This window comes from Carassius gibelio, chromosome B13, assembly GCF_023724105.1.
Source record: "Carassius gibelio isolate Cgi1373 ecotype wild population from Czech Republic chromosome B13, carGib1.2-hapl.c, whole genome shotgun sequence".
In the NCBI taxonomy this organism is placed as follows: domain Eukaryota; kingdom Metazoa; phylum Chordata; class Actinopteri; order Cypriniformes; family Cyprinidae; genus Carassius; species Carassius gibelio.
In genome coordinates this window covers 29,048,651-29,192,829 of record NC_068408.1, presented here as the reverse complement: position 1 = coordinate 29,192,829, position 144,179 = coordinate 29,048,651, and positions in this window count along the sequence as shown.

The window sequence follows — 144,179 nt, the reverse complement described above, 5'->3', positions numbered from 1 at the left end:
ACAGCTTTCTGAGTCCAGTAATGCTGAAATAGTGTTTCTGTTGAAATGAAGTGAAATCAAGCCCAAATCTGCTCAAAAGCTTTTCTCTCTATTAGAGAAAGCTGTTTCATTCAATATTCAGTGCAAATCTTGCCAAACTGAAACAAGCTTATGCCTTATGAAGTACAATGTTTTCTGCAATGCTGTAAGACAGGTTTTAATGTGTTAGAAGTTATATGCACAAAAACTTATGTTAGGACTTCAATGATCAAGATTGTCAGTTTACAGCTTTCTGAGTCCAGTAATGCTGAAATAGTGTTTCTGTTGAAATGAAGTGAAATCAAGCCCAAATCTGCTCAAAAGCTTTTCTCTCTATTAGATAAAGCTGTTTCATTCAGTATTCAGTGCAAATCTTGCCAAACTGAAACAAGCTTATGCCTTATGAAGTACAATGTTTTCTGCAATGCTGTAAGACAGTTTTTAATGTGTTAGAAGTTATATGCACAAAAACTTATGTTAGGACTTCAATGATCAAGATTGTCAGTTTACAGCTTTCTGAGTCCAGTAATGCTGAAATAGTGTTTCTGTTGAAATGAAGTGAAATCAAGCCCAAATCTGCTCAAAAGCTTTTCTCTCTATTAGATAAAGCTGTTTCATTCAGTATTCAGTGCAAATCTTGCCAAACTGAAACAAGCTTATGCCTTATGAAGTACAATGTTTTCTGCAATGCTGTAAGACAGTTTTTAATGTGTTTGAAGTTATATGCACAAAAACTAATGTTAGGACTGCAATGATCAAGATTGTCAGTTTACAGCTTTCTGAGTCCAGTAATGCTGAAATAGTGTTTCTGTTGAAATGAAGTGAAATCAAGCCCAAATCTGCTCAAAAGCTTTTCTCTCTATTAGAGAAAGCTGTTTCATTCAGTATTCAGTGCAAATCTTGCCAAACTGAAACTTGCTTATGTCTTATGAAATAAAATGTTTTCTGCAATGCTGTAAGACAGTTTTTAATGTGTTAGAAGTTATATACACAAAAACTAATGTTAGGACTGCAATGATCAAGATTGTCAGTTTACAGCTTTCTGAGTCCAGTAATGCTGAAATAGTGTTTCTGTTCAAATGAAGTGAAATCAAGCCCAAATCTGCTCAAAAGCTTTTCTCTCTATTAAAGAAAGCTGTTTCATTCAGTATTCAGTGCAAATCTTGCCAAACTGAAACATGCTTATGTCTTATGAAATAAAATGTTTTCTGCAATGCTGTAAGACAGTTTTTAATGTGTTAGAAGTTATATACACAAAAACTAATGTTAGGACTGCAATGATCAAGATTGTCAGTTTACAGCTTTCTGAGTCCAGTAATGTTGAAATAGTGTTTCTGTTCAAATGAAGTGAAATCAAGCCCAAATCTGCTCAAAAGCTTTTCTCTCTATTAGAGAAAGCTGTTTCATTCAATATTCAGTGCAAATCTTGCCTAACTGAAACAAGCTTATGCCTTATGAAGTACAATGTTTTCTGCAATGCTGTAAGACAGTTTTTAATGTGTTAGAAGTTATATGCACAAAAACTTATGTTAGGACTTCAATGATCAAGATTGTCAGTTTACAGCTTTCTGAGTCCAGTAATGCTGAAATAGTGTTTCTGTTGAAATGAAGTGAAATCAAGCCCAAATCTGCTCAAAAGCTTTTCTCTCTATTAGATAAAGCTGTTTCATTCAGTATTCAGTGCAAATCTTGCCAAACTGAAACAAGCTTATGCCTTATGAAGTACAATGTTTTCTGCAATGCTGTAAGACAGTTTTTAATGTGTTAGAAGTTATATGCACAAAAACTTATGTTAGGACTTCAATGATCAAGATTGTCAGTTTACAGCTTTCTGAGTCCAGTAATGCTGAAATAGTGTTTCTGTTAAAATGAAGTGAAATCAAGCCCAAATCTGCTCAAAAGCTTTTCTCTCTATTAGATAAAGCTGTTTCATTCAGTATTCAGTGCAAATCTTGCCAAACTGAAACAAGCTTATGCCTTATGAAGTACAATGTTTTCTGCAATGCTGTAATACAGTTTTTAATGTGTTAGAAGTTATATGCACAAAAACTTATGTTAGGACTTCAATGATCAAGATTGTCAGTTTACAGCTTTCTGAGTCCAGTAATGCTGAAATAGTGTTTCTGTTCAAATGAAGTGAAATCAAGCCCAAATCTGCTCAAAAGCTTTTCTCTCTAATAGAGAATGCGGTTTCAATCAGTATTCAGTGCAAATCTTGCCAAACTGAAACATGCTTATGTCTTATGAAATAAAATGTTTTCTGCAATGCTGTAAGACAGTTTTTAATGTGTTAGAAGTTATATGCACAAAATCTAATGTTAGGACTTCAATGATCAAGATTGTCAGTTTACAGCTTTCTGAGTCCAGTAATGTTGAAATAGTGTTTCTGTTCAAATGAAGTGAAATCAAGCCCAAATCTGCTCAAAAGCTTTTCTCTCTATTAGAGAAAGCTGTTTCATTCAGTATTCAGTGCAAATCTTGCCAAACTGAAACATGCTTATGTCTTATGAAATAAAATGTTTTCTGCAATGCTGTAAGACAGTTTTTAATGTGTTAGAAGTTATATACACAAAAACTAATGTTAGGACTTCAATGATCAAGATTGTCAGTTTACAGCTTTCTGAGTCCAGTAATGCTGAAATAGTGTTTCTGTTGAAATGAAGTGAAATCAAGCCCAAATCTGCTCAAAAGCTTTTCTCTCTATTAGAGGAAGCTGTTTCATTCAGTATTCAGTGCAAATCTTGCCAAACTGAAACAAGCTTATGCCTTATGAAGTACAATGTTTTCTGCAATGCTGTAAGACAGTTTTTAATGTGTTAGAAGTTATATGCACAAAAACTAATGTTAGGACTGCAATGATCAAGATTGTCAGTTTACAGCTTTCTGAGTCCAGTAATGTTGAAATAGTGTTTCTGTTCAAATGAAGTGAAATCAAGCCCAAATCTGCTCAAAAGCTTTTTTCTCTATTAGAGGAAGCTGTTTCATTCAGGTATTCAGTGCAAATCTTGCCAAACTGAAACAAGCTTATGCCTTATGAAGTACATTGTTTTCTGCAATGCTGTAAGACAGTTTTTAATGTGTTAGAAGTTATATGCACAAAAACTTATGTTAGGACTTCAATGATCAAGATTGTCAGTTTACAGCTTTCTGAGTCCAGTAATGCTGAAATAGTGTTTCTGTTGAAATGAAGTGAAATCAAGCCCAAATCTGCTCAAAAGCTTTTCTCTCTATTAGATAAAGCTGTTTCATTCAGTATTCAGTGCAAATCTTGCCAAACTGAAACAAGCTTATGCCTTATGAAGTACAATGTTTTCTGCAATGCTGTAAGACAGTTTTTAATGTGTTTGAAGTTATATGCACAAAAACTAATGTTAGGACTGCAATGATCAAGATTGTCAGTTTACAGCTTTCTGAGTCCAGTAATGCTGAAATAGTGTTTCTGTTCAAATGAAGTGAAATCAAGCCCAAATCTGCTCAAAAGCTTTTCTCTCTATTAGAGAAAGCTGTTTCATTCAGTATTCAGTGCAAATCTTGCCAAACTGAAACATGCTTATGTCTTATGAAATAAAATGTTTTCTGCAATGCTGTAAGACAGTTTTTAATGTGTTAGAAGTTATATGCACAAAAACTAATGTTTAGGACTGCAATGATCAAGATTGTCAGTTTACAGCTTTCTGAGTCCAGTAATGCTGAAATAGTGTTTCTGTTCAAATGAAGTGAAATCAAGCCCAAATCTGCTCAAAAGCTTTTCTCTCTATTAGAGAAAGCTGTTTCATTCAATATTCAGTGCAAATCTTGCCAAACTGAAACAAGCTTATGCCTTATGAAGTACAATGTTTTCTGCAATGCTGTAAGACAGTTTTTAATGTGTTAGAAGTTATATGCACAAAAACTTATGTTAGGACTTCAATGATCAAGATTGTCAGTTTACAGCTTTCTGAGTCCAGTAATGCTGAAATAGTGTTTCTGTTGAAATGAAGTGAAATCAAGCCCAAATCTGCTCAAAAGCTTTTCTCTCTATTAGATAAAGCTGTTTCATTCAGTATTCAGTGCAAATCTTGCCAAACTGAAACAAGCTTATGCCTTATGAAGTACAATGTTTTCTGCAATGCTGTAAGACAGTTTTTAATGTGTTAGAAGTTATATGCACAAAAACTTATGTTAGGACTTCAATGATCAAGATTGTCAGTTTACAGCTTTCTGAGTCCAGTAATGCTGAAATAGTGTTTCTGTTGAAATGAAGTGAAATCAAGCCCAAATCTGCTCAAAAGCTTTTCTCTCTATTAGATAAAGCTGTTTCATTCAGTATTCAGTGCAAATCTTGCCAAACTGAAACAAGCTTATGCCTTATGAAGTACAATGTTTTCTGCAATGCTGTAAGACAGTTTTTAATGTGTTTGAAGTTATATGCACAAAAACTAATGTTAGGACTGCAATGATCAAGATTGTCAGTTTACAGCTTTCTGAGTCCAGTAATGCTGAAATAGTGTTTCTGTTGAAATGAAGTGAAATCAAGCCCAAATCTGCTCAAAAGCTTTTCTCTCTATTAGAGAAAGCTGTTTCATTCAGTATTCAGTGCAAATCTTGCCAAACTGAAACTTGCTTATGTCTTATGAAATAAAATGTTTTCTGCAATGCTGTAAGACAGTTTTTAATGTGTTAGAAGTTATATACACAAAAACTAATGTTAGGACTGCAATGATCAAGATTGTCAGTTTACAGCTTTCTGAGTCCAGTAATGCTGAAATAGTGTTTCTGTTCAAATGAAGTGAAATCAAGCCCAAATCTGCTCAAAAGCTTTTCTCTCTATTAAAGAAAGCTGTTTCATTCAGTATTCAGTGCAAATCTTGCCAAACTGAAACATGCTTATGTCTTATGAAATAAAATGTTTTCTGCAATGCTGTAAGACAGTTTTTAATGTGTTAGAAGTTATATACACAAAAACTAATGTTAGGACTGCAATGATCAAGATTGTCAGTTTACAGCTTTCTGAGTCCAGTAATGTTGAAATAGTGTTTCTGTTCAAATGAAGTGAAATCAAGCCCAAATCTGCTCAAAAGCTTTTCTCTCTATTAGAGAAAGCTGTTTCATTCAATATTCAGTGCAAATCTTGCCTAACTGAAACAAGCTTATGCCTTATGAAGTACAATGTTTTCTGCAATGCTGTAAGACAGTTTTTAATGTGTTAGAAGTTATATGCACAAAAACTAATGTTAGGACTGCAATGATCAAGATTGTCAGTTTACAGCTTTCTGAGTCCAGTAATGTTGAAATAGTGTTTCTGTTCAAATGAAGTGAAATCAAGCCCAAATCTGCTCAAAAGCTTTTCTCTCTATTAGAGAAAGCTGTTTCATTCAATATTCAGTGCAAATCTTGCCAAACTGAAACAAGCTTATGCCTTATGAAGTACATTGTTTTCTGCAATGCTGTAAGACAGTTTTTAATGTGTTAGAAGTTATAAGCACAAAAACTTATGTTAGGACTTCAATGATCAAGATTGTCAGTTTACAGCTTTCTGAGTCCAGTAATGCTGAAATAGTGTTTCTGTTGAAATGAAGTGAAATCAAGCCCAAATCTGCTCAAAAGCTTTTCTCTCTATTAGATAAAGCTGTTTCATTCAGTATTCAGTGCAAATCTTGCCAAACTGAAACAAGCTTATGTCTTATGAAGTACAATGTTTTCTGCAATGCTGTAAGACAGTTTTTAATGTGTTAGAAGTTATATGCACAAAAACTTATGTTAGGACTTCAATGATCAAGATTGTCAGTTTACAGCTTTCTGAGTCCAGTAATGCTGAAATAGTGTTTCTGTTGAAATGAAGTGAAATCAAGCCCAAATCTGCTCAAAAGCTTTTCTCTCTATTAGATAAAGCTGTTTCATTCAGTATTCAGTGCAAATCTTGCCAAACTGAAACAAGCTTATGCCTTATGAAGTACAATGTTTTCTGCAATGCTGTAAGACAGTTTTTAATGTGTTAGAAGTTATATGCACAAAAACTTATGTTAGGACTTCAATGATCAAGATTGTCAGTTTACAGCTTTCTGAGTCCAGTAATGCTGAAATAGTGTTTCTGTTGAAAAGAAGTGAAATCAAGCCCAAATCTGCTCAAAAGCTTTTCTCTCTATTAGATAAAGCTGTTTCATTCAGTATTCAGTGCAAATCTTGCCAAACTGAAACAAGCTTATGCCTTATGAAGTACAATGTTTTCTGCAATGCTGTAAGACAGTTTTTAATGTGTTAGAAGTTATATGCACAAAAACTTATGTTAGGACTTCAATGATCAAGATTGTCAGTTTACAGCTTTCTGAGTCCAGTAATGCTGAAATAGTGTTTCTGTTCAAATGAAGTGAAATCAAGCCCAAATCTGCTCAAAAGCTTTTCTCTCTAATAGAGAATGCGGTTTCAATCAGTATTCAGTGCAAATCTTGCCAAACTGAAACATGCTTATGTCTTATGAAATAAAATGTTTTCTGCAATGCTGTAAGACAGTTTTTAATGTGTTAGAAGTTATATGCACAAAAACTAATGTTAGGACTTCAATGATCAAGATTGTCAGTTTACAGCTTTCTGAGTCCAGTAATGTTGAAATAGTGTTTCTGTTCAAATGAAGTGAAATCAAGCCCAAATCTGCTCAAAAGCTTTTCTCTCTATTAGAGAAAGCTGTTTCATTCAGTATTCAGTGCAAATCTTGCCAAACTGAAACATGCTTATGTCTTATGAAATAAAATGTTTTCTGCAATGCTGTAAGACAGTTTTTAATGTGTTAGAAGTTATATGCACAAAAACTTATGTTAGGACTTCAATGATCAAGATTGTCAGTTTACAGCTTTCTGAGTCCAGTAATGCTGAAATAGTGTTTCTGTTGAAATGAAGTGAAATCAAGCCCAAATCTGCTCAAAAGCTTTTCTCTCTATTAGATAAAGCTGTTTCATTCAGTATTCAGTGCAAATCTTGCCAAACTGAAACAAGCTTATGCCTTATGAAGTACAATGTTTTCTGCAATGCTGTAAGACAGTTTTTAATGTGTTTGAAGTTATATGCACAAAAACTAATGTTAGGACTGCAATGATCAAGATTGTCAGTTTACAGCTTTCTGAGTCCAGTAATGCTGAAATAGTGTTTCTGTTCAAATGAAGTGAAATCAAGCCCAAATCTGCTCAAAAGCTTTTCTCTCTATTAGAGAAAGCTGTTTCATTCAGTATTCAGTGCAAATCTTGCCAAACTGAAACTTGCTTATGTCTTATGAAATAAAATGTTTTCTGCAATGCTGTAAGACAGTTTTTAATGTGTTAGAAGATATATGCACAAAAACTAATGTTAGGACTTCAATGATCAAGATTGTCAGTTTACAGCTTTCTGAGTCCAGTAATGCTGAAATAGTGTTTCTGTTCAAATGAAGTGAAATCAAGCCCAAATCTGCTCAAAAGCTTTTCTCTCTATTAGAGAAAGCTGTTTCATTCAGTATTCAGTGCAAATCTTGCCAAACTGAAACATGCTTATGTCTTATGAAATAAAATGTTTTCTGCAATGCTGTAAGACAGTTTTTAATGTGTTAGAAGTTATATACACAAAAACTAATGTTTAGGACTGCAATGATCAAGATTGTCAGTTTACAGCTTTCTGAGTCCAGTAATGCATAAATAGTGTTTCTGTTCAAATGAAGTGAAATCAAGCCCAAATCTGCTCAAAAGCTTTTCTCTCTATTAGAGAAAGCTGTTTCATTCAATATTCAGTGCAAATCTTGCCAAACTGAAACAAGCTTATGCCTTATGAAGTACAATGTTTTCTGCAATGCTGTAAGACAGGTTTTAATGTGTTAGAAGTTATATGCACAAAAACTAATGTTAGGACTGCAATGATCAAGATTGTCAGTTTACAGCTTTCTGAGTCCAATAATGTTGAAATAGTGTTTCTGTTCAAATGAAGTGAAATCAAGCCCAAATCTGCTCAAAAGCTTTTCTCTCTATTAGAGAAAGCTGTTTCATTCAATATTCAGTGCAAATCTTGCCAAACTGAAACAAGCTTATGCCTTATGAAGTACAATGTTTTCTGCAATGCTGTAAGACAGTTTTTAATGTGTTAGAAGTTATATGCACAAAAACTTATGTTAGGACTTCAATGATCAAGATTGTCAGTTTACAGCTTTCTGAGTCCAGTAATGCTGAAATAGTGTTTCTGTTGAAATGAAGTGAAATCAAGCCCAAATCTGCTCAAAAGCTTTTCTCTCTATTAGATAAAGCTGTTTCATTCAATATTCAGTGCAAATCTTGCCAAACTGAAACAAGCTTATGTCTTATGAAGTACAATGTTTTCTGCAATGCTGTAAGACAGTTTTTAATGTGTTAGAAGTTATATGCACAAAAACTTATGTTAGGACTTCAATGATCAAGATTGTCAGTTTACAGCTTTCTGAGTCCAGTAATGCTGAAATAGTGTTTCTGTTCAAATGAAGTGAAATCAAGCCCAAATCTGCTCAAAAGCTTTTCTCTCTAATAGAGAATGCGGTTTCAATCAGTATTCAGTGCAAATCTTGCCAAACTGAAACATGCTTATGTCTTATGAAATAAAATGTTTTCTGCAATGCTGTAAGACAGTTTTTAATGTGTTAGAAGTTATATGCACAAAAACTTATGTTAGGACTTCAATGATCAAGATTGTCAGTTTACAGCTTTCTGAGTCCAGTAATGCTGAAATAGTGTTTCTGTTGAAATGAAGTGAAATTAAGCCCAAATCTGCTCAAAAGCTTTTCTCTCTATTAGATAAAGCTGTTTCATTCAGTATTCAGTGCAAATCTTGCCAAACTGAAACAAGCTTATGTCTTATGAAGTACAATGTTTTCTGCAATGCTGTAAGACAGTTTTTAATGTGTTAGAAGTTATATGCACAAAAACTTATGTTAGGACTTCAATGATCAAGATTGTCAGTTTACAGCTTTCTGAGTCCAGTAATGCTGAAACAGTGTTTCTGTTGAAATGAAGTGAAATCAAGCCCAAATCTGCTCAAAAGCTTTTCTCTCTATTAGATAAAGCTGTTTCATTCAGTATTCAGTGCAAATCTTGCCAAACTGAAACAAGCTTATGCCTTATGAATTACAATGTTTTCTGCAATGCTGTAAGACAGTTTTTAATGTGTTAGAAGTTATATGCACAAAAACTTATGTTAGGACTTCAATGATCAAGATTGTCAGTTTACAGCTTTCTGAGTCCAGTAATGCTGAAATAGTGTTTCTGTTGAAATGAAGTGAAATCAAGCCCAAATCTGCTCAAAAGCTTTTCTCTCTATTAGATAAAGCTGTTTCATTCAGTATTCAGTGCAAATCTTGCCAAACTGAAACAAGCTTATGCCTTATGAAGTACAATGTTTTCTGCAATGCTGTAAGACAGTTTTTAATGTGTTATAAGTTATAGGCACAAAAACTTATGTTAGGACTTCAATGATCAAGATTGTCAGTTTACAGCTTTCTGAGTCCAGTAATGCTGAAATAGTGTTTCTGTTCAAATGAAGTGAAATCAAGCCCAAATCTGCTCAAAAGCTTTTCTCTCTAATAGAGAATGCGGTTTCAATCAGTATTCAGTGCAAATCTTGCCAAACTGAAACATGCTTATGTCTTATGAAATAAAATGTTTTCTGCAATGCTGTAAGACAGTTTTTAATGTGTTAGAAGTTATATGCACAAAAACTAATGTTAGGACTTCAATGATCAAGATTGTCAGTTTACAGCTTTCTGAGTCCAGTAATGTTGAAATAGTGTTTCTGTTGAAATGAAGTGAAATCAAGCCCAAATCTGCTCAAAAGCTTTTCTCTCTATTAGAGAAAGCTGTTTCATTCAGTATTCAGTGCAAATCTTGCCAAACTGAAACATGCTTATGTCTTATGAAATAAAATGTTTTCTGCAATGCTGTAAGACAGTTTTTAATGTGTTAGAAGTTATATGCACAAAAACTAATGTTTAGGACTGCAATGATCAAGATTGTCAGTTTACAGCTTTCTGAGTCCAGTAATGCTGAAATAGTGTTTCTGTTCAAATGAAGTGAAATCAAGCCCAAATCTGCTCAAAAGCTTTTCTCTCTATTAGAGAAAGCTGTTTCATTCAATATTCAGTGCAAATCTTGCCAAACTGAAACAAGCTTATGCCTTATGAAGTACAATGTTTTCTGCAATGCTGTAAGACAGGTTTTAATGTGTTAGAAGTTATATGCACAAAAACTTATGTTAGGACTTCAATGATCAAGATTGTCAGTTTACAGCTTTCTGAGTCCAGTAATGCTGAAATAGTGTTTCTGTTGAAATGAAGTGAAATCAAGCCCAAATCTGCTCAAAAGCTTTTCTCTCTATTAGATAAAGCTGTTTCATTCAATATTCAGTGCAAATCTTGCCAAACTGAAACAAGCTTATGTCTTATGAAGTACAATGTTTTCTGCAATGCTGTAAGACAGTTTTTAATGTGTTAGAAGTTATATGCACAAAAACTTATGTTAGGACTTCAATGATCAAGATTGTCAGTTTACAGCTTTCTGAGTCCAGTAATGCTGAAATAGTGTTTCTGTTGAAATGAAGTGAAATCAAGCCCAAATCTGCTCAAAAGCTTTTCTCTCTATTAGATAAAGCTGTTTCATTCAGTATTCAGTGCAAATCTTGCCAAACTGAAACAAGCTTATGCCTTATGAAGTACAATGTTTTCTGCAATGCTGTAAGACAGTTTTTAATGTGTTAGAAGTTATATGCACAAAAACTTATGTTAGGACTTCAATGATCAAGATTGTCAGTTTACAGCTTTCTGAGTCCAGTAATGCTGAAATAGTGTTTCTGTTGAAATGAAGTGAAATCAAGCCCAAATCTGCTCAAAAGCTTTTCTCTCTATTAGATAAAGCTGTTTCATTCAGTATTCAGTGCAAATCTTGCCAAACTGAAACAAGCTTATGCCTTATGAAGTACAATGTTTTCTGCAATGCTGTAAGACAGTTTTTAATGTGTTTGAAGTTATATGCACAAAAACTAATGTTAGGACTGCAATGATCAAGATTGTCAGTTTACAGCTTTCTGAGTCCAGTAATGCTGAAATAGTGTTTCTGTTGAAATGAAGTGAAATCAAGCCCAAATCTGCTCAAAAGCTTTTCTCTCTATTAGAGAAAGCTGTTTCATTCAGTATTCAGTGCAAATCTTGCCAAACTGAAACTTGCTTATGTCTTATGAAATAAAATGTTTTCTGCAATGCTGTAAGACAGTTTTTAATGTGTTAGAAGTTATATACACAAAAACTAATGTTAGGACTGCAATGATCAAGATTGTCAGTTTACAGCTTTCTGAGTCCAGTAATGCTGAAATAGTGTTTCTGTTCAAATGAAGTGAAATCAAGCCCAAATCTGCTCAAAAGCTTTTCTCTCTATTAAAGAAAGCTGTTTCATTCAGTATTCAGTGCAAATCTTGCCAAACTGAAACATGCTTATGTCTTATGAAATAAAATGTTTTCTGCAATGCTGTAAGACAGTTTTTAATGTGTTAGAAGTTATATGCACAAAAACTAATGTTAGGACTGCAATGATCAAGATTGTCAGTTTACAGCTTTCTGAGTCCAGTAATGTTGAAATAGTGTTTCTGTTCAAATGAAGTGAAATCAAGCCCAAATCTGCTCAAAAGCTTTTCTCTCTATTAGAGAAAGCTGTTTCATTCAATATTCAGTGCAAATCTTGCCTAACTGAAACAAGCTTATGCCTTATGAAGTACAATGTTTTCTGCAATGCTGTAAGACAGTTTTTAATGTGTTAGAAGTTATATGCACAAAAACTAATGTTAGGACTGCAATGATCAAGATTGTCAGTTTACAGCTTTCTGAGTCCAGTAATGTTGAAATAGTGTTTCTGTTCAAATGAAGTGAAATCAAGCCCAAATCTGCTCAAAAGCTTTTCTCTCTATTAGAGAAAGCTGTTTCATTCAATATTCAGTGCAAATCTTGCCAAACTGAAACAAGCTTATGCCTTATGAAGTACATTGTTTTCTGCAATGCTGTAAGACAGTTTTTAATGTGTTAGAAGTTATATGCACAAAAACTTATGTTAGGACTTCAATGATCAAGATTGTCAGTTTACAGCTTTCTGAGTCCAGTAATGCTGAAATAGTGTTTCTGTTGAAATGAAGTGAAATCAAGCCCAAATCTGCTCAAAAGCTTTTCTCTCTATTAGATAAAGCTGTTTCATTCAGTATTCAGTGCAAATCTTGCCAAACTGAAACAAGCTTATGTCTTATGAAGTACAATGTTTTCTGCAATGCTGTAAGACAGTTTTTAATGTGTTAGAAGTTATATGCACAAAAACTTATGTTAGGACTTCAATGATCAAGATTGTCAGTTTACAGCTTTCTGAGTCCAGTAATGCTGAAATAGTGTTTCTGTTGAAATGAAGTGAAATCAAGCCCAAATCTGCTCAAAAGCTTTTCTCTCTATTAGATAAAGCTGTTTCATTCAGTATTCAGTGCAAATCTTGCCAAACTGAAACAAGCTTATGCCTTATGAAGTACAATGTTTTCTGCAATGCTGTAAGACAGTTTTTAATGTGTTAGAAGTTATATGCACAAAAACTTATGTTAGGACTTCAATGATCAAGATTGTCAGTTTACAGCTTTCTGAGTCCAGTAATGCTGAAATAGTGTTTCTGTTGAAAAGAAGTGAAATCAAGCCCAAATCTGCTCAAAAGCTTTTCTCTCTATTAGATAAAGCTGTTTCATTCAGTATTCAGTGCAAATCTTGCCAAACTGAAACAAGCTTATGCCTTATGAAGTACAGTGTTTTCTGCAATGCTGTAAGACAGTTTTTAATGTGTTAGAAGTTATATGCACAAAAACTTATGTTAGGACTTCAATGATCAAGATTGTCAGTTTACAGCTTTCTGAGTCCAGTAATGCTGAAATAGTGTTTCTGTTCAAATGAAGTGAAATCAAGCCCAAATCTGCTCAAAAGCTTTTCTCTCTAATAGAGAATGCGGTTTCAATCAGTATTCAGTGCAAATCTTGCCAAACTGAAACATGCTTATGTCTTATGAAATAAAATGTTTTCTGCAATGCTGTAAGACAGTTTTTAATGTGTTAGAAGTTATATGCACAAAAACTAATGTTAGGACTTCAATGATCAAGATTGTCAGTTTACAGCTTTCTGAGTCCAGTAATGCTGAAATAGTGTTTCTGTTCAAATGAAGTGAAATCAAGCCCAAATCTGCTCAAAAGCTTTTCTCTCTAATAGAGAATGCGGTTTCAATCAGTATTCAGTGCAAATCTTGCCAAACTGAAACATGCTTATGTCTTATGAAATAAAATGTTTTCTGCAATGCTGTAAGACAGTTTTTAATGTGTTAGAAGTTATATGCACAAAAACTTATGTTAGGACTTCAATGATCAAGATTGTCAGTTTACAGCTTTCTGAGTCCAGTAATGCTGAAATAGTGTTTCTGTTGAAATGAAGTGAAATTAAGCCCAAATCTGCTCAAAAGCTTTTCTCTCTATTAGATAAAGCTGTTTCATTTAGTATTCAGTGCAAATCTTGCCAAACTGAAACAAGCTTATGTCTTATGAAGTACAATGTTTTCTGCAATGCTGTAAGACAGTTTTTAATGTGTTAGAAGTTATATGCACAAAAACTTATGTTAGGACTTCAATGATCAAGATTGTCAGTTTACAGCTTTCTGAGTCCAGTAATGCTGAAACAGTGTTTCTGTTGAAATGAAGTGAAATCAAGCCCAAATCTGCTCAAAAGCTTTTCTCTCTATTAGATAAAGCTGTTTCATTCAGTATTCAGTGCAAATCTTGCCAAACTGAAACAAGCTTATGCCTTATGAATTACAATGTTTTCTGCAATGCTGTAAGACAGTTTTTAATGTGTTAGAAGTTATATGCACAAAAACTTATGTTAGGACTTCAATGATCAAGATTGTCAGTTTACAGCTTTCTGAGTCCAGTAATGCTGAAATAGTGTTTCTGTTGAAATGAAGTGAAATCAAGCCCAAATCTGCTCAAAAGCTTTTCTCTCTATTAGATAAAGCTGTTTCATTCAGTATTCAGTGCAAATCTTGCCAAACTGAAACAAGCTTATGCCTTATGAAGTACAATGTTTTCTGCAATGCTGTAAGACAGTTTTTAATGTGTTATAAGTTATAGGCACAAAAACTTATGTTAGGACTTCAATGATCAAGATTGTCAGTTTACAGCTTTCTGAGTCCAGTAATGCTGAAATAGTGTTTCTGTTCAAATGAAGTGAAATCAAGCCCAAATCTGCTCAAAAGCTTTTCTCTCTAATAGAGAATGCGGTTTCAATCAGTATTCAGTGCAAATCTTGCCAAACTGAAACATGCTTATGTCTTATGAAATAAAATGTTTTCTGCAATGCTGTAAGACAGTTTTTAATGTGTTAGAAGTTATATGCACAAAAACTAATGTTAGGACTTCAATGATCAAGATTGTCAGTTTACAGCTTTCTGAGTCCAGTAATGTTGAAATAGTGTTTCTGTTGAAATGAAGTGAAATCAAGCCCAAATCTGCTCAAAAGCTTTTCTCTCTATTAGAGAAAGCTGTTTCATTCAGTATTCAGTGCAAATCTTGCCAAACTGAAACATGCTTATGTCTTATGAAATAAAATGTTTTCTGCAATGCTGTAAGACAGTTTTTAATGTGTTAGAAGTTATATGCACAAAAACTAATGTTTAGGACTGCAATGATCAAGATTGTCAGTTTACAGCTTTCTGAGTCCAGTAATGCTGAAATAGTGTTTCTGTTCAAATGAAGTGAAATCAAGCCCAAATCTGCTCAAAAGCTTTTCTCTCTATTAGAGAAAGCTGTTTCATTCAATATTCAGTGCAAATCTTGCCAAACTGAAACAAGCTTATGCCTTATGAAGTACAATGTTTTCTGCAATGCTGTAAGACAGGTTTTAATGTGTTAGAAGTTATATGCACAAAAACTTATGTTAGGACTTCAATGATCAAGATTGTCAGTTTACAGCTTTCTGAGTCCAGTAATGCTGAAATAGTGTTTCTGTTGAAATGAAGTGAAATCAAGCCCAAATCTGCTCAAAAGCTTTTCTCTCTATTAGATAAAGCTGTTTCATTCAATATTCAGTGCAAATCTTGCCAAACTGAAACAAGCTTATGTCTTATGAAGTACAATGTTTTCTGCAATGCTGTAAGACAGTTTTTAATGTGTTAGAAGTTATATGCACAAAAACTTATGTTAGGACTTCAATGATCAAGATTGTCAGTTTACAGCTTTCTGAGTCCAGTAATGCTGAAATAGTGTTTCTGTTGAAATGAAGTGAAATCAAGCCCAAATCTGCTCAAAAGCTTTTCTCTCTATTAGATAAAGCTGTTTCATTCAGTATTCAGTGCAAATCTTGCCAAACTGAAACAAGCTTATGCCTTATGAAGTACAATGTTTTCTGCAATGCTGTAAGACAGTTTTTAATGTGTTAGAAGTTATATGCACAAAAACTTATGTTAGGACTTCAATGATCAAGATTGTCAGTTTACAGCTTTCTGAGTCCAGTAATGCTGAAATAGTGTTTCTGTTGAAATGAAGTGAAATCAAGCCCAAATCTGCTCAAAAGCTTTTCTCTCTATTAGATAAAGCTGTTTCATTCAGTATTCAGTGCAAATCTTGCCAAACTGAAACAAGCTTATGCCTTATGAAGTACAATGTTTTCTGCAATGCTGTAAGACAGTTTTTAATGTGTTTGAAGTTATATGCACAAAAACTAATGTTAGGACTGCAATGATCAAGATTGTCAGTTTACAGCTTTCTGAGTCCAGTAATGCTGAAATAGTGTTTCTGTTGAAATGAAGTGAAATCAAGCCCAAATCTGCTCAAAAGCTTTTCTCTCTATTAGAGAAAGCTGTTTCATTCAGTATTCAGTGCAAATCTTGCCAAACTGAAACTTGCTTATGTCTTATGAAATAAAATGTTTTCTGCAATGCTGTAAGACAGTTTTTAATGTGTTAGAAGTTATATACACAAAAACTAATGTTAGGACTGCAATGATCAAGATTGTCTGTTTACAGCTTTCTGAGTCCAGTAATGCTGAAATAGTGTTTCTGTTCAAATGAAGTGAAATCAAGCCCAAATCTGCTCAAAAGCTTTTCTCTCTATTAAAGAAAGCTGTTTCATTCAGTATTCAGTGCAAATCTTGCCAAACTGAAACATGCTTATGTCTTATGAAATAAAATGTTTTCTGCAATGCTGTAAGACAGTTTTTAATGTGTTAGAAGTTATATACACAAAAACTAATGTTAGGACTGCAATGATCAAGATTGTCAGTTTACAGCTTTCTGAGTCCAGTAATGTTGAAATAGTGTTTCTGTTCAAATGAAGTGAAATCAAGCCCAAATCTGCTCAAAAGCTTTTCTCTCTATTAGAGAAAGCTGTTTCATTCAATATTCAGTGCAAATCTTGCCTAACTGAAACAAGCTTATGCCTTATGAAGTACAATGTTTTCTGCAATGCTGTAAGACAGTTTTTAATGTGTTAGAAGTTATATGCACAAAAACTAATGTTAGGACTGCAATGATCAAGATTGTCAGTTTACAGCTTTCTGAGTCCAGTAATGTTGAAATAGTGTTTCTGTTCAAATGAAGTGAAATCAAGCCCAAATCTGCTCAAAAGCTTTTCTCTCTATTAGAGAAAGCTGTTTCATTCAATATTCAGTGCAAATCTTGCCAAACTGAAACAAGCTTATGCCTTATGAAGTACATTGTTTTCTGCAATGCTGTAAGACAGTTTTTAATGTGTTAGAAGTTATATGCACAAAAACTTATGTTAGGACTTCAATGATCAAGATTGTCAGTTTACAGCTTTCTGAGTCCAGTAATGCTGAAATAGTGTTTCTGTTGAAATGAAGTGAAATCAAGCCCAAATCTGCTCAAAAGCTTTTCTCTCTATTAGAGAAAGCTGTTTCATTCAATATTCAGTGCAAATCTTGCCAAACTGAAACAAGCTTATGCCTTATGAAGTACAATGTTTTCTGCAATGCTGTAAGACAGGTTTTAATGTGTTAGAAGTTATATGCACAAAAACTAATGTTAGGACTGCAATGATCAAGATTGTCAGTTTACAGCTTTCTGAGTCCAATAATGTTGAAATAGTGTTTCTGTTCAAATGAAGTGAAATCAAGCCCAAATCTGCTCAAAAGCTTTTCTCTCTATTAGAGAAAGCTGTTTCATTCAATATTCAGTGCAAATCTTGCCAAACTGAAACAAGCTTATGCCTTATGAAGTACAATGTTTTCTGCAATGCTGTAAGACAGTTTTTAATGTGTTAGAAGTTATATGCACAAAAACTTATGTTAGGACTTCAATGATCAAGATTGTCAGTTTACAGCTTTCTGAGTCCAGTAATGCTGAAATAGTGTTTCTGTTGAAATGAAGTGAAATCAAGCCCAAATCTGCTCAAAAGCTTTTCTCTCTATTAGATAAAGCTGTTTCATTCAATATTCAGTGCAAATCTTGCCAAACTGAAACAAGCTTATGTCTTATGAAGTACAATGTTTTCTGCAATGCTGTAAGACAGTTTTTAATGTGTTAGAAGTTATATGCACAAAAACTTATGTTAGGACTTCAATGATCAAGATTGTCAGTTTACAGCTTTCTGAGTCCAGTAATGCTGAAATAGTGTTTCTGTTCAAATGAAGTGAAATCAAGCCCAAATCTGCTCAAAAGCTTTTCTCTCTAATAGAGAATGCGGTTTCAATCAGTATTCAGTGCAAATCTTGCCAAACTGAAACATGCTTATGTCTTATGAAATAAAATGTTTTCTGCAATGCTGTAAGACAGTTTTTAATGTGTTAGAAGTTATATGCACAAAAACTTATGTTAGGACTTCAATGATCAAGATTGTCAGTTTACAGCTTTCTGAGTCCAGTAATGCTGAAATAGTGTTTCTGTTGAAATGAAGTGAAATTAAGCCCAAATCTGCTCAAAAGCTTTTCTCTCTATTAGATAAAGCTGTTTCATTCAGTATTCAGTGCAAATCTTGCCAAACTGAAACAAGCTTATGTCTTATGAAGTACAATGTTTTCTGCAATGCTGTAAGACAGTTTTTAATGTGTTAGAAGTTATATGCACAAAAACTTATGTTAGGACTTCAATGATCAAGATTGTCAGTTTACAGCTTTCTGAGTCCAGTAATGCTGAAACAGTGTTTCTGTTGAAATGAAGTGAAATCAAGCCCAAATCTGCTCAAAAGCTTTTCTCTCTATTAGATAAAGCTGTTTCATTCAGTATTCAGTGCAAATCTTGCCAAACTGAAACAAGCTTATGCCTTATGAATTACAATGTTTTCTGCAATGCTGTAAGACAGTTTTTAATGTGTTAGAAGTTATATGCACAAAAACTTATGTTAGGACTTCAATGATCAAGATTGTCAGTTTACAGCTTTCTGAGTCCAGTAATGCTGAAATAGTGTTTCTGTTGAAATGAAGTGAAATCAAGCCCAAATCTGCTCAAAAGCTTTTCTCTCTATTAGATAAAGCTGTTTCATTCAGTATTCAGTGCAAATCTTGCCAAACTGAAACAAGCTTATGCCTTATGAAGTACAATGTTTTCTGCAATGCTGTAAGACAGTTTTTAATGTGTTATAAGTTATAGGCAACAAAACTTATGTTAGGACTTCAATGATCAAGATTGTCAGTTTACAGCTTTCTGAGTCCAGTAATGCTGAAATAGTGTTTCTGTTCAAATGAAGTGAAATCAAGCCCAAATCTGCTCAAAAGCTTTTCTCTCTAATAGAGAATGCGGTTTCAATCAGTATTCAGTGCAAATCTTGCCAAACTGAAACATGCTTATGTCTTATGAAATAAAATGTTTTCTGCAATGCTGTAAGACAGTTTTTAATGTGTTAGAAGTTATATGCACAAAAACTAATGTTTAGGACTGCAATGATCAAGATTGTCAGTTTACAGCTTTCTGAGTCCAGTAATGCTGAAATAGTGTTTCTGTTCAAATGAAGTGAAATCAAGCCCAAATCTGCTCAAAAGCTTTTCTCTCTATTAGAGAAAGCTGTTTCATTCAATATTCAGTGCAAATCTTGCCAAACTGAAACAAGCTTATGCCTTATGAAGTACAATGTTTTCTGCAATGCTGTAAGACAGGTTTTAATGTGTTAGAAGTTATATGCACAAAAACTTATGTTAGGACTTCAATGATCAAGATTGTCAGTTTACAGCTTTCTGAGTCCAGTAATGCTGAAATAGTGTTTCTGTTGAAATGAAGTGAAATCAAGCCCAAATCTGCTCAAAAGCTTTTCTCTCTATTAGATAAAGCTGTTTCATTCAATATTCAGTGCAAATCTTGCCAAACTGAAACAAGCTTATGTCTTATGAAGTACAATGTTTTCTGCAATGCTGTAAGACAGTTTTTAATGTGTTAGAAGTTATATGCACAAAAACTTATGTTAGGACTTCAATGATCAAGATTGTCAGTTTACAGCTTTCTGAGTCCAGTAATGCTGAAATAGTGTTTCTGTTGAAATGAAGTGAAATCAAGCCCAAATCTGCTCAAAAGCTTTTCTCTCTATTAGATAAAGCTGTTTCATTCAGTATTCAGTGCAAATCTTGCCAAACTGAAACAAGCTTATGCCTTATGAAGTACAATGTTTTCTGCAATGCTGTAAGACAGTTTTTAATGTGTTAGAAGTTATATGCACAAAAACTTATGTTAGGACTTCAATGATCAAGATTGTCAGTTTACAGCTTTCTGAGTCCAGTAATGCTGAAATAGTGTTTCTGTTGAAATGAAGTGAAATCAAGCCCAAATCTGCTCAAAAGCTTTTCTCTCTATTAGATAAAGCTGTTTCATTCAGTATTCAGTGCAAATCTTGCCAAACTGAAACAAGCTTATGCCTTATGAAGTACAATGTTTTCTGCAATGCTGTAAGACAGTTTTTAATGTGTTTGAAGTTATATGCACAAAAACTAATGTTAGGACTGCAATGATCAAGATTGTCAGTTTACAGCTTTCTGAGTCCAGTAATGCTGAAATAGTGTTTCTGTTGAAATGAAGTGAAATCAAGCCCAAATCTGCTCAAAAGCTTTTCTCTCTATTAGAGAAAGCTGTTTCATTCAGTATTCAGTGCAAATCTTGCCAAACTGAAACTTGCTTATGTCTTATGAAATAAAATGTTTTCTGCAATGCTGTAAGACAGTTTTTAATGTGTTAGAAGTTATATACACAAAAACTAATGTTAGGACTGCAATGATCAAGATTGTCAGTTTACAGCTTTCTGAGTCCAGTAATGCTGAAATAGTGTTTCTGTTCAAATGAAGTGAAATCAAGCCCAAATCTGCTCAAAAGCTTTTCTCTCTATTAAAGAAAGCTGTTTCATTCAGTATTCAGTGCAAATCTTGCCAAACTGAAACATGCTTATGTCTTATGAAATAAAATGTTTTCTGCAATGCTGTAAGACAGTTTTTAATGTGTTAGAAGTTATATACACAAAAACTAATGTTAGGACTGCAATGATCAAGATTGTCAGTTTACAGCTTTCTGAGTCCAGTAATGTTGAAATAGTGTTTCTGTTCAAATGAAGTGAAATCAAGCCCAAATCTGCTCAAAAGCTTTTCTCTCTATTAGAGAAAGCTGTTTCATTCAATATTCAGTGCAAATCTTGCCTAACTGAAACAAGCTTATGCCTTATGAAGTACAATGTTTTCTGCAATGCTGTAAGACAGTTTTTAATGTGTTAGAAGTTATATGCACAAAAACTAATGTTAGGACTGCAATGATCAAGATTGTCAGTTTACAGCTTTCTGAGTCCAGTAATGTTGAAATAGTGTTTCTGTTCAAATGAAGTGAAATCAAGCCCAAATCTGCTCAAAAGCTTTTCTCTCTATTAGAGAAAGCTGTTTCATTCAATATTCAGTGCAAATCTTGCCAAACTGAAACAAGCTTATGCCTTATGAAGTACATTGTTTTCTGCAATGCTGTAAGACAGTTTTTAATGTGTTAGAAGTTATATGCACAAAAACTTATGTTAGGACTTCAATGATCAAGATTGTCAGTTTACAGCTTTCTGAGTCCAGTAATGCTGAAATAGTGTTTCTGTTGAAATGAAGTGAAATCAAGCCCAAATCTGCTCAAAAGCTTTTCTCTCTATTAGATAAAGCTGTTTCATTCAGTATTCAGTGCAAATCTTGCCAAACTGAAACAAGCTTATGTCTTATGAAGTACAATGTTTTCTGCAATGCTGTAAGACTGTTTTTAATGTGTTAGAAGTTATATGCACAAAAACTTATGTTAGGACTTCAATGATCAAGATTGTCAGTTTACAGCTTTCTGAGTCCAGTAATGCTGAAATAGTGTTTCTGTTGAAATGAAGTGAAATCAAGCCCAAATCTGCTCAAAAGCTTTTCTCTCTATTAGATAAAGCTGTTTCATTCAGTATTCAGTGCAAATCTTGCCAAACTGAAACAAGCTTATGCCTTATGAAGTACAATGTTTTCTGCAATGCTGTAAGACAGTTTTTAATGTGTTAGAAGTTATATGCACAAAAACTTATGTTAGGACTTCAATGATCAAGATTGTCAGTTTACAGCTTTCTGAGTCCAGTAATGCTGAAATAGTGTTTCTGTTGAAAAGAAGTGAAATCAAGCCCAAATCTGCTCAAAAGCTTTTCTCTCTATTAGATAAAGCTGTTTCATTCAGTATTCAGTGCAAATCTTGCCAAACTGAAACAAGCTTATGCCTTATGAAGTACAATGTTTTCTGCAATGCTGTAAGACAGTTTTTAATGTGTTAGAAGTTATATGCACAAAAACTTATGTTAGGACTTCAATGATCAAGATTGTCAGTTTACAGCTTTCTGAGTCCAGTAATGCTGAAATAGTGTTTCTGTTCAAATGAAGTGAAATCAAGCCTAAATCTGCTCAAAAGCTTTTCTCTCTAATAGAGAATGCGGTTTCAATCAGTATTCAGTGCAAATCTTGCCAAACTGAAACATGCTTATGTCTTATGAAATAAAATGTTTTCTGCAATGCTGTAAGACAGTTTTTAATGTGTTAGAAGTTATATGCACAAAAACTAATGTTAGGACTTCAATGATCAAGATTGTCAGTTTACAGCTTTCTGAGTCCAGTAATGTTGAAATAGTGTTTCTGTTCAAATGAAGTGAAATCAAGCCCAAATCTGCTCAAAAGCTTTTCTCTCTATTAGAGAAAGCTGTTTCATTCAGTATTCAGTGCAAATCTTGCCAAACTGAAACATGCTTATGTCTTATGAAATAAAATGTTTTCTGCAATGCTGTAAGACAGTTTTTAATGTGTTAGAAGTTATATGCACAAAAACTTATGTTAGGACTTCAATGATCAAGATTGTCAGTTTTACAGCTTTCTGAGTCCAGTAATGCTGAAATAGTGTTTCTGTTGAAATGAAGTGAAATCAAGCCCAAATCTGCTCAAAAGCTTTTCTCTCTATTAGATAAAGCTGTTTCATTCAGTATGCAGTGCAAATCTTGCCAAACTGAAACAAGCTTATGCCTTATGAAGTACAATGTTTTCTGCAATGCTGTAAGACAGTTTTTAATGTGTTTGAAGTTATATGCACAAAAACTAATGTTAGGACTGCAATGATCAAGATTGTCAGTTTACAGCTTTCTGAGTCCAGTAATGCTGAAATAGTGTTTCTGTTCAAATGAAGTGAAATCAAGCCCAAATCTGCTCAAAAGCTTTTCTCTCTATTAGAGAAAGCTGTTTCATTCAGTATTCAGTGCAAATCTTGCCAAACTGAAACTTGCTTATGTCTTATGAAATAAAATGTTTTCTGCAATGCTGTAAGACAGTTTTTAATGTGTTAGAAGATATATGCACAAAAACTAATGTTAGGACTTCAATGATCAAGATTGTCAGTTTACAGCTTTCTGAGTCCAGTAATGCTGAAATAGTGTTTCTGTTCAAATGAAGTGAAATCAAGCCCAAATCTGCTCAAAAGCTTTTCTCTCTATTAGAGAAAGCTGTTTCATTCAGTAGTCAGTGCAAATCTTGCCAAACTGAAACATGCTTATGTCTTATGAAATAAAATGTTTTCTGCAATGCTGTAAGACAGTTTTTAATGTGTTAGAAGTTATATACACAAAAACTAATGTTTAGGACTGCAATGATCAAGATTGTCAGTTTACAGCTTTCTGAGTCCAGTAATGCATAAATAGTGTTTCGGTTCAAATGAAGTGAAATCAAGCCCAAATCTGCTCAAAAGCTTTTCTCTCTATTAGAGAAAGCTGTTTCATTCAATATTCAGTGCAAATCTTGCCAAACTGAAACAAGCTTATGCCTTATGAAGTACAATGTTTTCTGCAATGCTGTAAGACAGGTTTTAATGTGTTAGAAGTTATATGCACAAAAACTAATGTTAGGACTGCAATGATCAAGATTGTCAGTTTACAGCTTTCTGAGTCCAATAATGTTGAAATAGTGTTTCTGTTCAAATGAAGTGAAATCAAGCCCAAATCTGCTCAAAAGCTTTTCTCTCTATTAGAGAAAGCTGTTTCATTCAATATTCAGTGCAAATCTTGCCAAACTGAAACAAGCTTATGCCTTATGAAGTACAATGTTTTCTGCAATGCTGTAAGACAGTTTTTAATGTGTTAGAAGTTATATGCACAAAAACTTATGTTAGGACTTCAATGATCAAGATTGTCAGTTTACAGCTTTCTGAGTCCAGTAATGCTGAAATAGTGTTTCTGTTGAAATGAAGTGAAATCAAGCCCAAATCTGCTCAAAAGCTTTTCTCTCTATTAGATAAAGCTGTTTCATTCAATATTCAGTGCAAATCTTGCCAAACTGAAACAAGCTTATGTCTTATGAAGTACAATGTTTTCTGCAATGCTGTAAGACAGTTTTTAATGTGTTAGAAGTTATATGCACAAAAACTTATGTTAGGACTTCAATGATCAAGATTGTCAGTTTACAGCTTTTTGAGTCCAGTAATGCTGAAATAGTGTTTCTGTTCAAATGAAGTGAAATCAAGCCCAAATCTGCTCAAAAGCTTTTCTCTCTAATAGAGAATGCGGTTTCAATCAGTATTCAGTGCAAATCTTGCCAAACTGAAACATGCTTATGTCTTATGAAATAAAATGTTTTCTGCAATGCTGTAAGACAGTTTTTAATGTGTTATAAGTTATAGGCACAAAAACTTATGTTAGGACTTCAATGATCAAGATTGTCAGTTTACAGCTTTCTGAGTCCAGTAATGCTGAAATAGTGTTTCTGTTCAAATGAAGTGAAATCAAGCCCAAATCTGCTCAAAAGCTTTTCTCTCTAATAGAGAATGCGGTTTCAATCAGTATTCAGTGCAAATCTTGCCAAACTGAAACATGCTTATGTCTTATGAAATAAAATGTTTTCTGCAATGCTGTAAGACAGTTTTTAATGTGTTAGAAGTTATATGCACAAAAACTAATGTTAGGACTTCAATGATCAAGATTGTCAGTTTACAGCTTTCTGAGTCCAGTAATGTTGAAATAGTGTTTCTGTTCAAATGAAGTGAAATCAAGCCCAAATCTGCTCAAAAGCTTTTCTCTCTATTAGAGAAAGCTGTTTCATTCAGTATTCAGTGCAAATCTTGCCAAACTGAAACATGCTTATGTCTTATGAAATAAAATGTTTTCTGCAATGCTGTAAGACAGTTTTTAATGTGTTAGAAGTTATATGCACAAAAACTAATGTTTAGGACTGCAATGATCAAGATTGTCAGTTTACAGCTTTCTGAGTCCAGTAATGCTGAAATAGTGTTTCTGTTCAAATGAAGTGAAATCAAGCCCAAATCTGCTCAAAAGCTTTTCTCTCTATTAGAGAAAGCTGTTTCATTCAATATTCAGTGCAAATCTTGCCAAACTGAAACAAGCTTATGCCTTATGAAGTACAATGTTTTCTGCAATGCTGTAAGACAGGTTTTAATGTGTTAGAAGTTATATGCACAAAAACTTATGTTAGGACTTCAATGATCAAGATTGTCAGTTTACAGCTTTCTGAGTCCAGTAATGCTGAAATAGTGTTTCTGTTGAAATGAAGTGAAATCAAGCCCAAATCTGCTCAAAAGCTTTTCTCTCTATTAGATAAAGCTGTTTCATTCAATATTCAGTGCAAATCTTGCCAAACTGAAACAAGCTTATGTCTTATGAAGTACAATGTTTTCTGCAATGCTGTAAGACAGTTTTTAATGTGTTAGAAGTTATATGCACAAAAACTTATGTTAGGACTTCAATGATCAAGATTGTCAGTTTACAGCTTTCTGAGTCCAGTAATGCTGAAATAGTGTTTCTGTTGAAATGAAGTGAAATCAAGCCCAAATCTGCTCAAAAGCTTTTCTCTCTATTAGATAAAGCTGTTTCATTCAGTATTCAGTGCAAATCTTGCCAAACTGAAACAAGCTTATGCCTTATGAAGTACAATGTTTTCTGCAATGCTGTAAGACAGTTTTTAATGTGTTAGAAGTTATATGCACAAAAACTTATGTTAGGACTTCAATGATCAAGATTGTCAGTTTACAGCTTTCTGAGTCCAGTAATGCTGAAATAGTGTTTCTGTTGAAATGAAGTGAAATCAAGCCCAAATCTGCTCAAAAGCTTTTCTCTCTATTAGATAAAGCTGTTTCATTCAGTATTCAGTGCAAATCTTGCCAAACTGAAACTTGCTTATGTCTTATGAAATAAAATGTTTTCTGCAATGCTGTAAGACAGTTTTTAATGTGTTAGAAGTTATATACACAAAAACTAATGTTAGGACTGCAATGATCAAGATTGTCAGTTTACAGCTTTCTGAGTCCAGTAATGCTGAAATAGTGTTTCTGTTCAAATGAAGTGAAATCAAGCCCAAATCTGCTCAAAAGCTTTTCTCTCTAATAAAGAAAGCTGTTTCATTCAGTATTCAGTGCAAATCTTGCCAAACTGAAACATGCTTATGTCTTATGAAATAAAATGTTTTCTGCAATGCTGTAAGACAGTTTTTAATGTGTTAGAAGTTATATACACAAAAACTAATGTTAGGACTGCAATGATCAAGATTGTCAGTTTACAGCTTTCTGAGTCCAGTAATGTTGAAATAGTGTTTCTGTTCAAATGAAGTGAAATCAAGCCCAAATCTGCTCAAAAGCTTTTCTCTCTATTAGAGAAAGCTGTTTCATTCAATATTCAGTGCAAATCTTGCCTAACTGAAACAAGCTTATGCCTTATGAAGTACAATGTTTTCTGCAATGCTGTAAGACAGTTTTTAATGTGTTAGAAGTTATATGCACAAAAACTAATGTTAGGACTGCAATGATCAAGATTGTCAGTTTACAGCTTTCTGAGTCCAGTAATGTTGAAATAGTGTTTCTGTTCAAATGAAGTGAAATCAAGCCCAAATCTGCTCAAAAGCTTTTCTCTCTATTAGAGAAAGCTGTTTCATTCAATATTCAGTGCAAATCTTGCCAAACTGAAACAAGCTTATGCCTTATGAAGTACATTGTTTTCTGCAATGCTGTAAGACAGTTTTTAATGTGTTAGAAGTTATATGCACAAAAACTTATGTTAGGACTTCAATGATCAAGATTGTCAGTTTACAGCTTTCTGAGTCCAGTAATGCTGAAATAGTGTTTCTGTTGAAATGAAGTGAAATCAAGCCCAAATCTGCTCAAAAGCGTTTCTCTCTATTAGATAAAGCTGTTTCATTCAGTATTCAGTGCAAATCTTGCCAAACTGAAACAAGCTTATGTCTTATGAAGTACAATGTTTTCTGCAATGCTGTAAGACAGTTTTTAATGTGTTAGAAGTTATATGCACAAAAACTTATGTTAGGACTTCAATGATCAAGATTGTCAGTTTACAGCTTTCTGAGTCCAGTAATGCTGAAATAGTGTTTCTGTTGAAATGAAGTGAAATCAAGCCCAAATCTGCTCAAAAGCTTTTCTCTCAATTAGATAAAGCTGTTTCATTCAGTATTCAGTGCAAATCTTGCCAAACTGAAACAAGCTTATGCCTTATGAAGTACAATGTTTTCTGCAATGCTGTAAGACAGTTTTTAATGTGTTAGAAGTTATATGCACAAAAACTTATGTTAGGACTTCAATGATCAAGATTGTCAGTTTACAGCTTTCTGAGTCCAGTAATGCTGAAATAGTGTTTCTGTTGAAAAGAAGTGAAATCAAGCCCAAATCTGCTCAAAAGCTTTTCTCTCTATTAGATAAAGCTGTTTCATTCAGTATTCAGTGCAAATCTTGCCAAACTGAAACAAGCTTATGCCTTATGAAGTACAATGTTTTCTGCAATGCTGTAAGACAGTTTTTAATGTGTTAGAAGTTATATGCACAAAAACTTATGTTAGGACTTCAATGATCAAGATTGTCAGTTTACAGCTTTCTGAGTCCAGTAATGCTGAAATAGTGTTTCTGTTCAAATGAAGTGAAATCAAGCCCAAATCTGCTCAAAAGCTTTTCTCTCTAATAGAGAATGCGGTTTCAATCAGTATTCAGTGCAAATCTTGCCAAACTGAAACATGCTTATGTCTTATGAAATAAAATGTTTTCTGCAATGCTGTAAGACAGTTTTTAATGTGTTAGAAGTTATATGCACAAAAACTAATGTTAGGACTTCAATGATCAAGATTGTCAGTTTACAGCTTTCTGAGTCCAGTAATGTTGAAATAGTGTTTCTGTTCAAATGAAGTGAAATCAAGCCCAAATCTGCTCAAAAGCTTTTCTCTCTATTAGAGAAAGCTGTTTCATTCAGTATTCAGTGCAAATCTTGCCAAACTGAAACATGCTTATGTCTTATGAAATAAAATGTTTTCTGCAATGCTGTAAGACAGTTTTTAATGTGTTAGAAGTTATATGCACAAAAACTTATGTTAGGACTTCAATGATCAAGATTGTCAGTTTACAGCTTTCTGAGTCCAGTAATGCTGAAATAGTGTTTCTGTTGAAATGAAGTGAAATCAAGCCCAAATCTGCTCAAAAGCTTTTCTCTCTATTAGATAAAGCTGTTTCATTCAGTATTCAGTGCAAATCTTGCCAAACTGAAACAAGCTTATGCCTTATGAAGTACAATGTTTTCTGCAATGCTGTAAGACAGTTTTTAATGTGTTTGAAGTTATATGCCCAAAAACTAATGTTAGGACTGCAATGATCAAGATTGTCAGTTTACAGCTTTCTGAGTCCAGTAATGCTGAAATAGTGTTTCTGTTCAAATGAAGTGAAATCAAGCCCAAATCTGCTCAAAAGCTTTTCTCTCTATTAGAGAAAGCTGTTTCATTCAGTATTCAGTGCAAATCTTGCCAAACTGAAACTTGCTTATGTCTTATGAAATAAAATGTTTTCTGCAATGCTGTAAGACAGTTTTTAATGTGTTAGAAGATATATGCACAAAAACTAATGTTAGGACTTCAATGATCAAGATTGTCAGTTTACAGCTTTCTGAGTCCAGTAATGCTGAAATAGTGTTTCTGTTCAAATGAAGTGAAATCAAGCCCAAATCTGCTCAAAAGCTTTTCTCTCTATTAGAGAAAGCTGTTTCATTCAGTATTCAGTGCAAATCTTGCCAAACTGAAACATGCTTATGTCTTATGAAATAAAATGTTTTCTGCAATGCTGTAAGACAGTTTTTAATGTGTTAGAAGTTATATACACAAAAACTAATGTTTAGGACTGCAATGATCAAGATTGTCAGTTTACAGCTTTCTGAGTCCAGTAATGCATAAATAGTGTTTCTGTTCAAATGAAGTGAAATCAAGCCCAAATCTGCTCAAAAGCTTTTCTCTCTATTAGAGAAAGCTGTTTCATTCAATATTCAGTGCAAATCTTGCCAAACTGAAACAAGCTTATGCCTTATGAAGTACAATGTTTTCTGCAATGCTGTAAGACAGGTTTTAATGTGTTAGAAGTTATATGCACAAAAACTAATGTTAGGACTGCAATGATCAAGATTGTCAGTTTACAGCTTTCTGAGTCCAATAATGTTGAAATAGTGTTTCTGTTCAAATGAAGTGAAATCAAGCCCAAATCTGCTCAAAAGCTTTTCTCTCTATTAGAGAAAGCTGTTTCATTCAATATTCAGTGCAAATCTTGCCAAACTGAAACAAGCTTATGCCTTATGAAGTACAATGTTTTCTGCAATGCTGTAAGACAGTTTTTAATGTGTTAGAAGTTATATGCACAAAAACTTATGTTAGGACTTCAATGATCAAGATTGTCAGTTTACAGCTTTCTGAGTCCAGTAATGCTGAAATAGTGTTTCTGTTGAAATGAAGTGAAATCAAGCCCAAATCTGCTCAAAAGCTTTTCTCTCTAATAGAGAATGCGGTTTCAATCAGTATTCAGTGCAAATCTTGCCAAACTGAAACATGCTTATGTCTTATGAAATAAAATGTTTTCTGCAATGCTGTAAGACAGTTTTTAATGTGTTAGAAGTTATATGCACAAAAACTTATGTTAGGACTTCAATGATCAAGATTGTCAGTTTACAGCTTTCTGAGTCCAGTAATGCTGAAATAGTGTTTCTGTTGAAATGAAGTGAAATTAAGCCCAAATCTGCTCAAAAGCTTTTCTCTCTATTAGATAAAGCTGTTTCATTCAGTATTCAGTGCAAATCTTGCCAAACTGAAACAAGCTTATGTCTTATGAAGTACAATGTTTTCTGCAATGCTGTAAGACAGTTTTTAATGTGTTAGAAGTTATATGCACAAAAACTTATGTTAGGACTTCAATGATCAAGATTGTCAGTTTACAGCTTTCTGAGTCCAGTAATGCTGAAATAGTGTTTCTGTTGAAATGAAGTGAAATCAAGCCCAAATCTGCTCAAAAGCTTTTCTCTCTATTAGATAAAGCTGTTTCATTCAGTATTCAGTGCAAATCTTGCCAAACTGAAACAAGCTTATGCCTTATGAATTACAATGTTTTCTGCAATGCTGTAAGACAGTTTTTAATGTGTTAGAAGTTATATGCACAAAAACTTATGTTAGGACTTCAATGATCAAGATTGTCAGTTTACAGCTTTCTGAGTCCAGTAATGCTGAAATAGTGTTTCTGTTGAAATGAAGTGAAATCAAGCCCAAATCTGCTCAAAAGCTTTTCTCTCTATTAGATAAAGCTGTTTCATTCAGTATTCAGTGCAAATCTTGCCAAACTGAAACAAGCTTATGCCTTATGAAGTACAATGTTTTCTGCAATGCTGTAAGACAGTTTTTAATGTGTTATAAGTTATAGGCACAAAAACTTATGTTAGGACTTCAATGATCAAGATTGTCAGTTTACAGCTTTCTGAGTCCAGTAATGCTGAAATAGTGTTTCTGTTCAAATGAAGTGAAATCAAGCCCAAATCTGCTCAAAAGCTTTTCTCTCTAATAGAGAATGCGGTTTCAATCAGTATTCAGTGCAAATCTTGCCAAACTGAAACATGCTTATGTCTTATGAAATAAAATGTTTTCTGCAATGCTGTAAGACAGTTTTTAATGTGTTAGAAGTTATATGCACAAAAACTAATGTTAGGACTTCAATGATCAAGATTGTCAGTTTACAGCTTTCTGAGTCCAGTAATGTTGAAATAGTGTTTCTGTTCAAATGAAGTGAAATCAAGCCCAAATCTGCTCAAAAGCTTTTCTCTCTATTAGAGAAAGCTGTTTCATTCAGTATTCAGTGCAAATCTTGCCAAACTGAAACATGCTTATGTCTTATGAAATAAAATGTTTTCTGCAATGCTGTAAGACAGTTTTTAATGTGTTAGAAGTTATATACACAAAAACTAATGTTAGGACTTCAATGATCAAGATTGTCAGTTTACAGCTTTCTGAGTCCAGTAATGCTGAAATAGTGTTTCTGTTGAAATGAAGTGAAATCAAGCCCAAATCTGCTCAAAAGCTTTTCTCTCTATTAGATAAAGCTGTTTCATTCAGTATTCAGTGCAAATCTTGCCAAACTGAAACAAGCTTATGCCTTATGAATTACAATGTTTTCTGCAATGCTGTAAGACAGTTTTTAATGTGTTAGAAGTTATATGCACAAAAACTTATGTTAGGACTTCAATGATCAAGATTGTCAGTTTACAGCTTTCTGAGTCCAGTAATGCTGAAATAGTGTTTCTGTTCAAATGAAGTGAAATCAAGCCCAAATCTGCTCAAAAGCTTTTCTCTCTATTAGATAAAGCTGTTTCATTCAGTATTCAGTGCAAATCTTGCCAAACTGAAACAAGCTTATGCCTTATGAAGTACAATGTTTTCTGCAATGCTGTAAGACAGTTTTTAATGTGTTAGAAGTTATAGGCACAAAAACTTATGTTAGGACTTCAATGATCAAGATTGTCAGTTTACAGCTTTCTGAGTCCAGTAATGCTGAAATAGTGTTTCTGTTCAAATGAAGTGAAATCAAGCCCAAATCTGCTCAAAAGCTTTTCTCTCTAATAGAGAATGCGGTTTCAATCAGTATTCAGTGCAAATCTTGCCAAACTGAAACATGCTTATGTCTTATGAAATAAAATGTTTTCTGCAATGCTGTAAGACAGTTTTTAATGTGTTAGAAGTTATATGCACAAAAACTAATGTTAGGACTTCAATGATCAAGATTGTCAGTTTACAGCTTTCTGAGTCCAGTAATGTTGAAATAGTGTTTCTGTTCAAATGAAGTGAAATCAAGCCCAAATCTGCTCAAAAGCTTTTCTCTCTATTAGAGAAAGCTGTTTCATTCAGTATTCAGTGCAAATCTTGCCAAACTGAAACATGCTTATGTCTTATGAAATAAAATGTTTTCTGCAATGCTGTAAGACAGTTTTTAATGTGTTAGAAGTTATATACACAAAAACTAATGTTAGGACTTCAATGATCAAGATTGTCAGTTTACAGCTTTCTGAGTCCAGTAATGCTGAAATAGTGTTTCTGTTGAAATGAAGTGAAATCAAGCCCAAATCTGCTCAAAAGCTTTTCTCTCTATTAGATAAAGCTGTTTCATTCAGTATTCAGTGCAAATCTTGCCAAACTGAAACAAGCTTATGCCTTATGAATTACAATGTTTTCTGCAATGCTGTAAGACAGTTTTTAATGTGTTAGAAGTTATATGCACAAAAACTTATGTTAGGACTTCAATTATCAAGATTGTCAGTTTACAGCTTTCTGAGTCCAGTAATGCTGAAATAGTGTTTCTGTTGAAATGAAGTGAAATCAAGCCCAAATCTGCTCAAAAGCTTTTCTCTCTATTAGATAAAGCTGTTTCATTCAGTATTCAGTGCAAATCTTGCCAAACTGAAACAAGCTTATGCCTTATGAATTACAATGTTTTCTGCAATGCTGTAAGACAGTTTTTAATGTGTTAGAAGTTATATGCACAAAAACTTATGTTAGGACTTCAATGATCAAGATTGTCAGTTTACAGCTTTCTGAGTCCAGTAATGCTGAAATAGTGTTTCTGTTCAAATGAAGTGAAATCAAGCCCAAATCTGCTCAAAAGCTTTTCTCTCTATTAGATAAAGCTGTTTCATTCAGTATTCAGTGCAAATCTTGCCAAACTGAAACAAGCTTATGCCTTATGAAGTACAATGTTTTCTGCAATGCTGTAAGACAGTTTTTAATGTGTTAGAAGTTATAGGCACAAAAACTTATGTTAGGACTTCAATGATCAAGATTGTCAGTTTACAGCTTTCTGAGTCCAGTAATGCTGAAATAGTGTTTCTGTTCAAATGAAGTGAAATCAAGCCCAAATCTGCTCAAAAGCTTTTCTCTCTAATAGAGAATGCGGTTTCAATCAGTATTCAGTGCAAATCTTGCCAAACTGAAACATGCTTATGTCTTATGAAATAAAATGTTTTCTGCAATGCTGTAAGACAGTTTTTAATGTGTTAGAAGTTATATGCACAAAAACTAATGTTAGGACTTCAATGATCAAGATTGTCAGTTTACAGCTTTCTGAGTCCAGTAATGTTGAAATAGTGTTTCTGTTCAAATGAAGTGAAATCAAGCCCAAATCTGCTCAAAAGCTTTTCTCTCTATTAGAGAAAGCTGTTTCATTCAGTATTCAGTGCAAATCTTGCCAAACTGAAACATGCTTATGTCTTATGAAATAAAATGTTTTCTGCAATGCTGTAAGACAGTTTTTAATGTGTTAGAAGTTATATACACAAAAACTAATGTTAGGACTTCAATGATCAAGATTGTCAGTTTACAGCTTTCTGAGTCCAGTAATGCTGAAATAGTGTTTCTGTTGAAATGAAGTGAAATCAAGCCCAAATCTGCTCAAAAGCTTTTCTCTCTATTAGATAAAGCTGTTTCATTCAGTATTCAGTGCAAATCTTGCCAAACTGAAACAAGCTTATGCCTTATGAATTACAATGTTTTCTGCAATGCTGTAAGACAGTTTTTAATGTGTTAGAAGTTATATGCACAAAAACTTATGTTAGGACTTCAATTATCAAGATTGTCAGTTTACAGCTTTCTGAGTCCAGTAATGCTGAAATAGTGTTTCTGTTGAAATGAAGTGAAATCAAGCCCAAATCTGCTCAAAAGCTTTTCTCTCTATTAGATAAAGCTGTTTCATTCAGTATTCAGTGCAAATCTTGCCAAACTGAAACAAGCTTATGCCTTATGAAGTACAATGTTTTCTGCAATGCTGTAAGACAGTTTTTAATGTGTTAGAAGTTATATGCACAAAAACTAATGTTAGGACTTCAATGATCAAGATTGTCAGTTTACAGCTTTCTGAGTCCAGTAATGTTGAAATAGTGTTTCTGTTCAAATGAAGTGAAATCAAGCCCAAATCTGCTCAAAAGCTTTTCTCTCTATTAGAGAAAGCTGTTTCATTCAGTATTCAGTGCAAATCTTGCCAAACTGAAACATGCTTATGTCTTATGAAATAAAATGTTTTCTGCAATGCTGTAAGACAGTTTTTAATGTGTTAGAAGTTATATGCACAAAAACTAATGTTAGGACTTCAATGATCAAGATTGTCAGTTTACAGCTTTCTGAGTCCAGTAATGCTGAAATAGTGTTTCTGTTGAAATGAAGTGAAATTAAGCCCAAATCTGCTCAAAAGCTTTTCTCTCTATTAGATAAAGCTGTTTCATTCAGTATTCAGTGCAAATCTTGCCAAACTGAAACAAGCTTATGTCTTATGAAGTACAATGTTTTCTGCAATGCTGTAAGACAGTTTTTAATGTGTTAGAAGTTATATGCACAAAAACTTATGTTAGGACTTCAATGATCAAGATTGTCAGTTTACAGCTTTCTGAGTCCAGTAATGCTGAAATAGTGTTTCTGTTGAAATGAAGTGAAATCAAGCCCAAATCTGCTCAAAAGCTTTTCTCTCTATTAGATAAAGCTGTTTCATTCAGTATTCAGTGCAAATCTTGCCAAACTGAAACAAGCTTATGCCTTATGAATTACAATGTTTTCTGCAATGCTGTAAGACAGTTTTTAATGTGTTAGAAGTTATATGCACAAAAACTTATGTTAGGACTTCAATGATCAAGATTGTCAGTTTACAGCTTTCTGAGTCCAGTAATGCTGAAATAGTGTTTCTGTTCAAATGAAGTGAAATCAAGCCCAAATCTGCTCAAAAGCTTTTCTCTCTATTAGATAAAGCTGTTTCATTCAGTATTCAGTGCAAATCTTGCCAAACTGAAACAAGCTTATGCCTTATGAAGTACAATGTTTTCTGCAATGCTGTAAGACAGTTTTTAATGTGTTAGAAGTTATAGGCACAAAAACTTATGTTAGGACTTCAATGATCAAGATTGTCAGTTTACAGCTTTCTGAGTCCAGTAATGCTGAAATAGTGTTTCTGTTCAAATGAAGTGAAATCAAGCCCAAATCTGCTCAAAAGCTTTTCTCTCTAATAGAGAATGCGGTTTCAATCAGTATTCAGTGCAAATCTTGCCAAACTGAAACATGCTTATGTCTTATGAAATAAAATGTTTTCTGCAATGCTGTAAGACAGTTTTTAATGTGTTAGAAGTTATATGCACAAAAACTAATGTTAGGACTTCAATGATCAAGATTGTCAGTTTACAGCTTTCTGAGTCCAGTAATGTTGAAATAGTGTTTCTGTTCAAATGAAGTGAAATCAAGCCCAAATCTGCTCAAAAGCTTTTCTCTCTATTAGAGAAAGCTGTTTCATTCAGTATTCAGTGCAAATCTTGCCAAACTGAAACATGCTTATGTCTTATGAAATAAAATGTTTTCTGCAATGCTGTAAGACAGTTTTTAATGTGTTAGAAGTTATATACACAAAAACTAATGTTAGGACTTCAATGATCAAGATTGTCAGTTTACAGCTTTCTGAGTCCAGTAATGCTGAAATAGTGTTTCTGTTGAAATGAAGTGAAATCAAGCCCAAATCTGCTCAAAAGCTTTTCTCTCTATTAGATAAAGCTGTTTCATTCAGTATTCAGTGCAAATCTTGCCAAACTGAAACAAGCTTATGCCTTATGAATTACAATGTTTTCTGCAATGCTGTAAGACAGTTTTTAATGTGTTAGAAGTTATATGCACAAAAACTTATGTTAGGACTTCAATTATCAAGATTGTCAGTTTACAGCTTTCTGAGTCCAGTAATGCTGAAATAGTGTTTCTGTTGAAATGAAGTGAAATCAAGCCCAAATCTGCTCAAAAGCTTTTCTCTCTATTAGATAAAGCTGTTTCATTCAGTATTCAGTGCAAATCTTGCCAAACTGAAACAAGCTTATGCCTTATGAAGTACAATGTTTTCTGCAATGCTGTAAGACAGTTTTTAATGTGTTAGAAGTTATATGCACAAAAACTAATGTTAGGACTTCAATGATCAAGATTGTCAGTTTACAGCTTTCTGAGTCCAGTAATGCTGAAATAGTGTTTCTGTTGAAATGAAGTGAAATTAAGCCCAAATCTGCTCAAAAGCTTTTCTCTCTATTAGATAAAGCTGTTTCATTCAGTATTCAGTGCAAATCTTGCCAAACTGAAACAAGCTTATGTCTTATGAAGTACAATGTTTTCTGCAATGCTGTAAGACAGTTTTTAATGTGTTAGAAGTTATATGCACAAAAACTTATGTTAGGACTTCAATGATCAAGATTGTCAGTTTACAGCTTTCTGAGTCCAGTAATGCTGAAATAGTGTTTCTGTTGAAATGAAGTGAAATCAAGCCCAAATCTGCTCAAAAGCTTTTCTCTCTATTAGATAAAGCTGTTTCATTCAGTATTCAGTGCAAATCTTGCCAAACTGAAACAAGCTTATGCCTTATGAATTACAATGTTTTCTGCAATGCTGTAAGACAGTTTTTAATGTGTTAGAAGTTATATGCACAAAAACTTATGTTAGGACTTCAATGATCAAGATTGTCAGTTTACAGCTTTCTGAGTCCAGTAATGCTGAAATAGTGTTTCTGTTCAAATGAAGTGAAATCAAGCCCAAATCTGCTCAAAAGCTTTTCTCTCTATTAGATAAAGCTGTTTCATTCAGTATTCAGTGCAAATCTTGCCAAACTGAAACAAGCTTATGCCTTATGAAGTACAATGTTTTCTGCAATGCTGTAAGACAGTTTTTAATGTGTTAGAAGTTATAGGCACAAAAACTTATGTTAGGACTTCAATGATCAAGATTGTCAGTTTACAGCTTTCTGAGTCCAGTAATGCTGAAATAGTGTTTCTGTTCAAATGAAGTGAAATCAAGCCCAAATCTGCTCAAAAGCTTTTCTCTCTAATAGAGAATGCGGTTTCAATCAGTATTCAGTGCAAATCTTGCCAAACTGAAACATGCTTATGTCTTATGAAATAAAATGTTTTCTGCAATGCTGTAAGACAGTTTTTAATGTGTTAGAAGTTATATGCACAAAAACTAATGTTAGGACTTCAATGATCAAGATTGTCAGTTTACAGCTTTCTGAGTCCAGTAATGTTGAAATAGTGTTTCTGTTCAAATGAAGTGAAATCAAGCCCAAATCTGCTCAAAAGCTTTTCTCTCTATTAGAGAAAGCTGTTTCATTCAGTATTCAGTGCAAATCTTGCCAAACTGAAACATGCTTATGTCTTATGAAATAAAATGTTTTCTGCAATGCTGTAAGACAGTTTTTAATGTGTTAGAAGTTATATACACAAAAACTAATGTTAGGACTTCAATGATCAAGATTGTCAGTTTACAGCTTTCTGAGTCCAGTAATGCTGAAATAGTGTTTCTGTTGAAATGAAGTGAAATCAAGCCCAAATCTGCTCAAAAGCTTTTCTCTCTATTAGATAAAGCTGTTTCATTCAGTATTCAGTGCAAATCTTGCCAAACTGAAACAAGCTTATGCCTTATGAATTACAATGTTTTCTGCAATGCTGTAAGACAGTTTTTAATGTGTTAGAAGTTATATGCACAAAAACTTATGTTAGGACTTCAATTATCAAGATTGTCAGTTTACAGCTTTCTGAGTCCAGTAATGCTGAAATAGTGTTTCTGTTGAAATGAAGTGAAATCAAGCCCAAATCTGCTCAAAAGCTTTTCTCTCTATTAGATAAAGCTGTTTCATTCAGTATTCAGTGCAAATCTTGCCAAACTGAAACAAGCTTATGCCTTATGAAGTACAATGTTTTCTGCAATGCTGTAAGACAGTTTTTAATGTGTTAGAAGTTATATGCACAAAAACTAATGTTAGGACTTCAATGATCAAGATTGTCAGTTTACAGCTTTCTGAGTCCAGTAATGTTGAAATAGTGTTTCTGTTCAAATGAAGTGAAATCAAGCCCAAATCTGCTCAAAAGCTTTTCTCTCTATTAGAGAAAGCTGTTTCATTCAGTATTCAGTGCAAATCTTGCCAAACTGAAACATGCTTATGTCTTATGAAATAAAATGTTTTCTGCAATGCTGTAAGACAGTTTTTAATGTGTTAGAAGTTATATGCACAAAAACTAATGTTAGGACTTCAATGATCAAGATTGTCAGTTTACAGCTTTCTGAGTCCAGTAATGCTGAAATAGTGTTTCTGTTGAAATGAAGTGAAATTAAGCCCAAATCTGCTCAAAAGCTTTTCTCTCTATTAGATAAAGCTGTTTCATTCAGTATTCAGTGCAAATCTTGCCAAACTGAAACAAGCTTATGTCTTATGAAATACAATGTTTTCTGCAATGCTGTAAGACAGTTTTTAATGTGTTAGAAGTTATATGCACAAAAACTTATGTTAGGACTTCAATAATCAAGATTGTCAGTTTACAGCTTTCTGAGTCCAGTAATGCTGAAATAGTGTTTCTGTTGAAATGAAGTGAAATCAAGCCCAAATCTGCTCAAAAGCTTTTCTCTCTATTAGATAAAGCTGTTTCATTCAGTATTCAGTGCAAATCTTGCCAAACTGAAACAAGCTTATGCCTTATGAATTACAATGTTTTCTGCAATGCTGTAAGACAGTTTTTAATGTGTTAGAAGTTATATGCACAAAAACTTATGTTAGGACTTCAATGATCAAGATTGTCAGTTTACAGCTTTCTGAGTCCAGTAATGCTGAAATAGTGTTTCTGTTGAAATGAAGTGAAATCAAGCCCAAATCTGCTCAAAAGCTTTTCTCTCTATTAGATAAAGCTGTTTCATTCAGTATTCAGTGCAAATCTTGCCAAACTGAAACAAGCTTATGCCTTATGAAGTACAATGTTTTCTGCAATGCTGTAAGACAGTTTTTAATGTGTTATAAGTTATAGGCACAAAAACTTATGTTAGGACTTCAATGATCAAGATTGTCAGTTTACAGCTTTCTGAGTCCAGTAATGCTGAAATAGTGTTTCTGTTCAAATGAAGTGAAATCAAGCCCAAATCTGCTCAAAAGCTTTTCTCTCTAATAGAGAATGCGGTTTCAATCAGTATTCAGTGCAAATCTTGCCAAACTGAAACATGCTTATGTCTTATGAAATAAAATGTTTTCTGCAATGCTGTAAGACAGTTTTTAATGTGTTAGAAGTTATATGCACAAAAACTAATGTTAGGACTTCAATGATCAAGATTGTCAGTTTACAGCTTTCTGAGTCCAGTAATGTTGAAATAGTGTTTCTGTTCAAATGAAGTGAAATCAAGCCCAAATCTGCTCAAAAGCTTTTCTCTCTATTAGAGAAAGCTGTTTCATTCAGTATTCAGTGCAAATCTTGCCAAACTGAAACATGCTTATGTCTTATGAAATAAAATGTTTTCTGCAATGCTGTAAGACAGTTTTTAATGTGTTAGAAGTTATATACACAAAAACTAATGTTAGGACTTCAATGATCAAGATTGTCAGTTTACAGCTTTCTGAGTCCAGTAATGCTGAAATAGTGTTTCTGTTGAAATGAAGTGAAATCAAGCCCAAATCTGCTCAAAAGCTTTTCTCTCTATTAGATAAAGCTGTTTCATTCAGTATTCAGTGCAAATCTTGCCAAACTGAAACAAGCTTATGCCTTATGAATTACAATGTTTTCTGCAATGCTGTAAGACAGTTTTTAATGTGTTAGAAGTTATATGCACAAAAACTTATGTTAGGACTTCAATGATCAAGATTGTCAGTTTACAGCTTTCTGAGTCCAGTAATGCTGAAATAGTGTTTCTGTTGAAATGAAGTGAAATCAAGCCCAAATCTGCTCAAAAGCTTTTCTCTCTATTAGATAAAGCTGTTTCATTCAGTATTCAGTGCAAATCTTGCCAAACTGAAACAAGCTTATGCCTTATGAAGTACAATGTTTTCTGCAATGCTGTAAGACAGTTTTTAATGTGTTATAAGTTATAGGCACAAAAACTTATGTTAGGACTTCAATGATCAAGATTGTCAGTTTACAGCTTTCTGAGTCCAGTAATGCTGAAATAGTGTTTCTGTTCAAATGAAGTGAAATCAAGCCCAAATCTGCTCAAAAGCTTTTCTCTCTAATAGAGAATGCGGTTTCAATCAGTATTCAGTGCAAATCTTGCCAAACTGAAACATGCTTATGTCTTATGAAATAAAATGTTTTCTGCAATGCTGTAAGACAGTTTTTAATGTGTTAGAAGTTATATGCACAAAAACTAATGTTAGGACTTCAATGATCAAGATTGTCAGTTTACAGCTTTCTGAGTCCAGTAATGTTGAAATAGTGTTTCTGTTCAAATGAAGTGAAATCAAGCCCAAATCTGCTCAAAAGCTTTTCTCTCTATTAGAGAAAGCTGTTTCATTCAGTATTCAGTGCAAATCTTGCCAAACTGAAACATGCTTATGTCTTATGAAATAAAATGTTTTCTGCAATGCTGTAAGACAGTTTTTAATGTGTTAGAAGTTATATACACAAAAACTAATGTTAGGACTTCAATGATCAAGATTGTCAGTTTACAGCTTTCTGAGTCCAGTAATGCTGAAATAGTGTTTCTGTTGAAATGAAGTGAAATCAAGCCCAAATCTGCTCAAAAGCTTTTCTCTCTATTAGAGGAAGCTGTTTCATTCAGTATTCAGTGCAAATCTTGCCAAACTGAAACAAGCTTATGCCTTATGAAGTACAATGTTTTCTGCAATGCTGTAAGACAGTTTTTAATGTGTTAGAAGTTATATGCACAAAAACTAATGTTAGGACTGCAATGATCAAGATTGTCAGTTTACAGCTTTCTGAGTCCAGTAATGTTGAAATAGAGTTTCTGTTCAAATGAAGTGAAATCAAGCCCAAATCTGCTCAAAAGCTTTTCTCTCTATTAGAGAAAGCTGTTTCATTCAATATTCAGTGCAAATCTTGCCAAACTGAAACAAGCTTATGCCTTATGAAGTACAATGTTTTCTGCAATGCTGTAAGACAGTTTTTAATGTGTTAGAAGTTATATGCACAAAAACTTATGTTAGGACTTCAATGATCAAGATTGTCAGTTTACAGCTTTCTGAGTCCAGTAATGCAGAAATAGTGTTTCTGTTGAAATGAAGTGAAATCAAGCCCAAATCTGCTCAAAAGCTTTTCTCTCTATTAGATAAAGCTGTTTCATTCAATATTCAGTGCAAATCTTGCCAAACTGAAACAAGCTTATGTCTTATGAAGTACAATGTTTTCTGCAATGCTGTAAGACAGTTTTTAATGTGTTAGAAGTTATATGCACAAAAACTTATGTTAGGACTTCAATGATCAAGATTGTCAGTTTACAGCTTTCTGAGTCCAGTAATGCTGAAATAGTGTTTCTGTTCAAATGAAGTGAAATCAAGCCCAAATCTGCTCAAAAGCTTTTCTCTCTAATAGAGAATGCGGTTTCAATCAGTATTCAGTGCAAATCTTGCCAAACTGAAACATGCTTATGTCTTATGAAATAAAATGTTTTCTGCAATGCTGTAAGACAGTTTTTAATGTGTTAGAAGTTATATGCACAAAAACTAATGTTAGGACTTCAATGATCAAGATTGTCAGTTTACAGCTTTCTGAGTCCAGTAATTTTGAAATAGTGTTTCTGTTCAAATGAAGTGAAATCAAGCCCAAATCTGCTCAAAAGCTTTTCTCTCTATTAGAGAAAGCTGTTTCCTTCAGTATTCAGTGCAAATCTTGCCAAACTGAAACATGCTTATGTCTTATGAAATAAAATGTTTTCTGCAATGCTGTAAGACAGTTTTTAATGTGTTAGAAGTTATATGCACAAAAACTAATGTTAGGACTTCAATGATCAAGATTGTCAGTTTACAGCTTTCTGAGTCCAGTAATGCTGAAATAGTGTTTCTGTTGAAATGAAGTGAAATTAAGCCCAAATCTGCTCAAAAGCTTTTCTCTCTATTAGATAAAGCTGTTTCATTCAGTATTCAGTGCAAATCTTGCCAAACTGAAACAAGCTTATGTCTTATGAAGTACAATGTTTTCTGCAATGCTGTAAGACAGTTTTTAATGTGTTAGAAGTTATATGCACAAAAACTTATGTTAGGACTTCAATGATCAAGATTGTCAGTTTACAGCTTTCTGAGTCCAGTAATGCTGAAATAGTGTTTCTGTTGAAATGAAGTGAAATCAAGCCCAAATCTGCTCAAAAGCTTTTCTCTCTATTAGAGAAAGCTGTTTCATTCAGTATTCAGTGCAAATCTTGCCAAACTGAAACATGCTTATGTCTTATGAAATAAAATGTTTTCTGCAATGCTGTAAGACAGTTTTTAATGTGTTAGAAGTTATATACACAAAAACTAATGTTAGGACTTCAATGATCAAGATTGTCAGTTTACAGCTTTCTGAGTCCAGTAATGCTGAAACAGTGTTTCTGTTGAAATGAAGTGAAATCAAGCCCAAATCTGCTCAAAAGCTTTTCTCTCTATTAGATAAAGCTGTTTCATTCAGTATTCAGTGCAAATCTTGCCAAACTGAAACAAGCTTATGCCTTATGAATTACAATGTTTTCTGCAATGCTGTAAGACAGTTTTTAATGTGTTAGAAGTTATATGCACAAAAACTTATGTTAGGACTTCAATGATCAAGATTGTCAGTTTACAGCTTTCTGAGTCCAGTAATGCTGAAATAGTGTTTCTGTTGAAATGAAGTGAAATCAAGCCCAAATCTGCTCAAAAGCTTTTCTCTCTATTAGATAAAGCTGTTTCATTCAGTATTCAGTGCAAATCTTGCCAAACTGAAACAAGCTTATGCCTTATGAAGTACAATGTTTTCTGCAATGCTGTAAGACAGTTTTTAATGTGTTATAAGTTATAGGCACAAAAACTTATGTTAGGACTTCAATGATCAAGATTGTCAGTTTACAGCTTTCTGAGTCCAGTAATGCTGAAATAGTGTTTCTGTTCAAATGAAGTGAAATCAAGCCCAAATCTGCTCAAAAGCTTTTCTCTCTAATAGAGAATGCGGTTTCAATCAGTATTCAGTGCAAATCTTGCCAAACTGAAACATGCTTATGTCTTATGAAATAAAATGTTTTCTGCAATGCTGTAAGACAGTTTTTAATGTGTTAGAAGTTATATGCACAAAAACTAATGTTAGGACTTCAATGATCAAGATTGTCAGTTTACAGCTTTCTGAGTCCAGTAATGTTGAAATAGTGTTTCTGTTCAAATGAAGTGAAATCAAGCCCAAATCTGCTCAAAAGCTTTTCTCTCTATTAGAGAAAGCTGTTTCATTCAGTATTCAGTGCAAATCTTGCCAAACTGAAACATGCTTATGTCTTATGAAATAAAATGTTTTCTGCAATGCTGTAAGACAGTTTTTAATGTGTTAGAAGTTATATACACAAAAACTAATGTTAGGACTTCAATGATCAAGATTGTCAGTTTACAGCTTTCTGAGTCCAGTAATGCTGAAATAGTGTTTCTGTTGAAATGAAGTGAAATCAAGCCCAAATCTGCTCAAAAGCTTTTCTCTCTATTAGAGGAAGCTGTTTCATTCAGTATTCAGTGCAAATCTTGCCAAACTGAAACAAGCTTATGCCTTATGAAGTACAATGTTTTCTGCAATGCTGTAAGACAGTTTTTAATGTGTTAGAAGTTATATGCACAAAAACTTATGTTAGGACTTCAATGATCAAGATTGTCAGTTTACAGCTTTCTGAGTCCAGTAATGCTGAAATAGTGTTTCTGTTGAAATGAAGTGAAATCAAGCCCAAATCTGCTCAAAAGCTTTTCTCTCTATTAGATAAAGCTGTTTCATTCAGTATTCAGTGCAAATCTTGCCAAACTGAAACAAGCTTATACCTTATGAATTACAATGTTTTCTGCAATGCTGTAAGACAGTTTTTAATGTGTTAGAAGTTATATGCACAAAAACTTATGTTAGGACTTCAATGATCAAGATTGTCAGTTTACAGCTTTCTGAGTCCAGTAATGCTGAAATAGTGTTTCTGTTGAAATGAAGTGAAATCAAGCCCAAATCTGCTCAAAAGCTTTTCTCTCTATTAGATAAAGCTGTTTCATTCAGTATTCAGTGCAAATCTTGCCAAACTGAAACAAGCTTATGCCTTATGAAGTACAATGTTTTCTGCAATGCTGTAAGACAGTTTTTAATGTGTTATAAGTTATAGGCACAAAAACTTATGTTAGGACTTCAATGATCAAGATTGTCAGTTTACAGCTTTCTGAGTCCAGTAATGCTGAAATAGTGTTTCTGTTCAAATGAAGTGAAATCAAGCCCAAATCTGCTCAAAAGCTTTTCTCTCTAATAGAGAATGCGGTTTCAATCAGTATTCAGTGCAAATCTTGCCAAACTGAAACATGCTTATGTCTTATGAAATAAAATGTTTTCTGCAATGCTGTAAGACAGTTTTTAATGTGTTAGAAGTTATATGCACAAAAACTAATGTTAGGACTTCAATGATCAAGATTGTCAGTTTACAGCTTTCTGAGTCCAGTAATGTTGAAATAGTGTTTCTGTTCAAATGAAGTGAAATCAAGCCCAAATCTGCTCAAAAGCTTTTCTCTCTATTAGAGAAAGCTGTTTCATTCAGTATTCAGTGCAAATCTTGCCAAACTGAAACATGCTTATGTCTTATGAAATAAAATGTTTTCTGCAATGCTGTAAGACAGTTTTTAATGTGTTAGAAGTTATATACACAAAAACTAATGTTAGGACTTCAATGATCAAGATTGTCAGTTTACAGCTTTCTGAGTCCAGTAATGCTGAAATAGTGTTTCTGTTGAAATGAAGTGAAATCAAGCCCAAATCTGCTCAAAAGCTTTTCTCTCTATTAGATAAAGCTGTTTCATTCAGTATTCAGTGCAAATCTTGCCAAACTGAAACAAGCTTATGCCTTATGAATTACAATGTTTTCTGCAATGCTGTAAGACAGTTTTTAATGTGTTAGAAGTTATATGCACAAAAACTTATGTTAGGACTTCAATTATCAAGATTGTCAGTTTACAGCTTTCTGAGTCCAGTAATGCTGAAATAGTGTTTCTGTTGAAATGAAGTGAAATCAAGCCCAAATCTGCTCAAAAGCTTTTCTCTCTATTAGATAAAGCTGTTTCATTCAGTATTCAGTGCAAATCTTGCCAAACTGAAACAAGCTTATGCCTTATGAAGTACAATGTTTTCTGCAATGCTGTAAGACAGTTTTTAATGTGTTAGAAGTTATATGCACAAAAACTAATGTTAGGACTTCAATGATCAAGATTGTCAGTTTACAGCTTTCTGAGTCCAGTAATGTTGAAATAGTGTTTCTGTTCAAATGAAGTGAAATCAAGCCCAAATCTGCTCAAAAGCTTTTCTCTCTATTAGAGAAAGCTGTTTCATTCAGTATTCAGTGCAAATCTTGCCAAACTGAAACATGCTTATGTCTTATGAAATAAAATGTTTTCTGCAATGCTGTAAGACAGTTTTTAATGTGTTAGAAGTTATATGCACAAAAACTAATGTTAGGACTTCAATGATCAAGATTGTCAGTTTACAGCTTTCTGAGTCCAGTAATGCTGAAATAGTGTTTCTGTTGAAATGAAGTGAAATTAAGCCCAAATCTGCTCAAAAGCTTTTCTCTCTATTAGATAAAGCTGTTTCATTCAGTATTCAGTGCAAATCTTGCCAAACTGAAACAAGCTTATGTCTTATGAAGTACAATGTTTTCTGCAATGCTGTAAGACAGTTTTTAATGTGTTAGAAGTTATATGCACAAAAACTTATGTTAGGACTTCAATAATCAAGATTGTCAGTTTACAGCTTTCTGAGTCCAGTAATGCTGAAATAGTGTTTCTGTTGAAATGAAGTGAAATCAAGCCCAAATCTGCTCAAAAGCTTTTCTCTCTATTAGATAAAGCTGTTTCATTCAGTATTCAGTGCAAATCTTGCCAAACTGAAACAAGCTTATGCCTTATGAATTACAATGTTTTCTGCAATGCTGTAAGACAGTTTTTAATGTGTTAGAAGTTATATGCACAAAAACTTATGTTAGGACTTCAATGATCAAGATTGTCAGTTTACAGCTTTCTGAGTCCAGTAATGCTGAAATAGTGTTTCTGTTGAAATGAAGTGAAATCAAGCCCAAATCTGCTCAAAAGCTTTTCTCTCTATTAGATAAAGCTGTTTCATTCAGTATTCAGTGCAAATCTTGCCAAACTGAAACAAGCTTATGCCTTATGAAGTACAATGTTTTCTGCAATGCTGTAAGACAGTTTTTAATGTGTTATAAGTTATAGGCACAAAAACTTATGTTAGGACTTCAATGATCAAGATTGTCAGTTTACAGCTTTCTGAGTCCAGTAATGCTGAAATAGTGTTTCTGTTCAAATGAAGTGAAATCAAGCCCAAATCTGCTCAAAAGCTTTTCTCTCTAATAGAGAATGCGGTTTCAATCAGTATTCAGTGCAAATCTTGCCAAACTGAAACATGCTTATGTCTTATGAAATAAAATGTTTTCTGCAATGCTGTAAGACAGTTTTTAATGTGTTAGAAGTTATATGCACAAAAACTAATGTTAGGACTTCAATGATCAAGATTGTCAGTTTACAGCTTTCTGAGTCCAGTAATGTTGAAATAGTGTTTCTGTTCAAATGAAGTGAAATCAAGCCCAAATCTGCTCAAAAGCTTTTCTCTCTATTAGAGAAAGCTGTTTCATTCAGTATTCAGTGCAAATCTTGCCAAACTGAAACATGCTTATGTCTTATGAAATAAAATGTTTTCTGCAATGCTGTAAGACAGTTTTTAATGTGTTAGAAGTTATATACACAAAAACTAATGTTAGGACTTCAATGATCAAGATTGTCAGTTTACAGCTTTCTGAGTCCAGTAATGCTGAAATAGTGTTTCTGTTGAAATGAAGTGAAATCAAGCCCAAATCTGCTCAAAAGCTTTTCTCTCTATTAGATAAAGCTGTTTCATTCAGTATTCAGTGCAAATCTTGCCAAACTGAAACAAGCTTATGCCTTATGAATTACAATGTTTTCTGCAATGCTGTAAGACAGTTTTTAATGTGTTAGAAGTTATATGCACAAAAACTTATGTTAGGACTTCAATGATCAAGATTGTCAGTTTACAGCTTTCTGAGTCCAGTAATGCTGAAATAGTGTTTCTGTTGAAATGAAGTGAAATCAAGCCCAAATCTGCTCAAAAGCTTTTCTCTCTATTAGATAAAGCTGTTTCATTCAGTATTCAGTGCAAATCTTGCCAAACTGAAACAAGCTTATGCCTTATGAAGTACAATGTTTTCTGCAATGCTGTAAGACAGTTTTTAATGTGTTATAAGTTATAGGCACAAAAACTTATGTTAGGACTTCAATGATCAAGATTGTCAGTTTACAGCTTTCTGAGTCCAGTAATGCTGAAATAGTGTTTCTGTTCAAATGAAGTGAAATCAAGCCCAAATCTGCTCAAAAGCTTTTCTCTCTAATAGAGAATGCGGTTTCAATCAGTATTCAGTGCAAATCTTGCCAAACTGAAACATGCTTATGTCTTATGAAATAAAATGTTTTCTGCAATGCTGTAAGACAGTTTTTAATGTGTTAGAAGTTATATGCACAAAAACTAATGTTAGGACTTCAATGATCAAGATTGTCAGTTTACAGCTTTCTGAGTCCAGTAATGTTGAAATAGTGTTTCTGTTCAAATGAAGTGAAATCAAGCCCAAATCTGCTCAAAAGCTTTTCTCTCTATTAGAGAAAGCTGTTTCATTCAGTATTCAGTGCAAATCTTGCCAAACTGAAACATGCTTATGTCTTATGAAATAAAATGTTTTCTGCAATGCTGTAAGACAGTTTTTAATGTGTTAGAAGTTATATACACAAAAACTAATGTTAGGACTTCAATGATCAAGATTGTCAGTTTACAGCTTTCTGAGTCCAGTAATGCTGAAATAGTGTTTCTGTTGAAATGAAGTGAAATCAAGCCCAAATCTGCTCAAAAGCTTTTCTCTCTATTAGAGGAAGCTGTTTCATTCAGTATTCAGTGCAAATCTTGCCAAACTGAAACAAGCTTATGCCTTATGAAGTACAATGTTTTCTGCAATGCTGTAAGACAGTTTTTAATGTGTTAGAAGTTATATGCACAAAAACTAATGTTAGGACTGCAATGATCAAGATTGTCAGTTTACAGCTTTCTGAGTCCAGTAATGTTGAAATAGAGTTTCTGTTCAAATGAAGTGAAATCAAGCCCAAATCTGCTCAAAAGCTTTTCTCTCTATTAGAGAAAGCTGTTTCATTCAATATTCAGTGCAAATCTTGCCAAACTGAAACAAGCTTATGCCTTATGAAGTACAATGTTTTCTGCAATGCTGTAAGACAGTTTTTAATGTGTTAGAAGTTATATGCACAAAAACTTATGTTAGGACTTCAATGATCAAGATTGTCAGTTTACAGCTTTCTGAGTCCAGTAATGCAGAAATAGTGTTTCTGTTGAAATGAAGTGAAATCAAGCCCAAATCTGCTCAAAAGCTTTTCTCTCTATTAGATAAAGCTGTTTCATTCAATATTCAGTGCAAATCTTGCCAAACTGAAACAAGCTTATGTCTTATGAAGTACAATGTTTTCTGCAATGCTGTAAGACAGTTTTTAATGTGTTAGAAGTTATATGCACAAAAACTTATGTTAGGACTTCAATGATCAAGATTGTCAGTTTACAGCTTTCTGAGTCCAGTAATGCTGAAATAGTGTTTCTGTTCAAATGAAGTGAAATCAAGCCCAAATCTGCTCAAAAGCTTTTCTCTCTAATAGAGAATGCGGTTTCAATCAGTATTCAGTGCAAATCTTGCCAAACTGAAACATGCTTATGTCTTATGAAATAAAATGTTTTCTGCAATGCTGTAAGACAGTTTTTAATGTGTTAGAAGTTATATGCACAAAAACTAATGTTAGGACTTCAATGATCAAGATTGTCAGTTTACAGCTTTCTGAGTCCAGTAATTTTGAAATAGTGTTTCTGTTCAAATGAAGTGAAATCAAGCCCAAATCTGCTCAAAAGCTTTTCTCTCTATTAGAGAAAGCTGTTTCCTTCAGTATTCAGTGCAAATCTTGCCAAACTGAAACATGCTTATGTCTTATGAAATAAAATGTTTTCTGCAATGCTGTAAGACAGTTTTTAATGTGTTAGAAGTTATATGCACAAAAACTAATGTTAGGACTTCAATGATCAAGATTGTCAGTTTACAGCTTTCTGAGTCCAGTAATGCTGAAATAGTGTTTCTGTTGAAATGAAGTGAAATTAAGCCCAAATCTGCTCAAAAGCTTTTCTCTCTATTAGATAAAGCTGTTTCATTCAGTATTCAGTGCAAATCTTGCCAAACTGAAACAAGCTTATGTCTTATGAAGTACAATGTTTTCTGCAATGCTGTAAGACAGTTTTTAATGTGTTAGAAGTTATATGCACAAAAACTTATGTTAGGACTTCAATGATCAAGATTGTCAGTTTACAGCTTTCTGAGTCCAGTAATGCTGAAATAGTGTTTCTGTTGAAATGAAGTGAAATCAAGCCCAAATCTGCTCAAAAGCTTTTCTCTCTATTAGAGAAAGCTGTTTCATTCAGTATTCAGTGCAAATCTTGCCAAACTGAAACATGCTTATGTCTTATGAAATAAAATGTTTTCTGCAATGCTGTAAGACAGTTTTTAATGTGTTAGAAGTTATATACACAAAAACTAATGTTAGGACTTCAATGATCAAGATTGTCAGTTTACAGCTTTCTGAGTCCAGTAATGCTGAAACAGTGTTTCTGTTGAAATGAAGTGAAATCAAGCCCAAATCTGCTCAAAAGCTTTTCTCTCTATTAGATAAAGCTGTTTCATTCAGTATTCAGTGCAAATCTTGCCAAACTGAAACAAGCTTATGCCTTATGAATTACAATGTTTTCTGCAATGCTGTAAGACAGTTTTTAATGTGTTAGAAGTTATATGCACAAAAACTTATGTTAGGACTTCAATGATCAAGATTGTCAGTTTACAGCTTTCTGAGTCCAGTAATGCTGAAATAGTGTTTCTGTTGAAATGAAGTGAAATCAAGCCCAAATCTGCTCAAAAGCTTTTCTCTCTATTAGATAAAGCTGTTTCATTCAGTATTCAGTGCAAATCTTGCCAAACTGAAACAAGCTTATGCCTTATGAAGTACAATGTTTTCTGCAATGCTGTAAGACAGTTTTTAATGTGTTATAAGTTATAGGCACAAAAACTTATGTTAGGACTTCAATGATCAAGATTGTCAGTTTACAGCTTTCTGAGTCCAGTAATGCTGAAATAGTGTTTCTGTTCAAATGAAGTGAAATCAAGCCCAAATCTGCTCAAAAGCTTTTCTCTCTAATAGAGAATGCGGTTTCAATCAGTATTCAGTGCAAATCTTGCCAAACTGAAACATGCTTATGTCTTATGAAATAAAATGTTTTCTGCAATGCTGTAAGACAGTTTTTAATGTGTTAGAAGTTATATGCACAAAAACTAATGTTAGGACTTCAATGATCAAGATTGTCAGTTTACAGCTTTCTGAGTCCAGTAATGTTGAAATAGTGTTTCTGTTCAAATGAAGTGAAATCAAGCCCAAATCTGCTCAAAAGCTTTTCTCTCTATTAGAGAAAGCTGTTTCATTCAGTATTCAGTGCAAATCTTGCCAAACTGAAACATGCTTATGTCTTATGAAATAAAATGTTTTCTGCAATGCTGTAAGACAGTTTTTAATGTGTTAGAAGTTATATACACAAAAACTAATGTTAGGACTTCAATGATCAAGATTGTCAGTTTACAGCTTTCTGAGTCCAGTAATGCTGAAATAGTGTTTCTGTTGAAATGAAGTGAAATCAAGCCCAAATCTGCTCAAAAGCTTTTCTCTCTATTAGAGGAAGCTGTTTCATTCAGTATTCAGTGCAAATCTTGCCAAACTGAAACAAGCTTATGCCTTATGAAGTACAATGTTTTCTGCAATGCTGTAAGACAGTTTTTAATGTGTTAGAAGTTATATGCACAAAAACTTATGTTAGGACTTCAATGATCAAGATTGTCAGTTTACAGCTTTCTGAGTCCAGTAATGCTGAAATAGTGTTTCTGTTGAAATGAAGTGAAATCAAGCCCAAATCTGCTCAAAAGCTTTTCTCTCTATTAGATAAAGCTGTTTCATTCAGTATTCAGTGCAAATCTTGCCAAACTGAAACAAGCTTATACCTTATGAATTACAATGTTTTCTGCAATGCTGTAAGACAGTTTTTAATGTGTTAGAAGTTATATGCACAAAAACTTATGTTAGGACTTCAATGATCAAGATTGTCAGTTTACAGCTTTCTGAGTCCAGTAATGCTGAAATAGTGTTTCTGTTGAAATGAAGTGAAATCAAGCCCAAATCTGCTCAAAAGCTTTTCTCTCTATTAGATAAAGCTGTTTCATTCAGTATTCAGTGCAAATCTTGCCAAACTGAAACAAGCTTATGCCTTATGAAGTACAATGTTTTCTGCAATGCTGTAAGACAGTTTTTAATGTGTTATAAGTTATAGGCACAAAAACTTATGTTAGGACTTCAATGATCAAGATTGTCAGTTTACAGCTTTCTGAGTCCAGTAATGCTGAAATAGTGTTTCTGTTCAAATGAAGTGAAATCAAGCCCAAATCTGCTCAAAAGCTTTTCTCTCTAATAGAGAATGCGGTTTCAATCAGTATTCAGTGCAAATCTTGCCAAACTGAAACATGCTTATGTCTTATGAAATAAAATGTTTTCTGCAATGCTGTAAGACAGTTTTTAATGTGTTAGAAGTTATATGCACAAAAACTAATGTTAGGACTTCAATGATCAAGATTGTCAGTTTACAGCTTTCTGAGTCCAGTAATGTTGAAATAGTGTTTCTGTTCAAATGAAGTGAAATCAAGCCCAAATCTGCTCAAAAGCTTTTCTCTCTATTAGAGAAAGCTGTTTCATTCAGTATTCAGTGCAAATCTTGCCAAACTGAAACATGCTTATGTCTTATGAAATAAAATGTTTTCTGCAATGCTGTAAGACAGTTTTTAATGTGTTAGAAGTTATATACACAAAAACTAATGTTAGGACTTCAATGATCAAGATTGTCAGTTTACAGCTTTCTGAGTCCAGTAATGCTGAAATAGTGTTTCTGTTGAAATGAAGTGAAATCAAGCCCAAATCTGCTCAAAAGCTTTTCTCTCTATTAGATAAAGCTGTTTCATTCAGTATTCAGTGCAAATCTTGCCAAACTGAAACAAGCTTATGCCTTATGAATTACAATGTTTTCTGCAATGCTGTAAGACAGTTTTTAATGTGTTAGAAGTTATATGCACAAAAACTTATGTTAGGACTTCAATTATCAAGATTGTCAGTTTACAGCTTTCTGAGTCCAGTAATGCTGAAATAGTGTTTCTGTTGAAATGAAGTGAAATCAAGCCCAAATCTGCTCAAAAGCTTTTCTCTCTATTAGATAAAGCTGTTTCATTCAGTATTCAGTGCAAATCTTGCCAAACTGAAACAAGCTTATGCCTTATGAAGTACAATGTTTTCTGCAATGCTGTAAGACAGTTTTTAATGTGTTAGAAGTTATATGCACAAAAACTAATGTTAGGACTTCAATGATCAAGATTGTCAGTTTACAGCTTTCTGAGTCCAGTAATGTTGAAATAGTGTTTCTGTTCAAATGAAGTGAAATCAAGCCCAAATCTGCTCAAAAGCTTTTCTCTCTATTAGAGAAAGCTGTTTCATTCAGTATTCAGTGCAAATCTTGCCAAACTGAAACATGCTTATGTCTTATGAAATAAAATGTTTTCTGCAATGCTGTAAGACAGTTTTTAATGTGTTAGAAGTTATATGCACAAAAACTAATGTTAGGACTTCAATGATCAAGATTGTCAGTTTACAGCTTTCTGAGTCCAGTAATGCTGAAATAGTGTTTCTGATGAAATGAAGTGAAATTAAGCCCAAATCTGCTCAAAAGCTTTTCTCTCTATTAGATAAAGCTGTTTCATTCAGTATTCAGTGCAAATCTTGCCAAACTGAAACAAGCTTATGTCTTATGAAGTACAATGTTTTCTGCAATGCTGTAAGACAGTTTTTAATGTGTTAGAAGTTATATGCACAAAAACTTATGTTAGGACTTCAATAATCAAGATTGTCAGTTTACAGCTTTCTGAGTCCAGTAATGCTGAAATAGTGTTTCTGTTGAAATGAAGTGAAATCAAGCCCAAATCTGCTCAAAAGCTTTTCTCTCTATTAGATAAAGCTGTTTCATTCAGTATTCAGTGCAAATCTTGCCAAACTGAAACAAGCTTATGCCTTATGAATTACAATGTTTTCTGCAATGCTGTAAGACAGTTTTTAATGTGTTAGAAGTTATATGCACAAAAACTTATGTTAGGACTTCAATGATCAAGATTGTCAGTTTACAGCTTTCTGAGTCCAGTAATGCTGAAATAGTGTTTCTGTTGAAATGAAGTGAAATCAAGCCCAAATCTGCTCAAAAGCTTTTCTCTCTATTAGATAAAGCTGTTTCATTCAGTATTCAGTGCAAATCTTGCCAAACTGAAACAAGCTTATGCCTTATGAAGTACAATGTTTTCTGCAATGCTGTAAGACAGTTTTTAATGTGTTATAAGTTATAGGCACAAAAACTTATGTTAGGACTTCAATGATCAAGATTGTCAGTTTACAGCTTTCTGAGTCCAGTAATGCTGAAATAGTGTTTCTGTTCAAATGAAGTGAAATCAAGCCCAAATCTGCTCAAAAGCTTTTCTCTCTAATAGAGAATGCGGTTTCAATCAGTATTCAGTGCAAATCTTGCCAAACTGAAACATGCTTATGTCTTATGAAATAAAATGTTTTCTGCAATGCTGTAAGACAGTTTTTAATGTGTTAGAAGTTATATGCACAAAAACTAATGTTAGGACTTCAATGATCAAGATTGTCAGTTTACAGCTTTCTGAGTCCAGTAATGTTGAAATAGTGTTTCTGTTCAAATGAAGTGAAATCAAGCCCAAATCTGCTCAAAAGCTTTTCTCTCTATTAGAGAAAGCTGTTTCATTCAGTATTCAGTGCAAATCTTGCCAAACTGAAACATGCTTATGTCTTATGAAATAAAATGTTTTCTGCAATGCTGTAAGACAGTTTTTAATGTGTTAGAAGTTATATACACAAAAACTAATGTTAGGACTTCAATGATCAAGATTGTCAGTTTACAGCTTTCTGAGTCCAGTAATGCTGAAATAGTGTTTCTGTTGAAATGAAGTGAAATCAAGCCCAAATCTGCTCAAAAGCTTTTCTCTCTATTAGATAAAGCTGTTTCATTCAGTATTCAGTGCAAATCTTGCCAAACTGAAACAAGCTTATGCCTTATGAATTACAATGTTTTCTGCAATGCTGTAAGACAGTTTTTAATGTGTTAGAAGTTATATGCACAAAAACTTATGTTAGGACTTCAATGATCAAGATTGTCAGTTTACAGCTTTCTGAGTCCAGTAATGCTGAAATAGTGTTTCTGTTGAAATGAAGTGAAATCAAGCCCAAATCTGCTCAAAAGCTTTTCTCTCTATTAGATAAAGCTGTTTCATTCAGTATTCAGTGCAAATCTTGCCAAACTGAAACAAGCTTATGCCTTATGAAGTACAATGTTTTCTGCAATGCTGTAAGACAGTTTTTAATGTGTTATAAGTTATAGGCACAAAAACTTATGTTAGGACTTCAATGATCAAGATTGTCAGTTTACAGCTTTCTGAGTCCAGTAATGCTGAAATAGTGTTTCTGTTCAAATGAAGTGAAATCAAGCCCAAATCTGCTCAAAAGCTTTTCTCTCTAATAGAGAATGCGGTTTCAATCAGTATTCAGTGCAAATCTTGCCAAACTGAAACATGCTTATGTCTTATGAAATAAAATGTTTTCTGCAATGCTGTAAGACAGTTTTTAATGTGTTAGAAGTTATATGCACAAAAACTAATGTTAGGACTTCAATGATCAAGATTGTCAGTTTACAGCTTTCTGAGTCCAGTAATGCTGAAATAGTGTTTCTGTTCAAATGAAGTGAAATCAAGCCCAAATCTGCTCAAAAGCTTTTCTCTCTAATAGAGAATGCGGTTTCAATCAGTATTCAGTGCAAATCTTGCCAAACTGAAACATGCTTATGTCTTATGAAATAAAATGTTTTCTGCAATGCTGTAAGACAGTTTTTAATGTGTTAGAAGTTATATGCACAAAAACTAATGTTAGGACTTCAATGATCAAGATTGTCAGTTTACAGCTTTCTGAGTCCAGTAATGCTGAAATAGTGTTTCTGTTCAAATGAAGTGAAATCAAGCCCAAATCTGCTCAAAAGCTTTTCTCTCTAATAGAGAATGCGGTTTCAATCAGTATTCAGTGCAAATCTTGCCAAACTGAAACATGCTTATGTCTTATGAAATAAAATGTTTTCTGCAATGCTGTAAGACAGTTTTTAATGTGTTAGAAGTTATATGCACAAAAACTAATGTTAGGACTTCAATGATCAAGATTGTCAGTTTACAGCTTTCTGAGTCCAGTAATGTTGAAATAGTGTTTCTGTTCAAATGAAGTGAAATCAAGCCCAAATCTGCTCAAAAGCTTTTCTCTCTATTAGAGAAAGCTGTTTCATTCAGTATTCAGTGCAAATCTTGCCAAACTGAAACATGCTTATGTCTTATGAAATAAAATGTTTTCTGCAATGCTGTAAGACAGTTTTTAATGTGTTAGAAGTTATATACACAAAAACTAATGTTAGGACTTCAATGATCAAGATTGTCAGTTTACAGCTTTCTGAGTCCAGTAATGCTGAAATAGTGTTTCTGTTGAAATGAAGTGAAATCAAGCCCAAATCTGCTCAAAAGCTTTTCTCTCTATTAGATAAAGCTGTTTCATTCAGTATTCAGTGCAAATCTTGCCAAACTGAAACAAGCTTATGCCTTATGAATTACAATGTTTTCTGCAATGCTGTAAGACAGTTTTTAATGTGTTAGAAGTTATATGCACAAAAACTTATGTTAGGACTTCAATTATCAAGATTGTCAGTTTACAGCTTTCTGAGTCCAGTAATGCTGAAATAGTGTTTCTGTTGAAATGAAGTGAAATCAAGCCCAAATCTGCTCAAAAGCTTTTCTCTCTATTAGATAAAGCTGTTTCATTCAGTATTCAGTGCAAATCTTGCCAAACTGAAACAAGCTTATGCCTTATGAAGTACAATGTTTTCTGCAATGCTGTAAGACAGTTTTTAATGTGTTAGAAGTTATATGCACAAAAACTAATGTTAGGACTTCAATGATCAAGATTGTCAGTTTACAGCTTTCTGAGTCCAGTAATGTTGAAATAGTGTTTCTGTTCAAATGAAGTGAAATCAAGCCCAAATCTGCTCAAAAGCTTTTCTCTCTATTAGAGAAAGCTGTTTCATTCAGTATTCAGTGCAAATCTTGCCAAACTGAAACATGCTTATGTCTTATGAAATAAAATGTTTTCTGCAATGCTGTAAGACAGTTTTTAATGTGTTAGAAGTTATATGCACAAAAACTAATGTTAGGACTTCAATGATCAAGATTGTCAGTTTACAGCTTTCTGAGTCCAGTAATGCTGAAATAGTGTTTCTGTTGAAATGAAGTGAAATTAAGCCCAAATCTGCTCAAAAGCTTTTCTCTCTATTAGATAAAGCTGTTTCATTCAGTATTCAGTGCAAATCTTGCCAAACTGAAACAAGCTTATGTCTTATGAAGTACAATGTTTTCTGCAATGCTGTAAGACAGTTTTTAATGTGTTAGAAGTTATATGCACAAAAACTTATGTTAGGACTTCAATAATCAAGATTGTCAGTTTACAGCTTTCTGAGTCCAGTAATGCTGAAATAGTGTTTCTGTTGAAATGAAGTGAAATCAAGCCCAAATCTGCTCAAAAGCTTTTCTCTCTATTAGATAAAGCTGTTTCATTCAGTATTCAGTGCAAATCTTGCCAAACTGAAACAAGCTTATGCCTTATGAATTACAATGTTTTCTGCAATGCTGTAAGACAGTTTTTAATGTGTTAGAAGTTATATGCACAAAAACTTATGTTAGGACTTCAATGATCAAGATTGTCAGTTTACAGCTTTCTGAGTCCAGTAATGCTGAAATAGTGTTTCTGTTGAAATGAAGTGAAATCAAGCCCAAATCTGCTCAAAAGCTTTTCTCTCTATTAGATAAAGCTGTTTCATTCAGTATTCAGTGCAAATCTTGCCAAACTGAAACAAGCTTATGCCTTATGAAGTACAATGTTTTCTGCAATGCTGTAAGACAGTTTTTAATGTGTTATAAGTTATAGGCACAAAAACTTATGTTAGGACTTCAATGATCAAGATTGTCAGTTTACAGCTTTCTGAGTCCAGTAATGCTGAAATAGTGTTTCTGTTCAAATGAAGTGAAATCAAGCCCAAATCTGCTCAAAAGCTTTTCTCTCTAATAGAGAATGCGGTTTCAATCAGTATTCAGTGCAAATCTTGCCAAACTGAAACATGCTTATGTCTTATGAAATAAAATGTTTTCTGCAATGCTGTAAGACAGTTTTTAATGTGTTAGAAGTTATATGCACAAAAACTAATGTTAGGACTTCAATGATCAAGATTGTCAGTTTACAGCTTTCTGAGTCCAGTAATGTTGAAATAGTGTTTCTGTTCAAATGAAGTGAAATCAAGCCCAAATCTGCTCAAAAGCTTTTCTCTCTATTAGAGAAAGCTGTTTCATTCAGTATTCAGTGCAAATCTTGCCAAACTGAAACATGCTTATGTCTTATGAAATAAAATGTTTTCTGCAATGCTGTAAGACAGTTTTTAATGTGTTAGAAGTTATATACACAAAAACTAATGTTAGGACTTCAATGATCAAGATTGTCAGTTTACAGCTTTCTGAGTCCAGTAATGCTGAAATAGTGTTTCTGTTGAAATGAAGTGAAATCAAGCCCAAATCTGCTCAAAAGCTTTTCTCTCTATTAGATAAAGCTGTTTCATTCAGTATTCAGTGCAAATCTTGCCAAACTGAAACAAGCTTATGCCTTATGAATTACAATGTTTTCTGCAATGCTGTAAGACAGTTTTTAATGTGTTAGAAGTTATATGCACAAAAACTTATGTTAGGACTTCAATGATCAAGATTGTCAGTTTACAGCTTTCTGAGTCCAGTAATGCTGAAATAGTGTTTCTGTTGAAATGAAGTGAAATCAAGCCCAAATCTGCTCAAAAGCTTTTCTCTCTATTAGATAAAGCTGTTTCATTCAGTATTCAGTGCAAATCTTGCCAAACTGAAACAAGCTTATGCCTTATGAAGTACAATGTTTTCTGCAATGCTGTAAGACAGTTTTTAATGTGTTATAAGTTATAGGCACAAAAACTTATGTTAGGACTTCAATGATCAAGATTGTCAGTTTACAGCTTTCTGAGTCCAGTAATGCTGAAATAGTGTTTCTGTTCAAATGAAGTGAAATCAAGCCCAAATCTGCTCAAAAGCTTTTCTCTCTAATAGAGAATGCGGTTTCAATCAGTATTCAGTGCAAATCTTGCCAAACTGAAACATGCTTATGTCTTATGAAATAAAATGTTTTCTGCAATGCTGTAAGACAGTTTTTAATGTGTTAGAAGTTATATGCACAAAAACTAATGTTAGGACTTCAATGATCAAGATTGTCAGTTTACAGCTTTCTGAGTCCAGTAATGTTGAAATAGTGTTTCTGTTCAAATGAAGTGAAATCAAGCCCAAATCTGCTCAAAAGCTTTTCTCTCTATTAGAGAAAGCTGTTTCATTCAGTATTCAGTGCAAATCTTGCCAAACTGAAACATGCTTATGTCTTATGAAATAAAATGTTTTCTGCAATGCTGTAAGACAGTTTTTAATGTGTTAGAAGTTATATACACAAAAACTAATGTTAGGACTTCAATGATCAAGATCGTCAGTTTACAGCTTTCTGAGTCCAGTAATGCTGAAATAGTGTTTCTGTTGAAATGAAGTGAAATCAAGCCCAAATCTGCTCAAAAGCTTTTCTCTCTATTAGAGGAAGCTGTTTCATTCAGTATTCAGTGCAAATCTTGCCAAACTGAAACAAGCTTATGCCTTATGAAGTACAATGTTTTCTGCAATGCTGTAAGACAGTTTTTAATGTGTTAGAAGTTATATGCACAAAAACTAATGTTAGGACTGCAATGATCAAGATTGTCAGTTTACAGCTTTCTGAGTCCAGTAATGTTGAAATAGAGTTTCTGTTCAAATGAAGTGAAATCAAGCCCAAATCTGCTCAAAAGCTTTTCTCTCTAATAGAGAATGCGGTTTCAATCAGTATTCAGTGCAAATCTTGCCAAACTGAAACATGCTTATGTCTTATGAAATAAAATGTTTTCTGCAATGCTGTAAGACAGTTTTTAATGTGTTAGAAGTTATATGCACAAAAACTAATGTTAGGACTTCAATGATCAAGATTGTCAGTTTACAGCTTTCTGAGTCCAGTAATTTTGAAATAGTGTTTCTGTTCAAATGAAGTGAAATCAAGCCCAAATCTGCTCAAAGCTTTTCTCTCTATTAGAGAAAGCTGTTTCCTTCAGTATTCAGTGCAAATCTTGCCAAACTGAAACATGCTTATGTCTTATGAAATAAAATGTTTTCTGCAATGCTGTAAGACAGTTTTTAATGTGTTAGAAGTTATATGCACAAAAACTAATGTTAGGACTTCAATGATCAAGATTGTCAGTTTACAGCTTTCTGAGTCCAGTAATGCTGAAATAGTGTTTCTGTTGAAATGAAGTGAAATTAAGCCCAAATCTGCTCAAAAGCTTTTCTCTCTATTAGATAAAGCTGTTTCATTCAGTATTCAGTGCAAATCTTGCCAAACTGAAACAAGCTTATGTCTTATGAAGTACAATGTTTTCTGCAATGCTGTAAGACAGTTTTTAATGTGTTAGAAGTTATATGCACAAAAACTTATGTTAGGACTTCAATGATCAAGATTGTCAGTTTACAGCTTTCTGAGTCCAGTAATGCTGAAATAGTGTTTCTGTTGAAATGAAGTGAAATCAAGCCCAAATCTGCTCAAAAGCTTTTCTCTCTATTAGATAAAGCTGTTTCATTCAGTATTCAGTGCAAATCTTGCCAAACTGAAACAAGCTTATGCCTTATGAATTACAATGTTTTCTGCAATGCTGTAAGACAGTTTTTAATGTGTTAGAAGTTATATGCACAAAAACTTATGTTAGGACTTCAATGATCAAGATTGTCAGTTTACAGCTTTCTGAGTCCAGTAATGCTGAAATAGTGTTTCTGTTGAAATGAAGTGAAATCAAGCCCAAATCTGCTCAAAAGCTTTTCTCTCTATTAGATAAAGCTGTTTCATTCAGTATTCAGTGCAAATCTTGCCAAACTGAAACAAGCTTATGCCTTATGAAGTACAATGTTTTCTGCAATGCTGTAAGACAGTTTTTAATGTGTTATAAGTTATAGGCACAAAAACTTATGTTAGGACTTCAATGATCAAGATTGTCAGTTTACAGCTTTCTTGAGTCCAGTAGTGCTGAAATAGTGTTTCTGTTCAAATGAAGTGAAATCAAGCCCAAATCTGCTCAAAAGCTTTTCTCTCTAATAGAGAATGCGGTTTCAATCAGTATTCAGTGCAAATCTTGCCAAACTGAAACATGCTTATGTCTTATGAAATAAAATGTTTTCTGCAATGCTGTAAGACAGTTTTTAATGTGTTAGAAGTTATATGCACAAAAACTAATGTTAGGACTTCAATGATCAAGATTGTCAGTTTACAGCTTTCTGAGTCCAGTAATGTTGAAATAGTGTTTCTGTTCAAATGAAGTGAAATCAAGCCCAAATCTGCTCAAAAGCTTTTCTCTCTATTAGAGAAAGCTGTTTCATTCAGTATTCAGTGCAAATCTTGCCAAACTGAAACATGCTTATGTCTTATGAAATAAAATGTTTTCTGCAATGCTGTAAGACAGTTTTTAATGTGTTAGAAGTTATATACACAAAAACTAATGTTAGGACTTCAATGATCAAGATTGTCAGTTTACAGCTTTCTGAGTCCAGTAATGCTGAAATAGTGTTTCTGTTGAAATGAAGTGAAATCAAGCCCAAATCTGCTCAAAAGCTTTTCTCTCTATTAGATAAAGCTGTTTCATTCAGTATTCAGTGCAAATCTTGCCAAACTGAAACAAGCTTATGCCTTATGAATTACAATGTTTTCTGCAATGCTGTAAGACAGTTTTTAATGTGTTAGAAGTTATATGCACAAAAACTTATGTTAGGACTTCAATGATCAAGATTGTCAGTTTACAGCTTTCTGAGTCCAGTAATGCTGAAATAGTGTTTCTGTTGAAATGAAGTGAAATCAAGCCCAAATCTGCTCAAAAGCTTTTCTCTCTATTAGATAAAGCTGTTTCATTCAGTATTCAGTGCAAATCTTGCCAAACTGAAACAAGCTTATGCCTTATGAAGTACAATGTTTTCTGCAATGCTGTAAGACAGTTTTTAATGTGTTATAAGTTATAGGCACAAAAACTTATGTTAGGACTTCAATGATCAAGATTGTCAGTTTACAGCTTTCTGAGTCCAGTAATGCTGAAATAGTGTTTCTGTTCAAATGAAGTGAAATCAAGCCCAAATCTGCTCAAAAGCTTTTCTCTCTAATAGAGAATGCGGTTTCAATCAGTATTCAGTGCAAATCTTGCCAAACTGAAACATGCTTATGTCTTATGAAATAAAATGTTTTCTGCAATGCTGTAAGACAGTTTTTAATGTGTTAGAAGTTATATGCACAAAAACTAATGTTAGGACTTCAATGATCAAGATTGTCAGTTTACAGCTTTCTGAGTCCAGTAATTTTGAAATAGTGTTTCTGTTCAAATGAAGTGAAATCAAGCCCAAATCTGCTCAAAAGCTTTTCTCTCTATTAGAGAAAGCTGTTTCCTTCAGTATTCAGTGCAAATCTTGCCAAACTGAAACATGCTTATGTCTTATGAAATAAAATGTTTTCTGCAATGCTGTAAGACAGTTTTTAATGTGTTAGAAGTTATATGCACAAAAACTAATGTTAGGACTTCAATGATCAAGATTGTCAGTTTACAGCTTTCTGAGTCCAGTAATGCTGAAATAGTGTTTCTGTTGAAATGAAGTGAAATTAAGCCCAAATCTGCTCAAAAGCTTTTCTCTCTATTAGATAAAGCTGTTTCATTCAGTATTCAGTGCAAATCTTGCCAAACTGAAACAAGCTTATGTCTTATGAAGTACAATGTTTTCTGCAATGCTGTAAGACAGTTTTTAATGTGTTAGAAGTTATATGCACAAAAACTTATGTTAGGACTTCAATGATCAAGATTGTCAGTTTACAGCTTTCTGAGTCCAGTAATGCTGAAATAGTGTTTCTGTTGAAATGAAGTGAAATCAAGCCCAAATCTGCTCAAAAGCTTTTCTCTCTATTAGATAAAGCTGTTTCATTCAGTATTCAGTGCAAATCTTGCCAAACTGAAACAAGCTTATGCCTTATGAATTACAATGTTTTCTGCAATGCTGTAAGACAGTTTTTAATGTGTTAGAAGTTATATGCACAAAAACTTATGTTAGGACTTCAATGATCAAGATTGTCAGTTTACAGCTTTCTGAGTCCAGTAATGCTGAAATAGTGTTTCTGTTGAAATGAAGTGAAATCCAGCCCAAATCTGCTCAAAAGCTTTTCTCTCTATTAGATAAAGCTGTTTCATTCAGTATTCAGTGCAAATCTTGCCAAACTGAAACAAGCTTATGCCTTATGAAGTACAATGTTTTCTGCAATGCTGTAAGACAGTTTTTAATGTGTTATAAGTTATAGGCACAAAAACTTATGTTAGGACTTCAATGATCAAGATTGTCAGTTTACAGCTTTCTTGAGTCCAGTAGTTCTGAAATAGTGTTTCTGTTCAAATGAAGTGAAATCAAGCCCAAATCTGCTCAAAAGCTTTTCTCTCTAATAGAGAATGCGGTTTCAATCAGTATTCAGTGCAAATCTTGCCAAACTGAAACATGCTTATGTCTTATGAAATAAAATGTTTTCTGCAATGCTGTAAGACAGTTTTTAATGTGTTAGAAGTTATATGCACAAAAACTAATGTTAGGACTTCAATGATCAAGATTGTCAGTTTACAGCTTTCTGAGTCCAGTAATGTTGAAATAGTGTTTCTGTTCAAATGAAGTGAAATCAAGCCCAAATCTGCTCAAAAGCTTTTCTCTCTATTAGAGAAAGCTGTTTCATTCAGTATTCAGTGCAAATCTTGCCAAACTGAAACATGCTTATGTCTTATGAAATAAAATGTTTTCTGCAATGCTGTAAGACAGTTTTTAATGTGTTAGAAGTTATATACACAAAAACTAATGTTAGGACTTCAATGATCAAGATTGTCAGTTTACAGCTTTCTGAGTCCAGTAATGCTGAAATAGTGTTTCTGTTGAAATGAAGTGAAATCAAGCCCAAATCTGCTCAAAAGCTTTTCTCTCTATTAGATAAAGCTGTTTCATTCAGTATTCAGTGCAAATCTTGCCAAACTGAAACAAGCTTATGCCTTATGAATTACAATGTTTTCTGCAATGCTGTAAGACAGTTTTTAATGTGTTAGAAGTTATATGCACAAAAACTTATGTTAGGACTTCAATGATCAAGATTGTCAGTTTACAGCTTTCTGAGTCCAGTAATGCTGAAATAGTGTTTCTGTTGAAATGAAGTGAAATCAAGCCCAAATCTGCTCAAAAGCTTTTCTCTCTATTAGATAAAGCTGTTTCATTCAGTATTCAGTGCAAATCTTGCCAAACTGAAACAAGCTTATGCCTTATGAAGTACAATGTTTTCTGCAATGCTGTAAGACAGTTTTTAATGTGTTATAAGTTATAGGCACAAAAACTTATGTTAGGACTTCAATGATCAAGATTGTCAGTTTACAGCTTTCTGAGTCCAGTAATGCTGAAATAGTGTTTCTGTTCAAATGAAGTGAAATCAAGCCCAAATCTGCTCAAAAGCTTTTCTCTCTAATAGAGAATGCGGTTTCAATCAGTATTCAGTGCAAATCTTGCCAAACTGAAACATGCTTATGTCTTATGAAATAAAATGTTTTCTGCAATGCTGTAAGACAGTTTTTAATGTGTTAGAAGTTATATGCACAAAAACTAATGTTAGGACTTCAATGATCAAGATTGTCAGTTTACAGCTTTCTGAGTCCAGTAATGTTGAAATAGTGTTTCTGTTCAAATGAAGTGAAATCAAGCCCAAATCTGCTCAAAAGCTTTTCTCTCTATTAGAGAAAGCTGTTTCATTCAGTATTCAGTGCAAATCTTGCCAAACTGAAACATGCTTATGTCTTATGAAATAAAATGTTTTCTGCAATGCTGTAAGACAGTTTTTAATGTGTTAGAAGTTATATACACAAAAACTAATGTTAGGACTTCAATGATCAAGATTGTCAGTTTACAGCTTTCTGAGTCCAGTAATGCTGAAATAGTGTTTCTGTTGAAATGAAGTGAAATCAAGCCCAAATCTGCTCAAAAGCTTTTCTCTCTATTAGAGGAAGCTGTTTCATTCAGTATTCAGTGCAAATCTTGCCAAACTGAAACAAGCTTATGCCTTATGAAGTACAATGTTTTCTGCAATGCTGTAAGACAGTTTTTAATGTGTTAGAAGTTATATGCACAAAAACTTATGTTAGGACTTCAATGATCAAGATTGTCAGTTTACAGCTTTCTGAGTCCAGTAATGCTGAAATAGTGTTTCTGTTGAAATGAAGTGAAATCAAGCCCAAATCTGCTCAAAAGCTTTTCTCTCTATTAGATAAAGCTGTTTCATTCAATATTCAGTGCAAATCTTGCCAAACTGAAACAAGCTTATGTCTTATGAAGTACAATGTTTTCTGCAATGCTGTAAGACAGTTTTTAATGTGTTAGAAGTTATATGCACAAAAACTTATGTTAGGACTTCAATGATCAAGATTGTCAGTTTACAGCTTTCTGAGTCCAGTAATGCTGAAATAGTGTTTCTGTTCAAATGAAGTGAAATCAAGCCCAAATCTGCTCAAAAGCTTTTCTCTCTAATAGAGAATGCGGTTTCAATCAGTATTCAGTGCAAATCTTGCCAAACTGAAACATGCTCATGTCTTATGAAATAAAATGTTTTCTGCAATGCTGTAAGACAGTTTTTAATGTGTTAGAAGTTATATGCACAAAAACTAATGTTAGGACTTCAATGATCAAGATTGTCAGTTTACAGCTTTCTGAGTCCAGTAATTTTGAAATAGTGTTTCTGTTCAAATGAAGTGAAATCAAGCCCAAATCTGCTCAAAAGCTTTTCTCTCTATTAGAGAAAGCTGTTTCCTTCAGTATTCAGTGCAAATCTTGCCAAACTGAAACATGCTTATGTCTTATGAAATAAAATGTTTTCTGCAATGCTGTAAGACAGTTTTTAATGTGTTAGAAGTTATATGCACAAAAACTTATGTTAGGACTTCAATGATCAAGATTGTCAGTTTACAGCTTTCTGAGTCCAGTAATGCTGAAATAGTGTTTCTGTTGAAATGAAGTGAAATCAAGCCCAAATCTGCTCAAAAGCTTTTCTCTCTATTAGATAAAGCTGTTTCATTCAGTATTCAGTGCAAATCTTGCCAAACTGAAACAAGCTTATGCCTTATGAATTACAATGTTTTCTGCAATGCTGTAAGACAGTTTTTAATGTGTTAGAAGTTATATGCACAAAAACTTATGTTAGGACTTCAATGATCAAGATTGTCAGTTTACAGCTTTCTGAGTCCAGTAATGCTGAAATAGTGTTTCTGTTGAAATGAAGTGAAATCAAGCCCAAATCTGCTCAAAAGCTTTTCTCTCTATTAGATAAAGCTGTTTCATTCAGTATTCAGTGCAAATCTTGCCAAACTGAAACAAGCTTATGCCTTATGAAGTACAATGTTTTCTGCAATGCTGTAAGACAGTTTTTAATGTGTTATAAGTTATAGGCACAAAAACTTATGTTAGGACTTCAATGATCAAGATTGTCAGTTTACAGCTTTCTTGAGTCCAGTAATGCTGAAATAGTGTTTCTGTTCAAATGAAGTGAAATCAAGCCCAAATCTGCTCAAAAGCTTTTCTCTCTAATAGAGAATGCGGTTTCAATCAGTATTCAGTGCAAATCTTGCCAAACTGAAACATGCTTATGTCTTATGAAATAAAATGTTTTCTGCAATGCTGTAAGACAGTTTTTAATGTGTTAGAAGTTATATGCACAAAAACTAATGTTAGGACTTCAATGATCAAGATTGTCAGTTTACAGCTTTCTGAGTCCAGTAATGTTGAAATAGTGTTTCTGTTCAAATGAAGTGAAATCAAGCCCAAATCTGCTCAAAAGCTTTTCTCTCTATTAGAGAAAGCTGTTTCATTCAGTATTCAGTGCAAATCTTGCCAAACTGAAACATGCTTATGTCTTATGAAATAAAATGTTTTCTGCAATGCTGTAAGACAGTTTTTAATGTGTTAGAAGTTATATACACAAAAACTAATGTTAGGACTTCAATGATCAAGATTGTCAGTTTACAGCTTTCTGAGTCCAGTAATGCTGAAATAGTGTTTCTGTTGAAATGAAGTGAAATCAAGCCCAAATCTGCTCAAAAGCTTTTCTCTCTATTAGATAAAGCTGTTTCATTCAGTATTCAGTGCAAATCTTGCCAAACTGAAACAAGCTTATGCCTTATGAATTACAATGTTTTCTGCAATGCTGTAAGACAGTTTTTAATGTGTTAGAAGTTATATGCACAAAAACTTATGTTAGGACTTCAATGATCAAGATTGTCAGTTTACAGCTTTCTGAGTCCAGTAATGCTGAAATAGTGTTTCTGTTGAAATGAAGTGAAATCAAGCCCAAATCTGCTCAAAAGCTTTTCTCTCTATTAGATAAAGCTGTTTCATTCAGTATTCAGTGCAAATCTTGCCAAACTGAAACAAGCTTATGCCTTATGAAGTACAATGTTTTCTGCAATGCTGTAAGACAGTTTTTAATGTGTTATAAGTTATAGGCACAAAAACTTATGTTAGGACTTCAATGATCAAGATTGTCAGTTTACAGCTTTCTGAGTCCAGTAATGCTGAAATAGTGTTTCTGTTCAAATGAAGTGAAATCAAGCCCAAATCTGCTCAAAAGCTTTTCTCTCTAATAGAGAATGCGGTTTCAATCAGTATTCAGTGCAAATCTTGCCAAACTGAAACATGCTTATGTCTTATGAAATAAAATGTTTTCTGCAATGCTGTAAGACAGTTTTTAATGTGTTAGAAGTTATATGCACAAAAACTAATGTTAGGACTTCAATGATCAAGATTGTCAGTTTACAGCTTTCTGAGTCCAGTAATGTTGAAATAGTGTTTCTGTTCAAATGAAGTGAAATCAAGCCCAAATCTGCTCAAAAGCTTTTCTCTCTATTAGAGAAAGCTGTTTCATTCAGTATTCAGTGCAAATCTTGCCAAACTGAAACATGCTTATGTCTTATGAAATAAAATGTTTTCTGCAATGCTGTAAGACAGTTTTTAATGTGTTAGAAGTTATATACACAAAAACTAATGTTAGGACTTCAATGATCAAGATTGTCAGTTTACAGCTTTCTGAGTCCAGTAATGCTGAAATAGTGTTTCTGTTGAAATGAAGTGAAATCAAGCCCAAATCTGCTCAAAAGCTTTTCTCTCTATTAGAGGAAGCTGTTTCATTCAGTATTCAGTGCAAATCTTGCCAAACTGAAACAAGCTTATGCCTTATGAAGTACAATGTTTTCTGCAATGCTGTAAGACAGTTTTTAATGTGTTAGAAGTTATATGCACAAAAACTAATGTTAGGACTGCAATGATCAAGATTGTCAGTTTACAGCTTTCTGAGTCCAGTAATGTTGAAATAGTGTTTCTGTTCAAATGAAGTGAAATCAAGCCCAAATCTGCTCAAAAGCTTTTCTCTCTATTAGAGAAAGCTGTTTCATTCAATATTCAGTGCAAATCTTGCCAAACTGAAACAAGCTTATGCCTTATGAAGTACAATGTTTTCTGCAATGCTGTAAGACAGTTTTTAATGTGTTAGAAGTTATATGCACAAAAACTTATGTTAGGACTTCAATGATCAAGATTGTCAGTTTACAGCTTTCTGAGTCCAGTAATGCTGAAATAGTGTTTCTGTTCAAATGAAGTGAAATCAAGCCCAAATCTGCTCAAAAGCTTTTCTCTCTAATAGAGAATGCGGTTTCAATCAGTATTCAGTGCAAATCTTGCCAAACTGAAACATGCTTATGTCTTATGAAATAAAATGTTTTCTGCAATGCTGTAAGACAGTTTTTAATGTGTTAGAAGTTATATGCACAAAAACTAATGTTAGGACTTCAATTATCAAGATTGTCAGTTTACAGCTTTCTGAGTCCAGTAATTTTGAAATAGTGTTTCTGTTCAAATGAAGTGAAATCAAGCCCAAATCTGCTCAAAAGCTTTTCTCTCTATTAGAGAAAGCTGTTTCCTTCAGTATTCAGTGCAAATCTTGCCAAACTGAAACATGCTTATGTCTTATGAAATAAAATGTTTTCTGCAATGCTGTAAGACAGTTTTTAATGTGTTAGAAGTTATATGCACAAAAACTAATGTTAGGACTTCAATGATCAAGATTGTCAGTTTACAGCTTTCTGAGTCCAGTAATGCTGAAATAGTGTTTCTGTTGAAATGAAGTGAAATTAAGCCCAAATCTGCTCAAAAGCTTTTCTCTCTATTAGATAAAGCTGTTTCATTCAGTATTCAGTGCAAATCTTGCCAAACTGAAACAAGCTTATGTCTTATGAAGTACAATGTTTTCTGCAATGCTGTAAGACAGTTTTTAATGTGTTAGAAGTTATATGCACAAAAACTTATGTTAGGACTTCAATGATCAAGATTGTCAGTTTACAGCTTTCTGAGTCCAGTAATGCTGAAATAGTGTTTCTGTTGAAATGAAGTGAAATCAAGCCCAAATCTGCTCAAAAGCTTTTCTCTCTATTAGATAAAGCTGTTTCATTCAGTATTCAGTGCAAATCTTGCCAAACTGAAACAAGCTTATGCCTTATGAATTACAATGTTTTCTGCAATGCTGTAAGACAGTTTTTAATGTGTTAGAAGTTATATGCACAAAAACTTATGTTAGGACTTCAATGATCAAGATTGTCAGTTTACAGCTTTCTGAGTCCAGTAATGCTGAAATAGTGTTTCTGTTGAAATGAAGTGAAATCAAGCCCAAATCTGCTCAAAAGCTTTTCTCTCTATTAGATAAAGCTGTTTCATTCAGTATTCAGTGCAAATCTTGCCAAACTGAAACAAGCTTATGCCTTATGAAGTACAATGTTTTCTGCAATGCTGTAAGACAGTTTTTAATGTGTTATAAGTTATAGGCACAAAAACTTATGTTAGGACTTCAATGATCAAGATTGTCAGTTTACAGCTTTCTTGAGTCCAGTAATGCTGAAATAGTGTTTCTGTTCAAATGAAGTGAAATCAAGCCCAAATCTGCTCAAAAGCTTTTCTCTCTAATAGAGAATGCGGTTTCAATCAGTATTCAGTGCAAATCTTGCCAAACTGAAACATGCTTATGTCTTATGAAATAAAATGTTTTCTGCAATGCTGTAAGACAGTTTTTAATGTGTTAGAAGTTATATGCACAAAAACTAATGTTAGGACTTCAATGATCAAGATTGTCAGTTTACAGCTTTCTGAGTCCAGTAATGTTGAAATAGTGTTTCTGTTCAAATGAAGTGAAATCAAGCCCAAATCTGCTCAAAAGCTTTTCTCTCTATTAGAGAAAGCTGTTTCATTCAGTATTCAGTGCAAATCTTGCCAAACTGAAACATGCTTATGTCTTATGAAATAAAATGTTTTCTGCAATGCTGTAAGACAGTTTTTAATGTGTTAGAAGTTATATACACAAAAACTAATGTTAGGACTTCAATGATCAAGATTGTCAGTTTACAGCTTTCTGAGTCCAGTAATGCTGAAATAGTGTTTCTGTTGAAATGAAGTGAAATCAAGCCCAAATCTGCTCAAAAGCTTTTCTCTCTATTAGATAAAGCTGTTTCATTCAGTATTCAGTGCAAATCTTGCCAAACTGAAACAAGCTTATGCCTTATGAATTACAATGTTTTCTGCAATGCTGTAAGACAGTTTTTAATGTGTTAGAAGTTATATGCACAAAAACTTATGTTAGGACTTCAATGATCAAGATTGTCAGTTTACAGCTTTCTGAGTCCAGTAATGCTGAAATAGTGTTTCTGTTGAAATGAAGTGAAATCAAGCCCAAATCTGCTCAAAAGCTTTTCTCTCTATTAGATAAAGCTGTTTCATTCAGTATTCAGTGCAAATCTTGCCAAACTGAAACAAGCTTATGCCTTATGAAGTACAATGTTTTCTGCAATGCTGTAAGACAGTTTTTAATGTGTTATAAGTTATAGGCACAAAAACTTATGTTAGGACTTCAATGATCAAGATTGTCAGTTTACAGCTTTCTGAGTCCAGTAATGCTGAAATAGTGTTTCTGTTCAAATGAAGTGAAATCAAGCCCAAATCTGCTCAAAAGCTTTTCTCTCTAATAGAGAATGCGGTTTCAATCAGTATTCAGTGCAAATCTTGCCAAACTGAAACATGCTTATGTCTTATGAAATAAAATGTTTTCTGCAATGCTGTAAGACAGTTTTTAATGTGTTAGAAGTTATATGCACAAAAACTAATGTTAGGACTTCAATGATCAAGATTGTCAGTTTACAGCTTTCTGAGTCCAGTAATGTTGAAATAGTGTTTCTGTTCAAATGAAGTGAAATCAAGCCCAAATCTGCTCAAAAGCTTTTCTCTCTATTAGAGAAAGCTGTTTCATTCAGTATTCAGTGCAAATCTTGCCAAACTGAAACATGCTTATGTCTTATGAAATAAAATGTTTTCTGCAATGCTGTAAGACAGTTTTTAATGTGTTAGAAGTTATATACACAAAAACTAATGTTAGGACTTCAATGATCAAGATTGTCAGTTTACAGCTTTCTGAGTCCAGTAATGCTGAAATAGTGTTTCTGTTGAAATGAAGTGAAATCAAGCCCAAATCTGCTCAAAAGCTTTTCTCTCTATTAGAGGAAGCTGTTTCATTCAGTATTCAGTGCAAATCTTGCCAAACTGAAACAAGCTTATGCCTTATGAAGTACAATGTTTTCTGCAATGCTGTAAGACAGTTTTTAATGTGTTAGAAGTTATATGCACAAAAACTAATGTTAGGACTGCAATGATCAAGATTGTCAGTTTACAGCTTTCTGAGTCCAGTAATGTTGAAATAGTGTTTCTGTTCAAATGAAGTGAAATCAAGCCCAAATCTGCTCAAAAGCTTTTCTCTCTATTAGAGAAAGCTGTTTCATTCAATATTCAGTGCAAATCTTGCCAAACTGAAACAAGCTTATGCCTTATGAAGTACAATGTTTTCTGCAATGCTGTAAGACAGTTTTTAATGTGTTAGAAGTTATATGCACAAAAACTTATGTTAGGACTTCAATGATCAAGATTGTCAGTTTACAGCTTTCTGAGTCCAGTAATGCTGAAATAGTGTTTCTGTTGAAATGAAGTGAAATCAAGCCCAAATCTGCTCAAAAGCTTTTCTCTCTATTAGATAAAGCTGTTTCATTCAATATTCAGTGCAAATCTTGCCAAACTGAAACAAGCTTATGTCTTATGAAGTACAATGTTTTCTGCAATGCTGTAAGACAGTTTTTAATGTGTTAGAAGTTATATGCACAAAAACTTATGTTAGGACTTCAATGATCAAGATTGTCAGTTTACAGCTTTCTGAGTCCAGTAATGCTGAAATAGTGTTTCTGTTCAAATGAAGTGAAATCAAGCCCAAATCTGCTCAAAATCTTTTCTCTCTAATAGAGAATGCGGTTTCAATCAGTATTCAGTGCAAATCTTGCCAAACTGAAACATGCTTATGTCTTATGAAATAAAATGTTTTCTGCAATGCTGTAAGACAGTTTTTAATGTGTTAGAAGTTATATGCACAAAAACTAATGTTAGGACTTCAATGATCAAGATTGTCAGTTTACAGCTTTCTGAGTCCAGTAATTTTGAAATAGTGTTTCTGTTCAAATGAAGTGAAATCAAGCCCAAATCTGCTCAAAAGCTTTTCTCTCTATTAGAGAAAGCTGTTTCATTCAGTATTCAGTGCAAATCTTGCCAAACTGAAACATGCTTATGTCTTATGAAATAAAATGTTTTCTGCAATGCTGTAAGACAGTTTTTAATGTGTTAGAAGTTATATACACAAAAACTAATGTTAGGACTTCAATGATCAAGATTGTCAGTTTACAGCTTTCTGAGTCCAGTAATGCTGAAATAGTGTTTCTGTTGAAATGAAGTGAAATCAAGCCCAAATCTGCTCAAAAGCTTTTCTCTCTATTAGATAAAGCTGTTTCATTCAGTATTCAGTGCAAATCTTGCCAAACTGAAACAAGCTTATGCCTTATGAAGTACAATGTTTTCTGCAATGCTGTAAGACAGTTTTTAATGTGTTATAAGTTATAGGCACAAAAACTTATGTTAGGACTTCAATGATCAAGATTGTCAGTTTACAGCTTTCTGAGTCCAGTAATGCTGAAATAGTGTTTCTGTTCAAATGAAGTGAAATCAAGCCCAAATCTGCTCAAAAGCTTTTCTCTCTAATAGAGAATGCGGTTTCAATCAGTATTCAGTGCAAATCTTGCCAAACTGAAACATGCTTATGTCTTATGAAATAAAATGTTTTCTGCAATGCTGTAAGACAGTTTTTAATGTGTTAGAAGTTATATGCACAAAAACTAATGTTAGGACTTCAATGATCAAGATTGTCAGTTTACAGCTTTCTGAGTCCAGTAATGTTGAAATAGTGTTTCTGTTCAAATGAAGTGAAATCAAGCCCAAATCTGCTCAAAAGCTTTTCTCTCTATTAGAGAAAGCTGTTTCATTCAGTATTCAGTGCAAATCTTGCCAAACTGAAACATGCTTATGTCTTATGAAATAAAATGTTTTCTGCAATGCTGTAAGACAGTTTTTAATGTGTTAGAAGTTATATACACAAAAACTAATGTTAGGACTTCAATGATCAAGATTGTCAGTTTACAGCTTTCTGAGTCCAGTAATGCTGAAATAGTGTTTCTGTTGAAATGAAGTGAAATCAAGCCCAAATCTGCTCAAAAGCTTTTCTCTCTATTAGAGGAAGCTGTTTATTCAGTATTCAGTGCAAATCTTGCCAAACTGAAACAAGCTTATGCCTTATGAAGTACAATGTTTTCTGCAATGCTGTAAGACAGTTTTTAATGTGTTAGAAGTTATATGCACAAAAACTAATGTTAGGACTGCAATGATCAAGATTGTCAGTTTACAGCTTTCTGAGTCCAGTAATGTTGAAATAGTGTTTCTGTTCAAATGAAGTGAAATCAAGCCCAAATCTGCTCAAAAGCTTTTCTCTCTATTAGAGAAAGCTGTTTCATTCAATATTCAGTGCAAATCTTGCCAAACTGAAACAAGCTTATGCCTTATGAAGTACAATGTTTTCTGCAATGCTGTAAGACAGTTTTTAATGTGTTAGAAGTTATATGCACAAAAACTTATGTTAGGACTTCAATGATCAAGATTGTCAGTTTACAGCTTTCTGAGTCCAGTAATGCTGAAATAGTGTTTCTGTTGAAATGAAGTGAAATCAAGCCCAAATCTGCTCAAAAGCTTTTCTCTCTATTAGATAAAGCTGTTTCATTCAATATTCAGTGCAAATCTTGCCAAACTGAAACAAGCTTATGTCTTATGAAGTACAATGTTTTCTGCAATGCTGTAAGACAGTTTTTAATGTGTTAGAAGTTATATGCACAAAAACTTATGTTAGGACTTCAATGATCAAGATTGTCAGTTTACAGCTTTCTGAGTCCAGTAATGCTGAAATAGTGTTTCTGTTCAAATGAAGTGAAATCAAGCCCAAATCTGCTCAAAAGCTTTTCTCTCTAATAGAGAATGCGGTTTCAATCAGTATTCAGTGCAAATCTTGCCAAACTGAAACATGCTTATGTCTTATGAAATAAAATGTTTTCTGCAATGCTGTAAGACAGTTTTTAATGTGTTAGAAGTTATATGCACAAAAACTAATGTTAGGACTTCAATGATCAAGATTGTCAGTTTACAGCTTTCTGAGTCCAGTAATTTTGAAATAGTGTTTCTGTTGAAATGAAGTGAAATCAAGCCCAAATCTGCTCAAAAGCTTTCACTCTATTAGAGAAAGCTGTTTCCTTCAGTATTCAGTGCAAATCTTGCCAACTGAAACATGCTTATGTCTTATGAAATAAAATGTTTTCTGCAATGCTGTAAGACAGTTTTTAATGTGTTAGAAGTTATATGCACAAAAACTAATGTTAGGACTTCAATGATCAAGATTGTCAGTTTACAGCTTTCTGAGTCCAGTAATGCTGAAATAGTGTTTCTGTTGAAATGAAGTGAAATTAAGCCCAAATCTGCTCAAAAGCTTTTCTCTCTATTAGATAAAGCTGTTTCATTCAGTATTCAGTGCAAATCTTGCCAAACTGAAACAAGCTTATGTCTTATGAAGTACAATGTTTTCTGCAATGCTGTAAGACAGTTTTTAATGTGTTAGAATTTATATGCACAAAAACTTATGTTAGGACTTCAATGATCAAGATTGTCAGTTTACAGCTTTCTCAGTCCAGTAATGCTGAAATAGTGTTTCTGTTGAAATGAAGTGAAATCAAGCCCAAATCTGCTCAAAAGCTTTTCTCTCTATTAGATAAAGCTGTTTCATTCAGTATTCAGTGCAAATCTTGCCAAACTGAAACAAGCTTATGCCTTATGAATTACAATGTTTTCTGCAATGCTGTAAGACAGTTTTTAATGTGTTAGAAGTTATATGCACAAAAACTTATGTTAGGACTTCAATGATCAAGATTGTCAGTTTACAGCTTTCTGAGTCCAGTAATGCTGAAATAGTGTTTCTGTTGAAATGAAGTGAAATCAAGCCCAAATCTGCTCAAAAGCTTTTCTCTCTATTAGATAAAGCTGTTTCATTCAGTATTCAGTGCAAATCTTGCCAAACTGAAACAAGCTTATGCCTTATGAAGTACAATGTTTTCTGCAATGCTGTAAGACAGTTTTTAATGTGTTATAAGTTATAGGCACAAAAACTTATGTTAGGACTTCAATGATCAAGATTGTCAGTTTACAGCTTTCTTGAGTCCAGTAATGCTGAAATAGTGTTTCTGTTCAAATGAAGTGAAATCAAGCCCAAATCTGCTCAAAAGCTTTTCTCTCTAATAGAGAATGCGGTTTCAATCAGTATTCAGTGCAAATCTTGCCAAACTGAAACATGCTTATGTCTTATGAAATAAAATGTTTTCTGCAATGCTGTAAGACAGTTTTTAATGTGTTAGAAGTTATATGCACAAAAACTAATGTTAGGACTTCAATGATCAAGATTGTCAGTTTACAGCTTTCTGAGTCCAGTAATGTTGAAATAGTGTTTCTGTTCAAATGAAGTGAAATCAAGCCCAAATCTGCTCAAAAGCTTTTCTCTCTATTAGAGAAAGCTGTTTCATTCAGTATTCAGTGCAAATCTTGCCAAACTGAAACATGCTTATGTCTTATGAAATAAAATGTTTTCTGCAATGCTGTAAGACAGTTTTTAATGTGTTAGAAGTTATATACACAAAAACTAATGTTAGGACTTCAATGATCAAGATTGTCAGTTTACAGCTTTCTGAGTCCAGTAATGCTGAAATAGTGTTTCTGTTGAAATGAAGTGAAATCAAGCCCAAATCTGCTCAAAAGCTTTTCTCTCTATTAGATAAAGCTGTTTCATTCAGTATTCAGTGCAAATCTTGCCAAACTGAAACAAGCTTATGCCTTATGAATTACAATGTTTTCTGCAATGCTGTAAGACAGTTTTTAATGTGTTAGAAGTTATATGCACAAAAACTTATGTTAGGACTTCAATGATCAAGATTGTCAGTTTACAGCTTTCTGAGTCCAGTAATGCTGAAATAGTGTTTCTGTTGAAATGAAGTGAAATCAAGCCCAAATCTGCTCAAAAGCTTTTCTCTCTATTAGATAAAGCTGTTTCATTCAGTATTCAGTGCAAATCTTGCCAAACTGAAACAAGCTTATGCCTTATGAAGTACAATGTTTTCTGCAATGCTGTAAGACAGTTTTTAATGTGTTATAAGTTATAGGCACAAAAACTTATGTTAGGACTTCAATGATCAAGATTGTCAGTTTACAGCTTTCTGAGTCCAGTAATGCTGAAATAGTGTTTCTGTTCAAATGAAGTGAAATCAAGCCCAAATCTGCTCAAAAGCTTTTCTCTCTAATAGAGAATGCGGTTTCAATCAGTATTCAGTGCAAATCTTGCCAAACTGAAACATGCTTATGTCTTATGAAATAAAATGTTTTCTGCAATGCTGTAAGACAGTTTTTAATGTGTTAGAAGTTATATGCACAAAAACTAATGTTAGGACTTCAATGATCAAGATTGTCAGTTTACAGCTTTCTGAGTCCAGTAATGTTGAAATAGTGTTTCTGTTCAAATGAAGTGAAATCAAGCCCAAATCTGCTCAAAAGCTTTTCTCTCTATTAGAGAAAGCTGTTTCATTCAGTATTCAGTGCAAATCTTGCCAAACTGAAACATGCTTATGTCTTATGAAATAAAATGTTTTCTGCAATGCTGTAAGACAGTTTTTAATGTGTTAGAAGTTATATGCACAAAAACTAATGTTAGGACTTCAATGATCAAGATTGTCAGTTTACAGCTTTCTGAGTCCAGTAATTTTGAAATAGTGTTTCTGTTGAAATGAAGTGAAATCAAGCCCAAATCTGCTCAAAAGCTTTCACTCTATTAGAGAAAGCTGTTTCCTTCAGTATTCAGTGCAAATCTTGCCAACTGAAACATGCTTATGTCTTATGAAATAAAATGTTTTCTGCAATGCTGTAAGACAGTTTTTAATGTGTTAGAAGTTATATGCACAAAAACTAATGTTAGGACTTCAATGATCAAGATTGTCAGTTTACAGCTTTCTGAGTCCAGTAATGCTGAAATAGTGTTTCTGTTGAAATGAAGTGAAATTAAGCCCAAATCTGCTCAAAAGCTTTTCTCTCTATTAGATAAAGCTGTTTCATTCAGTATTCAGTGCAAATCTTGCCAAACTGAAACAAGCTTATGTCTTATGAAGTACAATGTTTTCTGCAATGCTGTAAGACAGTTTTTAATGTGTTAGAATTTATATGCACAAAAACTTATGTTAGGACTTCAATGATCAAGATTGTCAGTTTACAGTTTTCTGAGTCCAGTAATGCTGAAATAGTGTTTCTGTTGAAATGAAGTGAAATCAAGCCCAAATCTGCTCAAAAGCTTTTCTCTCTATTAGATAAAGCTGTTTCATTCAGTATTCAGTGCAAATCTTGCCAAACTGAAACAAGCTTATGCCTTATGAATTACAATGTTTTCTGCAATGCTGTAAGACAGTTTTTAATGTGTTAGAAGTTATATGCACAAAAACTTATGTTAGGACTTCAATGATCAAGATTGTCAGTTTACAGCTTTCTGAGTCCAGTAATGCTGAAATAGTGTTTCTGTTGAAATGAAGTGAAATCAAGCCCAAATCTGCTCAAAAGCTTTTCTCTCTATTAGATAAAGCTGTTTCATTCAGTATTCAGTGCAAATCTTGCCAAACTGAAACAAGCTTATGCCTTATGAAGTACAATGTTTTCTGCAATGCTGTAAGACAGTTTTTAATGTGTTATAAGTTATAGGCACAAAAACTTATGTTAGGACTTCAATGATCAAGATTGTCAGTTTACAGCTTTCTTGAGTCCAGTAATGCTGAAATAGTGTTTCTGTTCAAATGAAGTGAAATCAAGCCCAAATCTGCTCAAAAGCTTTTCTCTCTAATAGAGAATGCGGTTTCAATCAGTATTCAGTGCAAATCTTGCCAAACTGAAACATGCTTATGTCTTATGAAATAAAATGTTTTCTGCAATGCTGTAAGACAGTTTTTAATGTGTTAGAAGTTATATGCACAAAAACTAATGTTAGGACTTCAATGATCAAGATTGTCAGTTTACAGCTTTCTGAGTCCAGTAATGTTGAAATAGTGTTTCTGTTCAAATGAAGTGAAATCAAGCCCAAATCTGCTCAAAAGCTTTTCTCTCTATTAGAGAAAGCTGTTTCATTCAGTATTCAGTGCAAATCTTGCCAAACTGAAACATGCTTATGTCTTATGAAATAAAATGTTTTCTGCAATGCTGTAAGACAGTTTTTAATGTGTTAGAAGTTATATACACAAAAACTAATGTTAGGACTTCAATGATCAAGATTGTCAGTTTACAGCTTTCTGAGTCCAGTAATGCTGAAATAGTGTTTCTGTTGAAATGAAGTGAAATCAAGCCCAAATCTGCTCAAAAGCTTTTCTCTCTATTAGATAAAGCTGTTTCATTCAGTATTCAGTGCAAATCTTGCCAAACTGAAACAAGCTTATGCCTTATGAATTACAATGTTTTCTGCAATGCTGTAAGACAGTTTTTAATGTGTTAGAAGTTATATGCACAAAAACTTATGTTAGGACTTCAATGATCAAGATTGTCAGTTTACAGCTTTCTGAGTCCAGTAATGCTGAAATAGTGTTTCTGTTGAAATGAAGTGAAATCAAGCCCAAATCTGCTCAAAAGCTTTTCTCTCTATTAGATAAAGCTGTTTCATTCAGTATTCAGTGCAAATCTTGCCAAACTGAAACAAGCTTATGCCTTATGAAGTACAATGTTTTCTGCAATGCTGTAAGACAGTTTTTAATGTGTTATAAGTTATAGGCACAAAAACTTATGTTAGGACTTCAATGATCAAGATTGTCAGTTTACAGCTTTCTGAGTCCAGTAATGCTGAAATAGTGTTTCTGTTCAAATGAAGTGAAATCAAGCCCAAATCTGCTCAAAAGCTTTTCTCTCTAATAGAGAATGCGGTTTCAATCAGTATTCAGTGCAAATCTTGCCAAACTGAAACATGCTTATGTCTTATGAAATAAAATGTTTTCTGCAATGCTGTAAGACAGTTTTTAATGTGTTAGAAGTTATATGCACAAAAACTAATGTTAGGACTTCAATGATCAAGATTGTCAGTTTACAGCTTTCTGAGTCCAGTAATGTTGAAATAGTGTTTCTGTTCAAATGAAGTGAAATCAAGCCCAAATCTGCTCAAAAGCTTTTCTCTCTATTAGAGAAAGCTGTTTCATTCAGTATTCAGTGCAAATCTTGCCAAACTGAAACATGCTTATGTCTTATGAAATAAAATGTTTTCTGCAATGCTGTAAGACAGTTTTTAATGTGTTAGAAGTTATATACACAAAAACTAATGTTAGGACTTCAATGATCAAGATTGTCAGTTTACAGCTTTCTGAGTCCAGTAATGCTGAAATAGTGTTTCTGTTGAAATGAAGTGAAATCAAGCCCAAATCTGCTCAAAAGCTTTTCTCTCTATTAGAGGAAGCTGTTTCATTCAGTATTCAGTGCAAATCTTGCCAAACTGAAACAAGCTTATGCCTTATGAAGTACAATGTTTTCTGCAATGCTGTAAGACAGTTTTTAATGTGTTAGAAGTTATATGCACAAAAACTAATGTTAGGACTGCAATGATCAAGATTGTCAGTTTACAGCTTTCTGAGTCCAGTAATGTTGAAATAGTGTTTCTGTTCAAATGAAGTGAAATCAAGCCCAAATCTGCTCAAAAGCTTTTCTCTCTATTAGAGAAAGCTGTTTCATTCAATATTCAGTGCAAATCTTGCCAAACTGAAACAAGCTTATGCCTTATGAAGTACAATGTTTTCTGCAATGCTGTAAGACAGTTTTTAATGTGTTAGAAGTTATATGCACAAAAACTTATGTTAGGACTTCAATGATCAAGATTGTCAGTTTACAGCTTTCTGAGTCCAGTAATGCTGAAATAGTGTTTCTGTTGAAATGAAGTGAAATCAAGCCCAAATCTGCTCAAAAGCTTTTCTCTCTATTAGATAAAGCTGTTTCATTCAATATTCAGTGCAAATCTTGCCAAACTGAAACAAGCTTATGTCTTATGAAGTACAATGTTTTCTGCAATGCTGTAAGACAGTTTTTAATGTGTTAGAAGTTATATGCACAAAAACTTATGTTAGGACTTCAATGATCAAGATTGTCAGTTTACAGCTTTCTGAGTCCAGTAATGCTGAAATAGTGTTTCTGTTCAAATGAAGTGAAATCAAGCCCAAATCTGCTCAAAATCTTTTCTCTCTAATAGAGAATGCGGTTTCAATCAGTATTCAGTGCAAATCTTGCCAAACTGAAACATGCTTATGTCTTATGAAATAAAATGTTTTCTGCAATGCTGTAAGACAGTTTTTAATGTGTTAGAAGTTATATGCACAAAAACTAATGTTAGGACTTCAATGATCAAGATTGTCAGTTTACAGCTTTCTGAGTCCAGTAATTTTGAAATAGTGTTTCTGTTCAAATGAAGTGAAATCAAGCCCAAATCTGCTCAAAAGCTTTTCTCTCTATTAGAGAAAGCTGTTTCATTCAGTATTCAGTGCAAATCTTGCCAAACTGAAACATGCTTATGTCTTATGAAATAAAATGTTTTCTGCAATGCTGTAAGACAGTTTTTAATGTGTTAGAAGTTATATACACAAAAACTAATGTTAGGACTTCAATGATCAAGATTGTCAGTTTACAGCTTTCTGAGTCCAGTAATGCTGAAATAGTGTTTCTGTTGAAATGAAGTGAAATCAAGCCCAAATCTGCTCAAAAGCTTTTCTCTCTATTAGATAAAGCTGTTTCATTCAGTATTCAGTGCAAATCTTGCCAAACTGAAACAAGCTTATGCCTTATGAAGTACAATGTTTTCTGCAATGCTGTAAGACAGTTTTTAATGTGTTATAAGTTATAGGCACAAAAACTTATGTTAGGACTTCAATGATCAAGATTGTCAGTTTACAGCTTTCTGAGTCCAGTAATGCTGAAATAGTGTTTCTGTTCAAATGAAGTGAAATCAAGCCCAAATCTGCTCAAAAGCTTTTCTCTCTAATAGAGAATGCGGTTTCAATCAGTATTCAGTGCAAATCTTGCCAAACTGAAACATGCTTATGTCTTATGAAATAAAATGTTTTCTGCAATGCTGTAAGACAGTTTTTAATGTGTTAGAAGTTATATGCACAAAAACTAATGTTAGGACTTCAATGATCAAGATTGTCAGTTTACAGCTTTCTGAGTCCAGTAATGTTGAAATAGTGTTTCTGTTCAAATGAAGTGAAATCAAGCCCAAATCTGCTCAAAAGCTTTTCTCTCTATTAGAGAAAGCTGTTTCATTCAGTATTCAGTGCAAATCTTGCCAAACTGAAACATGCTTATGTCTTATGAAATAAAATGTTTTCTGCAATGCTGTAAGACAGTTTTTAATGTGTTAGAAGTTATATACACAAAAACTAATGTTAGGACTTCAATGATCAAGATTGTCAGTTTACAGCTTTCTGAGTCCAGTAATGCTGAAATAGTGTTTCTGTTGAAATGAAGTGAAATCAAGCCCAAATCTGCTCAAAAGCTTTTCTCTCTATTAGAGGAAGCTGTTTATTCAGTATTCAGTGCAAATCTTGCCAAACTGAAACAAGCTTATGCCTTATGAAGTACAATGTTTTCTGCAATGCTGTAAGACAGTTTTTAATGTGTTAGAAGTTATATGCACAAAAACTAATGTTAGGACTGCAATGATCAAGATTGTCAGTTTACAGCTTTCTGAGTCCAGTAATGTTGAAATAGTGTTTCTGTTCAAATGAAGTGAAATCAAGCCCAAATCTGCTCAAAAGCTTTTCTCTCTATTAGAGAAAGCTGTTTCATTCAATATTCAGTGCAAATCTTGCCAAACTGAAACAAGCTTATGCCTTATGAAGTACAATGTTTTCTGCAATGCTGTAAGACAGTTTTTAATGTGTTAGAAGTTATATGCACAAAAACTTATGTTAGGACTTCAATGATCAAGATTGTCAGTTTACAGCTTTCTGAGTCCAGTAATGCTGAAATAGTGTTTCTGTTGAAATGAAGTGAAATCAAGCCCAAATCTGCTCAAAAGCTTTTCTCTCTATTAGATAAAGCTGTTTCATTCAATATTCAGTGCAAATCTTGCCAAACTGAAACAAGCTTATGTCTTATGAAGTACAATGTTTTCTGCAATGCTGTAAGACAGTTTTTAATGTGTTAGAAGTTATATGCACAAAAACTTATGTTAGGACTTCAATGATCAAGATTGTCAGTTTACAGCTTTCTGAGTCCAGTAATGCTGAAATAGTCTTTCTGTTGAAATGAAGTGAAATCAAGCCCAAATCTGCTCAAAAGCTTTTCTCTCTAATAGAGAATGCGGTTTCAATCAGTATTCAGTGCAAATCTTGCCAAACTGAAACATGCTTATGTCTTATGAAATAAAATGTTTTCTGCAATGCTGTAAGACAGTTTTTAATGTGTTAGAAGTTATATGCACAAAAACTAATGTTAGGACTTCAATGATCAAGATTGTCAGTTTACAGCTTTCTGAGTCCAGTAATTTTGAAATAGTGTTTCTGTTGAAATGAAGTGAAATCAAGCCCAAATCTGCTCAAAAGCTTTTCTCTCTATTAGATAAAGCTGTTTCATTCAGTATTCAGTGCAAATCTTGCCAAACTGAAACAAGCTTATGCCTTATGAAGTACAATGTTTTCTGCAATGCTGTAAGACAGTTTTTAATGTGTTAGAAGTTATATGCACAAAAACTTATGTTAGGACTGCAATGATCAAGATTGTCAGTTTACAGCTTTCTGAGTCCAGTAATGCTGAAATAGTGTTTCTGTTCAAATGAAGTGAAATCAAGCCCAAATCTGCTCAAAAGCTTTTCTCTCTATTAGATAAAGCTGTTTCATTCAATATTCAGTGCAAATCTTGCCAAACTGAAACAAGCTTATGTCTTATGAAGTACAATGTTTTCTGCAATGCTGTAAGACAGTTTTTAATGTGTTAGAAGTTATATGCACAAAAACTTATGTTAGGACTTCAATGATCAAGATTGTCAGTTTACAGCTTTCTGAGTCCAGTAATGCTGAAATAGTGTTTCTGTTCAAATGAAGTGAAATCAAGCCCAAATCTGCTCAAAAGCTTTTCTCTCTAATAGAGAATGCGGTTTCAATCAGTATTCAGTGCAAATCTTGCCAAACTGAAACATGCTTATGTCTTATGAAATAAAATGTTTTCTGCAATGCTGTAAGACAGTTTTTAATGTGTTAGAAGTTATATGCACAAAAACTAATGTTAGGACTTCAATGATCAAGATTGTCAGTTTACAGCTTTCTGAGTCCAGTAATTTTGAAATAGTGTTTCTGTTCAAATGAAGTGAAATCAAGCCCAAATCTGCTCAAAAGCTTTTCTCTCTATTAGAGAAAGCTGTTTCATTCAGTATTCAGTGCAAATCTTGCCAAACTGAAACATGCTTATGTCTTATGAAATAAAATGTTTTCTGCAATGCTGTAAGACAGTTTTTAATGTGTTAGAAGTTATATACACAAAAACTAATGTTAGGACTTCAATGATCAAGATTGTCAGTTTACAGCTTTCTGAGTCCAGTAATGCTGAAATAGTGTTTCTGTTGAAATGAAGTGAAATCAAGCCCAAATCTGCTCAAAAGCTTTTCTCTCTATTAGATAAAGCTGTTTCATTCAGTATTCAGTGCAAATCTTGCCAAACTGAAACAAGCTTATGCCTTATGAAGTACAATGTTTTCTGCAATGCTGTAAGACAGTTTTTAATGTGTTAGAAGTTATAGGCACAAAAACTTATGTTAGGACTTCAATGATCAAGATTGTCAGTTTACAGCTTTCTGAGTCCAGTAATGCTGAAATAGTGTTTCTGTTCAAATGAAGTGAAATCAAGCCCAAATCTGCTCAAAAGCTTTTCTCTCTAATAGAGAATGCGGTTTCAATCAGTATTCAGTGCAAATCTTGCCAAACTGAAACATGCTTATGTCTTATGAAATAAAATGTTTTCTGCAATGCTGTAAGACAGTTTTTAATGTGTTAGAAGTTATATGCACAAAAACTAATGTTAGGACTTCAATGATCAAGATTGTCAGTTTACAGCTTTCTGAGTCCAGTAATGTTGAAATAGTGTTTCTGTTCAAATGAAGTGAAATCAAGCCCAAATCTGCTCAAAAGCTTTTCTCTCTATTAGAGAAAGCTGTTTCATTCAGTATTCAGTGCAAATCTTGCCAAACTGAAACATGCTTATGTCTTATGAAATAAAATGTTTTCTGCAATGCTGTAAGACAGTTTTTAATGTGTTAGAAGTTATATACACAAAAACTAATGTTAGGACTTCAATGATCAAGATTGTCAGTTTACAGCTTTCTGAGTCCAGTAATGCTGAAATAGTGTTTCTGTTGAAATGAAGTGAAATCAAGCCCAAATCTGCTCAAAAGCTTTTCTCTCTATTAGAGGAAGCTGTTTATTCAGTATTCAGTGCAAATCTTGCCAAACTGAAACAAGCTTATGCCTTATGAAGTACAATGTTTTCTGCAATGCTGTAAGACAGTTTTTAATGTGTTAGAAGTTATATGCACAAAAACTAATGTTAGGACTGCAATGATCAAGATTGTCAGTTTACAGCTTTCTGAGTCCAGTAATGTTGAAATAGTGTTTCTGTTCAAATGAAGTGAAATCAAGCCCAAATCTGCTCAAAAGCTTTTCTCTCTATTAGAGAAAGCTGTTTCATTCAATATTCAGTGCAAATCTTGCCAAACTGAAACAAGCTTATGCCTTATGAAGTACAATGTTTTCTGCAATGCTGTAAGACAGTTTTTAATGTGTTAGAAGTTATATGCACAAAAACTTATGTTAGGACTTCAATGATCAAGATTGTCAGTTTACAGCTTTCTGAGTCCAGTAATGCTGAAATAGTGTTTCTGTTGAAATGAAGTGAAATCAAGCCCAAATCTGCTCAAAAGCTTTTCTCTCTATTAGATAAAGCTGTTTCATTCAATATTCAGTGCAAATCTTGCCAAACTGAAACAAGCTTATGTCTTATGAAGTACAATGTTTTCTGCAATGCTGTAAGACAGTTTTTAATGTGTTAGAAGTTATATGCACAAAAACTAATGTTAGGACTTCAATGATCAAGATTGTCAGTTTACAGCTTTCTGAGTCCAGTAATTTTGAAATAGTGTTTCTGTTGAAATGAAGTGAAATCAAGCCCAAATCTGCTCAAAAGCTTTTCTCTCTATTAGATAAAGCTGTTTCATTCAGTATTCAGTGCAAATCTTGCCAAACTGAAACAAGCTTATGCCTTATGAAGTACAATGTTTTCTGCAATGCTGTAAGACAGTTTTTAATGTGTTAGAAGTTATATGCACAAAAACTTATGTTAGGACTGCAATGATCAAGATTGTCAGTTTACAGCTTTCTGAGTCCAGTAATGCTGAAATAGTGTTTCTGTTCAAATGAAGTGAAATCAAGCCCAAATCTGCTCAAAAGCTTTTCTCTCTATTAGATAAAGCTGTTTCATTCAATATTCAGTGCAAATCTTGCCAAACTGAAACAAGCTTATGTCTTATGAAGTACAATGTTTTCTGCAATGCTGTAAGACAGTTTTTAATGTGTTAGAAGTTATATGCACAAAAACTTATGTTAGGACTTCAATGATCAAGATTGTCAGTTTACAGCTTTCTGAGTCCAGTAATGCTGAAATAGTGTTTCTGTTCAAATGAAGTGAAATCAAGCCCAAATCTGCTCAAAAGCTTTTCTCTCTAATAGAGAATGCGGTTTCAATCAGTATTCAGTGCAAATCTTGCCAAACTGAAACATGCTTATGTCTTATGAAATAAAATGTTTTCTGCAATGCTGTAAGACAGTTTTTAATGTGTTAGAAGTTATATGCACAAAAACTAATGTTAGGACTTCAATGATCAAGATTGTCAGTTTACAGCTTTCTGAGTCCAGTAATGTTGAAATAGTGTTTCTGTTCAAATGAAGTGAAATCAAGCCCAAATCTGCTCAAAAGCTTTTCTCTCTATTAGAGAAAGCTGTTTCATTCAGTATTCAGTGCAAATCTTGCCAAACTGAAACATGCTTATGTCTTATGAAATAAAATGTTTTCTGCAATGCTGTAAGACAGTTTTTAATGTGTTAGAAGTTATATACACAAAAACTAATGTTAGGACTTCAATGATCAAGATTGTCAGTTTACAGCTTTCTGAGTCCAGTAATGCTGAAATAGTGTTTCTGTTGAAATGAAGTGAAATCAAGCCCAAATCTGCTCAAAAGCTTTTCTCTCTATTAGATAAAGCTGTTTCATTCAGTATTCAGTGCTAATCTTGCCAAACTGAAACAAGCTTATGTCTTATGAAATAAAATGTTTTCTGCAATGCTGTAAGACAGTTTTTAATGTGTTAGAAGTTATATGCACAAAAACTTATGTTAGGACTTCAATGATCAAGATTGTCAGTTTACAGCTTTCTGAGTCCAGTAATGCTGAAATAGTGTTTCTGTTCAAATGAAGTGAAATCAAGCCCAAATCTGCTCAAAAGCTTTTCTCTCTATTAGATAAAGCTGTTTCATTCAGTATTCAGTGCTAATCTTGCCAAACTGAAACAAGCTTATGTCTTATGAAATAAAATGTTTTCTGCAATGCTGTAAGACAGTTTTTAATGTGTTAGAAGTTATATGCACAAAAACTTATGTTAGGACTTCAATGATCAAGATTGTCAGTTTACAGCTTTCTGAGTCCAGTAATGTTGAAATAGTGTTTCTGTTCAAATGAAGTGAAATCAAGCCCAAATCTGCTCAAAAGCTTTTCTCTCTATTAGAGAAAGCTGTTTCATTCAGTATTCAGTGCAAATCTTGCCAAACTGAAACATGCTTATGTCTTATGAAATAAAATGTTTTCTGCAATGCTGTAAGACAGTTTTTAATGTGTTAGAAGTTATATACACAAAAACTAATGTTAGGACTTCAATGATCAAGATTGTCAGTTTACAGCTTTCTGAGTCCAGTAATGCTGAAATAGTGTTTCTGTTGAAATGAAGTGAAATCAAGCCCAAATCTGCTCAAAAGCTTTTCTCTCTATTAGAGGAAGCTGTTTATTCAGTATTCAGTGCAAATCTTGCCAAACTGAAACAAGCTTATGCCTTATGAAGTACAATGTTTTCTGCAATGCTGTAAGACAGTTTTTAATGTGTTAGAAGTTATATGCACAAAAACTAATGTTAGGACTGCAATGATCAAGATTGTCAGTTTACAGCTTTCTGAGTCCAGTAATGTTGAAATAGTGTTTCTGTTCAAATGAAGTGAAATCAAGCCCAAATCTGCTCAAAAGCTTTTCTCTCTATTAGAGAAAGCTGTTTCATTCAATATTCAGTGCAAATCTTGCCAAACTGAAACAAGCTTATGCCTTATGAAGTACAATGTTTTCTGCAATGCTGTAAGACAGTTTTTAATGTGTTAGAAGTTATATGCACAAAAACTTATGTTAGGACTTCAATGATCAAGATTGTCAGTTTACAGCTTTCTGAGTCCAGTAATGCTGAAATAGTGTTTCTGTTGAAATGAAGTGAAATCAAGCCCAAATCTGCTCAAAAGCTTTTCTCTCTATTAGATAAAGCTGTTTCATTCAATATTCAGTGCAAATCTTGCCAAACTGAAACAAGCTTATGTCTTATGAAGTACAATGTTTTCTGCAATGCTGTAAGACAGTTTTTAATGTGTTAGAAGTTATATGCACAAAAACTAATGTTAGGACTTCAATGATCAAGATTGTCAGTTTACAGCTTTCTGAGTCCAGTAATTTTGAAATAGTGTTTCTGTTGAAATGAAGTGAAATCAAGCCCAAATCTGCTCAAAAGCTTTTCTCTCTATTAGATAAAGCTGTTTCATTCAGTATTCAGTGCAAATCTTGCCAAACTGAAACAAGCTTATGCCTTATGAAGTACAATGTTTTCTGCAATGCTGTAAGACAGTTTTTAATGTGTTAGAAGTTATATGCACAAAAACTTATGTTAGGACTGCAATGATCAAGATTGTCAGTTTACAGCTTTCTGAGTCCAGTAATGCTGAAATAGTGTTTCTGTTCAAATGAAGTGAAATCAAGCCCAAATCTGCTCAAAAGCTTTTCTCTCTATTAGATAAAGCTGTTTCATTCAATATTCAGTGCAAATCTTGCCAAACTGAAACAAGCTTATGTCTTATGAAGTACAATGTTTTCTGCAATGCTGTAAGACAGTTTTTAATGTGTTAGAAGTTATATGCACAAAAACTTATGTTAGGACTTCAATGATCAAGATTGTCAGTTTACAGCTTTCTGAGTCCAGTAATGCTGAAATAGTGTTTCTGTTCAAATGAAGTGAAATCAAGCCCAAATCTGCTCAAAAGCTTTTCTCTCTAATAGAGAATGCGGTTTCAATCAGTATTCAGTGCAAATCTTGCCAAACTGAAACATGCTTATGTCTTATGAAATAAAATGTTTTCTGCAATGCTGTAAGACAGTTTTTAATGTGTTAGAAGTTATATGCACAAAAACTAATGTTAGGACTTCAATGATCAAGATTGTCAGTTTACAGCTTTCTGAGTCCAGTAATGTTGAAATAGTGTTTCTGTTCAAATGAAGTGAAATCAAGCCCAAATCTGCTCAAAAGCTTTTCTCTCTATTAGAGAAAGCTGTTTCATTCAGTATTCAGTGCAAATCTTGCCAAACTGAAACATGCTTATGTCTTATGAAATAAAATGTTTTCTGCAATGCTGTAAGACAGTTTTTAATGTGTTAGAAGTTATATACACAAAAACTAATGTTAGGACTTCAATGATCAAGATTGTCAGTTTACAGCTTTCTGAGTCCAGTAATGCTGAAATAGTGTTTCTGTTGAAATGAAGTGAAATCAAGCCCAAATCTGCTCAAAAGCTTTTCTCTCTATTAGATAAAGCTGTTTCATTCAGTATTCAGTGCTAATCTTGCCAAACTGAAACAAGCTTATGTCTTATGAAATAAAATGTTTTCTGCAATGCTGTAAGACAGTTTTTAATGTGTTAGAAGTTATATGCACAAAAACTTATGTTAGGACTTCAATGATCAAGATTGTCAGTTTACAGCTTTCTGAGTCCAGTAATGCTGAAATAGTGTTTCTGTTCAAATGAAGTGAAATCAAGCCCAAATCTGCTCAAAAGCTTTTCTCTCTATTAGAGAAAGCTGTTTCATTCAGTATTCAGTGCAAATCTTGCCAAACTGAAACATGCTTATGTCTTATGAAATAAAATGTTTTCTGCAATGCTGTAAGACAGTTTTTAATGTGTTAGAAGTTATATACACAAAAACTAATGTTAGGACTTCAATGATCAAGATTGTCAGTTTACAGCTTTCTGAGTCCAGTAATGCTGAAATAGTGTTTCTGTTGAAATGAAGTGAAATCAAGCCCAAATCTGCTCAAAAGCTTTTCTCTCTATTAGATAAAGCTGTTTCATTCAGTATTCAGTGCTAATCTTGCCAAACTGAAACAAGCTTATGTCTTATGAAATAAAATGTTTTCTGCAATGCTGTAAGACAGTTTTTAATGTGTTAGAAGTTATATGCACAAAAACTTATGTTAGGACTTCAATGATCAAGATTGTCAGTTTACAGCTTTCTGAGTCCAGTAATGCTGAAATAGTGTTTCTGTTGAAATGAAGTGAAATTAAGCCCAAATCTGCTCAAAAGCTTTTCTCTCTATTAGATAAAGCTGTTTCATTCAGTATCCAGTGCAAATCTTGCCAAACTGAAACAAGCTTATGTCTTATGAAGTACAATGTTTTCTGCAATGCTGTAAGACAGTTTTTAATGTGTTAGAAGTTATATGCACAAAAACTTATGTTAGGACTTCAATGATCAAGATTGTCAGTTTACAGCTTTCTGAGTCCAGTAATGCTGAAATAGTGTTTCTGTTGAAATGAAGTGAAATCAAGCCCAAATCTGCTCAAAAGCTTTTCTCTCTATTAGATAAAGCTGTTTCATTCAGTATTCAGTGCAAATCTTGCCAAACTGAAACAAGCTTATGCCTCATGAAGTACAATGTTTTCTGCAATGCTGTAAGACAGTTTTTAATGTGTTAGAAGTTATATTCACAAAAACTTATGTTAGGACTGCAATGATCAAGATTGTCAGTTTACAGCTTTCTGAGTCCAGTAATGCTGAAATAGTGTTTCTGTTCAAATGAAGTGAAATCAAGCCCAAATCTGCTCAAAAGCTTTTCTCTCTATTAGAGAAAGCTGTTTCATTCAATATTCAGTGCAAATCTTGCCAAACTGAAACAAGCTTATGTCTTATGAAGTACAATGTTTTCTGCAATGCTGTAAGACAGTTTTTAATGTGTTAGAAGTTATATGCACAAAAACTTATGTTAGGACTTCAATGATCAAGATTGTCAGTTACAGCTTTCTGAGTCCAGTAATGCTGAAATAGTGTTTCTGTTCAAATGAAGTGAAATCAAGCCCAAATCTGCTCAAAAGCTTTTCTCTCTAATAGAGAATGCGGTTTCAATCAGTATTCAGTGCAAATCTTGCCAAACTGAAACATGCTTATGTCTTATGAAATAAAATGTTTTCTGCAATGCTGTAAGACAGTTTTTAATGTGTTAGAAGTTATATGCACAAAAACTAATGTTAGGACTTCAATGATCAAGATTGTCAGTTTACAGCTTTCTGAGTCCAGTAATGTTGAAATAGTGTTTCTGTTCAAATGAAGTGAAATCAAGCCCAAATCTGCTCAAAAGCTTTTCTCTCTATTAGAGAAAGCTGTTTCATTCAGTATTCAGTGCAAATCTTGCCAAACTGAAACATGCTTATGTCTTATGAAATAAAATGTTTTCTGCAATGCTGTAAGACAGTTTTTAATGTGTTAGAAGTTATATACACAAAAACTAATGTTAGGACTTCAATGATCAAGATTGTCAGTTTACAGCTTTCTGAGTCCAGTAATGCTGAAATAGTGTTTCTGTTGAAATGAAGTGAAATTAAGCCCAAATCTGCTCAAAAGCTTTTCTCTCTATTAGATAAAGCTGTTTCATTCAGTATTCAGTGCAAATCTTGCCAAACTGAAACAAGCTTATGTCTTATGAAGTACAATGTTTTCTGCAATGCTGTAAGACAGTTTTTAATGTGTTAGAAGTTATATGCACAAAAACTTATGTTAGGACTTCAATGATCAAGATTGTCAGTTTACAGCTTTCTGAGTCCAGTAATGCTGAAATAGTGTTTCTGTTCAAATGAAGTGAAATCAAGCCCAAATCTGCTCAAAAGCTTTTCTCTCTATTAGATAAAGCTGTTTCATTCAGTATTCAGTGCAAATCTTGCCAAACTGAAACAAGCTTATGCCTTATGAAGTACAATGTTTTCTGCAATGCTGTAAGACAGTTTTTAATGTGTTAGAAGTTATATGCACAAAAACTTATGTTAGGACTTCAATGATCAAGATTGTCAGTTTACAGCTTTCTGAGTCCAGTAATGCTGAAATAGTGTTTCTGTTCAAATGAAGTGAAATCAAGCCCAAATCTGCTCAAAAGCTTTTCTCTCTATTAGATAAAGCTGTTTCATTCAGTATTCAGTGCAAATCTTGCCAAACTGAAACAAGCTTATGCCTTATGAAGTACAATGTTTTCTGCAATGCTGTAAGACAGTTTTTAATGTGTTAGAAGTTATATGCACAAAAACTTATGTTAGGACTTCAATGATCAAGATTGTCAGTTTACAGCTTTCTGAGTCCAGTAATGCTGAAATAGTGTTTCTGTTCAAATGAAGTGAAATCAAGCCCAAATCTGCTCAAAAGCTTTTCTCTCTAATAGAGAATGCGGTTTCAATCAGTATTCAGTGCAAATCTTGCCAAACTGAAACAAGCTTATGCCTTATGAAGTACAATGTTTTCTGCAATGCTGTAAGACAGTTTTTAATGTGTTAGAAGTTATATGCACAAAAACTAATGTTAGGACTGCAATGATCAAGATTGTCAGTTTACAGCTTTCTGAGTCCAGTAATGTTGAAATAGTGTTTCTGTTCAAATGAAGTGAAATCAAGCCCAAATCTGCTCAAAAGCTTTTCTCTCTATTAGATAAAGCTGTTTCATTCAGTATTCAGTGCAAATCTTGCCAAACTGAAACAAGCTTATGCCTTATGAAGTACAATGTTTTCTGCAATGCTGTAAGACAGTTTTTAATGTGTTTGAAGTTATATGCACAAAAACTAATGTTAGGACTGCAATGATCAAGATTGTCAGTTTACAGCTTTCTGAGTCCAGTAATGCTGAAATAGTGTTTCTGTTCAAATGAAGTGAAATCAAGCCCAAATCTGCTCAAAAGCTTTTCTCTCTATTAGAGAAAGCTGTTTCATTCAGTATTCAGTGCAAATCTTGCCAAACTGAAACTTGCTTATGTCTTATGAAATAAAATGTTTTCTGCAATGCTGTAAGACAGTTTTTAATGTGTTAGAAGTTATATACACAAAAACTAATGTTAGGACTGCAATGATCAAGATTGTCAGTTTACAGCTTTCTGAGTCCAGTAATGCTGAAATAGTGTTTCTGTTCAAATGAAGTGAAATCAAGCCCAAATCTGCTCAAAAGCTTTTCTCTCTATTAGAGAAAGCTGTTTCATTCAGTATTCAGTGCAAATCTTGCCAAACTGAAACATGCTTATGTCTTATGAAATAAAATGTTTTCTGCAATGCTGTAAGACAGTTTTTAATGTGTTAGAAGTTATATACACAAAAACTAATGTTAGGACTGCAATGATCAAGATTGTCAGTTTACAGCTTTCTGAGTCCAGTAATGTTGAAATAGTGTTTCTGTTCAAATGAAGTGAAATCAAGCCCAAATCTGCTCAAAAGCTTTTCTCTCTATTAGAGAAAGCTGTTTCATTCAATATTCAGTGCAAATCTTGCCAAACTGAAACAAGCTTATGCCTTATGAAGTACAATGTTTTCTGCAATGCTGTAAGACAGTTTTTAATGTGTTAGAAGTTATATGCACAAAAACTAATGTTAGGACTGCAATGATCAAGATTGTCAGTTTACAGCTTTCTGAGTCCAGTAATGTTGAAATAGTGTTTCTGTTCAAATGAAGTGAAATCAAGCCCAAATCTGCTCAAAAGCTTTTCTCTCTATTAGATAAAGCTGTTTCATTCAGTATTCAGTGCAAATCTTGCCAAACTGAAACAAGCTTATGCCTTATGAAGTACAATGTTTTCTGCAATGCTGTAAGACAGTTTTTAATGTGTTAGAAGTTATAGGCACAAAAACTTATGTTAGGACTGCAATGATCAAGATTGTCAGTTTACAGCTTTCTGAGTCCAGTAATGTTGAAATAGTGTTTCTGTTCAAATGAAGTGAAATCAAGCCCAAATCTGCTCAAAAGCTTTTCTCTCTATTAGATAAAGCTGTTTCATTCAGTATTCAGTGCAAATCTTGCCAAACTGAAACAAGCTTATGCCTTATGAAGTACAATGTTTTCTGCAATGCTGTAAGACAGTTTTTAATGTGTTTGAAGTTATATGCACAAAAACTAATGTTAGGACTGCAATGATCAAGATTGTCAGTTTACAGCTTTCTGAGTCCAGTAATGCTGAAATAGTGTTTCTGTTCAAATGAAGTGAAATCAAGCCCAAATCTGCTCAAAAGCTTTTCTCTCTATTAGAGAAAGCTGTTTCATTCAGTATTCAGTGCAAATCTTGCCAAACTGAAACTTGCTTATGTCTTATGAAATAAAATGTTTTCTGCAATGCTGTAAGACAGTTTTTAATGTGTTAGAAGTTATATACACAAAAACTAATGTTAGGACTGCAATGATCAAGATTGTCAGTTTACAGCTTTCTGAGTCCAGTAATGCTGAAATAGTGTTTCTGTTCAAATGAAGTGAAATCAAGCCCAAATCTGCTCAAAAGCTTTTCTCTCTATTAGAGAAAGCTGTTTCATTCAGTATTCAGTGCAAATCTTGCCAAACTGAAACATGCTTATGTCTTATGAAATAAAATGTTTTCTGCAATGCTGTAAGACAGTTTTTAATGTGTTAGAAGTTATATACACAAAAACTAATGTTAGGACTGCAATGGTCAAGATTGTCAGTTTACAGCTTTCTGAGTCCAGTAATGTTGAAATAGTGTTTCTGTTCAAATGAAGTGAAATCAAGCCCAAATCTGCTCAAAAGCTTTTCTCTCTATTAGAGAAAGCTGTTTCATTCAATATTCAGTGCAAATCTTGCCAAACTGAAACAAGCTTATGTCTTATGAAGTACAATGTTTTCTGCAATGCTGTAAGACAGTTTTTAATGTGTTAGAAGTTATATGCACAAAAACTTATGTTAGGACTTCAATGATCAAGATTGTCAGTTTACAGCTTTCTGAGTCCAGTAATGCTGAAATAGTGTTTCTGTTGAAATGAAGTGAAATCAAGCCCAAATCTGCTCAAAAGCTTTTCTCTCTATTAGATAAAGCTGTTTCATTCAGTATTCAGTGCAAATCTTGCCAAACTGAAACAAGCTTATGCCTTATGAAGTACAATGTTTTCTGCAATGCTGTAAGACAGTTTTTAATGTGTTAGAAGTTATATGCACAAAAACTAATGTTAGGACTTCAATGATCAAGATTGTCAGTTTACAGCTTTCTGAGTCCAGTAATGTTGAAATAGTGTTTCTGTTCAAATGAAGTGAAATCAAGCCCAAATCTGCTCAAAAGCTTTTCTCTCTATTAGAGAAAGCTGTTTCATTCAGTATTCAGTGCAAATCTTGCCAAACTGAAACATGCTTATGTCTTATGAAATAAAATGTTTTCTGCAATGCTGTAAGACAGTTTTTAATGTGTTAGAAGTTATATGCACAAAAACTAATGTTAGGACTTCAATGATCAAGATTGTCAGTTTACAGCTTTCTGAGTCCAGTAATGCTGAAATAGTGTTTCTGTTCAAATGAAGTGAAATTAAGCCCAATTCTGCTCAAAAGCTTTTCTCTCTATTAGAGAAAGCTGTTTCATTCAGTATTCAGTGCAAATCTTGCCAAACTGAAACTTGCTTATGTCTTATGAAATAAAATGTTTTCTGCAATGCTGTAAGACAGTTTTTAATGTGTTAGAAGTTATATACACAAAAACTAATGTTAGGACTTCAATGATCAAGATTGTCAGTTTACAGCTTTCTGAGTCCAGTAATGCTGAAATAGTGTTTCTGTTGAAATGAAGTGAAATCAAGCCCAAATCTGCTCAAAAGCTTTTCTCTCTATTAGAGGAAGCTGTTTCATTCAGTATTCAGTGCAAATCTTGCCAAACTGAAACAAGCTTATGCCTTATGAAGTACAATGTTTTCTGCAATGCTGTAAGACAGTTTTTAATGTGTTAGAAGTTATATGCACAAAAACTAATGTTAGGACTGCAATGATCAAGATTGTCAGTTTACAGCTTTCTGAGTCCAGTAATGTTGAAATAGTGTTTCTGTTCAAATGAAGTGAAATCAAGCCCAAATCTGCTCAAAAGCTTTTCTCTCTATTAGATAAAGCTGTTTCATTCAGTATTCAGTGCAAATCTTGCCAAACTGAAACAAGCTTATGCCTTATGAAGTACAATGTTTTCTGCAATGCTGTAAGACAGTTTTTAATGTGTTTGAAGTTATATGCACAAAAACTAATGTTAGGACTGCAATGATCAAGATTGTCAGTTTACAGCTTTCTGAGTCCAGTAATGCTGAAATAGTGTTTCTGTTCAAATGAAGTGAAATCAAGCCCAAATCTGCTCAAAAGCTTTTCTCTCTATTAGAGAAAGCTGTTTCATTCAGTATTCAGTGCAAATCTTGCCAAACTGAAACTTGCTTATGTCTTATGAAATAAAATGTTTTCTGCAATGCTGTAAGACAGTTTTTAATGTGTTAGAAGTTATATACACAAAAACTAATGTTAGGACTGCAATGATCAAGATTGTCAGTTTACAGCTTTCTGAGTCCAGTAATGCTGAAATAGTGTTTCTGTTCAAATGAAGTGAAATCAAGCCCAAATCTGCTCAAAAGCTTTTCTCTCTATTAGAGAAAGCTGTTTCATTCAGTATTCAGTGCAAATCTTGCCAAACTGAAACATGCTTATGTCTTATGAAATAAAATGTTTTCTGCAATGCTGTAAGACAGTTTTTAATGTGTTAGAAGTTATATACACAAAAACTAATGTTAGGACTGCAATGGTCAAGATTGTCAGTTTACAGCTTTCTGAGTCCAGTAATGTTGAAATAGTGTTTCTGTTCAAATGAAGTGAAATCAAGCCCAAATCTGCTCAAAAGCTTTTCTCTCTATTAGAGAAAGCTGTTTCATTCAATATTCAGTGCAAATCTTGCCAAACTGAAACAAGCTTATGTCTTATGAAGTACAATGTTTTCTGCAATGCTGTAAGACAGTTTTTAATGTGTTAGAAGTTATATGCACAAAAACTTATGTTAGGACTTCAATGATCAAGATTGTCAGTTTACAGCTTTCTGAGTCCAGTAATGCTGAAATAGTGTTTCTGTTGAAATGAAGTGAAATCAAGCCCAAATCTGCTCAAAAGCTTTTCTCTCTATTAGATAAAGCTGTTTCATTCAGTATTCAGTGCAAATCTTGCCAAACTGAAACAAGCTTATGCCTTATGAAGTACAATGTTTTCTGCAATGCTGTAAGACAGTTTTTAATGTGTTAGAAGTTATATGCACAAAAACTAATGTTAGGACTTCAATGATCAAGATTGTCAGTTTACAGCTTTCTGAGTCCAGTAATGTTGAAATAGTGTTTCTGTTCAAATGAAGTGAAATCAAGCCCAAATCTGCTCAAAAGCTTTTCTCTCTATTAGAGAAAGCTGTTTCATTCAGTATTCAGTGCAAATCTTGCCAAACTGAAACATGCTTATGTCTTATGAAATAAAATGTTTTCTGCAATGCTGTAAGACAGTTTTTAATGTGTTAGAAGTTATATGCACAAAAACTAATGTTAGGACTTCAATGATCAAGATTGTCAGTTTACAGCTTTCTGAGTCCAGTAATGCTGAAATAGTGTTTCTGTTCAAATGAAGTGAAATTAAGCCCAAATCTGCTCAAAAGCTTTTCTCTCTATTAGATAAAGCTGTTTCATTCAGTATTCAGTGCAAATCTTGCCAAACTGAAACAAGCTTATGTCTTATGAAGTACAATGTTTTCTGCAATGCTGTAAGACAGTTTTTAATGTGTTAGAAGTTATATGCACAAAAACTTATGTTAGGACTTCAATGATCAAGATTGTCAGTTTACAGCTTTCTGAGTCCAGTAATGCTGAAATAGTGTTTCTGTTGAAATGAAGTGAAATCAAGCCCAAATCTGCTCAAAAGCTTTTCTCTCTATTAGATAAAGCTGTTTCATTCAGTATTCAGTGCAAATCTTGCCAAACTGAAACAAGCTTATGCCTTATGAATTACAATGTTTTCTGCAATGCTGTAAGACAGTTTTTAATGTGTTAGAAGTTATATGCACAAAAACTTATGTTAGGACTTCAATGATCAAGATTGTCAGTTTACAGCTTTCTGAGTCCAGTAATGCTGAAATAGTGTTTCTGTTGAAATGAAGTGAAATCAAGCCCAAATCTGCTCAAAAGCTTTTCTCTCTATTAGATAAAGCTGTTTCATTCAGTATTCAGTGCAAATCTTGCCAAACTGAAACAAGCTTATGCCTTATGAAGTACAATGTTTTCTGCAATGCTGTAAGACAGTTTTTAATGTGTTAGAAGTTATATGCACAAAAACTTATGTTAGGACTTCAATGATCAAGATTGTCAGTTTACAGTTTTCTGAGTCCAGTAATGCTGAAATAGTGTTTCTGTTCAAATGAAGTGAAATCAAGCCCAAATCTGCTCAAAAGCTTTTCTCTCTAATAGAGAATGCGGTTTCAATCAGTATTCAGTGCAAATCTTGCCAAACTGAAACATGCTTATGTCTTATGAAATAAAATGTTTTCTGCAATGCTGTAAGACAGTTTTTAATGTGTTAGAAGTTATATGCACAAAAACTAATGTTAGGACTTCAATGATCAAGATTGTCAGTTTACAGCTTTCTGAGTCCAGTAATGTTGAAATAGTGTTTCTGTTCAAATGAAGTGAAATCAAGCCCAAATCTGCTCAAAAGCTTTTCTCTCTATTAGAGAAAGCTGTTTCATTCAGTATTCAGTGCAAATCTTGCCAAACTGAAACATGCTTATGTCTTATGAAATAAAATGTTTTCTGCAATGCTGTAAGACAGTTTTTAATGTGTTAGAAGTTATATACACAAAAACTAATGTTAGGACTTCAATGATCAAGATTGTCAGTTTACAGCTTTCTGAGTCCAGTAATGCTGAAATAGTGTTTCTGTTGAAATGAAGTGAAATCAAGCCCAAATCTGCTCAAAAGCTTTTCTCTCTATTAGAGGAAGCTGTTTCATTCAGTATTCAGTGCAAATCTTGCCAAACTGAAACAAGCTTATGCCTTATGAAGTACAATGTTTTCTGCAATGCTGTAAGACAGTTTTTAATGTGTTAGAAGTTATATGCACAAAAACTAATGTTAGGACTGCAATGATCAAGATTGTCAGTTTACAGCTTTCTGAGTCCAGTAATGTTGAAATAGTGTTTCTGTTCAAATGAAGTGAAATCAAGCCCAAATCTGCTCAAAAGCTTTTCTCTCTATTAGATAAAGCTGTTTCATTCAGTATTCAGTGCAAATCTTGCCAAACTGAAACAAGCTTATGCCTTATGAAGTACAATGTTTTCTGCAATGCTGTAAGACAGTTTTTAATGTGTTTGAAGTTATATGCACAAAAACTAATGTTAGGACTGCAATGATCAAGATTGTCAGTTTACAGCTTTCTGAGTCCAGTAATGCTGAAATAGTGTTTCTGTTCAAATGAAGTGAAATCAAGCCCAAATCTGCTCAAAAGCTTTTCTCTCTATTAGAGAAAGCTGTTTCATTCAGTATTCAGAGCAAATCTTGCCAAACTGAAACATGCTTATGTCTTATGAAATAAAATGTTTTCTGCAATGCTGTAAGACAGTTTTTAATGTGTTAGAAGTTATATACACAAAAACTAATGTTAGGACTGCAATGGTCAAGATTGTCAGTTTACAGCTTTCTGAGTCCAGTAATGTTGAAATAGTGTTTCTGTTCAAATGAAGTGAAATCAAGCCCAAATCTGCTCAAAAGCTTTTCTCTCTATTAGAGAAAGCTGTTTCATTCAATATTCAGTGCAAATCTTGCCAAACTGAAACAAGCTTATGTCTTATGAAGTACAATGTTTTCTGCAATGCTGTAAGACAGTTTTTAATGTGTTAGAAGTTATATGCACAAAAACTTATGTTAGGACTTCAATGATCAAGATTGTCAGTTTACAGCTTTCTGAGTCCAGTAATGCTGAAATAGTGTTTCTGTTGAAATGAAGTGAAATCAAGCCCAAATCTGCTCAAAAGCTTTTCTCTCTATTAGATAAAGCTGTTTCATTCAGTATTCAGTGCAAATCTTGCCAAACTGAAACAAGCTTATGCCTTATGAAGTACAATGTTCCCTTTCGATACTTCACTCATACTGCGTATGGGAAAAGCTCCTTTTTTCCTCGATACTGAAGCCTTTTTTCAATAACGCAGTGCAACTGCACTGCCATTGGTTTAATCTGTAAACTTTTTTAAACCAATGACAGCGCTGCGTAGCTGCGCGAGCCTGTGGCGATGCAGCGCGCCAAAGCCCGCCAGAATGGGCGGGGCGAATGGCTATATAAGCAGGCAATCGCCAGAGGAAATCAGATCTTACTCCTTCAGCGACGACTTCACTTCGTTGGATCTCTGCTGAACGCCTTCGCCTGGAACGAGCTCTCGCCGTCGAAGAGGCACCGCAGCGGACCAGCTGAGACCGCCGACCGCCTGCAGCGCCGGCGTACTCGCAGACAGCCGCTCTCAGCGCCGATCTCGGGCCGCCCGCTTCCCGCTTCCGGCCGCTTCTCAGCGATCTCCTGCCGCCATCCGGCGATCCTAAAAGAGCTTTTTCCAGCGGTTTTCACCGCTCTAAAAGAGCGTTTCTAACGCCGTTTTAACGGCGACGGCCATGCCGCGCCACAGCTGTGGCACATGCAGAGCCCCTCTGCATGAGGACGACGGCCATGGTGAGTGTGTTTTCTGCCTGGGTAAGCCCCATGCTGAGGCTGCACTCACTGAGACTTCATGCTGCTTTTGTGAAAGCATGAGTCTCGCCTCTCTGCGCTCGCGGATTGCTTTCTTTAATGAAAGTAATCCCGCCCCTCGCGCCCTCCCGTCTTTTTCCTCCCGCGAGCCGGCCAGGAAAAGACAGCGGGGAAGAGGGGCCCAGCGCCCGGATTTGGGTGAGCTCACGCCGGCTCAGCGCCCGCATGCCTCACCCTCTCCAATGAGAGAGCCGTCCCCTGTCCTCTTCTCACGCCCAGAGCAGCGTCCCTCGGCTGAAGCGAGCGACCTCGTCTCTTTTGGCGGATCGGAGGACGAGCCGCTTGACGACTCCATGTCACTCGCGGCTTCTGAAACGGAGGACTGGGCCGGCGATTCTGACCCCACCCACCTGCCGTCACTGGAGCCCATCGACGCCAGAGCTGGGATGGATGCCGAGCTTCTCCGCATCCTCTCCAAGGCTGTTGAGGAACTCCATTTGGAGTGGGCCCCCCCTGAAGAGCCGACACGCAGCAGGCTGGACGAGTGGTACCTGCCAGGACGCCGCCAGGCCCCCCGCCAGCGACCTGCCCCATTCTTCCCTGAGGTTCATGACGAGCTGACAAAGTCGTGGCGCGCCCCCTACTCGGCCCGCCTACGCACTTCCTCTGCAGCTCTCAGCTCAGTAGATGGCTCTCAGGAGAAGGGCTATGAGCAATTGCCGCCCCTGGATGAGGCCGTGGCTGCTCACCTCTGTCCCCCCGCGGCTGTGGGGTGGAAAAATAAGAGAGCCCTTCCTTCCAAGCCCTGCAGGACGACCTCTGCCATGGCTGGCAGGGCCTACACTTCTGCGGGCCAAGCCGCTTCATCTCTGCACACCATGGCCATATTGCAGGTGTTCCAGGCAAAGCTTCTCCGTTCCCTGGATGAGTCTAGCTGTAGTGAACCTGCTTTCCGTGACCTCCGCAGCGCCACTGATTTGGCTCTGCGCGCCACGAAAGCCACGGCCCAGGCCATCGGACGATCCATGGCCAACCTGGTTGTGCTGGAGCGCCACCTCTGGCTCAACCTAACAGAGATTAAGGAGAGCGACAAAGTGGCCTTTCTCGATGCCCCAGTCTCTCCATGCGGCCTCTTCGGACCAGCGGTAGAAGGGTTTACAGAACGCTTCACTGCAGCACAGAAGTCGTCCCAAGCCATGCGACACTTCCTGCCCAAGCGCTCCACCTCTGCCCCGAGTCGCCCCAGGACTGCGCCGACTCAGCACCAGAGCAAACCTGCCCCTTCTACCCCCCAGGCGGCACCCCCTAAGGAGCAGCACCCAGCTCGCCCCACTAGGCGCGCTAAACCGCCTAGACGTCAGGGCCCCCGGCAAAGGATTGTGCTGGACCCGACGCCCTCTAAATCCTCCTGATCGTTGGGGAAGAAAGAGGAAGGGGCAAAGTCCCGCTGCGGCCGGACCACCCCAGAAGCTCTCTCGCCTGTCTGCTGTGCGACCTGGGCCCACTGTTGTTGCGTCCACGCAAAGCGCCGTTGTTATGGCGAACACAATAAATATTTCACATTTTCAAAAAGAGAGCACTTTTCCTCTTCCACACTCGTCGGTGTTCAGGCCCCTGATCAGCGGTCTGCCATCCGACACTATCCAGCCCCTTGTCACGCGGGCCGAGGCCTGGCAGGCCATCCCCGGAGTGTCCAAGTGGGTGTTGGGGATAATAAAACACGGATACTCACTGCAGTTCGCCCGAAGACCCCCGCGTTTTCGCGGAGTGATTCCCACCTCGGTAGAGCCGGACGATGCTCAGGTCCTCCGCACCGAAGTGATGACGCTGTTAAGGAAGGGAGCCATAGAGATAGTTCCTCCCTCAGACAGCGGGTCGGGGTTCTACAGCCGTTATTTCCTTGTCCCCAAGAAAGATGGCGGTCTCAGACCCATCTTAGACCTCAGACATCTGAACCTTTCCCTCATGAAACGGAAGTTCAAGATGTTGACACTGAAGCAGATCCTCACGCAGATTTGCCCCGAGGACTGGTTCTTCTCGCTGGACCTGAAAGATGCTTACTTTCACATCCAGATAGCCCCCCATCACAGACGATTCTTGAGGTTCGCGTTCGAGGGTGTGGCTTACCAATATACAGTCTTTCCCTTTGGGCTGTCTCTAGCTCCCCGCACTTTCACGAAGTGCATGAACGAGGCGCTCTCCCCTCTGAGACAGATGGGAATTCGCATTCTGAACTATCTCGACGACTGGCTCATTCTAGCCCAGTCACGAACCGAGCTAGACCACAACAGATCCATGCTCCTGAGCCACTTACAGTGCCTAGGACTCAGGGTCAATTTCGCCAAGAGCTCACTGCTCCCCAGCCAACGTATTACGTTCCTGGGAGCAGTTTTCGACTCCGTCAATATGAGGGCGGTCATATCACCAGAGCGCGCTCTTGTACTTCAGCAGCTCGCGGCCTCTGTCAAGAACAAAGCCTGTTTCCCTCTGAAGTTCTTTCAGAGGATGCTAGGGCTGATGGCTTCCGCCTCCCCAGTTTTACAGCTCGGCCTCCTACGAATGCGGCCCTTGCAGTACTGGCTGAAACTCCGGGTCCCACCTCATGCTTGGCGGCACGGCCGCTTTCGCATCAGGGTCAACCAGGCCTGTCTAGCAGCCCTGGAGCCTTGGATGAACCCTGTTTGGTTCAGTCGTGGAGTACCCCTACAGGCGGTTTCCAGAAGGACGGTACTCTCAACAGATGCGTCCAACCTGGGTTGGGGTGCTCTGTGCGAGGGCAGACCAGCCTTCGGCTCGTGGTCGCACGAAGAAAGCCATCTTCATATCAACTGCCTCGAGATGCTGGCAGTGGAACGAGCCCTTCAATCCTTTCAGGCAATCTTGGAAGGGCGCCACATCCTAGTCCAGTCGGACAGCATGACAGTGGTGTCCTACATAAATCACCAAGGCGGCCTTTCGTCCAGCCGCCTCTGCGCACTGGCAAAGCGCCTCTTGGAATGGGCATTACCCAGGTTGCGATCGCTCAAGGCGACACACATACCTGGCAAGACGAATCTGGGAGCAGACATGCTTTCACGGAGCAATGTCCCCTCGGACGAGTGGATGCTCCATCCCCAGACAGTTCTCAAAATCTGGGAGATTTTCGGGAAGGCAGAGGTCGACCTCTTCGCCTCAGAAAGCAACTCTCATTGCCCAACTTATTTTTCAAAGGAAACAGATGCACTGGCCCACAACTGGCCCAGCCTCCTTCTTTATGCTTTCCCCCCGATTGCTCTGATCCCTCAGGTCATCAGACGAGTCAGGGAAGACAGACACAGAGTCCTCCTAGTGGCCCCACTCTGGAGGACCCAAGTTTGGTCCTCGGAGCTTTTCAGGCTTTCCATGAAAGCCCCATGGCCGATCCCCCTGAGGCGGGACCTCCTCTCTCAGGCGAACAGGACAATCTGGCATCCACAGCCAGAACTCTGGGCTCTGCATGTATGGTCCCTCGATGGGAGCCTCTGAGCCTCCCCGGGGACGTACTACACACCATTGCTCAGGCAAGAGCCCCGTCTACAAGACGCCTCTATGCCCAAAAATGGTCAGTCTTTGTTGACTGGTGCTTAGCACAAAACAAAGACCCTGTTGAGTGTGATGTATCTCCGATACTGTCATTTCTCCAGGAGCGTCTAGAAAAGGGTCTCACCCCTTCCACACTCAAAGTGTACGTAGCAGCCATTGCAGCATTTCATGCTCCTATTGCTGGCCAATCAGTGGGTCGACACAGCCTCATTGTGCATTTCCTGAGAGGTGCTAGGCGGTTGAAGCCCCCACGCCCTCTTACCGTTCCCACTTGGGACCTTCACACGGTCCTTGGAGCACTCAAAGGACCTCCCTTTGAACCGCTGCGGTCAGCTGACCTTCGGCCCCTAACGCTCAAAACCGCTCTGCTACTTGCTCTAGCATCGGTCAAGCGTGTTGGCGATTTGCAGGCCCTCTCGGTGAGCCCTGCATGCCTTGAGTTTGGGCCCAATGACTCTAAGGTCATTTTAAAACCCAGGCATGGCTACGTACCTAAAGTGCTCTCGACGCCATTCAGAGCACAGGTAATTTCCCTCTCAGCTCTGCCTCCGTTGTCAGGTGAGCGGGAGCTGGATTTACTCTGCCCAGTGAGGGCTTTGAGAATTTACATTGAGCGGTCTCAGCCGTTCAGGCAATCTGACCAGCTTTTTGTCTGCTTTGGTGACCGCACCAAAGGGTCTTCGGTCTCAAAGCAACGCCTCTCGCGTTGGATAGTTGAAGCTATCGCTCTATGTTACTCCTCTATGGGCCTTGAGTGCCCCATAGGAGTTAGAGCCCACTCTACTAGAGGGATGGCCTCTTCATGGGCCTGGTCTAGTTGTGTCTCTATCAAGGACATCTGTGAGGCGGCCGGCTGGTCCTCGCCGTCCACTTTTGTCAGGTTCTATAACTTGGATATCCCGACCTTGCATGCTCGGGTTCTTTCGGTTTGATACGACAGCCTCTAGCAGACTCTGTCATCATACCACCTCCAGGGAGCTAGCTCCCTCTCAGCAGTGTAGCGTCAAGGGTTCGATGGCTCCGGCCCTCTCACTTATCCTCTGGACCCCAGGGTGTTCAAGTTAAGTCTTGTCGTTCCCTACCGTGGCACGGCGCGGTTGAATTCGTTCCCCATACGCAGTATGAGTGAAGTATCGAAAGGGAACGTACTCGGTTACGAACGTAACCTCGGTTCCCTGAGATACGGAACGAGTACTGCGTTATATGCCGTGCCACGAGGCTGCGGGTTCAGTGTCGTCGCTTCAGTCGTATGACCTGATTTCCTCTGGCGATTGCCTGCTTATATAGCCATTCGCCCCGCCCATTCTGGCGGGCTTTGGCGCGCTGCATCGCCACAGGCTCGCGCAGCTACGCAGCGCTGTCATTGGTTTAAAAAAGTTTACAGATTAAACCAATGGCAGTGCAGTTGCACTGCGTTATTGAAAAAAGGCTTCAGTATCGAGGAAAAAAGGAGCTTTTCCCATACGCAGTACTCGTTCCGTATCTCAGGGAACCGAGGTTACGTTCGTAACCGAGTACGTTTTCTGCAATGCTGTAAGACAGTTTTTAATGTGTTAGAAGTTATATGCACAAAAACTAATGTTAGGACTTCAATGATCAAGATTGTCAGTTTACAGCTTTCTGAGTCCAGTAATGTTGAAATAGTGTTTCTGTTCAAATGAAGTGAAATCAAGCCCAAATCTGCTCAAAAGCTTTTCTCTCTATTAGAGAAAGCTGTTTCATTCAGTATTCAGTGCAAATCTTGCCAAACTGAAACATGCTTATGTCTTATGAAATAAAATGTTTTCTGCAATGCTGTAAGACAGTTTTTAATGTGTTAGAAGTTATATGCACAAAAACTAATGTTAGGACTTCAATGATCAAGATTGTCAGTTTACAGCTTTCTGAGTCCAGTAATGCTGAAATAGTGTTTCTGTTCAAATGAAGTGAAATTAAGCCCAATTCTGCTCAAAAGCTTTTCTCTCTATTAGAGAAAGCTGTTTCATTCAGTATTCAGTGCAAATCTTGCCAAACTGAAACTTGCTTATGTCTTATGAAATAAAATGTTTTCTGCAATGCTGTAAGACAGTTTTTAATGTGTTAGAAGTTATATACACAAAAACTAATGTTAGGACTTCAATGATCAAGATTGTCAGTTTACAGCTTTCTGAGTCCAGTAATGCTGAAATAGTGTTTCTGTTGAAATGAAGTGAAATCAAGCCCAAATCTGCTCAAAAGCTTTTCTCTCTATTAGAGGAAGCTGTTTCATTCAGTATTCAGTGCAAATCTTGCCAAACTGAAACAAGCTTATGCCTTATGAAGTACAATGTTTTCTGGAATGCTGTAAGACAGTTTTTAATGTGTTAGAAGTTATATGCACAAAAACTAATGTTAGGACTGCAATGATCAAGATTGTCAGTTTACAGCTTTCTGAGTCCAGTAATGTTGAAATAGTGTTTCTGTTCAAATGAAGTGAAATCAAGCCCAAATCTGCTCAAAAGCTTTTCTCTCTATTAGATAAAGCTGTTTCATTCAGTATTCAGTGCAAATCTTGCCAAACTGAAACAAGCTTATGCCTTATGAAGTACAATGTTTTCTGCAATGCTGTAAGACAGTTTTTAATGTGTTTGAAGTTATATGCACAAAAACTAATGTTAGGACTGCAATGATCAAGATTGTCAGTTTACAGCTTTCTGAGTCCAGTAATGCTGAAATAGTGTTTCTGTTCAAATGAAGTGAAATCAAGCCCAAATCTGCTCAAAAGCTTTTCTCTCTATTAGAGAAAGCTGTTTCATTCAGTATTCAGTGCAAATCTTGCCAAACTGAAACATGCTTATGTCTTATGAAATAAAATGTTTTCTGCAATGCTGTAAGACAGTTTTTAATGTGTTAGAAGTTATATGCACAAAAACTAATGTTAGGACTTCAATGATCAAGATTGTCAGTTTACAGCTTTCTGAGTCCAGTAATGCTGAAATAGTGTTTCTGTTCAAATGAAGTGAAATTAAGCCCAAATCTGCTCAAAAGCTTTTCTCTCTATTAGATAAAGCTGTTTCATTCAGTATTCAGTGCAAATCTTGCCAAACTGAAACAAGCTTATGTCTTATGAAGTACAATGTTTTCTGCAATGCTGTAAGACAGTTTTTAATGTGTTAGAAGTTATATGCACAAAAACTTATGTTAGGACTTCAATGATCAAGATTGTCAGTTTACAGCTTTCTGAGTCCAGTAATGCTGAAATAGTGTTTCTGTTGAAATGAAGTGAAATCAAGCCCAAATCTGCTCAAAAGCTTTTCTCTCTATTAGATAAAGCTGTTTCATTCAGTATTCAGTGCAAATCTTGCCAAACTGAAACAAGCTTATGCCTTATGAATTACAATGTTTTCTGCAATGCTGTAAGACAGTTTTTAATGTGTTAGAAGTTATATGCACAAAAACTTATGTTAGGACTTCAATGATCAAGATTGTCAGTTTACAGCTTTCTGAGTCCAGTAATGCTGAAATAGTGTTTCTGTTGAAATGAAGTGAAATCAAGCCCAAATCTGCTGAAAAGCTTTTCTCTCTATTAGATAAAGCTGTTTCATTCAGTATTCAGTGCAAATCTTGCCAAACTGAAACAAGCTTATGCCTTATGAAGTACAATGTTTTCTGCAATGCTGTAAGACAGTTTTTAATGTGTTATAAGTTATATGCACAAAAACTTATGTTAGGACTTCAATGATCAAGATTGTCAGTTTACAGCTTTCTGAGTCCAGTAATGCTGAAATAGTGTTTCTGTTCAAATGAAGTGAAATCAAGCCCAAATCTGCTCAAAAGCTTTTCTCTCTAATAGAGAATGCGGTTTCAATCAGTATTCAGTGCAAATCTTGCCAAACTGAAACATGCTTATGTCTTATGAAATAAAATGTTTTCTGCAATGCTGTAAGACAGTTTTTAATGTGTTAGAAGTTATATGCACAAAAACTAATGTTAGGACTTCAATGATCAAGATTGTCAGTTTACAGCTTTCTGAGTCCAGTAATGTTGAAATAGTGTTTCTGTTCAAATGAAGTGAAATCAAGCCCAAATCTGCTCAAAAGCTTTTCTCTCTATTAGAGAAAGCTGTTTCATTCAGTATTCAGTGCAAATCTTGCCAAACTGAAACATGCTTATGTCTTATGAAATAAAATGTTTTCTGCAATGCTGTAAGACAGTTTTTAATGTGTTAGAAGTTATATACACAAAAACTAATGTTAGGACTTCAATGATCAAGATTGTCAGTTTACAGCTTTCTGAGTCCAGTAATGCTGAAATAGTGTTTCTGTTGAAATGAAGTGAAATCAAGCCCAAATCTGCTCAAAAGCTTTTCTCTCTATTAGAGAAAGCTGTTTCATTCAGTATTCAGTGCAAATCTTGCCAAACTGAAACTTGCTTATGTCTTATGAAATAAAATGTTTTCTGCAATGCTGTAAGACAGTTTTTAATGTGTTAGAAGTTATATACACAAAAACTAATGTTAGGACTGCAATGATCAAGATTGTCAGTTTACAGCTTTCTGAGTCCAGTAATGCTGAAATAGTGTTTCTGTTCAAATGAAGTGAAATCAAGCCCAAATCTGCTCAAAAGCTTTTCTCTCTATTAGATAAAGCTGTTTCATTCAGTATTCAGTGCTAATCTTGCCAAACTGAAACAAGCTTATGTCTTATGAAATAAAATGTTTTCTGCAATGCTGTAAGACAGTTTTTAATGTGTTAGAAGTTATATGCACAAAAACTTATGTTAGGACTTCAATGATCAAGATTGTCAGTTTACAGCTTTCTGAGTCCAGTAATGCTGAAATAGTGTTTCTGTTGAAATGAAGTGAAATTAAGCCCAAATCTGCTCAAAAGCTTTTCTCTCTATTAGATAAAGCTGTTTCATTCAGTATTCAGTGCAAATCTTGCCAAACTGAAACAAGCTTATGTCTTATGAAGTACAATGTTTTCTGCAATGCTGTAAGACAGTTTTTAATGTGTTAGAAGTTATATGCACAAAAACTTATGTTAGGACTTCAATGATCAAGATTGTCAGTTTACAGCTTTCTGAGTCCAGTAATGCTGAAATAGTGTTTCTGTTGAAATGAAGTGAAATCAAGCCCAAATCTGCTCAAAAGCTTTTCTCTCTATTAGATAAAGCTGTTTCATTCAGTATTCAGTGCAAATCTTGCCAAACTGAAACAAGCTTATGCCTTATGAAGTACAATGTTTTCTGCAATGCTGTAAGACAGTTTTTAATGTGTTAGAAGTTATATGCACAAAAACTTATGTTAGGACTGCAATGATCAAGATTGTCAGTTTACAGCTTTCTGAGTCCAGTAATGCTGAAATAGTGTTTCTGTTCAAATGAAGTGAAATCAAGCCCAAATCTGCTCAAAAGCTTTTCTCTCTATTAGATAAAGCTGTTTCATTCAATATTCAGTGCAAATCTTGCCAAACTGAAACAAGCTTATGTCTTATGAAGTACAATGTTTTCTGCAATGCTGTAAGACAGTTTTTAATGTGTTAGAAGTTATATGCACAAAAACTTATGTTAGGACTTCAATGATCAAGATTGTCAGTTTACAGCTTTCTGAGTCCAGTAATGCTGAAATAGTGTTTCTGTTGAAATGAAGTGAAATCAAGCCCAAATCTGCTGAAAAGCTTTTCTCTCTATTAGATAAAGCTGTTTCATTCAGTATTCAGTGCAAATCTTGCCAAACTGAAACAAGCTTATGCCTTATGAAGTACAATGTTTTCTGCAATGCTGTAAGACAGTTTTTAATGTGTTATAAGTTATATGCACAAAAACTTATGTTAGGACTTCAATGATCAAGATTGTCAGTTTACAGCTTTCTGAGTCCAGTAATGCTGAAATAGTGTTTCTGTTCAAATGAAGTGAAATCAAGCCCAAATCTGCTCAAAAGCTTTTCTCTCTAATAGAGAATGCGGTTTCAATCAGTATTCAGTGCAAATCTTGCCAAACTGAAACATGCTTATGTCTTATGAAATAAAATGTTTTCTGCAATGCTGTAAGACAGTTTTTAATGTGTTAGAAGTTATATGCACAAAAACTAATGTTAGGACTTCAATGATCAAGATTGTCAGTTTACAGCTTTCTGAGTCCAGTAATGTTGAAATAGTGTTTCTGTTCAAATGAAGTGAAATCAAGCCCAAATCTGCTCAAAAGCTTTTCTCTCTATTAGAGAAAGCTGTTTCATTCAGTATTCAGTGCAAATCTTGCCAAACTGAAACATGCTTATGTCTTATGAAATAAAATGTTTTCTGCAATGCTGTAAGACAGTTTTTAATGTGTTAGAAGTTATATACACAAAAACTAATGTTAGGACTTCAATGATCAAGATTGTCAGTTTACAGCTTTCTGAGTCCAGTAATGCTGAAATAGTGTTTCTGTTGAAATGAAGTGAAATCAAGCCCAAATCTGCTCAAAAGCTTTTCTCTCTATTAGAGAAAGCTGTTTCATTCAGTATTCAGTGCAAATCTTGCCAAACTGAAACTTGCTTATGTCTTATGAAATAAAATGTTTTCTGCAATGCTGTAAGACAGTTTTTAATGTGTTAGAAGTTATATACACAAAAACTAATGTTAGGACTGCAATGATCAAGATTGTCAGTTTACAGCTTTCTGAGTCCAGTAATGCTGAAATAGTGTTTCTGTTCAAATGAAGTGAAATCAAGCCCAAATCTGCTCAAAAGCTTTTCTCTCTATTAGATAAAGCTGTTTCATTCAGTATTCAGTGCTAATCTTGCCAAACTGAAACAAGCTTATGTCTTATGAAATAAAATGTTTTCTGCAATGCTGTAAGACAGTTTTTAATGTGTTAGAAGTTATATGCACAAAAACTTATGTTAGGACTTCAATGATCAAGATTGTCAGTTTACAGCTTTCTGAGTCCAGTAATGCTGAAATAGTGTTTCTGTTGAAATGAAGTGAAATTAAGCCCAAATCTGCTCAAAAGCTTTTCTCTCTATTAGATAAAGCTGTTTCATTCAGTATTCAGTGCAAATCTTGCCAAACTGAAACAAGCTTATGTCTTATGAAGTACAATGTTTTCTGCAATGCTGTAAGACAGTTTTTAATGTGTTAGAAGTTATATGCACAAAAACTTATGTTAGGACTTCAATGATCAAGATTGTCAGTTTACAGCTTTCTGAGTCCAGTAATGCTGAAATAGTGTTTCTGTTGAAATGAAGTGAAATCAAGCCCAAATCTGCTCAAAAGCTTTTCTCTCTATTAGATAAAGCTGTTTCATTCAGTATTCAGTGCAAATCTTGCCAAACTGAAACAAGCTTATGCCTTATGAAGTACAATGTTTTCTGCAATGCTGTAAGACAGTTTTTAATGTGTTAGAAGTTATATGCACAAAAACTTATGTTAGGACTGCAATGATCAAGATTGTCAGTTTACAGCTTTCTGAGTCCAGTAATGCTGAAATAGTGTTTCTGTTCAAATGAAGTGAAATCAAGCCCAAATCTGCTCAAAAGCTTTTCTCTCTATTAGATAAAGCTGTTTCATTCAATATTCAGTGCAAATCTTGCCAAACTGAAACAAGCTTATGTCTTATGAAGTACAATGTTTTCTGCAATGCTGTAAGACAGTTTTTAATGTGTTAGAAGTTATATGCACAAAAACTTATGTTAGGACTTCAATGATCAAGATTGTCAGTTTACAGCTTTCTGAGTCCAGTAATGCTGAAATAGTGTTTCTGTTCAAATGAAGTGAAATCAAGCCCAAATCTGCTCAAAAGCTTTTCTCTCTAATAGAGAATGCGGTTTCAATCAGTATTCAGTGCAAATCTTGCCAAACTGAAACATGCTTATGTCTTATGAAATAAAATGTTTTCTGCAATGCTGTAAGACAGTTTTTAATGTGTTAGAAGTTATATGCACAAAAACTAATGTTAGGACTTCAATGATCAAGATTGTCAGTTTACAGCTTTCTGAGTCCAGTAATGTTGAAATAGTGTTTCTGTTCAAATGAAGTGAAATCAAGCCCAAATCTGCTCAAAAGCTTTTCTCTCTATTAGATAAAGCTGTTTCATTCAGTATTCAGTGCAAATCTTGCCAAACTGAAACATGCTTATGTCTTATGAAATAAAATGTTTTCTGCAATGCTGTAAGACAGTTTTTAATGTGTTAGAAGTTATATACACAAAAACTAATGTTAGGACTTCAATGATCAAGATTGTCAGTTTACAGCTTTCTGAGTCCAGTAATGCTGAAATAGTGTTTCTGTTGAAATGAAGTGAAATCAAGCCCAAATCTGCTCAAAAGCTTTTCTCTCTATTAGAGAAAGCTGTTTCATTCAGTATTCAGTGCAAATCTTGCCAAACTGAAACTTGCTTATGTCTTATGAAATAAAATGTTTTCTGCAATGCTGTAAGACAGTTTTTAATGTGTTAGAAGTTATATACACAAAAACTAATGTTAGGACTGCAATGATCAAGATTGTCAGTTTACAGCTTTCTGAGTCCAGTAATGCTGAAATAGTGTTTCTGTTCAAATGAAGTGAAATCAAGCCCAAATCTGCTCAAAAGCTTTTCTCTCTATTAGATAAAGCTGTTTCATTCAGTATTCAGTGCTAATCTTGCCAAACTGAAACAAGCTTATGTCTTATGAAATAAAATGTTTTCTGCAATGCTGTAAGACAGTTTTTAATGTGTTAGAAGTTATATGCACAAAAACTTATGTTAGGACTTCAATGATCAAGATTGTCAGTTTACAGCTTTCTGAGTCCAGTAATGCTGAAATAGTGTTTCTGTTGAAATGAAGTGAAATTAAGCCCAAATCTGCTCAAAAGCTTTTCTCTCTATTAGATAAAGCTGTTTCATTCAGTATTCAGTGCAAATCTTGCCAAACTGAAACAAGCTTATGTCTTATGAAGTACAATGTTTTCTGCAATGCTGTAAGACAGTTTTTAATGTGTTAGAAGTTATATGCACAAAAACTTATGTTAGGACTTCAATGATCAAGATTGTCAGTTTACAGCTTTCTGAGTCCAGTAATGCTGAAATAGTGTTTCTGTTGAAATGAAGTGAAATCAAGCCCAAATCTGCTCAAAAGCTTTTCTCTCTATTAGATAAAGCTGTTTCATTCAGTATTCAGTGCAAATCTTGCCAAACTGAAACAAGCTTATGCCTTATGAAGTACAATGTTTTCTGCAATGCTGTAAGACAGTTTTTAATGTGTTAGAAGTTATATGCACAAAAACTTATGTTAGGACTGCAATGATCAAGATTGTCAGTTTACAGCTTTCTGAGTCCAGTAATGCTGAAATAGTGTTTCTGTTCAAATGAAGTGAAATCAAGCCCAAATCTGCTCAAAAGCTTTTCTCTCTATTAGATAAAGCTGTTTCATTCAATATTCAGTGCAAATCTTGCCAAACTGAAACAAGCTTATGTCTTATGAAGTACAATGTTTTCTGCAATGCTGTAAGACAGTTTTTAATGTGTTAGAAGTTATATGCACAAAAACTTATGTTAGGACTTCAATGATCAAGATTGTCAGTTTACAGCTTTCTGAGTCCAGTAATGCTGAAATAGTGTTTCTGTTCAAATGAAGTGAAATCAAGCCCAAATCTGCTCAAAAGCTTTTCTCTCTAATAGAGAATGCGGTTTCAATCAGTATTCAGTGCAAATCTTGCCAAACTGAAACATGCTTATGTCTTATGAAATAAAATGTTTTCTGCAATGCTGTAAGACAGTTTTTAATGTGTTAGAAGTTATATGCACAAAAACTAATGTTAGGACTTCAATGATCAAGATTGTCAGTTTACAGCTTTCTGAGTCCAGTAATGTTGAAATAGTGTTTCTGTTCAAATGAAGTGAAATCAAGCCCAAATCTGCTCAAAAGCTTTTCTCTCTATTAGATAAAGCTGTTTCATTCAATATTCAGTGCAAATCTTGCCAAACTGAAACAAGCTTATGTCTTATGAAGTACAATGTTTTCTGCAATGCTGTAAGACAGTTTTTAATGTGTTAGAAGTTATATGCACAAAAACTAATGTTAGGACTGCAATGATCAAGATTGTCAGTTTACAGCTTTCTGAGTCCAGTAATGCTGAAATAGTGTTTCTGTTCAAATGAAGTGAAATCAAGCCCAAATCTGCTCAAAAGCTTTTCTCTCTATTAGAGAAAGCTGTTTCATTCAGTATTCAGTGCAAATCTTGCCAAACTGAAACATGCTTATGTCTTATGAAATAAAATGTTTTCTGCAATGCTGTAAGACAGTTTTTAATGTGTTAGAAGTTATATACACAAAAACTAATGTTAGGACTGCAATGATCAAGATTGTCAGTTTACAGCTTTCTGAGTCCAGTAATGTTGAAATAGTGTTTCTGTTCAAATGAAGTGAAATCAAGCCCAAATCTGCTCAAAAGCTTTTCTCTCTATTAGATAAAGCTGTTTCATTCAATATTCAGTGCAAATCTTGCCAAACTGAAACAAGCTTATGTCTTATGAAGTACAATGTTTTCTGCAATGCTGTAAGACAGTTTTTAATGTGTTAGAAGTTATATGCACAAAAACTTATGTTAGGACTTCAATGATCAAGATTGTCAGTTTACAGCTTTCTGAGTCCAGTAATGCTGAAATAGTGTTTCTGTTCAAATGAAGTGAAATCAAGCCCAAATCTGCTCAAAAGCTTTTCTCTCTAATAGAGAATGCGGTTTCAATCAGTATTCAGTGCAAATCTTGCCAAACTGAAACATGCTTATGTCTTATGAAATAAAATGTTTTCTGCAATGCTGTAAGACAGTTTTTAATGTGTTAGAAGTTATATGCACAAAAACTAATGTTAGGACTTCAATGATCAAGATTGTCAGTTTACAGCTTTCTGAGTCCAGTAATGTTGAAATAGTGTTTCTGTTCAAATGAAGTGAAATCAAGCCCAAATCTGCTCAAAAGCTTTTCTCTCTATTAGAGAAAGCTGTTTCATTCAGTATTCAGTGCAAATCTTGCCAAACTGAAACATGCTTATGTCTTATGAAATAAAATGTTTTCTGCAATGCTGTAAGACAGTTTTTAATGTGTTAGAAGTTATATACACAAAAACTAATGTTAGGACTTCAATGATCAAGATTGTCAGTTTACAGCTTTCTGAGTCCAGTAATGCTGAAATAGTGTTTCTGTTGAAATGAAGTGAAATCAAGCCCAAATCTGCTCAAAAGCTTTTCTCTCTATTAGATAAAGCTGTTTCATTCAGTATTCAGTGCTAATCTTGCCAAACTGAAACAAGCTTATGTCTTATGAAATAAAATGTTTTCTGCAATGCTGTAAGACAGTTTTTAATGTGTTAGAAGTTATATGCACAAAAACTTATGTTAGGACTTCAATGATCAAGATTGTCAGTTTACAGCTTTCTGAGTCCAGTAATGCTGAAATAGTGTTTCTGTTGAAATGAAGTGAAATTAAGCCCAAATCTGCTCAAAAGCTTTTCTCTCTATTAGATAAAGCTGTTTCATTCAGTATTCAGTGCAAATCTTGCCAAACTGAAACAAGCTCATGTCTTATGAAGTACAATGTTTTCTGCAATGCTGTAAGACAGTTTTTAATGTGTTAGAAGTTATATGCACAAAAACTTATGTTAGGACTTCAATGATCAAGATTGTCAGTTTACAGCTTTCTGAGTCCAGTAATGCTGAAATAGTGTTTCTGTTGAAATGAAGTGAAATCAAGCCCAAATCTGCTCAAAAGCTTTTCTCTCTATTAGATAAAGCTGTTTCATTCAGTATTCAGTGCAAATCTTGCCAAACTGAAACAAGCTTATGCCTTATGAAGTACAATGTTTTCTGCAATGCTGTAAGACAGTTTTTAATGTGTTAGAAGTTATATGCACAAAAACTTATGTTAGGACTTCAATGATCAAGATTGTCAGTTTACAGCTTTCTGAGTCCAGTAATGCTGAAATAGTGTTTCTGTTGAAATGAAGTGAAATCAAGCCCAAATCTGCTCAATAGCTTTTCTCTCTATTAGATAAAGCTGTTTCATTCAGTATTCAGTGCAAATCTTGCCAAACTGAAACAAGCTTATGCCTTATGAAGTACAATGTTTTCTGCAATGCTGTAAGACAGTTTTTAATGTGTTAGAAGTTATATGCACAAAAACTTATGTTAGGACTTCAATGATCAAGATTGTCAGTTTACAGATTTCTGAGTCCAGTAATGCTGAAATAGTGTTTCTGTTCAAATGAAGTGAAATCAAGCCCAAATCTGCTCAAAAGCTTTTCTCTCTATTAGAGAAAGCTGTTTCATTCAGTATTCAGTGCAAATCTTGCCAAACTGAAACATGCTTATGTCTTATGAAATAAAATGTTTTCTGCAATGCTGTAAGACAGTTTTTAATGTGTTAGAAGTTATATACACAAAAACTAATGTTAGGACTGCAATGATCAAGATTGTCAGTTTACAGCTTTCTGAGTCCAGTAATGTTGAAATAGTGTTTCTGTTCAAATGAAGTGAAATCAAGCCCAAATCTGCTCAAAAGCTTTTCTCTCTATTAGATAAAGCTGTTTCATTCAATATTCAGTGCAAATCTTGCCAAACTGAAACAAGCTTATGTCTTATGAAGTACAATGTTTTCTGCAATGCTGTAAGACAGTTTTTAATGTGTTAGAAGTTATATGCACAAAAACTTATGTTAGGACTTCAATGATCAAGATTGTCAGTTTACAGCTTTCTGAGTCCAGTAATGCTGAAATAGTGTTTCTGTTCAAATGAAGTGAAATCAAGCCCAAATCTGCTCAAAAGCTTTTCTCTCTAATAGAGAATGCGGTTTCAATCAGTATTCAGTGCAAATCTTGCCAAACTGAAACATGCTTATGTCTTATGAAATAAAATGTTTTCTGCAATGCTGTAAGACAGTTTTTAATGTGTTAGAAGTTATATGCACAAAAACTAATGTTAGGACTTCAATGATCAAGATTGTCAGTTTACAGCTTTCTGAGTCCAGTAATGTTGAAATAGTGTTTCTGTTCAAATGAAGTGAAATCAAGCCCAAATCTGCTCAAAAGCTTTTCTCTCTATTAGAGAAAGCTGTTTCATTCAGTATTCAGTGCAAATCTTGCCAAACTGAAACATGCTTATGTCTTATGAAATAAAATGTTTTCTGCAATGCTGTAAGACAGTTTTTAATGTGTTAGAAGTTATATACACAAAAACTAATGTTAGGACTTCAATGATCAAGATTGTCAGTTTACAGCTTTCTGAGTCCAGTAATGCTGAAATAGTGTTTCTGTTGAAATGAAGTGAAATCAAGCCCAAATCTGCTCAAAAGCTTTTCTCTCTATTAGATAAAGCTGTTTCATTCAGTATTCAGTGCTAATCTTGCCAAACTGAAACAAGCTTATGTCTTATGAAATAAAATGTTTTCTGCAATGCTGTAAGACAGTTTTTAATGTGTTAGAAGTTATATGCACAAAAACTTATGTTAGGACTTCAATGATCAAGATTGTCAGTTTACAGCTTTCTGAGTCCAGTAATGCTGAAATAGTGTTTCTGTTGAAATGAAGTGAAATTAAGCCCAAATCTGCTCAAAAGCTTTTCTCTCTATTAGATAAAGCTGTTTCATTCAGTATTCAGTGCAAATCTTGCCAAACTGAAACAAGCTTATGTCTTATGAAGTACAATGTTTTCTGCAATGCTGTAAGACAGTTTTTAATGTGTTAGAAGTTATATGCACAAAAACTTATGTTAGGACTTCAATGATCAAGATTGTCAGTTTACAGCTTTCTGAGTCCAGTAATGCTGAAATAGTGTTTCTGTTGAAATGAAGTGAAATCAAGCCCAAATCTGCTCAAAAGCTTTTCTCTCTATTAGATAAAGCTGTTTCATTCAGTATTCAGTGCAAATCTTGCCAAACTGAAACAAGCTTATGCCTTATGAAGTACAATGTTTTCTGCAATGCTGTAAGACAGTTTTTAATGTGTTAGAAGTTATATGCACAAAAACTTATGTTAGGACTTCAATGATCAAGATTGTCAGTTTACAGCTTTCTGAGTCCAGTAATGCTGAAATAGTGTTTCTGTTGAAATGAAGTGAAATCAAGCCCAAATCTGCTCAAAAGCTTTTCTCTCTATTAGAGGAAGCTGTTTCATTCAGTATTCAGTGCAAATCTTGCCAAACTGAAACAAGCTTATGCCTTATGAAGTACAATGTTTTCTGCAATGCTGTAAGACAGTTTTTAATGTGTTAGAAGTTATATGCACAAAAACTAATGTTAGGACTGCAATGATCAAGATTGTCAGTTTACAGCTTTCTGAGTCCAGTAATGTTGAAATAGTGTTTCTGTTCAAATGAAGTGAAATCAAGCCCAAATCTGCTCAAAAGCTTTTCTATCTATTAGATAAAGCTGTTTCATTCAGTATTCAGTGCAAATCTTGCCAAACTGAAACAAGCTTATGCCTTATGAAGTACAATGTTTTCTGCAATGCTGTAAGACAGTTTTTAATGTGTTTGAAGTTATATGCACAAAAACTAATGTTAGGACTGCAATGATCAAGATTGTCAGTTTACAGCTTTCTGAGTCCAGTAATGCTGAAATAGTGTTTCTGTTCAAATGAAGTGAAATCAAGCCCAAATCTGCTCAAAAGCTTTTCTCTCTATTAGAGAAAGCTGTTTCATTCAGTATTCAGTGCAAATCTTGCCAAACTGAAACTTGCTTATGTCTTATGAAATAAAATGTTTTCTGCAATGCTGTAAGACAGTTTTTAATGTGTTAGAAGTTATATACACAAAAACTAATGTTAGGACTGCAATGATCAAGATTGTCAGTTTACAGCTTTCTGAGTCCAGTAATGCTGAAATAGTGTTTCTGTTCAAATGAAGTGAAATCAAGCCCAAATCTGCTCAAAAGCTTTTCTCTCTATTAGAGAAAGCTGTTTCATTCAGTATTCAGTGCAAATCTTGCCAAACTGAAACATGCTTATGTCTTATGAAATAAAATGTTTTCTGCAATGCTGTAAGACAGTTTTTAATGTGTTAGAAGTTATATACACAAAAACTAATGTTAGGACTGCAATGGTCAAGATTGTCAGTTTACAGCTTTCTGAGTCCAGTAATGTTGAAATAGTGTTTCTGTTCAAATGAAGTGAAATCAAGCCCAAATCTGCTCAAAAGCTTTTCTCTCTATTAGAGAAAGCTGTTTCATTCAATATTCAGTGCAAATCTTGCCAAACTGAAACAAGCTTATGTCTTATGAAGTACAATGTTTTCTGCAATGCTGTAAGACAGTTTTTAATGTGTTAGAAGTTATATGCACAAAAACTTATGTTAGGACTTCAATGATCAAGATTGTCAGTTTACAGCTTTCTGAGTCCAGCAATGCTGAAATAGTGTTTCTGTTGAAATGAAGTGAAATCAAGCCCAAATCTGCTCAAAAGCTTTTCTCTCTATTAGATAAAGCTGTTTCATTCAGTATTCAGTGCAAATCTTGCCAAACTGAAACAAGCTTATGCCTTATGAAGTACAATGTTTTCTGCAATGCTGTAAGACAGTTTTTAATGTGTTAGAAGTTATATGCACAAAAACTAATGTTAGGACTTCAATGATCAAGATTGTCAGTTTACAGCTTTCTGAGTCCAGTAATGTTGAAATAGTGTTTCTGTTCAAATGAAGTGAAATCAAGCCCAAATCTGCTCAAAAGCTTTTCTCTCTATTAGAGAAAGCTGTTTCATTCAGTATTCAGTGCAAATCTTGCCAAACTGAAACATGCTTATGTCTTATGAAATAAAATGTTTTCTGCAATGCTGTAAGACAGTTTTTAATGTGTTAGAAGTTATATGCACAAAAACTAATGTTAGGACTTCAATGATCAAGATTGTCAGTTTACAGCTTTCTGAGTCCAGTAATGCTGAAATAGTGTTTCTGTTCAAATGAAGTGAAATTAAGCCCAATTCTGCTCAAAAGCTTTTCTCTCTATTAGAGAAAGCTGTTTCATTCAGTATTCAGTGCAAATCTTGCCAAACTGAAACTTGCTTATGTCTTATGAAATAAAATGTTTTCTGCAATGCTGTAAGACAGTTTTTAATGTGTTAGAAGTTATATACACAAAAACTAATGTTAGGACTTCAATGATCAAGATTGTCAGTTTACAGCTTTCTGAGTCCAGTAATGCTGAAATAGTGTTTCTGTTGAAATGAAGTGAAATCAAGCCCAAATCTGCTCAAAAGCTTTTCTCTCTATTAGAGGAAGCTGTTTCATTCAGTATTCAGTGCAAATCTTGCCAAACTGAAACAAGCTTATGCCTTATGAAGTACAATGTTTTCTGCAATGCTGTAAGACAGTTTTAAATGTGTTAGAAGTTATATGCACAAAAACTAATGTTAGGACTGCAATGATCAAGATTGTCAGTTTACAGCTTTCTGAGTCCAGTAATGTTGAAATAGTGTTTCTGTTCAAATGAAGTGAAATCAAGCCCAAATCTGCTCAAAAGCTTTTCTCTCTATTAGATAAAGCTGTTTCATTCAGTATTCAGTGCAAATCTTGCCAAACTGAAACAAGCTTATGCCTTATGAAGTACAATGTTTTCTGCAATGCTGTAAGACAGTTTTTAATGTGTTTGAAGTTATATGCACAAAAACTAATGTTAGGACTGCAATGATCAAGATTGTCAGTTTACAGCTTTCTGAGTCCAGTAATGCTGAAATAGTGTTTCTGTTCAAATGAAGTGAAATCAAGCCCAAATCTGCTCAAAAGCTTTTCTCTCTATTAGAGAAAGCTGTTTCATTCAGTATTCAGTGCAAATCTTGCCAAACTGAAACTTGCTTATGTCTTATGAAATAAAATGTTTTCTGCAATGCTGTAAGACAGTTTTTAATGTGTTAGAAGTTATATACACAAAAACTAATGTTAGGACTGCAATGATCAAGATTGTCAGTTTACAGCTTTCTGAGTCCAGTAATGCTGAAATAGTGTTTCTGTTCAAATGAAGTGAAATCAAGCCCAAATCTGCTCAAAAGCTTTTCTCTCTATTAGAGAAAGCTGTTTCATTCAGTATTCAGTGCAAATCTTGCCAAACTGAAACATGCTTATGTCTTATGAAATAAAATGTTTTCTGCAATGCTGTAAGACAGTTTTTAATGTGTTAGAAGTTATATACACAAAAACTAATGTTAGGACTGCAATGGTCAAGATTGTCAGTTTACAGCTTTCTGAGTCCAGTAATGTTGAAATAGTGTTTCTGTTCAAATGAAGTGAAATCAAGCCCAAATCTGCTCAAAAGCTTTTCTCTCTATTAGAGAAAGCTGTTTCATTCAATATTCAGTGCAAATCTTGCCAAACTGAAACAAGCTTATGTCTTATGAAGTACAATGTTTTCTGCAATGCTGTAAGACAGTTTTTAATGTGTTAGAAGTTATATGCACAAAAACTTATGTTAGGACTTCAATGATCAAGATTGTCAGTTTACAGCTTTCTGAGTCCAGTAATGCTGAAATAGTGTTTCTGTTGAAATGAAGTGAAATCAAGCCCAAATCTGCTCAAAAGCTTTTCTCTCTATTAGATAAAGCTGTTTCATTCAGTATTCAGTGCAAATCTTGCCAAACTGAAACAAGCTTATGCCTTATGAAGTACAATGTTTTCTGCAATGCTGTAAGACAGTTTTTAATGTGTTAGAAGTTATATGCACAAAAACTAATGTTAGGACTTCAATGATCAAGATTGTCAGTTTACAGCTTTCTGAGTCCAGTAATGTTGAAATAGTGTTTCTGTTCAAATGAAGTGAAATCAAGCCCAAATCTGCTCAAAAGCTTTTCTCTCTATTAGAGAAAGCTGTTTCATTCAGTATTCAGTGCAAATCTTGCCAAACTGAAACATGCTTATGTCTTATGAAATAAAATGTTTTCTGCAATGCTGTAAGACAGTTTTTAATGTGTTAGAAGTTATATGCACAAAAACTAATGTTAGGACTTCAATGATCAAGATTGTCAGTTTACAGCTTTCTGAGTCCAGTAATGCTGAAATAGTGTTTCTGTTCAAATGAAGTGAAATTAAGCCCAAATCTGCTCAAAAGCTTTTCTCTCTATTAGATAAAGCTGTTTCATTCAGTATTCAGTGCAAATCTTGCCAAACTGAAACAAGCTTATGTCTTATGAAGTACAATGTTTTCTGCAATGCTGTAAGACAGTTTTTAATGTGTTAGAAGTTATATGCACAAAAATTTATGTTAGGACTTCAATGATCAAGATTGTCAGTTTACAGCTTTCTGAGTCCAGTAATGCTGAAATAGTGTTTCTGTTGAAATGAAGTGAAATCAAGCCCAAATCTGCTCAAAAGCTTTTCTCTCTATTAGATAAAGCTGTTTCATTCAGTATTCAGTGCAAATCTTGCCAAACTGAAACAAGCTTATGCCTTATGAATTACAATGTTTTCTGCAATGCTGTAAGACAGTTTTTAATGTGTTAGAAGTTATATGCACAAAAACTTATGTTAGGACTTCAATGATCAAGATTGTCAGTTTACAGCTTTCTGAGTCCAGTAATGCTGAAATAGTGTTTCTGTTGAAATGAAGTGAAATCAAGCCCAAATCTGCTCAAAAGCTTTTCTCTCTATTAGATAAAGCTGTTTCATTCAGTATTCAGTGCAAATCTTGCCAAACTGAAACAAGCTTATGCCTTATGAAGTACAATGTTTTCTGCAATGCTGTAAGACAGTTTTTAATGTGTTAGAAGTTATATGCACAAAAACTTATGTTAGGACTTCAATGATCAAGATTGTCAGTTTACAGTTTTCTGAGTCCAGTAATGCTGAAATAGTGTTTCTGTTCAAATGAAGTGAAATCAAGCCCAAATCTGCTCAAAAGCTTTTCTCTCTAATAGAGAATGCGGTTTCAATCAGTATTCAGTGCAAATCTTGCCAAACTGAAACATGCTTATGTCTTATGAAATAAAATGTTTTCTGCAATGCTGTAAGACAGTTTTTAATGTGTTAGAAGTTATATGCACAAAAACTAATGTTAGGACTTCAATGATCAAGATTGTCAGTTTACAGCTTTCTGAGTCCAGTAATGTTGAAATAGTGTTTCTGTTCAAATGAAGTGAAATCAAGCCCAAATCTGCTCAAAAGCTTTTCTCTCTATTAGAGAAAGCTGTTTCATTCAGTATTCAGTGCAAATCTTGCCAAACTGAAACATGCTTATGTCTTATGAAATAAAATGTTTTCTGCAATGCTGTAAGACAGTTTTTAATGTGTTAGAAGTTATATACACAAAAACTAATGTTAGGACTTCAATGATCAAGATTGTCAGTTTACAGCTTTCTGAGTCCAGTAATGCTGAAATAGTGTTTCTGTTGAAATGAAGTGAAATCAAGCCCAAATCTGCTCAAAAGCTTTTCTCTCTATTAGAGGAAGCTGTTTCATTCAGTATTCAGTGCAAATCTTGCCAAACTGAAACAAGCTTATGCCTTATGAAGTACAATGTTTTCTGCAATGCTGTAAGACAGTTTTTAATGTGTTAGAAGTTATATACACAAAAACTAATGTTAGGACTTCAATGATCAAGATTGTCAGTTTACAGCTTTCTGAGTCCAGTAATGCTGAAATAGTGTTTCTGTTGAAATGAAGTGAAATCAAGCCCAAATCTGCTCAAAAGCTTTTCTCTCTATTAGATGAAGCTGTTTCATTCAGTATTCAGTGCAAATCTTGCCAAACTGAAACAAGCTTATGCCTTATGAAGTACAATGTTTTCTGCAATGCTGTAAGACAGTTTTTAATGTGTTAGAAGTTATATGCACAAAAACTTATGTTAGGACTGCAATGATCAAGATTGTCAGTTTACAGCTTTCTGAGTCCAGTAATGCTGAAATAGTGTTTCTGTTCAAATGAAGTGAAATCAAGCCCAAATCTGCTCAAAAGCTTTTCTCTCTATTAGATAAAGCTGTTTCATTCAATATTCAGTGCAAATCTTGCCAAACTGAAACAAGCTTATGTCTTATGAAGTACAATGTTTTCTGCAATGCTGTAAGACAGTTTTTAATGTGTTAGAAGTTATATGCACAAAAACTTATGTTAGGACTTCAATGATCAAGATTGTCAGTTTACAGCTTTCTGAGTCCAGTAATGCTGAAATAGTGTTTCTGTTGAAATGAAGTGAAATCAAGCCCAAATCTGCTCAAAAGCTTTTCTCTCTATTAGATAAAGCTGTTTCGTTCAGTATTCAGTGCAAATCTTGCCAAACTGAAACATGCTTATGTCTTATGAAATAAAATGTTTTCTGCAATGCTGTAAGACAGTTTTTAATGTGTTAGAAGTTATATACACAAAAACTAATGTTAGGACTTCAATGATCAAGATTGTCAGTTTACAGCTTTCTGAGTCCAGTAATGCTGAAATAGTGTTTCTGTTGAAATGAAGTGAAATCAAGCCCAAATCTGCTCAAAAGCTTTTCTCTCTATTAGATAAAGCTGTTTCATTCAGTATTCAGTGCTAATCTTGCCAAACTGAAACAAGCTTATGTCTTATGAAATAAAATGTTTTCTGCAATGCTGTAAGACAGTTTTTAATGTGTTAGAAGTTATATGCACAAAAACTTATGTTAGGACTTCAATGATCAAGATTGTCAGTTTACAGCTTTCTGAGTCCAGTAATGCTGAAATAGTGTTTCTGTTGAAATGAAGTGAAATTAAGCCCAAATCTGCTCAAAAGCTTTTCTCTCTATTAGATAAAGCTGTTTCATTCAGTATTCAGTGCAAATCTTGCCAAACTGAAACATGCTTATGTCTTATGAAATAAAATGTTTTCTGCAATGCTGTAAGACAGTTTTTAATGTGTTAGAAGTTATATACACAAAAACTAATGTTAGGACTTCAATGATCAAGATTGTCAGTTTACAGCTTTCTGAGTCCAGTAATGCTGAAATAGTGTTTCTGTTCAAATGAAGTGAAATCAAGCCCAAATCTGCTCAAAAGCTTTTCTCTCTATTAGAGGAAGCTGTTTCATTCAGTATTCAGTGCAAATCTTGCCAAACTGAAACAAGCTTATGCCTTATGAAGTACAATGTTTTCTGCAATGCTGTAAGACAGTTTTTAATGTGTTAGAAGTTATATGCACAAAAACTAATGTTAGGACTGCAATGATCAAGATTGTCAGTTTACAGCTTTCTGAGTCCAGTAATGTTGAAATAGTGTTTCTGTTCAAATGAAGTGAAATCAAGCCCAAATCTGCTCAAAAGCTTTTCTCTCTATTAGATAAAGCTGTTTCATTCAGTATTCAGTGCAAATCTTGCCAAACTGAAACAAGCTTATGCCTTATGAAGTACAATGTTTTCTGCAATGCTGTAAGACAGTTTTTAATGTGTTTGAAGTTATATGCACAAAAACTAATGTTAGGACTGCAATGATCAAGATTGTCAGTTTACAGCTTTCTGAGTCCAGTAATGCTGAAATAGTGTTTCTGTTCAAATGAAGTGAAATCAAGCCCAAATCTGCTCAAAAGCTTTTCTCTCTATTAGAGAAAGCTGTTTCATTCAGTATTCAGTGCAAATCTTGCCAAACTGAAACTTGCTTATGTCTTATGAAATAAAATGTTTTCTGCAATGCTGTAAGACAGTTTTTAATGTGTTAGAAGTTATATACACAAAAACTAATGTTAGGACTGCAATGATCAAGATTGTCAGTTTACAGCTTTCTGAGTCCAGTAATGTTGAAATAGTGTTTCTGTTCAAATGAAGTGAAATCAAGCCCAAATCTGCTCAAAAGCTTTTCTCTCTATTAGAGAAAGCTGTTTCATTCAATATTCAGTGCAAATCTTGCCAAACTGAAACAAGCTTATGCCTTATGAAGTACAATGTTTTCTGCAATGCTGTAAGACAGTTTTTAATGTGTTAGAAGTTATATGCACAAAAACTAATGTTAGGACTGCAATGATCAAGATTGTCAGTTTACAGCTTTCTGAGTCCAGTAATGTTGAAATAGTGTTTCTGTTCAAATGAAGTGAAATCAAGCCCAAATCTGCTCAAAAGCTTTTCTCTCTATTAGAGAAAGCTGTTTCATTCAATATTCAGTTCAAATCTTGCCAAACTGAAACAAGCTTATGCCTTATGAAGTACATTGTTTTCTGCAATGCTGTAAGACAGTTTTTAATGTGTTAGAAGTTATATGCACAAAAACTTATGTTAGGACTTCAATGATCAAGATTGTCAGTTTACAGCTTTCTGAGTCCAGTAATGCTGAAATAGTGTTTCTGTTGAAATGAAGTGAAATCAAGCCCAAATCTGCTCAAAAGCTTTTCTCTCTATTAGATAAAGCTGTTTCATTCAGTATTCAGTGCAAATCTTGCCAAACTGAAACAAGCTTATGCCTTATGAAGTACAATGTTTTCTGCAATGCTGTAAGACAGTTTTTAATGTGTTTGAAGTTATATGCACAAAAACTAATGTTAGGACTGCAATGATCAAGATTGTCAGTTTACAGCTTTCTGAGTCCAGTAATGCTGAAATAGTGTTTCTGTTCAAATGAAGTGAAATCAAGCCCAAATCTGCTCAAAAGCTTTTCTCTCTATTAGAGAAAGCTGTTTCATTCAGTATTCAGTGCAAATCTTGCCAAACTGAAACTTGCTTATGTCTTATGAAATAAAATGTTTTCTGCAATGCTGTAAGACAGTTTTTAATGTGTTAGAAGTTATATACACAAAAACTAATGTTAGGACTGCAATGATCAAGATTGTCAGTTTACAGCTTTCTGAGTCCAGTAATGCTGAAATAGTGTTTCTGTTCAAATGAAGTGAAATCAAGCCCAAATCTGCTCAAAAGCTTTTCTCTCTATTAGAGAAAGCTGTTTCATTCAGTATTCAGTGCAAATCTTGCCAAACTGAAACTTGCTTATGTCTTATGAAATAAAATGTTTTCTGCAATGCTGTAAGACAGTTTTTAATGTGTTAGAAGTTATATACACAAAAACTAATGTTAGGACTGCAATGATCAAGATTGTCAGTTTACAGCTTTCTGAGTCCAGTAATGCTGAAATAGTGTTTCTGTTCAAATGAAGTGAAATCAAGCCCAAATCTGCTCAAAAGCTTTTCTCTCTATTAGAGAAAGCTGTTTCATTCAGTATTCAGTGCAAATCTTGCCAAACTGAAACATGCTTATGTCTTATGAAATAAAATGTTTTCTGCAATGCTGTAAGACAGTTTTTAATGTGTTAGAAGTTATATACACAAAAACTAATGTTAGGACTGCAATGATCAAGATTGTCAGTTTACAGCTTTCTGAGTCCAGTAATGTTGAAATAGTGTTTCTATTCAAATGAAGTGAAATCAAGCCCAAATCTGCTCAAAAGCTTTTCTCTCTATTAGAGAAAGCTGTTTCATTCAATATTCTGTGCAAATCTTGCCAAACTGAAACAAGCTTATGCCTTATGAAGTACAATGTTTTCTGCAATGCTGTAAGACAGTTTTTAATGTGTTAGAAGTTATATACACAAAAACTAATGTTAGGACTGCAATGATCAAGATTGTCAGTTTACAGCTTTCTGAGTCCAGTAATGCTGAAATAGTGTTTCTGTTCAAATGAAGTGAAATCAAGCCCAAATCTGCTCAAAAGCTTTTCTCTCTATTAGAGAAAGCTGTTTCATTCAGTATTCAGTGCAAATCTTGCCAAACTGAAACATGCTTATGTCTTATGAAATAAAATGTTTTCTGCAATGCTGTAAGACAGTTTTTAATGTGTTAGAAGTTATATACACAAAAACTAATGTTATGACTGCAATGATCAAGATTGTCAGTTTACAGCTTTCTGAGTCCAGTAATGTTGAAATAGTGTTTCTGTTCAAATGAAGTGAAATCAAGCCCAAATCTGCTCAAAAGCTTTTCTCTCTATTAGAGAAAGCTGTTTCATTCAATATTCAGTGCAAATCTTGCCAAACTGAAACAAGCTTATGCCTTATGAAGTACAATGTTTTCTGCAATGCTGTAAGACAGTTTTTAATGTGTTAGAAGTTATATGCACAAAAACTAATGTTAGGACTGCAATGATCAAGATTGTCAGTTTACAGCTTTCTGAGTCCAGTAATGTTGAAATAGTGTTTCTGTTCAAATGAAGTGAAATCAAGCCCAAATCTGCTCAAAAGCTTTTCTCTCTATTAGATAAAGCTGTTTCATTCAGTATTCAGTGCAAATCTTGCCAAACTGAAACAAGCTTATGTCTTATGAAGTACAATGTTTTCTGCAATGCTGTAAGACAGTTTTTAATGTGTTAGAAGTTATATGCACAAAAACTTATGTTAGTACTTCAATGATCAAGATTGTCAGTTTACAGCTTTCTGAGTCCAGTAATGCTGAAATAGTGTTTCTGTTGAAATGAAGTGAAATCAAGCCCAAATCTGCTCAAAAGCTTTTCTCTCTATTAGATAAAGCTGTTTCATTCAGTATTCAGTGCAAATCTTGCCAAACTGAAACATGCTTATGCCTTATGAAGTACAATGTTTTCTGCAATGCTGTAAGACAGTTTTTAATGTGTTAGAAGTTATATGCACAAAAACTAATGTTAGGACTTCAATGATCAAGATTGTCAGTTTACAGCTTTCTGAGTCCAGTAATGTTGAAATAGTGTTTCTGTTCAAATGAAGTGAAATCAAGCCCAAATCTGCTCAAAAGCTTTTCTCTCTATTAGAGAAAGCTGTTTCATTCAGTATTCAGTGCAAATCTTGCCAAACTGAAACATGCTTATGTCTTATGAAATAAAATGTTTTCTGCAATGCTGTAAGACAGTTTTTAATGTGTTAGAAGTTATATGCACAAAAACTAATGTTAGGACTTCAATGATCAAGATTGTCAGTTTACAGCTTTCTGAGTCCAGTAATGCTGAAATAGTGTTTCTGTTGAAATGAAGTGAAATTAAGCCCAAATCTGCTCAAAAGCTTTTCTCTCTATTAGATAAAGCTGTTTCATTCAGTATTCAGTGCAAATCTTGCCAAACTGAAACAAGCTTATGTCTTATGAAGTACAATGTTTTCTGCAATGCTGTAAGACAGTTTTTAATGTGTTAGAAGTTATATGCACAAAAACTTATGTTAGGACTTCAATGATCAAGATTGTCAGTTTACAGCTTTCTGAGTCCAGTAATGCTGAAATAGTGTTTCTGTTGAAATGAAGTGAAATCAAGCCCAAATCTGCTCAAAAGCTTTTCTCTCTATTAGATAAAGCTGTTTCATTCAGTATTCAGTGCAAATCTTGCCAAACTGAAACAAGCTTATGCCTTATGAATTACAATGTTTTCTGCAATGCTGTAAGACAGTTTTTAATGTGTTAGAAGTTATATGCACAAAAACTTATGTTAGGACTTCAATGATCAAGATTGTCAGTTTACAGCTTTCTGAGTCCAGTAATGCTGAAATAGTGTTTCTGTTCAAATGAAGTGAAATCAAGCCCAAATCTGCTCAAAAGCTTTTCTCTCTATTAGATAAAGCTGTTTCATTCAGTATTCAGTGCAAATCTTGCCAAACTGAAACAAGCTTATGCCTTATGAAGTACAATGTTTTCTGCAATGCTGTAAGACAGTTTTTAATGTGTTATAAGTTATATGCACAAAAACTTATGTTAGGACTTCAATGATCAAGATTGTCAGTTTACAGCTTTCTGAGTCCAGTAATGCTGAAATAGTGTTTCTGTTCAAATGAAGTGAAATCAAGCCCAAATCTGCTCAAAAGCTTTTCTCTCTAATAGAGAATGCGGTTTCAATCAGTATTCAGTGCAAATCTTGCCAAACTGAAACATGCTTATGTCTTATGAAATAAAATGTTTTCTGCAATGCTGTAAGACAGTTTTTAATGTGTTAGAAGTTATATGCACAAAAACTAATGTTAGGACTTCAATGATCAAGATTGTCAGTTTACAGCTTTCTGAGTCCAGTAATGTTGAAATAGTGTTTCTGTTCAAATGAAGTGAAATCAAACCCAAATCTGCTCAAAAGCTTTTCTCTCTATTAGAGAAAGCTGTTTCATTCAGTATTCAGTGCAAATCTTGCCAAACTGAAACATGCTTATGTCTTATGAAATAAAATGTTTTCTGCAATGCTGTAAGACAGTTTTTAATGTGTTAGAAGTTATATACACAAAAACTAATGTTAGGACTTCAATGATCAAGATTGTCAGTTTACAGCTTTCTGAGTCCAGTAATGCTGAAATAGTGTTTCTGTTGAAATGAAGTGAAATCAAGCCCAAATCTGCTCAAAAGCTTTTCTCTCTATTAGAGGAAGCTGTTTCATTCAGTATTCAGTGCAAATTTTGCCAAACTGAAACAAGCTTATGCCTTATGAAGTACAATGTTTTCTGCAATGCTGTAAGACAGTTTTTAATGTGTTAGAAGTTATATGCACAAAAACTAATGTTAGGACTGCAATGATCAAGATTGTCAGTTTACAGCTTTCTGAGTCCAGTAATGTTGAAATAGTGTTTCTGTTCAAATGAAGTGAAATCAAGCCCAAATCTGCTCAAAAGCTTTTCTCTCTATTAGAGAAAGCTGTTTCATTCAATATTCAGTGCAAATCTTGCCAAACTGAAACAAGCTTATGCCTTATGAAGTACATTGTTTTCTGCAATGCTGTAAGACAGTTTTTAATGTGTTAGAAGTTATATGCACAAAAACTTATGTTAGGACTTCAATGATCAAGATTGTCAGTTTACAGCTTTCTGAGTCCAGTAATGCTGAAATAGTGTTTCTGTTGAAATGAAGTGAAATCAAGCCCAAATCTGCTCAAAAGCTTTTCTCTCTATTAGATAAAGCTGTTTCATTCAGTATTCAGTGCAAATCTTGCCAAACTGAAACAAGCTTATGCCTTATGAAGTACAATGTTTTCTGCAATGCTGTAAGACAGTTTTTAATGTGTTTGAAGTTATATGCACAAAAACTAATGTTAGGACTGCAATGATCAAGATTGTCAGTTTACAGCTTTCTGAGTCCAGTAATGCTGAAATAGTGTTTCTGTTCAAATGAAGTGAAATCAAGCCCAAATCTGCTCAAAAGCTTTTCTCTCTATTAGAGAAAGCTGTTTCATTCAGTATTCAGTGCAAATCTTGCCAAACTGAAACTTGCTTATGTCTTATGAAATAAAATGTTTTCTGCAATGCTGTAAGACAGTTTTTAATGTGTTAGAAGTTATATACACAAAAACTAATGTTAGGACTGCAATGATCAAGATTGTCAGTTTACAGCTTTCTGAGTCCAGTAATGCTGAAATAGTGTTTCTGTTCAAATGAAGTGAAATCAAGCCCAAATCTGCTCAAAAGCTTTTCTCTCTATTAGAGAAAGCTGTTTCATTCAGTATTCAGTGCAAATCTTGCCAAACTGAAACATGCTTATGTCTTATGAAATAAAATGTTTTCTGCAATGCTGTAAGACAGTTTTTAATGTGTTAGAAGTTATATACACAAAAACTAATGTTAGGACTGCAATGATCAAGATTGTCAGTTTACAGCTTTCTGAGTCCAGTAATGTTGAAATAGTGTTTCTATTCAAATGAAGTGAAATCAAGCCCAAATCTGCTCAAAAGCTTTTCTCTCTATTAGAGAAAGCTGTTTCATTCAATATTCTGTGCAAATCTTGCCAAACTGAAACAAGCTTATGCCTTATGAAGTACAATGTTTTCTGCAATGCTGTAAGACAGTTTTTAATGTGTTAGAAGTTATATACACAAAAACTAATGTTAGGACTTCAATGATCAAGATTGTCAGTTTACAGCTTTCTGAGTCCAGTAATGCTGAAATAGTGTTTCTGTTGAAATGAAGTGAAATCAAGCCCAAATCTGCTCAAAAGCTTTTCTCTCTATTAGAGGAAGCTGTTTCATTCAGTATTCAGTGCAAATCTTGCCAAACTGAAACAAGCTTATGCCTTATGAAGTACAATGTTTTCTGCAATGCTGTAAGACAGTTTTTAATGTGTTAGAAGTTATATGCACAAAAACTAATGTTAGGACTGCAATGATCAAGATTGTCAGTTTACAGCTTTCTGAGTCCAGTAATGTTGAAATAGTGTTTCTGTTCAAATGAAGTGAAATCAAGCCCAAATCTGCTCAAAAGCTTTTCTCTCTATTAGAGAAAGCTGTTTCATTCAGTATTCAGTGCAAATCTTGCCAAACTGAAACTTGCTTATGTCTTATGAAATAAAATGTTTTCTGCAATGCTGTAAGACAGTTTTTAATGTGTTAGAAGTTATATACACAAAAACTAATGTTAGGACTGCAATGATCAAGATTGTCAGTTTACAGCTTTCTGAGTCCAGTAATGCTGAAATAGTGTTTCTGTTCAAATGAAGTGAAATCAAGCCCAAATCTGCTCAAAAGCTTTTCTCTCTATTAGAGAAAGCTGTTTCATTCAGTATTCAGTGCAAATCTTGCCAAACTGAAACATGCTTATGTCTTATGAAATAAAATGTTTTCTGCAATGCTGTAAGACAGTTTTTAATGTGTTAGAAGTTATATACACAAAAACTAATGTTAGGACTTCAATGATCAAGATTGTCAGTTTACAGCTTTCTGAGTCCAGTAATGCTGAAATAGTGTTTCTGTTGAAATGAAGTGAAATCAAGCCCAAATCTGCTCAAAAGCTTTTCTCTCTATTAGATAAAGCTGTTTCATTCAGTATTCAGTGCAAATCTTGCCAAACTGAAACAAGCTTATGCCTTATGAAGTACAATGTTTTCTGCAATGCTGTAAGACAGTTTTTAATGTGTTTGAAGTTATATGCACAAAAACTAATGTTAGGACTGCAATGATCAAGATTGTCAGTTTACAGCTTTCTGAGTCCAGTAATGCTGAAATAGTGTTTCTGTTCAAATGAAGTGAAATCAAGCCCAAATCTGCTCAAAAGCTTTTCTCTCTATTAGAGAAAGCTGTTTCATTCAGTATTCAGTGCAAATCTTGCCAAACTGAAACATGCTTATGTCTTATGAAATAAAATGTTTTCTGCAATGCTGTAAGACAGTTTTTAATGTGTTAGAAGTTATATACACAAAAACTAATGTTAGGACTGCAATGATCAAGATTGTCAGTTTACAGCTTTCTGAGTCCAGTAATGTTGAAATAGTGTTTCTGTTCAAATGAAGTGAAATCAAGCCCAAATCTGCTCAAAAGCTTTTCTCTCTATTAGATAAAGCTGTTTCATTCAGTATTCAGTGCAAATCTTGCCAAACTGAAACAAGCTTATGTCTTATGAAGTACAATGTTTTCTGCAATGCTGTAAGACAGTTTTTAATGTGTTAGAAGTTATATGCACAAAAACTTATGTTAGGACTTCAATGATCAAGACTGTCAGTTTACAGCTTTCTGAGTCCAGTAATGCTGAAATAGTGTTTCTGTTGAAATGAAGTGAAATCAAGCCCAAATCTGCTCAAAAGCTTTTCTCTCTATTAGATAAAGCTGTTTCATTCAGTATTCAGTGCAAATCTTGCCAAACTGAAACAAGCTTATGCCTTATGAAGTACAATGTTTTCTGCAATGCTGTAATACAGTTTTTAATGTGTTAGAAGTTATATGCACAAAAACTTATGTTAGGACTTCAATGATCAAGATTGTCAGTTTACAGCTTTCTGAGTCCAGTAATGTTGAAATAGTGTTTCTGTTCAAATGAAGTGAAATCAAGCCCAAATCTGCTCAAAAGCTTTTCTCTCTATTAGAGAAAGCTGTTTCATTCAGTATTCAGTGCAAATCTTGCCAAACTGAAACATGCTTATGTCTTATGAAATAAAATGTTTTCTGCAATGCTGTAAGACAGTTTTTAATGTGTTAGAAGTTATATACACAAAAACTAATGTTAGGACTTCAATGATCAAGATTGTCAGTTTACAGCTTTCTGAGTCCAGTAATGCTGAAATAGTGTTTCTGTTCAAATGAAGTGAAATCAAGCCCAAATCTGCTCAAAAGCTTTTCTCTCTATTAGATAAAGCTGTTTCATTCAGTATTCAGTGCTAATCTTGCCAAACTGAAACAAGCTTATGTCTTATGAAATAAAATGTTTTCTGCAATGCTGTAAGACAGTTTTTAATGTGTTAGAAGTTATATACACAAAAACTTATGTTAGGACTTCAATGATCAAGATTGTCAGTTTACAGCTTTCTGAGTCCAGTAATACTGAAATAGTGTTTCTGTTGAAATGAAGTGAAATCAAGCCCAAATCTGCTCAAAAGCTTTTCTCTCTATTAGATAAAGCTGTTTCGTTCAGTATTCAGTGCAAATCTTGCCAAACTGAAACATGCTTATGTCTTATGAAATAAAATGTTTTCTGCAATGCTGTAAGACAGTTTTTAATGTGTTAGAAGTTATATACACAAAAACTAATGTTAGGACTTCAATGATCAAGATTGTCAGTTTACAGCTTTCTGAGTCCAGTAATGCTGAAATAGTGTTTCTGTTGAAATGAAGTGAAATCAAGCCCAAATCTGCTCAAAAGCTTTTCTCTCTATTAGATAAAGCTGTTTCATTCAGTATTCAGTGCTAATCTTGCCAAACTGAAACAAGCTTATGTCTTATGAAATAAAATGTTTTCTGCAATGCTGTAAGACAGTTTTTAATGTGTTAGAAGTTATATGCACAAAAACTTATGTTAGGACTTCAATGATCAAGATTGTCAGTTTACAGCTTTCTGAGTCCAGTAATGCTGAAATAGTGTTTCTGTTGAAATGAAGTGAAATTAAGCCCAAATCTGCTCAAAAGCTTTTCTCTCTATTAGATAAAGCTGTTTCATTCAGTATTCAGTGCAAATCTTGCCAAACTGAAACATGCTTATGTCTTATGAAATAAAATGTTTTCTGCAATGCTGTAAGACAGTTTTTAATGTGTTAGAAGTTATATACACAAAAACTAATGTTAGGACTTCAATGATCAAGATTGTCAGTTTACAGCTTTCTGAGTCCAGTAATGCTGAAATAGTGTTTCTGTTCAAATGAAGTGAAATCAAGCCCAAATCTGCTCAAAAGCTTTTCTCTCTATTAGAGGAAGCTGTTTCATTCAGTATTCAGTGCAAATCTTGCCAAACTGAAACAAGCTTATGCCTTATGAAGTACAATGTTTTCTGCAATGCTGTAAGACAGTTTTTAATGTGTTAGAAGTTATATGCACAAAAACTAATGTTAGGACTGCAATGATCAAGATTGTCAGTTTACAGCTTTCTGAGTCCAGTAATGTTGAAATAGTGTTTCTGTTCAAATGAAGTGAAATCAAGCCCAAATCTGCTCAAAAGCTTTTCTCTCTATTAGATAAAGCTGTTTCATTCAGTATTCAGTGCAAATCTTGCCAAACTGAAACAAGCTTATGCCTTATGAAGTACAATGTTTTCTGCAATGCTGTAAGACAGTTTTTAATGTGTTTGAAGTTATATGCACAAAAACTAATGTTAGGACTGCAATGATCAAGATTGTCAGTTTACAGCTTTCTGAGTCCAGTAATGCTGAAATAGTGTTTCTGTTCAAATGAAGTGAAATCAAGCCCAAATCTGCTCAAAAGCTTTTCTCTCTATTAGAGAAAGCTGTTTCATTCAGTATTCAGTGCAAATCTTGCCAAACTGAAACTTGCTTATGTCTTATGAAATAAAATGTTTTCTGCAATGCTGTAAGACAGTTTTTAATGTGTTAGAAGTTATATACACAAAAACTAATGTTAGGACTGCAATGATCAAGATTGTCAGTTTACAGCTTTCTGAGTCCAGTAATGTTGAAATAGTGTTTCTGTTCAAATGAAGTGAAATCAAGCCCAAATCTGCTCAAAAGCTTTTCTCTCTATTAGAGAAAGCTGTTTCATTCAATATTCAGTGCAAATCTTGCCAAACTGAAACAAGCTTATGCCTTATGAAGTACAATGTTTTCTGCAATGCTGTAAGACAGTTTTTAATGTGTTAGAAGTTATATGCACAAAAACTAATGTTAGGACTGCAATGATCAAGATTGTCAGTTTACAGCTTTCTGAGTCCAGTAATGTTGAAATAGTGTTTCTGTTCAAATGAAGTGAAATCAAGCCCAAATCTGCTCAAAAGCTTTTCTCTCTATTAGAGAAAGCTGTTTCATTCAATATTCAGTTCAAATCTTGCCAAACTGAAACAAGCTTATGCCTTATGAAGTACATTGTTTTCTGCAATGCTGTAAGACAGTTTTTAATGTGTTAGAAGTTATATGCACAAAAACTTATGTTAGGACTTCAATGATCAAGATTGTCAGTTTACAGCTTTCTGAGTCCAGTAATGCTGAAATAGTGTTTCTGTTGAAATGAAGTGAAATCAAGCCCAAATCTGCTCAAAAGCTTTTCTCTCTATTAGATAAAGCTGTTTCATTCAGTATTCAGTGCAAATCTTGCCAAACTGAAACAAGCTTATGCCTTATGAAGTACAATGTTTTCTGCAATGCTGTAAGACAGTTTTTAATGTGTTTGAAGTTATATGCACAAAAACTAATGTTAGGACTGCAATGATCAAGATTGTCAGTTTACAGCTTTCTGAGTCCAGTAATGCTGAAATAGTGTTTCTGTTCAAATGAAGTGAAATCAAGCCCAAATCTGCTCAAAAGCTTTTCTCTCTATTAGAGAAAGCTGTTTCATTCAGTATTCAGTGCAAATCTTGCCAAACTGAAACTTGCTTATGTCTTATGAAATAAAATGTTTTCTGCAATGCTGTAAGACAGTTTTTAATGTGTTAGAAGTTATATACACAAAAACTAATGTTAGGACTGCAATGATCAAGATTGTCAGTTTACAGCTTTCTGAGTCCAGTAATGCTGAAATAGTGTTTCTGTTCAAATGAAGTGAAATCAAGCCCAAATCTGCTCAAAAGCTTTTCTCTCTATTAGAGAAAGCTGTTTCATTCAGTATTCAGTGCAAATCTTGCCAAACTGAAACTTGCTTATGTCTTATGAAATAAAATGTTTTCTGCAATGCTGTAAGACAGTTTTTAATGTGTTAGAAGTTATATACACAAAAACTAATGTTAGGACTGCAATGATCAAGATTGTCAGTTTACAGCTTTCTGAGTCCAGTAATGCTGAAATAGTGTTTCTGTTCAAATGAAGTGAAATCAAGCCCAAATCTGCTCAAAAGCTTTTCTCTCTATTAGAGAAAGCTGTTTCATTCAGTATTCAGTGCAAATCTTGCCAAACTGAAACATGCTTATGTCTTATGAAATAAAATGTTTTCTGCAATGCTGTAAGACAGTTTTTAATGTGTTAGAAGTTATATACACAAAAACTAATGTTAGGACTGCAATGATCAAGATTGTCAGTTTACAGCTTTCTGAGTCCAGTAATGTTGAAATAGTGTTTCTATTCAAATGAAGTGAAATCAAGCCCAAATCTGCTCAAAAGCTTTTCTCTCTATTAGAGAAAGCTGTTTCATTCAATATTCTGTGCAAATCTTGCCAAACTGAAACAAGCTTATGCCTTATGAAGTACAATGTTTTCTGCAATGCTGTAAGACAGTTTTTAATGTGTTAGAAGTTATATACACAAAAACTAATGTTAGGACTGCAATGATCAAGATTGTCAGTTTACAGCTTTCTGAGTCCAGTAATGCTGAAATAGTGTTTCTGTTCAAATGAAGTGAAATCAAGCCCAAATCTGCTCAAAAGCTTTTCTCTCTATTAGAGAAAGCTGTTTCATTCAGTATTCAGTGCAAATCTTGCCAAACTGAAACATGCTTATGTCTTATGAAATAAAATGTTTTCTGCAATGCTGTAAGACAGTTTTTAATGTGTTAGAAGTTATATACACAAAAACTAATGTTATGACTGCAATGATCAAGATTGTCAGTTTACAGCTTTCTGAGTCCAGTAATGTTGAAATAGTGTTTCTGTTCAAATGAAGTGAAATCAAGCCCAAATCTGCTCAAAAGCTTTTCTCTCTATTAGAGAAAGCTGTTTCATTCAATATTCAGTGCAAATCTTGCCAAACTGAAACAAGCTTATGCCTTATGAAGTACAATGTTTTCTGCAATGCTGTAAGACAGTTTTTAATGTGTTAGAAGTTATATGCACAAAAACTAATGTTAGGACTGCAATGATCAAGATTGTCAGTTTACAGCTTTCTGAGTCCAGTAATGTTGAAATAGTGTTTCTGTTCAAATGAAGTGAAATCAAGCCCAAATCTGCTCAAAAGCTTTTCTCTCTATTAGATAAAGCTGTTTCATTCAGTATTCAGTGCAAATCTTGCCAAACTGAAACAAGCTTATGTCTTATGAAGTACAATGTTTTCTGCAATGCTGTAAGACAGTTTTTAATGTGTTAGAAGTTATATGCACAAAAACTTATGTTAGTACTTCAATGATCAAGATTGTCAGTTTACAGCTTTCTGAGTCCAGTAATGCTGAAATAGTGTTTCTGTTGAAATGAAGTGAAATCAAGCCCAAATCTGCTCAAAAGCTTTTCTCTCTATTAGATAAAGCTGTTTCATTCAGTATTCAGTGCAAATCTTGCCAAACTGAAACATGCTTATGCCTTATGAAGTACAATGTTTTCTGCAATGCTGTAAGACAGTTTTTAATGTGTTAGAAGTTATATGCACAAAAACTAATGTTAGGACTTCAATGATCAAGATTGTCAGTTTACAGCTTTCTGAGTCCAGTAATGTTGAAATAGTGTTTCTGTTCAAATGAAGTGAAATCAAGCCCAAATCTGCTCAAAAGCTTTTCTCTCTATTAGAGAAAGCTGTTTCATTCAGTATTCAGTGCAAATCTTGCCAAACTGAAACATGCTTATGTCTTATGAAATAAAATGTTTTCTGCAATGCTGTAAGACAGTTTTTAATGTGTTAGAAGTTATATGCACAAAAACTAATGTTAGGACTTCAATGATCAAGATTGTCAGTTTACAGCTTTCTGAGTCCAGTAATGCTGAAATAGTGTTTCTGTTGAAATGAAGTGAAATTAAGCCCAAATCTGCTCAAAAGCTTTTCTCTCTATTAGATAAAGCTGTTTCATTCAGTATTCAGTGCAAATCTTGCCAAACTGAAACAAGCTTATGTCTTATGAAGTACAATGTTTTCTGCAATGCTGTAAGACAGTTTTTAATGTGTTAGAAGTTATATGCACAAAAACTTATGTTAGGACTTCAATGATCAAGATTGTCAGTTTACAGCTTTCTGAGTCCAGTAATGCTGAAATAGTGTTTCTGTTGAAATGAAGTGAAATCAAGCCCAAATCTGCTCAAAAGCTTTTCTCTCTATTAGATAAAGCTGTTTCATTCAGTATTCAGTGCAAATCTTGCCAAACTGAAACAAGCTTATGCCTTATGAATTACAATGTTTTCTGCAATGCTGTAAGACAGTTTTTAATGTGTTAGAAGTTATATGCACAAAAACTTATGTTAGGACTTCAATGATCAAGATTGTCAGTTTACAGCTTTCTGAGTCCAGTAATGCTGAAATAGTGTTTCTGTTCAAATGAAGTGAAATCAAGCCCAAATCTGCTCAAAAGCTTTTCTCTCTATTAGATAAAGCTGTTTCATTCAGTATTCAGTGCAAATCTTGCCAAACTGAAACAAGCTTATGCCTTATGAAGTACAATGTTTTCTGCAATGCTGTAAGACAGTTTTTAATGTGTTATAAGTTATATGCACAAAAACTTATGTTAGGACTTCAATGATCAAGATTGTCAGTTTACAGCTTTCTGAGTCCAGTAATGCTGAAATAGTGTTTCTGTTCAAATGAAGTGAAATCAAGCCCAAATCTGCTCAAAAGCTTTTCTCTCTAATAGAGAATGCGGTTTCAATCAGTATTCAGTGCAAATCTTGCCAAACTGAAACATGCTTATGTCTTATGAAATAAAATGTTTTCTGCAATGCTGTAAGACAGTTTTTAATGTGTTAGAAGTTATATGCACAAAAACTAATGTTAGGACTTCAATGATCAAGATTGTCAGTTTACAGCTTTCTGAGTCCAGTAATGTTGAAATAGTGTTTCTGTTCAAATGAAGTGAAATCAAACCCAAATCTGCTCAAAAGCTTTTCTCTCTATTAGAGAAAGCTGTTTCATTCAGTATTCAGTGCAAATCTTGCCAAACTGAAACATGCTTATGTCTTATGAAATAAAATGTTTTCTGCAATGCTGTAAGACAGTTTTTAATGTGTTAGAAGTTATATACACAAAAACTAATGTTAGGACTTCAATGATCAAGATTGTCAGTTTACAGCTTTCTGAGTCCAGTAATGCTGAAATAGTGTTTCTGTTGAAATGAAGTGAAATCAAGCCCAAATCTGCTCAAAAGCTTTTCTCTCTATTAGAGGAAGCTGTTTCATTCAGTATTCAGTGCAAATTTTGCCAAACTGAAACAAGCTTATGCCTTATGAAGTACAATGTTTTCTGCAATGCTGTAAGACAGTTTTTAATGTGTTAGAAGTTATATGCACAAAAACTAATGTTAGGACTGCAATGATCAAGATTGTCAGTTTACAGCTTTCTGAGTCCAGTAATGTTGAAATAGTGTTTCTGTTCAAATGAAGTGAAATCAAGCCCAAATCTGCTCAAAAGCTTTTCTCTCTATTAGAGAAAGCTGTTTCATTCAATATTCAGTGCAAATCTTGCCAAACTGAAACAAGCTTATGCCTTATGAAGTACATTGTTTTCTGCAATGCTGTAAGACAGTTTTTAATGTGTTAGAAGTTATATGCACAAAAACTTATGTTAGGACTTCAATGATCAAGATTGTCAGTTTACAGCTTTCTGAGTCCAGTAATGCTGAAATAGTGTTTCTGTTGAAATGAAGTGAAATCAAGCCCAAATCTGCTCAAAAGCTTTTCTCTCTATTAGATAAAGCTGTTTCATTCAGTATTCAGTGCAAATCTTGCCAAACTGAAACAAGCTTATGCCTTATGAAGTACAATGTTTTCTGCAATGCTGTAAGACAGTTTTTAATGTGTTTGAAGTTATATGCACAAAAACTAATGTTAGGACTGCAATGATCAAGATTGTCAGTTTACAGCTTTCTGAGTCCAGTAATGCTGAAATAGTGTTTCTGTTCAAATGAAGTGAAATCAAGCCCAAATCTGCTCAAAAGCTTTTCTCTCTATTAGAGAAAGCTGTTTCATTCAGTATTCAGTGCAAATCTTGCCAAACTGAAACTTGCTTATGTCTTATGAAATAAAATGTTTTCTGCAATGCTGTAAGACAGTTTTTAATGTGTTAGAAGTTATATACACAAAAACTAATGTTAGGACTGCAATGATCAAGATTGTCAGTTTACAGCTTTCTGAGTCCAGTAATGCTGAAATAGTGTTTCTGTTCAAATGAAGTGAAATCAAGCCCAAATCTGCTCAAAAGCTTTTCTCTCTATTAGAGAAAGCTGTTTCATTCAGTATTCAGTGCAAATCTTGCCAAACTGAAACATGCTTATGTCTTATGAAATAAAATGTTTTCTGCAATGCTGTAAGACAGTTTTTAATGTGTTAGAAGTTATATACACAAAAACTAATGTTAGGACTGCAATGATCAAGATTGTCAGTTTACAGCTTTCTGAGTCCAGTAATGTTGAAATAGTGTTTCTATTCAAATGAAGTGAAATCAAGCCCAAATCTGCTCAAAAGCTTTTCTCTCTATTAGAGAAAGCTGTTTCATTCAATATTCTGTGCAAATCTTGCCAAACTGAAACAAGCTTATGCCTTATGAAGTACAATGTTTTCTGCAATGCTGTAAGACAGTTTTTAATGTGTTAGAAGTTATATACACAAAAACTAATGTTAGGACTTCAATGATCAAGATTGTCAGTTTACAGCTTTCTGAGTCCAGTAATGCTGAAATAGTGTTTCTGTTGAAATGAAGTGAAATCAAGCCCAAATCTGCTCAAAAGCTTTTCTCTCTATTAGAGGAAGCTGTTTCATTCAGTATTCAGTGCAAATCTTGCCAAACTGAAACAAGCTTATGCCTTATGAAGTACAATGTTTTCTGCAATGCTGTAAGACAGTTTTTAATGTGTTAGAAGTTATATGCACAAAAACTAATGTTAGGACTGCAATGATCAAGATTGTCAGTTTACAGCTTTCTGAGTCCAGTAATGTTGAAATAGTGTTTCTGTTCAAATGAAGTGAAATCAAGCCCAAATCTGCTCAAAAGCTTTTCTCTCTATTAGAGAAAGCTGTTTCATTCAGTATTCAGTGCAAATCTTGCCAAACTGAAACTTGCTTATGTCTTATGAAATAAAATGTTTTCTGCAATGCTGTAAGACAGTTTTTAATGTGTTAGAAGTTATATACACAAAAACTAATGTTAGGACTGCAATGATCAAGATTGTCAGTTTACAGCTTTCTGAGTCCAGTAATGCTGAAATAGTGTTTCTGTTCAAATGAAGTGAAATCAAGCCCAAATCTGCTCAAAAGCTTTTCTCTCTATTAGAGAAAGCTGTTTCATTCAGTATTCAGTGCAAATCTTGCCAAACTGAAACATGCTTATGTCTTATGAAATAAAATGTTTTCTGCAATGCTGTAAGACAGTTTTTAATGTGTTAGAAGTTATATACACAAAAACTAATGTTAGGACTTCAATGATCAAGATTGTCAGTTTACAGCTTTCTGAGTCCAGTAATGCTGAAATAGTGTTTCTGTTGAAATGAAGTGAAATCAAGCCCAAATCTGCTCAAAAGCTTTTCTCTCTATTAGATAAAGCTGTTTCATTCAGTATTCAGTGCAAATCTTGCCAAACTGAAACAAGCTTATGCCTTATGAAGTACAATGTTTTCTGCAATGCTGTAAGACAGTTTTTAATGTGTTTGAAGTTATATGCACAAAAACTAATGTTAGGACTGCAATGATCAAGATTGTCAGTTTACAGCTTTCTGAGTCCAGTAATGCTGAAATAGTGTTTCTGTTCAAATGAAGTGAAATCAAGCCCAAATCTGCTCAAAAGCTTTTCTCTCTATTAGAGAAAGCTGTTTCATTCAGTATTCAGTGCAAATCTTGCCAAACTGAAACATGCTTATGTCTTATGAAATAAAATGTTTTCTGCAATGCTGTAAGACAGTTTTTAATGTGTTAGAAGTTATATACACAAAAACTAATGTTAGGACTGCAATGATCAAGATTGTCAGTTTACAGCTTTCTGAGTCCAGTAATGTTGAAATAGTGTTTCTGTTCAAATGAAGTGAAATCAAGCCCAAATCTGCTCAAAAGCTTTTCTCTCTATTAGATAAAGCTGTTTCATTCAGTATTCAGTGCAAATCTTGCCAAACTGAAACAAGCTTATGTCTTATGAAGTACAATGTTTTCTGCAATGCTGTAAGACAGTTTTTAATGTGTTAGAAGTTATATGCACAAAAACTTATGTTAGGACTTCAATGATCAAGACTGTCAGTTTACAGCTTTCTGAGTCCAGTAATGCTGAAATAGTGTTTCTGTTGAAATGAAGTGAAATCAAGCCCAAATCTGCTCAAAAGCTTTTCTCTCTATTAGATAAAGCTGTTTCATTCAGTATTCAGTGCAAATCTTGCCAAACTGAAACAAGCTTATGCCTTATGAAGTACAATGTTTTCTGCAATGCTGTAATACAGTTTTTAATGTGTTAGAAGTTATATGCACAAAAACTTATGTTAGGACTTCAATGATCAAGATTGTCAGTTTACAGCTTTCTGAGTCCAGTAATGTTGAAATAGTGTTTCTGTTCAAATGAAGTGAAATCAAGCCCAAATCTGCTCAAAAGCTTTTCTCTCTATTAGAGAAAGCTGTTTCATTCAGTATTCAGTGCAAATCTTGCCAAACTGAAACATGCTTATGTCTTATGAAATAAAATGTTTTCTGCAATGCTGTAAGACAGTTTTTAATGTGTTAGAAGTTATATACACAAAAACTAATGTTAGGACTTCAATGATCAAGATTGTCAGTTTACAGCTTTCTGAGTCCAGTAATGCTGAAATAGTGTTTCTGTTCAAATGAAGTGAAATCAAGCCCAAATCTGCTCAAAAGCTTTTCTCTCTATTAGATAAAGCTGTTTCATTCAGTATTCAGTGCTAATCTTGCCAAACTGAAACAAGCTTATGTCTTATGAAATAAAATGTTTTCTGCAATGCTGTAAGACAGTTTTTAATGTGTTAGAAGTTATATACACAAAAACTTATGTTAGGACTTCAATGATCAAGATTGTCAGTTTACAGCTTTCTGAGTCCAGTAATACTGAAATAGTGTTTCTGTTGAAATGAAGTGAAATCAAGCCCAAATCTGCTCAAAAGCTTTTCTCTCTATTAGATAAAGCTGTTTCGTTCAGTATTCAGTGCAAATCTTGCCAAACTGAAACATGCTTATGTCTTATGAAATAAAATGTTTTCTGCAATGCTGTAAGACAGTTTTTAATGTGTTAGAAGTTATATACACAAAAACTAATGTTAGGACTTCAATGATCAAGATTGTCAGTTTACAGCTTTCTGAGTCCAGTAATGCTGAAATAGTGTTTCTGTTGAAATGAAGTGAAATCAAGCCCAAATCTGCTCAAAAGCTTTTCTCTCTATTAGATAAAGCTGTTTCATTCAGTATTCAGTGCTAATCTTGCCAAACTGAAACAAGCTTATGTCTTATGAAATAAAATGTTTTCTGCAATGCTGTAAGACAGTTTTTAATGTGTTAGAAGTTATATGCACAAAAACTTATGTTAGGACTTCAATGATCAAGATTGTCAGTTTACAGCTTTCTGAGTCCAGTAATGCTGAAATAGTGTTTCTGTTGAAATGAAGTGAAATTAAGCCCAAATCTGCTCAAAAGCTTTTCTCTCTATTAGATAAAGCTGTTTCATTCAGTATTCAGTGCAAATCTTGCCAAACTGAA